The following is a 127,424-nucleotide window of genomic DNA, read 5'->3' as shown; positions in this document are numbered from 1 at the left end:
ACTCTCGGTTTGTGCGTGAAGTATGGACCTGGAGCCGGGAAGCAATTACCTTAGCTTAGCAGACTGGAAACAGGAGAGTTAGTCTGCTCTGTCCAAGATAAAACAGCTACGTCTACAGCTTACATAGTTTACATGTTGTTGTAAACTGTTTGGCAAAAACAGCTGTCAGAAACGGTGAATTCCTGACTTTCGACCAGCACGAGCCTTCATCTCCTTTTTCCAAGAAAGAAGAAATTGGTACGACAAGCAAGGCCCCAGAAAAACCACAAACTTCTCGTGTCCTGACTCAATAAACAGGATATGAGGTCTTACTTATTACTGGGCCTTAGACGCGCTGGAAGATGTTTTTGAACTTAGGATGGAGCTATTCTGGGTTCTTTCAGTCTCTATGAGAAACTAACTAATTGCCTCCAAATTTATATTTAACACAAGATTTGAGGTGTTATCGAGCATCGAACATCTGCTGGAGCTTGCTAATGAGGGAATTGGGACAAAAATAATCTTGGACGTTCAGACCTACAGTGCAGTTGTTTGGCTATAAGATAACTGGACCATGCTGCATAGTTTAGGAATTTCATAAATTTGCTTTTGCTGAGGCTGTACAACATTTGTCAGAGTACTGCTTGTTCTGACTAAAAAAGGAAGAAGAGAACAGCAAAGAAGTTTCTGTACTTTCTGTACTTGTCCACTTATTATTGCAGGTGTCACGATGTCCTAGGAGAGTTGAGAAAAATTGCTTTCCTTTTGAAAAAGCTCTACGCGTTAAACAGTGTTGTTGCTGAGTTCTTACAGGCCTTTGAGTTGACACTGCAGTTTCTGCAATAAGTCTGTGTGTGCTATTTGTAATTCAGCTAATGGACCACGTGATCTTGTCTTATAAGAGTGTGTTCAGTGTTATCGCCACTCACTCTGAGATGTTGAACAAAGATGTCTTCACCGCCGTGGGAAGGTCGGATGAAGCCGTGACCTTGTGACCTGGAGAAGTTCTTACACACACCCTTAAACATCGGACCTGAGTGAGCACGTACGGTACTGCAGGCAAAAGAGAAAAACAAAGAAAGTTTCTTTATTAATCATAAAACTACTCAATCTCAGTCAACTTACTGTCATATTGTTTCATTGCAAGACGTGGAGGGCAGTTCAGAAGTATATATTCTCTTTTATGAGTACAATTGAGGGCTCTGTCCTTTTGACAAGACAGAGAAGTGAGTGTGAGACTGAAAGGAGATTTGGTGAGAAGAGCAGTTTGCATCAACACCTACACACCGCCTCATGTCACAACATAACGGCAGCAGAGATGGCAACGACTAATCTGCTGAGTCAGTGTGACACACCGCAAAGCAACCACGACACGCAACCTGTCAGATTTTTGTTATTCACTTATTCATCAGCTGACAAACTGCAGAGGTGGAAATATTCAAATCCTTTATGACAGACATGTCAGCAACATGTACCTACAGTATATGATCAGAAATAAAAGTACTTATTATGTAAAAATGGCTCCTGTCCTGTAATTATAATATTGGTATTACTATTATAATAAGGATGAAGTTCATTGTTTTTTTTTATTAATAAAGCTTAGTAAATTGTTAATCAATCATTAATAAATCAGGCTTTAGTTAGCACTTAACTCTTTTTATTGCTGCCTTCATCATCTGATACATATAGTGAAGTAAAAAGTAATTTTCTTTCTGAAGTTTAAAGTAGAATAAAATGGAAAAACTCAAATGAGATACAAGCACATGCAATTTTATAGTATTTAAACAAATGTCTACTTCCTACCACACACTATTTATATATATAATCAAACTAATCACACTTACGCTGAGTAGGTGCGGGTACGTTTCGTTGGCAATGGGCTGGGCAAATTCCTAGGCAGTGGTTGCTGCTTCCCCTCCTCCCATACCCGGCCCCCTCCCTCAGAAATGGGAAGGAGAGGTGAGGGAGGCGTTGGGGGAGCGGAGAGGCGTCCCAGAGGGCGACGTGAGGCTGGGGTCTGCCATGTCAAACGTGACAAGAAGGAGGAGGATTGGGAGGATGGTGTGGTGCAGTGCTGGATGCTGCTGCTACCTCTCGAGCCGCCGGCTGCTGATGGGCTGCTGACACTGTTGTCTGTCTGCTGGTGTATCCGTCTGCTTGGAGGACGGGCCTGCCTCAAGTGTGGGACACAGCAGATTATCCAGGTCAACTCTTTCACTTCAAGTCTGTCAGGAGGACTCGCTGTTGAGGGGAGAGACCGCAGGGACAGAATGGAGGAAGATCACATTGTCATTGGCGTTAGACATGATGGAGAGAATGAGGGGAGTCATCCAGCCAAGATTTTTTAGTCAGAAACACAAAGAATTAAAGGACCTCTGAGGTTTAACATTCCTTTTCAGTGATCTATCCTTTTGTTTCAGAATATAGTGTTCTGCCATGTTTATGTCATTTAGATAAAATATTAGACAAAATTCTTTCCAACAGGAAAACAATGTTTAGGTGACACAACTAACAGTCAAGTCAAGTCAACTTGCTTCTAAAGGGGTTTAAAGTCACAAACTTTAAAAAGAATGAATAAAGCAACAGAGGCCAGAATATTCTGAGTTTTAGGACATATTTTGGGTCCAAATACTGCAAATCCTAACTTACCATAGTGCACCCAGTAGTATGTGTTTCATTTGGACCTCCAGTTTGTAACACTAAGCTTTGTTCGATGGGGATGTAAAACTGGCGCAGTGCCCTTTAACAACAGCCCTTAAATTTTCTTTTTCATTTTTTGGAAGTTTCCTTTTGGCTCAGTTTGTAAGAATCTGCTTGGACTGCAATCCCACATGATTATTTTACTTTATTGTAAATGTACAAAAACTTTACCCCAAATTTTTACAGTAGTTTTTTTTTTTTTTTATTTTATTGTATACAAAACTCTGGAAAACACAGAAATTATCTTAAATGAACATTGGCTCGCTATATGAAAATATATCAAGGTGTTTGATCATAATAATCAGGGGAATCAGGTGTTTTTCTGGAATATTTTACTCTAATTTGACTATTTTTGAGTGGCAGCTTGCTGACAGTATTTAACCTTTTTAAAAATATTGTTATTATGTTTTATTTTTTTAAAGTGATTCAGTGTTTTTGATTTGATTACTTATCCATCCACCTTTTTTAACGTTCATAAAATCCACAAACATATCCTGTTAAATCAGGTGACCTTGCCCCTCAGTACCCTTTAGTCTATTTTCTCCCTGTAGTGATATTTTCAGGGTTGGAATAAGGAAGCCACTGGCTGATCTCAGGTCAGTATTTGAGGTGAATTCAGCCCAGAAACACCGTCCGGACATTAAAACCCGTTTCATATGTAGGATATCGTGGGGTGTGTTTGTACAGGATGTTTTTTTTTACGCCCACTCCCCCGTTGGTATGACGTAAGCAGAGCTGGAGCTCCACACGGGCGTGACGTCCTAACGGCAGCAGAAAGCCGCCTCTGGTTTGTGCGTTCGTGACGTCAGTGCCCCATTCCCAATGATAGTTCAAATCCAGCGGAGGAGTACTACAGTTACCAGGGATGCTTACAATAAAACACACACACAGTGTGAGCTGCAACATGCTTATTATAATTAAGATAATTATGAGAGACTATAACGTGAAGGGCCCAAAAGAACTGTGAGTTTACACGAGAGAACATTGGGTGCGCAAACCAAGCTACCGAATTAAGAGTCATGACTCCCCTGGCCCGGGTCCAGGACAAAAACTCTTCCCTGTGCCATCATTATGAAGGCATGACTGATAGTCCATGAACTGTGTTGTGTGTGCCCAGAGCTGAATCATACACTTCACCTTCCTCACAGAACCAAACCAGAAAATCACACATTTCATCTCTTTTGTGTTGCCCGTTTGTTGAAGCCACAGCAAAACCTAAAGAAATACATTTCTCATTCACAGCTCCAGTATTTCTCTAAAATGATGCAAGGCGAGAGGCAATCAGTGCTGTCAGACCATATAACCTGGACAAAAGCAGGTGAGAGGTCCGTTCATAAAACCCTACAGGCGGTCAGTTATGGTGGGACATCACACCGATCAGTCCTCCATACAAACACATAAGGATGTCTCTGTTATTTAGCGGCATGCAAAGCATACATGTCCCGACCATGACCAAAAAAAAACCCAAACAAAGCCACACTGACACACTGACTCCCCCCTGCAGGCACCTAAACATGCATATAGACACAGAATGTTACTTACTGCATCGGGTGCGCTTAAGGTTGAGGACGGTCAGAGTGTGTCTTTAAAGTCGTGTGTATTATATAACGAGTAATTAAATAAATAAGTCGACTAAATCCGCGCAGAGCGCGGAAAACCCTGCTGTGACGGTGTGAGGGCTGCTGAGTCTGCGCAGCTGGCGGAGATTCCGATGGCGTGATGCGACCCTTTGCGTTTGTGTGTGTGTGTGTGTGTGTGTGTGTGTGTGTGTGTGTGTGTGTGTGTGTGTGTGTGTGTGTGTGTGCAAAGATGACTTTCTTCATTCCTTATCATGTATGTAATCTGTTTGGGAGAACAGTGCGCTTTTTGTGTGTGTGTGTGTGTCTTTGCCATTTGATGTTCATCATACTGCACTATATTTGCAGCTGTTCTTGTGCTGCTCTGATATAAAGGATTGTTATGTGGCAGACTGCATTTTGGATTTACACAGTTTATCTTTTATCAAATACACATGACAGTAAAAAAACACACACCCACACACACACCACACCACACACACACACACACACACACACACACACACACCACACACACACCACACACACACCCCCCACCTCCTGCTCCTTCAGAGTCTGCAGGAGCAAAATAAAATGTTTACGGTTGTTTTCTGTTTTTTAAACAAGCATTACGGACATTATCTGTAAATTAACTATTTTAAAAAATATATACATTTTAAAATGTTATGCCAAAAATGAGAAATTACTGTTAACTGGCATTTATGTCCACACTCCAACAGTTAATATTTTTCTTTGTGATTTTAAAGTAACATCATTGTGTACCATTATATTCATACTCTATGAGCTAATTTCTGGAAAATAACTTTGGAAAATAAACAAATTATTACAGTCGTTTACTGTTTTTTAAAACAGTATACAATGCTTTGTAAAAATATATATATCTGTAAGAAAACAACAAACAAATTAAAAACTCTTAGACTGGTGTACTTTAACTTTCAAAGCTCTAATTCAGGATATAAGTTTAGCAAACTTTTTATAGTGCTAGTAAGGGCAAAGTCAGGAAAACAATGCATCACAAGTCAGCTGTAGTTCAGGACAGGCTCGTAATTAAATGGTTGCTCGTTTGATTTCCAGCTGCCTTAGTCCAGTCGAAGTGTCCTTGAGAAAGATAATCATGTGGTGTGCGAAATGTGTGTTTACTTAAATTTTACAGGCCGTTTTTTTACAGTGTAGTTTATCCTGTTCAGCTTTCTGTGGGCGATATTTCTACATCAGGGGTCACACGCACACCATCTATTTGTGTTGATGAAGAGTCTGTGCATTTTAACCTAGTTTCACAACCAACAACTGAGACAAACAACGAGCCATGCAGTTGTCACATGAAACCCAGCCTACGGCATTTCTGATTGTACAACACACACAAATATGTGTGCGAGTTGCATATCAACACTGACCAACAGAAACAGTGCAGAGAGCAGATCTGTGTCCTTCACTGCCCTTCAAAGTGGAGGATTTAAAAGCTGGTCACTAATCCTTTTTTTTTTGTACTTCCTATTATCACACAGAATGACAAATTCACAAATCACAACCGCTCGTGCTGATGATACGTCCTTTTACTGTGAGACAAAACAGGAGTACAAAATATTACAAGGCTGTTAAATGAACTGAGGACGTGTGCAAAAACACCTGGGATAGAAGTAAAATTTCAAATAAAAGTGTTTGGGTTTTTTTATATTAAATTAATATACCAAATAATACTACCCTTGTTTGGATCTTGATGTATTAGAATTTTTTTTTTTGCTTATTTCTGTAATACCAATAACCCAGACTGAGTCATTCAATCAGATCCTCGTGAGATGTTTGTGTCTGACTGACCTTAATAAAGCCGTGATGACATTATGATTCAAATAATGACTTTGTTTTTTTTTTAATTGGGAGTTAAAATCTTGTGAAATATACCAAATGATGACACACATGTCCATCAGTCACTCAGTTATTTAATATAAATTCTACGTGTAACCACAGAGCTGGCATCTTAAAGGGAAACTTTGGTGTTTTTCAACCCTTTTGTGACTAACGGAGACTGAAATCTTTCAAATCGATCTAGTATTGACTGCCACAGCTAAACAGGCATCAGTGTAATCCTTCAGGACAACTGCACACCAGCATTGTACGTCCACTAAAAGTTAGTTTTTGTCACAGAGAGGGTCAGATTGTGTGTGATAACATTATGGAGAGTACAGAGAAAGACATTTGTGTTATCAAAAACTATCATAAGATACTGTTCTTTTTCAACAGAGCAACAAAATGTCTGGTTTCTGGTTAAATGAACATCTATCTCTGTAGGGGACTTATAATAACAATCTGAGCCTGCCAGTGGCAAAAACAAGCACTTTTAGGAGGATGTAAATTGATGGTGTGCAATTGCCTTGAAGGATTATACATTGCAGCCTGTTTCATGGCAGCAGCTGCAGCGCACTCTTGCTCAATACTGGACTAGCTTCAAAAACGGTTGCCCCCGTACACGGCACAAAAACATGTGGAAAATATTGTCCGGGTCCTTTAAGGGCAGCATTTACAACACAACCAGTCTCTGTGTGACAGAGGTCACTTCACACAAACAGTATCTTGGTTCAGACAGCAGCTCGGCTTTGTGTCCTGACTTCCCAAACAACAGGGTTCAAGGTCTCCAGCAGACTGTCCCTCATCTGTCCGGTCAGTCATTGATCTGTTCATATCCTTTTCGTCCACTGCAGTGCTAATTGTTCCACCATGACAGCAGCCCCAGCCCCGGCTCACAGATGGTCCCCTGAAACAACAGTGCAGGGTCAAAATGGACATGAAGACACTTTTGTTTCATTTTATACATTTTGTGTGCCATTTACATTATGATGAATTATTTATATTCTCAGAACTGTGTGGTCATCTAAAGCTCCCAGACTCTTAGTTTTGTTACATCTCTTATAGCAGGACAGCGTACACCTTTGTTACGAACACCTGTAGGAGCTTTTCTACTCATCACACAGCATTCATAACAATGACATTTACAACAATCAAACTAAACCACTGTAATGTGTAAACACGCAGTAAATCAACGAAAAACTTTCACGTAGAGTCCAGCTGTGGTGAACTTTCACACACTGAGCTGTAATCGCTTATCCTCATCAGGGTCGCAGTGGGCTGGAAAACTTTGTTATCCTGGCTGATTCAGGCTATTGTAGGCTGAAGTTGGGCTGAGTTATAATCAATGGATTTTCACACTTTTCATCATCACCAGAAACAACAACAGATGTCTTGGTGATGTAAATGTGTGTTAGTCATGAAGTGTGTTCTTACAATCAGAGTGTACGGTGCCTCCTTCTTCTCTCCGGTGTCCTCTGCTGGCGGCGCCGCCGACTGTCCCGGCTGTGCCTGTGCGTCTGTCGCTGCGGTGGCTGGGCCCGTTGGCGACGTGTCCACAAACACTTCATCTGTCACCCGAAATCGAATCTCCTCCCCTTGATCCATGTAGAGGTCATGAGCCCCCTCGTCAGTCTCATATTCCCACAGCCAAACTTGCTCTGCTTCATCACTGCGGCTGTAGCTAAGGACGGCTCGACAATCACAACAAATCTGAGATTAAGTCAAATGAATATTTTCAGACAGGATACAATTTTGCAGGCTGTTGAAGTGACTCCGGTGGGATGAGAATGTCATCAAAGAAGCCCATCGTCACTGTGAAACAGAAAGGTTACAGTGATCAGTCAGTGTTAACAACTGCGCACCAGATCGTGTTACTGATCCTATATTTAAGTTACATTATATACAATCTGAATACACTACAGGAAAGTCTAAACAAGGCAAACATCTTTAAGCACTCTAGATGAAAATATAAGGAGGGAATGTGTCAAATATTTGATATCTTGAATATTCTGAATATTTTCCTCCATGATGAGCCAGATGTGACTCAGCTAATTAGCAGCAAATGAAACGTGTAGACAGCTGGATGTGACTTTAGTACCAGAGATGTGGAGAAATTGCAACATAAAAAAAGGACCAAATAACTAGACAACCTCTCAGATCTATTAAATAAATAAATACATGCACAGATACACAGTGTCATCTGCTACAGCTGGCTAATTAGATGATCAAGATGTGGAAAGTGTGTTGAAAATACATTTGCTGATACATTTCTGGAGATTGAATCAAACATGCTGGAATACAAAAAAACAGAACTTACCGTGAACTCCCTCTTGGCTGCAGTACTTGATCTTGCCGAGCATGATCTCGTCGAGAAAAGGGTGAAATACAACGTACCTGAAATGAACTGACAGAAAACACCAAGGAAAGACGGGAATGAATCAGTGAGCGAGTTAGATAGAGCTGAGGCAGCTTAAGACCTGAGGTCAGCCTCGCGTGTTTTATTCGTGGATAAGAAAAGAAGCAGGTCAGCCTCGCGTGTTTTATTCGTGGATAAGAAAAGAAGCAGCTACATAATCTGGGTCTGTGTCAGTTTGTTCTTCAGGTCAGCATTACAGAACACAGAGACCCTTTCCATCCCACTCTGATCTCGGAGTCTGTTATTGTAAAATGTTGTTTATTACTACACACCCTATAAGTTATCCTGGCATTTAAATTAATACATAAAACATGAATATCACACAGCATTTAGCATCATCTAAGTTACAGTTGCTTGTTAATCATCCATCTTTTGCCAGTACTTGCCAATACGCTTCATCATCATCATCATCTTGATCATCATCATCATCATCATCATACCTTTGGTGTGTGAGGCTCCGTCTCCTGGGAATATGTAGGAATCCTCCAGTTTAGTGATGTCGTACAAGCAGATGCACAGGCCAACGTTGTAGACCACCTGTGGGTGATGAGAGCGGGTCACAGTTTAGAGGATGCAGACGTGCTGAATGAATCTACAGACAACGTCTGTCATAGGATCTCTGGAGGCAAATCGATACCTTTTGTTTTATATCAATAAAATAAAAAAATGTGACTAAGAAGTCTTAGTAGGATAAGTATTAGGATAACTTTTAAAAATAATGTCTTCTATATGGCATCTCTTCTCAAATTCAGAACTACTGTCCATTAAACCAGATCCCAGGACATCACAAGTCAGGACTCTGTACTCATGTCTGTATCATGAAATTACATGAGTTAGAAAGAAAGAAAGAAAGAAAGAAAGAAAGAAAGAAAGAAAGAAAGAGAAAGAAAGAAAGAAAGAAAGAAAGAAAGAGAAAGAAAGAAAGAAATTCATCTGATGTGATGAGACTTTTACATTTTACTGTATTTTCCTCTTACGTGTGAGGCAGGTGTACACACACACACACACACACACACACACACACACACACACACACACACACACACACACCTTGTTGGCCAGCTTCTTGTTCAGCTCCTCGGCTATGGCCTCGTTGAGTTGTCTCTGAAAGTTCCACGGAGGGATCCGGACAGTGTCGACCATCTCCACCAACACGAACATGATGCAGGCTGCACACTGTGAGCACACACACACTTAAACACACACACGTCAAAACACACACACACACATGTAAACACACACACACAGAGCTGAACCGAACCGAGCCGTCAGCTGAGCATTTCCTGTTTGTCAGCAGTTTGTCAACAACGGATCAAAAACACTAAAAGTGTAAAAACGCACAGCTGACCATGTCTCCACGTGATTATTTACGACAGTAGGCTGGTTTTTACGACCTGTCGCAACACTTAAAGGTACAGTACACATTTTAAAACCTGTTGTTGTTATGGTTTTTCTATCAGTATAACTTTTCTATGATTTCCATAATTTACACATCTATGCATTATAATAATAGTATAACATATTATACTTTTAACTTACTTTTGATATTTTATCTTAAAAATGACAAGATATATAAATAAATAGACTCATATTTGTGACATTTACACAGAATAATCAGCAACTGAATTACTAAATATTCACGTCCTATACCACCAATGAAAAGATACATTACATGACATCTATCAGAACTTTAATTACATAGTTTAAGTATAGTAAATTAAGTGAACACACAAAATTAAAGTGTCTAAAAAAAATTATAATCATAGTTTTTTTTTCTGAATCTCTCCGAGGTACTGTGCTCATGTTTCCATCTGTGCGTTTAAGTTAACTAGTATTAGTATAGTAAGCTCCTTTATTAAGTATGCACAGGTATGTAATATAACAATCTGAGTAAATAGATATACTGATATTTCAAAGTTGTGGTTGTTGTTGAGTGAACACTGAGCATTACTGTACAAACAGATGAACTGTACTAGATAAAAAGAGGGAAGCAAGTCAGATAATAAATGTCAGATCATGTACAATATGAAGACTACATGCTACACACTTGACTGCAGTTTACAAAGAGCAGCATCCACAACTGAAGCCAATTTTTTCTCAGCTGCCAGGAACCTGTGTATGTACAATACTGACAAACACATGACCAATCTTATTACTGATTTAATCAAACAAAGAAAAAACACACAAACAGTCACTTCAGAATTTATCTTTATTAATTTATCATCTACTTTTACAAAATCAAGTTTAATGCGAGTGGAATCATCACAATGAGGAAACATCTGCTCATATTATTATTATTATATCTTTTTATTTGCTGTATCTGAACAAATGAAGCGTGCAAGCCTGACTGAACAGAGCACACCTGAGTACAAAATGAAACAATAGGCATGCCACCACACGATGCCTTCATGAGCAACATCATTTGAATTTGCCTGAACAACAAAGCATTGTCTCACATCACAGTAAAAGCAAACTGCTTCACAAGCGGCTGTTTTGAAAAGGAAACAGGACGACCAAATGAATCAGTATGTTAGATGTAACACAACGTACATCAAATAATCATGGACATAGTGGTATTCTCAAATGGTCGAATAATATGGACACAACCATCATTTCTTCACATCTCAGTATTTTCATTAGGCATCTTTGGCAGTAAATCTGATACAATGGCGAGGAGTGTTTAAGCATCGGAGTGATGGACTTAATGAGGAGTGTGTGAACAGATGAGCCCCATATGGAGTCATTAATATCCAAGTCTTTAAAGTTAGGCTGCTGCTATTTCAAATCATCTCTGTCCTTGAAAGTCAGTAGAACAAAACTAAAACATAAGAAAAAAATACAGACTCATCTACCTAAAAATAACAAGTCAGCTTTAACTGTCAAAGCCCAGCAGCAACTGACAGCCACAATTCAATATCTGTGCTTTCATTTAACCCTTTAATCAACATGTCAACCAGTTTGTGAAACCATTAGATTACTGAAGATTCAGGGGGTTCATCACGTTACATTAGAAAAGGTCACAAACAGAGCTCTCATTTAGACAGGTAGCATACAGCACGTTACAACTCTGTCTCTCCTTGTTCATACATATATATATATTTATATAAAATGTTTTATTATTTATGTACACACCCCTATACAAAGTGCAGCTGTATATCACATCATTCACACACAGGTCCAAACTCAGTGATGTTTTATATAGGGATTTATCTGGGGAACTGTAATTATTAATCCAAAGCGTTTTTTGTTCTAAAAACTGACAGATTTATAAACTTTCTGGGTGATGATGAGAATCGATCAGAGGACCAGCAGTACTCTCACATAAAACATAGAAGCAATGAGCACAAATGTCCCTAAGCCCACAAACATATATAACCACACTGCTTGGGTGGCACATACTGGGTATACATCATGAAATACAAGTGTTACTTTGAATCTAAATGTTCTACCGTCTGATTCATGTATTACTAATGAGGAGTTAAATGTTTGCGAAAGAATGAAGGAAAGCACACCTAAAAAACGACTTTCCTAACTCTACAAAGTGCTAGTGTACAGGCATCTGGACACTAGGTTGTGCGTATGTTTGCGTAAGAAGACAGCAGGCCTTCTCATGTTATGGCAGACCAAACCTCAACCTGAAAAAACATTAAACTCAAAGACAAACACAGCCTGTCATCTCCCATTACAGCTACACGAGGCAATTTCACACACTGGCAGCTCCAGATGATAGTGAAGAGAAGAAATGGGACTTAAACAGAGAAAAATAACAAAAACATAACGTTCAGACTGGACGGCCAGCTGATTTGTGGAGCTGTATTTCACTCCATACACCAGAATTTACATTAAAAACTTTGCCCAGTACAGCTTCCAGTGCCTAGCAACGCAAATCTGACAACAGCTTGTTTCCCAAATAAATATCAGGTTGTAGTTTGGACTGCATAAACCAGCCTGGAGAGGACAGGATGAGCAAAAGAGGGACAGACACATGACAACACAGACTCATGTTAACCTGATGCCATCATGTCATGCAGCATGCACAAACACACACACACACACACAGGACAAAACACAGATGGGAAGAAGAAAATGGCGAGGCTTGCACTAACACAACAGCAGTATGTGTTGGTGGTTTGTTTTCTCAGTCAGAGAAACAACCACACAGGGAAGGTTTCACACAATTGGGTGCTATATCATGCAAAAGACAGACAGCCAGCAAGTGAGTGAGCATCGGAGGAGCAGCAGGGGAGTGAACACAGATTCACGTGTTGGCTGAAATGTCTCGGGAGTGAACCGCAAACCATCTTGGGCCAGCTTGAAATGAAAAGTTCGACAACAGCAGCATGAAAACACGAGATCTCAGACTGTGTGAGAACAGGGTGGGCTGCAGTTGTGCCATGACAGTGCCACGGCTGACGGGAAGTCAGTGATGCTGCTTACAGTAAATAAGTGAGCGTGGGTTTGTTTGATTGCTCCCGTCTACAATGAGTGAGGAAACATTTGTTCAAGTCTATAATAGCATCAGAAAAGCAGCAAACCCGACAGCCTAGTACAATGAAGGATGACTAGTGGGCTTCATCACCATTTGATGAATCAAAATAATAATATTCAGGTGAAAAGGTCCGGACACAGTGAAAGAAAAAAATACATTCATGTGAGCTGAACAACTCAGTCAGCTTATTGAGCTGTTTGGATGGAAACTACTCAGACAGTGGAGGTATAACGTATTTAAAGATATACAGTCATTAAAGGTGGAATACAGTGCGGTGGATAATGAATAATGAAGATTTATGTTAATAGTTTCAACAAAGTGGTGAAACCAAACAACTCTCGCTTTAGAGGAATTCATCCCAATCTGTCACAAAATTAGGAGAATATCGCCCCGTTCACTAGAGAAAGATGGCCGCCTGTGTATAATGGCTACAGGGTTACACTCAATGAACAAATAAGCTTGACAAATCTGATTTTAAACAGAGGAGTGCTGCCAGTGTGTGCGATGCTGCCTACAACAGGGAAAACGCACCGCTATGCACGCTTGTTAGAGTGCATTTGTGTACAGTGATTCTGCCTGTCGACCGAGTGCTTTCACAGTAATCCTGGCTGTGCGTGTGCGTGCTCGCGTGTTTGTGTGTGTGCGCTTTTTATCTGTACAGCGACCTTGTGTTTGTGTGTGTGCATGTGTGTGAGTGGGTGTTTGTGTGTGTTCTTTTTTTTTTTTTAACAGAGCATGACTACAGCTGTCCCTAAACCAAAAAATCTGGTTAACATCTACTGTTCACATCGTCTCTTCCTCTTTGCTAATCCCCTCTCTAGGCCCACATTTCCCCCTTTCTTAACCCACGCCAAGGCCCCTCAACGGCCCCCTACAGGCCCCTCCATCCTCTCCCACCAATTACTGGAGCTCCTTCATCCTGTTGAGGGCAGAGCCAGCCTTGAACCACTCGATCTGCGTCTCGTTGAAGGTGTGGTTGAGAGAGATGGAGTCCTGGCTGCCGTCGCTGTGCTTGATCACTGCTGTCAGGGGCTGGGAGAGGACACAGGAGGCGAAAAAGATCATGTGTCAATCATTTATCCTGTTTTTTATCGACATAATGTTAAGAGAAGTTAGGCTATCCTTTGGATCAGTGTTTCATTCAGTGCAGAATATTGCTCACCTTGCCAGGAACCAAGGACTTCAGCCCGGTGATCGAAATCTTGTCATCTGGGCGAATCTTGTCGTAGTCTTTGGGGTCGGCAAAAGTCAGAGGGAGCAGGCCCTGCTTCTTCAGGTTAGTCTCTGTGAGGAGGAAAAATAAAAAATAGAAATATCAGACATATCAGACAAAAAAACACTGACTCACACTGTACTTCCATTAGGTAACCAGAGAAGGGCTCATTGTCTGACAGGAGTGTATCTGTTACACAGAAATACAAGGTCATGAAGAATAATGCATGTGAGTATGTGTGTCGGGTTGTTATTGATCAGCAGCAGTTCTCATGATGAATTAGATGCTCCAATTACCCTAAATTCATGCTGCTGGAAGTCTAAGCTTTGTATGCAGCTATGTAAAACTGTATCAGCTCCATGCAACAGCATATGTTTTGTGTTTCTGGAGGTTCTGAGGAAAGTTACACTGTTTAAAACAGACAGGCTTTCATCTACCCACTTACCTACATCCAGTCACCTATATGGAACAAACTGGCACTAATGGACTCTAATTATAACTTGGAGACTCTGTTAGATGCTGCTGGCAGACTCTATACATGCCAGACTAAATAATCATCAGTTTGCTCTTTAGTCCAATCACAACTATTGTCGTTGCCTCTACCGAAGAAAATAAATTGTGTGTAAGTCTAACAAAACTGCACATGACTCCAGCAGGACCAGAATGTCTCTAAAATGTGAGAGACTGGTTGATGTTTGCATGTTTTTTTACACTCCGTTCCCATGAGACTTACCGTGGATTCTGGCAAAGCTCTTGACGATGATGGCACGTCCTCCGAGGTGTCGTGGCTCCAGAGCGGCATGCTCTCTGCTGGACCCTTCTCCGTAGTTCTCGTCTCCAACCACAACCCAGTTCTCTCCATTGGCCTGGATTATAGAGTTTAGCAAACACAAAGGAAAAATGTTAACTGCTGTCAGGGACAGGAGTCGAGGATACAGTAGACAAAAAAACTGCTAAGGGGGAAAAAGGCAACACAAATAAGAATTTTGCACGATGCTACAGAGTCTAAACTCTATGGTACCTTGCTAATATTATCATAGTCTACTACAGCAGGCCTGGAATTAATCAATCAATACATCAATGTTGAAACTGTTTTTCAGAGGTGTCTGACACCGTCTGCTGTCTGACTCACCTTGTAGTGGCGTGCCACGTCGGGCACACCCCCGTACTCTCCTGTCAGCTGGTTCTTGATCTTGTTGACGGCATCATTCTCGATGTTGACCGCGCCAATCAGCAGATTGTTGGAGATGTTGTCCAAGTGGCCGCGAAATTTCAGCCACGGCCCGGCAGCACTGATGTGGTCAGTGGTGCACTTTCCCTTCACCTACAGCGGTGCAGGAGAAGAGAGGAAGGGGACGAGTGGGAGTTACAGACAATAAGAAAAGAGATGGGTGGAATATGAGTCACTTTTCAGCTTCTCTGTGTGTGTCAGACCCAATCTCATTCGTTCCTACTGAAGACATAAATGTTTAAACTACAGTGCTAATGTTCTATGTAATGACCCAGTGTAATAGTTTGGCTCACTAATGTGTTTTTAATAGTTATTGGACAACCAATAGAGCTCTAAGGCACTGAGGGATCATCTATATTAGCCTCAAAACATTACATTGAAGATGTTATTTATTTAGCTCTGCTCTCCTTGACTTGCACATCCACCACAGCTTTCCTTCCATTTCCTGCTCACCTTGATCAGGACCCTCATGTTCTCCAGATCTTTTCCATGCCACTTGTCAAAGGGCTCCAGCAGCTGCAGACGGTTGCTGGAGGGGCTCACATTCACCTGAACAACATCAAATCAGGGTAAGACAGGGGATCCTCAAAGAATATTTTCAAAAGGATTGGTGGTTGATGGTTGGGGCGGACAACTGGTGTTCAGATCAAACCGAAAGTGATTTAAACGGCAAAAAAACAAACATGAAAAACTGGAACTTTCTTACACTTGTTAACTCTTTTATTTACTGAATCAAACTCCTATTAGGTTATCATCAGACGCTTACCTCTCTAAAAGCCAGTTTCATGAGTGATGTGCTGCTTTCTGATATTGTATCTTTTTTTTTCTTCTTTAAATCACCTTGACTGAGCTGCTCTCAGCCGGGGGTTTCTGGTAGGTGTCCTGGCCTGGGTCAAAGTCTCTGGACGGCAGCTCGTCACCGGTGGGAGGTTCCAGCTTGAACTTCTCTCCATTAGAGGCAGTCAGGTAGTCAGTCTCTGGGTTGAAGTTGAGGGTCCCGGCGATGGCCATGGCGGTGACAATCTACATGAAATTACATAACAATGATGTTTAGATCTGTACGTTTAACATCAGGAGACAGAGTGTGCAGAAATACAAAAATGACACTGGCACACACCCACTAGGCTGCATGTATGAACTACTGTAAGTTAGTCCATTGATGTCCATATAATTATGAATAGTTGAGCTTGTATTTTTCCTGACATGCAGTACTTAGTCTTACCTCAGGAGACGTGACAAAAGCATGAGTAGCTGGGTTAGCATCATTCCTGCCAGTGAAGTTTCTGTTGAAGGAGGTGACAATAGTATTCTTCTCTCCTTTTTTCACATCCTTCCTGAAGAAAGTCAAAACAAGGAGCATGTTAGTCAGATGTATTATATTTAACCTACGTCACTGAAATCAGTTTACAAGATTAAAAGTCTCCTAGTGGCTGCAGCGTTCCAACAAAATGAATGTACAGCACACAGATGATTTTCCTGATCTAAAGGGATTCTTTTAAGTAAGTCTTTAGTTATCCCTTCCCTTCCTTTCCAGTCATTACTTTCCTTTACTAGTGTAGGTAAAGACATAATACTGATCTGAAAGTTGTCAGCAGATAAGCAAAAGCAAATAATAATCATACCTGTCCCACTGCCCGATGCAAGGTCCACAAGCATTGGCCAGTACGACTCCACCAACATCACTCAGGATCTTGGCCTGAAAGAGGTGCAACGGTAATCTAAAGAAATCATTTCCAGCATCTTTCAAACACACACAGTTGTACAAAACCCTGCTAAGAAACTGGGACAAGTTTCCCAGATGCTCTGGGTCACTCACTAAATGTTAATGAGATTCTGACTCACATATCCATCTCTCTCGATGGTGGCACGGATCTGCTCAGATCCAGGGGTGACTGTGAACTGGGCCTTGCATTTCAGACCTTTATCCAGAGCCTGCTTGGCCAGAGAGGCTGCTCTGCCCATGTCCTCATAGCTCGAGTTGGTGCAGCTGCCAATCAGACCTGAAAGAGACGAGTTCGGCGTTTGTAAGAGGAGAACTGAGAAAGAGGAAACTTAAGTGAGGGTGTATATAGTTACAGCGGCAGATTGGAAGTACTCATCTATTTTTAATAACACATCTTGCATATGAAAAGAGAGGAAAAATGTTGAGGAGGAGGACACACAAAAGACAAGTGGGTCTGTAATTATATATCTTGATCATCATAATTATATTCTACTCATTCTGTCAGTGACTGGAGTTCTGTTGCTCTCAGTACTCGTTCTGGTAGGCCACATTAGAGCGCCACATGACAGGGCTGTAAAGTGATCTGAACATATCTGATCAATAACACAGCTAGTAGGAACAAAGAAAGAAATATCAAATTTAACAAGACAAAGCATTAAAAATACAAAAAAATGAAAGATAATACAGCTGTGTCACAAATACTGACCAACTTTAACCTCCAGGGGCCAGCCGCTCTTCTTAGCTATAGCACCGATATCGGACACAGGGTGGGCCAGGTCAGGGGTGAACGGTCCGTTGATGTGGGGCTTCAACTGTTAGAGGACGAGGTAAGCACAGTCACAGTTTGGGTAATGTAGGACATGTTTGTGCTATACATTTACATTTTAATTTGTGCTTCATGCACCATCGTTACCACGGGACACAGAATAAGACGAACCAAGAGTATTGGACTAAAAATGGGTGCTCACCTCGCTTAGGTTAATCTCAATGACCTGGTCGTATTCACAGCCATTGTCTGGGACCAAGTCATCTATGAACCGTTCAGCCTCAGTGGCGATCTCTGACAGGGAATGAAGAAGGTGACAAAGCTGAAGGTAAGACGCAGTGAATAAAGACTAAACATGCAGAAACTAACTGCAGGAGACTGACCTCCACGGCCGGTCTTCTCCATATATGTCTTCATGCGGTGGTTAAAGGGGAAAACAGATGTCGTGGCTCCAATCTCAGCACCCATGTTACAGATAGTTGCCATTCCTGAAAAAACATATAGGATAAAATATATTAGATATTATTTGAAGCTGTCATTGCTCTTCCTTTCTTTGATTTTCACATCAAGTCTTGTGATGTTTCTCATCCTTACCAGTGCAGGAGATAGAGTCAACCCCAGGTCCGTGATACTCAACAATGGCTCCAGTGCCACCCTTTACAGTCAGGATGCCAGCCACCTTCAGGATGACATCCTTTGGAGAGGTCCAACCAGACAGGGCTCCTGTCAGCTTCACTCCAATCACCTGAAGGAAGGTTTTCACAGAGGTAGAGACATTCATGTAGACACACAGTTGGCAATACTTGGCAATAAACCTGATTCTGAAAACAGGATTTCAAATGTTGAAGACTCACTTTAGGACACTTGAGCTCCCAAGGGATTCCAGCCATGACATCTACGGCGTCAGCTCCACCCACTCCAATACAGATGGCACCCAGGCCACCGCCATTCGGAGTGTGGGAGTCTGTACCAATCAGCATCACTCCAGGATAGGCATAATTCTCCAGGATGATCTTTCCAAAGAAAGGCACAATCACAGTGAGTCACATATTTTCCCCTTAAGACTTTTAACTGCAATTTGAAATGGACGACTTCTCTGGAAAATGTCCTTTCCTGGAGGCACTAGACAAGAGTTTATATTAAAAAGGAACTGCATGATGTGCAAGTTCACTGAGAAAAACGTATTAAAGATCCCCTGCAGATATACAAAACACTCTGCTTTTAATAATTTCTGTCTGACATCAAACTTCAATTAAAAAAGTTAAACTGCCAAATTAAAATTTTACTTTTCCTAAAACAGAATCTATAAACTTGCAAATAGTTTTCATTTTAAACATTTAACTGCTGAACACACACATCATTCTACACAGTGAAAGTCACACATCTACGGGAAATAACAAAACGTATACATAATATAAATAAGCCATTTATAGCATCATCATAAATCAGCGTTCTGTACCTGATGGATGATCCCTGACCCGGGTTTCCAGAAGCCAACTCCATATTTAGCAGCAGCAGTTGCCAGAAAGTTGTACACTTCTTCGTTCACTTCCTGTGTTTAGAGAATTGGGTAAGAGTTATTTTAATACATGATAAACAAGTATTCTTTATTTAGCCGGAGCGCCTGCACAGTATATAATGTATGTGATCAAAATATGGAATCTTCTGTGTCCACTAAAAATTGTTTTAGGCCGTTTCTTCTGCAGCTACATCAATCTCTACATGTTCCCAATCAAACCTGGCCCAAACTATCTTAAAATGTTCACTTGTCTGGATTTGCCTTGATAAAATCTAATTGTACTGAATAAATATTACCCAAAATAGAAATTGGCTCTTGTTGCACTCACTGTGTGAATTGATGGCATCTCATAATAAACTGAGCCAAAATTCAGAGGAGAAATTTAAAAAAGCTGTAGCTTAATAACTGCGTCTTGTTGGATAGCACCTGTTTTTGTCGGTATCAGCTCTGTTACTCCGTCCATCTTCCATCCATCTGTCCTCACCTTAGCTCTCTGCAGGTCCTGAGCCCCTCCGATCTGAGCCTCGATCAGGTGATCGCAGTGGATGGTGGAGGGAACCGCCACCTTGGGCAGACCGCTGCTGATGAACTGAAGCATTGCCATCTGAGCAGTAGCATCCTGCATGGCCACGCGGTCCGGACGCAGGCGCAGATAGGTGCGGCCGCGGTCTATCTCCTGCCCTGCTGGATCATCCAGGTGACCGTACACGATCTTCTCCGACAGTGTCAGAGGCCTGCTGAGCCTGGTGGGGATGATTCATGGATAAATGTTGTAAAACTGTGGGGTTTAAGTTTGGCTAACATTTTTAAAAGTTATTAATAAAAATATCATGTGTGTTCTTGCAGTGTCCTTCTGTATTTTGTGACTACTTCTGGAAAGAACTGTTTTTTGCCTGTTGCACGGAGTCATGGAAAAGCTCTGAACCCTTTTAATGAACAGCTAACCCTTCATCTCTAATGCCACACAAAAGGCTTTTTCCTATTCCTGGATTACAGCATGTGCTAAGCTTAGGAAGAAGGGAACACCAGGTCATCCAAAGTTAGCTCTTTGGTCCCGGCTGACCCTGACAAGTCAACACTGTGAATGTCACAAGATTTTCTGCGCAGCTGTAATAAACACCAGCCATTCCTCATGAGCCATTTCTCCCCCAAGTGTAATCAACAAGTACTGTGTAAAGAGGGAACCTGCTGACCTTCTGCGCACAATGTTGATGTTCTCATGCATTTTCTCATAGTTAATGCTGGAGCCGGGCTCAAAGCGGCTCATGGCCACCTTGGCCTTGGCGCTGAAGGCTGCAGAGACATGAATTCGCCTTGCCCCAGTTCCAAGGGCCAGCTAGACCAGAGGAAACAGAGAACAACTTTGAGCAATAACACAATAAACAAAGTTTTATTGTACAGTTTAAGGCTTACACATCAAGTTTTGAGTTACATAACAACTACGCCGAGGAAAGAGATGCATTTAAAATGCAAGAATAGGACCACATGTGAGGATAGTTAAAAAGTAACTCCAGTAAAAATGTGGGCAACAGAAAGTCAGAAGAAGAAAACGCCATTTTGATCACAAAAGCTTCAGTTCAGTCAACTTAGAAAGTCCTGAGCAGCTCTACAAGATCAGTAATGGAGCCAAACAATGCACATTTCTAGCCAGTAATTAAAAAAATAGCCAACAAAGCCAGTGGAGAAATTATGAATTAAACCCTCTCTCTGGATTTTGTTCATGTTGGCAGTCAAAGGCTGTCAAAATACTGTCCCATCTTTCCTGCCACAACAAAATCAGACTGACAAAAATCTCTCAAAAAGACCTTTCTCTCAGTACAATGTGCCACTTTATTATGTAGCAAAATACATTATATGTAGAAATATTGCAGAGACCCAATATTAAACTGGATATTAGAAATTTAATCAGGACACTGATTAGTTAGTGTTGATATTCAGTGGAAAGTCACAGTGCTCTCAGAAAACTAGGTTAAAGTTTATACAGCTCATATTACACGTGTTAGCCTCGATGGCTTGGCACTGAGTGAATTCAACATTTCCCTAAGCTGGGTTCGGGTTTATTTAATTTACATAGCACTTTCAAGGCAAACAGGTTCCTGCACCAAAGTGCTTAAGAAAGACAGACCTACATGTATACAAGCATAAAAACAACCTTTACAGCACCTCAATGCCTGTACCTGTCATCTGCAAATCAATTTGTTTGATTCGGATACTATGAGAGCCATGTTTAATCACATGTGCTTGAATGAAACATGATGCTAGGAACAATGTAGTGTGATCAACTGATTATCATGAAATCATATGTAATCTGACTGCCCAGTGTACACACAGAGTATGTCCAGACCAATTCAACTAGAGGAAACAAGATTAACATAAATGAACCAGCAGAGGAAGAACATGTGCCCTTTCTTATTTCAGTTGCCAACATTGATGATCACAAATAGACTAAATATGGTCCAGTCTGGTCTTTTTTTTCCCATCAGCAGAAATGTCCTTTGCATTTGCAAATTTAAAGAGTAAGTTAAGCCTCAATACAAACTGTACTCAGGTGTGTCTGAAACATTCACAAAGGCCTTGAAAGACGACTCTTTGACACCATAAGAAACTGACACACTACCGAGGAGCAGCTCAGTAATTTCAACAGGTAACAGGTACAAAGCGGTCAATGATGAACTTGTATGAATGCATAGTTTTTATAGAATGCCAACAACGTCAACAATGTCAGTGTAGGCTAGAAGATTTATCTGATATTGATCCAAACAAAACCATTAAAAAAAAAAGTTAGACCGACACTGTGGCCTTCTCTGTATTAAATATCCACTGGCTGTCTTCAAATGTAAAAATAAAATATCATAAGCATTGATTAAAGTCTATTTATTCTGTATCTACCTCATGTGCATATTGTGTTGTGTTGTAATACGTGTAACTGCGACTGCTGTAACACAAGAATTTACCTTCAGGAATCAATAAGTAATCTATCTATCTATAGGAGGTCAAACTTAGACAACTAACTACTCTGTCTATCTATCTATAGGAGGTCAAACTTAGACAACTAACTACTCTGACAACAATTTTCTTCTTTTTTTTTTATTTGTCTTTTTTGTATAAGAAAATATAGGACTAATATGTGTGATGACATAATATCTTAGAATAGTTTGTTTGTTGATTTATACTGTGAAATATCAATGAAAATATTTCAATGATAAGCTGTCAAAACACCACGAAAGGCAACATCCCATCCAGCTAAATGTACTTATTTATGTTACATCCTTTAGGGTCCTGTGTTATTAATACTAAACATACATCATCAAGGGGGCGAGGTTAAAAACTAGAGCTGATCAGGGCCTTTTCAATCAGGGCACTGTGGAACAAGAGGCTCGCTGAATCAGTGTATTATTTTAAATCACTTCTTAAAACTCATTTTTACAGTCTTGCCTTTTTGTGATGTTGATTATATTTATTTTTTTTATTTATTATCTATTTTTATTTTATTTTTTTATATATGTTTGCTTATGTGCTTTATCATGCTACTTTGCTGATCTTTATGTTGTTATAAAGATGTTGTTATTTGATCATCATCAAATTTTACTAAAATGTAATTACCACATTCATGTATACCATCACAATTGTATAAGAGGAAAAAATGGTACTATAAAACTGTTTATAATTAATTGTAATAATTATAGTTAGCTTGTTTTCAACAGTTAAAAACAGTTTTTTCACAATACAGTTTTGTTTTCTGTATTTCTTCTGTGAAACTTGTTGGACGAGTTTGAGTGTTCTTAGCTGAGAGATTATTTAATATTTATGATGGTAAAAAGCTGTAGGAAAGTTAGGAAATACCATCTTTGGTAAATGTTCACCTACTTCTTTAGTGCTTTACTTTCTTTGTATTTTCAAAATGTCAGCCAACACTCCCAGTTTCCCATCTAACATTCGACGCTCCTGGAATGTCCTGAATGCCGCCTGAGTATCAATCACCCGTCACCTTTTTACTTATAACACAACTCCAATTTCATACCTGAAATGACATCACAAACTGTGTGTGTGTGTGTCTGTGTGTTTATGTGTGTGTAATGTAGTGTGTAGTAGTGTGTAGTAGTGTAATGTAGTAGCCTGCTTATACAACCCTCCTCATTGCCTGTCAAGACTATTGCTCTGTTACCATGGAAACCATGTGACCAAAAAAATCAGGTTACCACCAGCAGGTGCATATGAGGTGCAGTATGATCGTTTGTGCCTCAGTCTGTTTCCTGATGCAATCTGACTGCAAGGGGAGCAGGGGTTCGACAGACAAATGAACCTCTTGCAGTGTACTTAACTATTACTTTGAATGCTTATCCGAACCAATGAAATTACATTACAATTTACTTTCCAAATATTAGAGGTTAGGCATCTGTTCTATATTAGGGATGACATATTTACTGACTCTAATCTCACAGTCAGGGTTACAGTGAATTTATTTGAACACTAAATAAATGTATTACATTTAAATTCATTAGAAAGGAATGTAAGAATAAGATGTAGGCCAAACCACTGAATGTTAAAGAGCCTGTGCGCGTGTATGTGTGTGTGTGTTGTGTATGCTGCCCTACAAGAAGGCAAAGGCATTTTGATGCACTGCACCAAATTTGGAACAAAAGACCTTATAGCCCAGACCACATCACTATCCTTCCACCTGCACCCCCCCACCCCCAAACTTGTATTTCAAGACTGAAAAACAGCATATCAAGACCACAGCCCTATCTATACACACACTCACACAGACACAGACAAGCATACACACTGCATACTGTAGACAAGGCAACTGTGCAAGTATACCGTACATAGTATGCACACGTGTTTTTATTATTATTATTGCAGTAATACAAATAAAATAAATAATTTAATAAAAGATTTGTATCTTTTATTGAACATTTTATTATAAAATAAAGACATTATTATTGTTATTATTGTTGTTGCTGTTGTTGTTGTTGTTGTTGTTGTTGTTGTTGTTGTTGTTGTTCAGATTTTAGGTCATTTACATACAAAACTTATCATCTCCTAATGAAATATGATGCACCACCAGATACATGTAGACAACAGACAATATGGATAATATATGGAGTAATGAAATATAATGTTATTCACATAGAAAACACAACATAGAAGATATTATTGTTATTGTTATGTTTTTTTATAGGTTCACTTTGTACTATCTATTTCTTTGACGTATCATTTCAACCGTTCTTGAAAATATTCAGTATATCTGAAGTACAACACGTACTTAAAATTACACTGTGTAAAAAATGATGATGATGACTAACCACCGACAATGGCATATTTTGTTGTGCAAAATACGGCAACCCAATTTGTTTGTGTACACTTAAAATTTATGCATGTGTGCATTTTCATTTTTATCATTTCAAACGATTAATTTTGTCCATAATGTCCAGTCCAGATCATAAGATACTATAGATGCCTACAAAAAGAAAACCGTGTAGCCTAAATAAATAAATCAGTCAACAAAAACATGAAGCACGTCTATCATTATTATTATTATTCAATACTGTGGTTAGAGAAGAACATCATTTCCCACAAGCCCCAGGTATAAGTCAGGTTGCTTTAGCTGCTGAACGGACGATGCAGCCCAATAATCGGTGGGTCCTCCCCCATCTCAGCCAATAGAGACTCTGTTGCTATCACCACTTATATTTTTAGCAAATTGTTCAGCAGTGTAGGGAACTACAAATATCCCTCCGCAAATTAAACTAGAGCCCGCAAGGTAAACTTGGATTTTGTATAAGGAAAAAAAACGTTTGAACTTTGTGTATTTTTGACCTCGCTGCTTTTCAATAAAGAAAAATAATCGATATCTTGTGTAAAGAGCGATTAGGGGCATGTTTATTTTTCTTTTATTGTTTTTTAATCGGTATGTGGGTTAATATTGCAATGTGAATCGGAAACGGAGATGGAAATGAATTATTTTCAACAACAAAACAGGTGCATAAAAAAAAAGAAAAAAACCCATCATAATAAAGCAGCAGCTACTATAATATGAAAAAAAGTAGTCCCTGTCGTCACGGGCGTGTGGGCGAGTCATACTGTATAAATACGCCGGGTTGTCAAACAGTAAAGTTTCTCTGGACCCTGCGTGCAAAGTGTCAGCTGAAGACAAACTGGGAAAAGCCTTTGACCATCTGAAAATTGGGGCAGCAGTTAAAAACAAATCAATCAACAACACTAAGGTGGAAAACTGGTCTGCATCTGCGCCGAGGACTCGACAGAACCGCCTGGAAATCCGAGATAACACAAGGGAATAAAACAGAAACGCAGGAGTACAAGGCAAGCTCGGGCATCAGTAACAATAGGTGAGTGATGTCATTAGATTAAATACACGAAATCAATTCAGATATCATTCTAGGCGTGTTCGTTGTCCAACAGCATGTTGCTGTGTGTGTTTGTCTTTCCAGAAGCTTTGTCTCTCCATCAGAATGCGCTGACTCTAATGAATGACTGGAATGGTTCAGCCATTTAATAATAAACTCAGCTTTTTGTTTTTGTCTTTTTTATATGTTACATATTTGCCCAAGTGACCTTCTTCAAGTCTGCTCAGCTGTCACGTTTATTTGGGTTTTTATTTGCTCTTTGAATGGGGGGTTGTTTATGCTGAGGAGGGACTCTCTGCGCGCACACACACACACACACACACACACACTCGGTCGATAGTCTGTTCACCACTTAATTAGCTTTATAATTTAATTTACAGTGACAATTTGGCATGGAGGGATTCTTCACTTGCATGTCAGCTAAACCACTGTCCTTTCTGCTCCACTGCCTTTTGACTGACATATGGCAGTAATCCCCAGGTTAGACCCCCTTGCTCCCCCTTTTTTTTATTATTATCAAACCTGGATGATATTCCTCCAATCTCACCCTCTTCTTGCACATTTACCTCCGATATTTGGCATCTTTTTAAAGTCCAACAGGGGGAGGGAGAGTGAAATCCCGATAATATTAGTCCCCTTTTTGTATTGAGGTTTTATGTTTCTGTTCAGACAGGCCTCTCTATAAGTTAACCCTTGATTATATTGTTCATGAAGGGGCTTTTGCCTTCATATATCTAATGTAGTGTAGTGTGTAAGATCACTGTAGATCTGCTGCTAGATCAAGCCTGACATGTAGTGGATGCTTTGCAGCACACTCTGCCACACATTTGCAGCTCTGATAATGAGTCCATGTAAACAAAAATAGCCCTATAGATCCTGCTGTTGCTCTGACCTGCAACAACAGGCCTGTAAAAAAAAAAATGAATCCTTTAAGATCTGTAACAAATCTGCAGGTGAATAACACACATAAGAACATGGTGAGGGCATTTATGCACATTAAAGGTTTTTATTAGAGCATTTATTCTCTCCTGAAGCAGAAAACCTGCACATATTACCCGAGCTAGCCCTCTAATGTCATTGGATGACATTGGATCTTGTATATCTTACTGTTTTTTTTTATTTGAGGTACGAAATGAAGTAGATGCTGTGAGTAGCTTAGCTGTGTGTGTGCACTCTGGGTTTTCAGAAATGATGGCTGTTGCAGGTGATGGACTGGTGGCTTCTCCTGTGCCTTTCTACAGCCACTGCTTTTTAACTCAGGTGGTGGAGAAGAATTTGCACCACAGATGATGCAAAATGGGGCCCTATTTATTTATAGCCCTTTCTAACCAACCCCCCCATCTTATCCTTCAATGTCACCTTTTTCACACGATAGGGGGAAATGTAAATCTCGTCTTGAACTGTCACTCCGGCAGCCCTTCATCCAGCCTGCGCAGCTTTATCTGTAATAACATTAGAATTGTCTTTAATCGGAGGCGTCTTTCTAATCTTAGCTGCCGAATCCCCATCTGGCAGGGAAGTGAATGTGAGTGAATTGTTTGTGTGTGTGTGTGTGCGTATTGGGGGAGGGGAGGGGGGTGATAGCACGCACTGCATGGTGGGAAATGGTGTTCTGTGAAGTCAACTAACTGTCCTGCCATTTTACACTTCTTTCTTTGTGAGTCTTGTGGTGTTTTTTTTTTGTGTGTGTTTTTATTTTTTTCCTTGTTGCATGTAATCTTTCATTCAGTCTGGCTCTGCATGCTGATGAATTGACTCTGTGACTGTGTTAAAGCATTAAGCAGGAGCCTCTCCGCGGGATCGGATTCAGATTATAAAGGATTTATGCAGCCCACAACACAGCATCTGCCACATCCATCAGTACATCCTGCAGCTGATAAAAGGAAAATATAAAACGCGTATAATTGCTGTCTGTTTCTAAATAAGAATAGTGGATTTGAGATGAGTTTGTTCACATCTTAGCAAACAATATACAGTATGTACATTCAGTGAAAACGTGATAATCCCTCCTAAATATTCACACATTTAATAAATGTAATGAATCTTTTGCTATATTTTGTAATAGAAATATATAATTTGATTCCTAAAGGCTTCTCACACTGTTTCCCCAAGCTCGTTGGATCTATTTTTAATGGCTCACAACAAATTAGAGAGGTGTCATGTTTTTTTATTTGAATTACTGTTTGCCCTCACAGGTCAGTAAAGAAATGTCTCAATTCATATCGTATTAAGCACCGACACTTCTACTGGTCTCAAGCCTGCCAATGTGTATGTTTCTTTCTTTCATTAGAGCCGTGACCTGCTGTATACAGAGGCCAGAGTGTGCCACCACACATAATTATATAAAGCAGTTAGGCGTTCACTTAATGTTTACTAAACCGTAAAATGACAGCTTTCTTCTGTTTTCTTCTTCACAGTTGGGACCTGAACCTGGACCTGGGACCATTGTTGAATATTGGCGACGACAAAAGAAACCAAGCCTGCAACCTGCTGCCCTCGCCTTCAAGGTGCCTTTACCATGGTGACACTAAAAGAATCATACACTTTACAATAAGCCAGAGGGAAAACTCCTTGTTACAGTTGCATTGCCTCATTTTCAGCATCATCTTGATCACTTTGCCCCCACGACGGCGCTAACCCGGTGCAGCCATGCATCTAGAAGTTAAGGTCGCCCTCAACTTCATTGTGTCCTACCTGTACAACAAGCTGCCTCGGCGTCGAGCCGACCTGTTCGGCGAGGAGCTGGAGAGGATACTGGTCTCTCGTTTTGAGGGTCACTGGTACCCTGAAGCCCCTCTCAGGGGTTCTGCTTTCCGCTGCATTCACCTGGGAGCGCCGAGGGACCCTGTGGTGGAGTTGGCCGCCAAGAGAAGCGGACTGGACACGGAGGAAGTGCGTGCAAATGTTCCTGCAGAGCTCAGTGTGTGGATTGACCCTTACGAGGTTTCCTACCAGATTGGAGAGAAGGGGGCAGTGAAGGTTCTCTACCTGGAGGACCCTCCAGGCCTCGGTTGTGACAGCGAGAGGGCTGAGGGGGTGATCAGAGAGGGTAAAGGAGATCCCGAGGCGGAGGAAGCCAAGAGTCTGGGCTTCAATCCTGATGCTCAGGTGTTTGTACCAATTGGAAGCCAGGCATCTCCTGCCCTCATGCCGTCGCTCTCTAGCTCCCCCACACCTCTGTCTGCCCAGTCCTGCTCCGGGCTCTTCAGCTACCCCAGCTCCAGCACACCCACCGACCCTGCTGCCCACTCCTCCAACACCTCTACCCCTTCTCCTCCCAGCGGCGGGTTGCCCTACCTCTCCACTCAGCAGCCACCCTCTGCTCTTCCCACCGCCCGTCCTCAGCCCATCACCTTCACCACAGCCAGCTTTGCCGCCACCAAATTCGGCTCGACCAAGATGAAGAAGTGCAGCGGTGCTGGGTCGGCAGCTAGCACCGCAGTCGTCATCCCACCTGCCCAGAGGATGCTCTCCCGCTCTCCTACCACCATCTCTGCACCAGAGCTGCTCAAGCACAAGCCCCTGTCCCTCTCCTTGCACTCCCTCGGGGGTCCCATCGCCAGCCAGCTCTCTCCCAACGCCAAAGAGTTTGTCTATCCAGGATCCCCAGGCCCCCTTTACTTCGACGCCGACACCCAGCCCATGCAGCCTCACGCCAGCCCATTCCAACCCCCGCATGCTGTTAACACCCACCCTTCCTTTGACCCCTTCTCCAGCCCTCCTCCTGCCCAGAACGTGGGCATCATTGGCAGCAACGGAGGAATCCCCTACATGGAGAAGCCACCGTTTGTCGAGGGTTTGGGAAGCTACAACCTGCAATATCCTAGCCAGTCCTTCCAGCCTGTTGTGCTGGCCAACTAAGCCTTCATTTGTAATGATAAGATTTGTTGGAGAAGATGGGTGCAGGACAATTATACTCCAGATATTTTCAGTTTTTCTAACAAATTGTTCTAATACTAATACAAGTTAAGAATTAGTTTTACTACAAAGATTTAAAATTCCACATCCACTGAACAGTTCATGTGATTTGTTTTGTTCCTCCACGACCTCCAACTCCACCCTGCCCGTTTGTCCGTTGCTGTTACTCATGTTCTGCGTTTTGGCTTTGATGGCAGGAGTTTATGGCGGGGAGGGGGAGTTCCTTTCTACCTTGAGTCATTGCCAATCTCTTTATGTTTCTGATTTTGCATTGAATGTTAATGTGAGGGACTTTATTATGTTTTTTTTGTTGTTGTTGTTGTTGACTTGTAGTTTAATGGACCCGGCTCTAGTATAGCTCCATTTTGCACTGCACTGTCATGCTGTGAAAAAGGACCTAGCCAAGTCCTGCAGGGAACGACGGCTGTGGAAAGCTCAGCACTTTGCTCTGCAATCTGCTCTGCCCTACTTGCCACAAATACAGAGAGGGGGGCTCTGCTGTCTCCGTGTGCGTGTAGTCCTGTTCTGTTTTGTTGTGGCTCAGCATGATCGAGAGACTCATTGTTTGTACGGTGGGCCCCCGTTACCCTTGAAATGCGCTCGTGCACAGGCACAATTTGACTCTGTTGTTGTCACCGGGTGTATATTGGAAGCAGTTTATCGTGAGCTGGAATGTGTACATGACATGGGTTTAAATGAAACGAGAGCAGCGGAGGGAGCAGGAAGGGGAGCATGGGGGTGTTGAGGGAGCGATGTAGTAGAATGTATTGTACCTGTCAGGGGAAAACTGCAGCCGGGAAGGTCGGGGAAACCTTGGTGAACGAGAGAAGCAAATCAATCTTTGCATTCGAACACGATAACCCCATGTGCTGATCCCTCAATTATACACATGGGTGATGCAAGTTATGCTTTCATACGTTAGATGATGCACAATTCCAGTCAGCAGAGTGTGTGTGTGAAGGTGAACAGGCAGAGAAGGAGGTGAGGGGGAGGGGATGCAGCAGTTAAGCAGTAAGGATTGTGATAAATGGCTTAGCATGACTTTGACTATGAAGGAGAGGTTTTCCTCTGCATGGAGAGGAGAGCAGAGCAGGCGATGGTAGAGGAGGGAATACTGAAGGGAGGGAGAGAAGCAGCCAGAGGGTTCTGTTGCCTCGGTGGCGTCCAGGCTGTATTGGCTTAGAGAGCGACACTTTAAAACCCAGAGCACGTTTCTGGTGAGCTTAAATGGTATTGAAACGCTCACACTATTCTCTGCCTCCTCTTGAAATTCTTCAGTGATCTCTGGCTGTTGACAAAGAAAAAAGCAGAATATACATAGTGTGCAGTTCAGACTGTCTTGTTTTCCCAGTTGCAGTGGCATGGTCAAAGATGAATGTTCTTTACTGGTGTGTGGCTTGTGTCGTTTTATTTGATGGCTTGTCAGATCTCTGGAAGTCCGCCGTTTCTAACTATGGTTTGTTTATCAGCCGGGTCCATGTGATTGTTGGTTAGTCACTACAGGGAAGGGTAACCCCCAGATGTCCATTTGAGCTGTCCAGCACTTTATTACTGGGCTCCTGATGCTGTGTGTCGCCCACAGACATGAGCGCTAAACCATTCCTTTGCCCTCTGTTTGGTAATATGGCACATTTTATTCAGCTGTTCGTGAAATGCTTTAGAGATTCAAACGGGAGCTTAATTTGTATTCTGATGCATCGCGCTGGTGAGGAGATGCTGTCCGTCTTGTCCATTTTTATTTGAATGTTTTCTAGACTTGTACCCATAAGTGTTTTTGTATGAGATGAAACAAGGACCCTTGACTTGTGCTCACGCTGGTTTTGCAATGTGACAGCTTGTCATACGCATGCAAGTTTATTTCTTTTTTTTGTTTGTTTCCTTTTTCAAGGGAAGGGGTGGGGAGGTACACATCTCTGTAAATGTTACGATTGTGAAGGGAAAGATGCATTTATAATTTTTGTTTTGTAATTTATTTCCAATATTTCTATATTTTTGTTTTTGCAAATGATCACTTACATTTGTATGAGTAAGACATGACAAGTCCAGGAATATGTATATATAAAAAGTTCTTATGTTCAGATTCTTTGTTTAGTTTCTTACATGCTGAGGTTATTTTTTCAGAAAATAACATGAATATATGCAAACTGAGTCAAAAATAAAGATGTACAGAATAAAGTATTGAATGTGTATTGTACCTTGTACAGCATTTGTCTAATAAGACGGGTAAATGTATTCATTCTTCAAGTTGGATTTGGAGTTAAAGATGTGAATGTTTACAGTGGGTTTGTGTAGGAAAAGATGGCTGATCACTTTCTCTGTGCTCCCAGGGCAGTCTGACAACACTACTCCCATAGGCAGTACATTTAAAACCAAAAATCTCCACTTTTCAGATTCATTTGAGTGCAATCTTCCCTTTTTTATGTGACCTTCACTTCATATTGTGGCTACCAAGCTTCTTATTTTCCTGAAAAATGATCCGTCACTGATTTTTCTTTTCTAAACAAACTACTACAGTACCCTAAACCCAGATATATTCAGATTTATATAAACAAAATATCTTTTAACCTTTCTCATTATATTTCCCATCAAATTTAACCTTTTCTAATCTGGGTTATCTTCTCCCGCATCAGCCTTTGGTCCTGATACTATAGCCATATCCCTGACTGTCTTTGCTTACACAGATGCTCACCCGTCTCCAGTGCAATTTAATGCCATAATTAAAAAAAATTACCCTGAAGGATTCAAGGGGTTACTACCTCTCTGCACCCTGGAAAAAACAAATCCAATATATCTCCTCAAAAGGAAGACAGTGTTAACGGCAGGTTTGGAAGGATGAAGGAAATGAATGTGCTGTGAATGTGATTCTGATCTGTTGTTGGTCAACCCTGTTTGAGAAGGCCTGCAGAGAATAAATAGAGGGGGGGTGGACTGCTCGTTTTACTTTGTGTTTAAAAAGTCTGAGATTTATTTATTTTTTTTAGTCACATGCATGTTCAAAATGTCCATGAGACTCCTTTTTTTCCCCCCCACAATTGTCAGATTATTCAGCGCAAACGAGGTGTTTTTAAGATTTCCTCTGCATTCAAATCAGGCTCTTGAAGTGAGAGATCTGAGGAATGATGATCGTAAAAGCCGCCCCCCCCTTCCCTCCCTCACCACCCTTGCATTTTTAAGAATGAACGCCGGTTTTGTGTTTCACATTTAAAGAACAGATTAGTGTTTCAAATGCACCACAAATCAACTCTTACGCAGGCTATTCTACAATCAGGGTTGAACATTAATGAAGAGGAAAAACAAGAATTTTGTATTCTGATGTCCTTTTGCTTATATCAATGTGTGCGTTTTATTTTGCACTTTGGGATATTTCATTGTCATAAAAGAAGTTTATTTTCTATGTAAAATTTAACATTTAAGAGTAAAAATAGATATAATTAAAAGTTCAGATGATGTATAAATATAGTGCTTTCTTTCCTGCCTGTATTTTATTATTTTTCCTATTTTGTATCTGATCTGTACACCCTGTAGATGTGTAATGAATCTTTCACTACTGAAATGCAATGACCTGTTTTCTGTGCTGCCCCTCGGGAATGGGGAGTTACTACTGCAGTTTCTTATTGTATCAGATTCTTTTTTAAGTTTGTAATAAAAAAACAGATTGGCAAAAATAAGCATGGAAAATAAGCTAATTGTGTCGTCCTCATTGTTTCATGCAGAGCTATGAAACATTAAGTGACGGATGATGAAGCAGAGACGTAGATAAATCCAGCTCCCTCTCACCTCTTAGTGTCTATGTATGTCATACGCAGTTAGTGTTGTTGCAGATCAAAGATTATGAAAAGTAGATCCCTGTGAAAAGCCTCAGATTGAAATGCCGGAGTAATTTGTCCCCTTATTGCAGTAAACAAACTCAAGTGATGTTTGATCAATAATTCAAAGCAAAGATGAAAATTCTCAAACCGTGAAGAGCCAGATTGTTCACCACCCACCTCAGCTGGACCCATCCCAGCAGATATTACTTTATATTTCATCATCCAGGGCTCTGTCTGTCTGTCTGTCCTGTGCTAATGTCTCTCAGCCAGCTGTAGGGTTGACTCACTCGTGAACATGCTGGGCTGTGATTTCTATAGTAACATGTAGTGGTGTGACATTAACATGCATGGCTGGGCTCCTCCTTGGCTCTCCTCTACATCTTCCATCGCCCACTCACTGCATCCCATCTTCCTCCCTCCCTCCCTCGGCTCACGTTTTCAACTGCATCCCCGTTCTCCATCTTTCTCCGTCCATCCCCATGCCATCTTGTTTGGCCCATCTCCTCCCCCACTCCCCTCTTCTCTCATTCTCCTCCACCCCCCCTGCTTTTCCCTCCCTCTCCTCTCCTCTCCTCTCCTCTCTCCCTTGCATCCTTCCACCTGATCCTTTCCTCTACTTTCCTTGCCCAACCCCCCTCCCCATCCCGATTCCCAGAGCCCCTCCCTTGCTTCCTCACTTTCCTTTCTCCATCATCCACACACACACACACCCATCCCGCTGGTCTTTGAGACTGGTGCTGCTGTTACGCAACGCTGCTCCCCAGCATGTCGATGTGATCATTACGCAACATCTCCTACTCCTCTGGAATACTGATGAGCAGCAGGATGGAGGCAATGAAGGGACAGTGAAAAACAACAAGCCGCCTGAAAGATAACAGAATCACGTGTATTCAGGGTGATTGTGCATGTGTGCATCAAAGATGAAGCTTAAGAATGAGGAGGACGTCTCCATTTGTCCACCAAACTATGCTCCTTTTGTTATCTATTGTTTCTTTGTGTCTCTTTGTACCTCCCATTAGAGCTGCTGCAGCTGGTCGATGACTCAGGCAAGGTCAAACCACGAGCCCACGTGTCATTAAATCCCAATTTATTTCATATGCATAATACAAGATACAGTTAGGACATGGTACTGCAGTTGCATGTATCTTATACATGGTTAGGACAATACAAAAAACACTCAACATAATATTTTTTATATAAAAAGAGGAAATGAAGCAAAACACCACAAAACAAACAAAACTTTAAAAATGTTTTCAATAGAGACTTCAATATTTTTCCACGAGTATTGTAGCTACCTTAAATAGTAAACAAGGAGTGTCACTGATGCAAAGCACCCAAAGTCAGTTGAAAACAGGAATTTCAGCTGTAGGTGTCAATTTGCACCATCTACAGGTAAAGAAAACAATAGCACTTTTACACGTGTGCCACCTGCAGGCAGAGTGTTACAACTGCAATTTTTTAAAATACATTTTGTGTGTGACATTTAATATTTAATATTTTAAACTTTCATCATATCAACACTTTTGTTGTTTCTTGGTAAATTGTTTCATTCTTGACAGGTCAATAAACACTTTCATGCTCAAGTTTCTGTCGATCAAGTGTTTGACAAAGCTTCATTTTAAAAATCATACATGGAGGTTACTATTACTGTGAAAAAAAATCATGTTTATATTTATATTTTTAGCTAACAGGTGAAGTAAGGGTCAAAATAAAATGAAAACTTCAGACACAAAAAAACATGCAGTTGCACATTTATTGCCTGTAGGTGGCGACAGATCTACATCTGCATATCTAAACTGCTGTTAATGTTATTGTCCTTTCCTGGAGAATTTGCAGCCTGCTTAACATCAATGAGCAGGTTGCGCTATGCATCACAAAAAAGAGAGAAAAAATTGCTACATACTGTATGCAACACTATATATTATCTTGATTTGTTGTCTTCCAAAAATCTCTCTTGGTCAGTACCTTTAGTCAGCCTTATGCAGAACATTTTTAATTTAGTTAAAAAAATAACCAGAAGTTTGCATTCATCAACTGCATTGATGTATAAACAGCACAAATGCAGTCAATGTCAAGTTTGAATGTCAATGCAAAATAAAACACATTGCTAAGAAATGTGTGTTATACCATCAGGAAACTTAAACACAGAATCTATCAAGAAAACACAAAATCACCAACGGATCCAGTGTATCTAGATATAGATCAATCTTTAGTAAATAGAAAACAATCCACACAGTGATCAAAAGATGCTGTTTTCAGCTGATGTTCGCCCCAAGGTCAAGCACTGGCTGCACAAGGATGGGTGGCTCTATTATGCATGTTTTAAACACAGGACATCGTCGTAAAGATGTTCTGCTTTTTCTTTTGACAGAACTGTACAACAGACCATCAGCCTACCCATCCAAATATCTACTTTTCAGTGATGGTTTACAGACATAAGTACACTTGGTGTAAAATATGCAAGAAAAAGAAAAAGACAAGTTTACTGGGTTTCATGCATTAGGATCCTAGACTACAGAGGATCTAAACTGGAAGCACAAATGACTTTGGGGCATGTCTATTTAGTACATCATAGCAATTTTACATATAACATCATCACTGAAATAAAACGAGCATTACATAACAGAGTATTATTGCCACATTTATTTTCTTTCCAAGATAACGGCGATAATGAGCACAAGCCGACCGATCACAAAATCTGCATCAGCCAAAGACACTTGAGATATACTGTAGAGTCCCATAACAGTCTGTAATGTATTTACTAATTTAGACGCAGACTCGGCCACTTTGGCAAAAAGAACTCAATATTTCTCTTTTTTTGCCAAAATGTATCCAAGCTGCTTTTTATGTGCTCTCTGTTTCAACCAACACAACTTTGTAGCCCTACTAAACTGTTACCCATTCAAAATAGGAAGTGTTGGATGAGGTAAATAAGAGTGTGCCTTGTCCTCTGTGTGTTCACTTCAGACACATATTGTATGTATATTATAGAGAGGAAATAAAATCCCATAAAACTATATAAATCTGTTTTTAAAACAAACAGCCAAAAGCACAGTTTACCCATTGAATTCCCTGCATTGGTTTCATTAGAAGTATTGTTCCTCAAAAGGAAATAGAATTATCTGACATAATGTTGTACATCACAATCAACAGATGCATTATTACCATCAGAATAAATACAGCACTCATTGACTATTTGGCAAATATAAGGAATAATATTGGATTAATAAAGACACAGTCAGAATCCCTGTCTCGGGAAATAAAGACCATGAGACTATCGTTTATTTACAAGGTTTAGAAGCAGTCAACTTTGGGCCTGCCTAAATGTTAAAAAAACAACAACAGAAAGAATCAATCCAGCCATCACTACCCCACGATCAGTCAGGCAGTGGCTGTAGCGCCCTCTGCCTGCAGTGTGCAGTAAAATAAACATCCCTACATGTCAACATACCCCTCCACCTGTGAGGGCCCTGGAGATCGTCAGACAAAAACCTTTAACGGTAACGTACAGAAAAAGAAAAACTACAAATCTCTCTCCATTAGGGAAATCTAATCTGTCTCTGGAAGCTGATCTGAGGTTAATAGGAAAAGGAAGTAGCTTTAAACTGTAGGCCATGCATTTAGTTTTTTTTTCTCCCGCAACAAGCCACCACTGTGTCTCCCCCATTGGGTTTGTAGTAAAGGTTTTACACTCTGTGTTTTTTGAAGAAAAAAGTGCATAAATGGATTACACACTGATGCGCGCACATACCTCTGTGGTGCGGGGAGATAATTACATAAAACAAAGTTTAAACTACATTTGTGTGCGCTGAGGCGTCCATGTGGGTTACAAGAAGGAAGAACTGTGACTGAATCACACCACTATAACGGACTCCCATCCTCCCATCTCCTCTGCCGACCTGAGCTCTTTGCTTCCTCCCTTCTTCAGCCTGGAAGTACTACTCCTCTCTTACCCTGCCATGAGTTCATCAACATCCTTCGTCTGAGCCGGAGTATTTTAAAGGAAGTACAGACACAACAGACACCTAACATAAGTACAACACAAGGAAACGTGAGGGATGCCGAGTGTGCACCATTCTAAATACACAACTTCTAATGTATTCATGCTTTGGTCCACTAAGAAGAAGAAGTGCTGTGCAGTGATAAAAATTGATCTGTGTAGTATTTAAAAGCCTGTGATTCTTTTGTACCTGTCTACTCGTTTCATATTCCCTGACTTTATTTGAACCATCTTGAGACGGACCATATTTTCCATGTGTGTTTTACCATGGGAGTATCCACAATCGTCCCCTTCCTCTCTGAGTGTAGGAGCCAGGCGCTCTCCACAGGCCATCCTGTGACCACCGCTCCCATCATGCCTCACTGCCTGCCAGTGTGTATCCAAAACACTCTTGAGTTTGACACAGTGACTGGCGGTCAGCAAAGACAAAACAGTGCAAATTTAGATTCCCTTGGTGTTTGTGTCGGTGTTGAATTCTGCGGGGAAGGGAGTTCTGCTTTTTGTCTCATTGATACTTTGTGGGTTTTTTACAGTGGGCCGTACTTAGCCTCATATCGGGCCAGGACATTTTTGCAGCGGCCGCAGTCTTTACGCAGCTCAGCCACTTGTTGCCGCAGCGCCGCGTTTTCCCGCTCCAGGAAGGAGGCGCGCACTGTGATCTGGTTCTCCTTCAGCCGCCGTGCGTCACGAGAACGCTTCGCTGCCACGTTATTCTTCTTTCTCCTGGACCAGTATCGCTCATCCTGAGGAGATGAGAGTGAGAGTGAATGCAAAAAAACAGAGAGAGATGTAGAGCTGAGTATAATCACAATCTGTCTGGTATAAACATATCTCCCGCATATTTTATCTCTAATCCACAAGCAATCACTCTGTTTGCAAATGCTTTAATCTTTACCAGGACTGAACAGATCACTGAGAGGTCTTACAGTTCAACTGCAAACATTTAATCCTTTAATAGTGAATATGTAAACTTTTAAAGGTTTTTAAAGGTTTTTAAATTTTATTTTTAATGTTTAAAAAGGGAGTATGTACAGTTTAAATGTCACTATCTGATGCACTGTTTCATTTGGAGTCTCTTGGCATGTCAAAACAAAGAAACAAAAAGGAACACACACGGCACGCAATACAAAGCTACACACACACGATACAATGGTAGGGCTGAACAATTCATCAAGACATTATCACAATCACAATATGGCCGAGTGCAATACCCAAGTCACAGCTGCAGTGTTTTGATAAGTTAAAATGTGTCACAACATATCAATAAATCTGAAGCATTGTGGTGCCACTGGCCTACAAATCATATTCTCAGACGTAAGGTAGCATGCTTGTTTTGGTATATATTTGCATATTTTGCATATCATTCAGCCATAGTTAATGTTTTTTTTTTATTATTAAAAGGGTTTTGGGGGAAAAATCATAAATGGTTTGGCTATCATGTCTGATTTCTTTCTTTCTTTTAAATACAAATGTTCAGTCACTATGTCATTTACATTTCCTCATGATCAATGACCCAAACAAAAGTGAATATTAATTAATTAATATTATTAAGTATTAATTAAGTCAGCCAGTCGTCAGTTATACACTGTACTCATGAATAAATCAGCCTACCTTCTGCTCGTCGGGAACAAACACCTTCTTGGCCTTCTTGATCATAGGCTGCGGTTTCAGCTCCTCCTCAGAGAACTTGTGTTTGCGTGGGTTGAACAGCTCTCCGCCCGGCACACTGGACAGGACCAGGTCTGTGGGATCAGGCTGGAAATGAATGTCCACCTCAATGGCATCTGGGTCGATAGGGGAGGGTGTGTTACGTTCTGCAGGGTTACGTTCTGCAGCGACAGAGAGAAAAGGTAAGCTTGGATGCACACTGAATCCTCTGTTAGGATATTCAGCGTCTGTTGAGGTGGTGTTAATGTTTGAGGCTGTAGTTTTGCTGTATATTTAGTTTAGTAGTAGTTGTAGTAACTACATGAGATGCAGCTGAATCAAAGGGCATGCAGGAACTGTTTTTCTAAAACAGCAGTGCTAGATTTAAAAAGCAGGAGGATAGCAAATATCAACTCGTATAAATCTGAATTTATCACCTGTTTGATTCTCTTCCACTTCTGCTGTTGCCTCCTCGGACAAAGACTCCTCTTCCTGTCCTTCCTCTTCCTCTTCCTCCTCTTCCTCCTCTTCTTCTTCTTCCTCTAGTTTAGCTGGTTGTAACGTAGTAACAGTCACCGTCTCCTCTGGATCTGAGGTGACCACAGAGGTGGTGGCGGCGTTGGACGGGGAAGATGCTGAGGCGGAGGCAGAGTCGGAAGCTGCAGCGGCGGCGGCGGCAGCAGTAGTGGCGGGAGGAGTAGTAGTGATAGTAGTAGCTGTAGCAGTAACCTTGGGGATGAATTTGCCTTTTCCTATCACTGAGCTGAGAGTCTTCTGCAGCTCCTCCTCCTCCAGGGTCACGGGGATCCCGTTCTCCAGCAGGAACTCATCGAGGTCCATGTACTCCAAGTGGAAGGTCTCCCCATCATAGGGGATGGTTTTATCCCAAATAGCTGGGGTCAAGGAGGCTGATACCCCTCCACCACCACCACCGCCACCTCCTCCTCCTCCTCCTCTGGATCCTCCATCAGCACTGGCTGCCTCAGCCCCGCCTCCCTCCACATCCTCTGATGAGCACAGCTTCTCTTTCTCTATTTCTGCATTAAAGACAGGAGGGAGATGGAGTTTAATAAATGGCTGCATGCCGTGAGCGACATGTTTCCTTTAAAGGGGACACATGCACACACGGGAAAACCCAGGAAATAAATGGGAAGAGGCAGAATAGGAGGTTTGTGTTGATGGTGAAAAAAAATGAGTCACAACCAAAAAGGCTGAGAAGGAGTTTGGAGGTGAGAAAGTAGATGTTTTGATGAAATAAAAAAGGCTAAATGAGGCTTCAGGGGAAGAAGAGGGAGAGAAACACCTGCTTGATCGGCTTCAGGGGAAGAAGAGGGAGAGAAACACCTGCTTGATCCACTCATGCACCCCAAAACACACAAAACACCTCCACATCTTATGTTACCTTAAAAAGTGGAGACCAAATACCACCAGCCTAATGAGAAGCCATGCAGTGTCTTTGTGTGTGAGCGTGTTTGCAGTGTGTGCGCTGCTTGCAGAGCTGCAGAGAGGAGCTGGAACTTTTTGTTCTTTTTTGTTTCCTCGCAGCCTCGGATCAAACTGACCCTGTGCGACACACGGCGTGTCCGTCCTAATCTCGCCTCATTAACGCCCATTGTTTTAATTGATATATGAGGTGTTTATCCTTAAAAAAACGTCAAATTGGTCGCGAGGCAGAACCAAACTGGGCTGGACTGTTTTATTTATTTATTTATTTTTTGTTCTTACCGTCGTCGCCTTCCTCCAGGATGTTAGGAGGCGGAATGTCCATGATCTTCTTCAGGACAAAGGGGAAGGACTTCTGCGTAGCCGCCGTAACGGTGTTACCGTCGGGCTGAAGCGCCGCTGTCACCGCGGCTTTGCCAGGCATTGTTCGCTGCCAAGCTCCGAGCAACACCGGGGCGATGTTCCTGACGAGTACCGAGACCTGCCTCCTCCAATGAGTAACGACAATAAAACAAACGCGGCTCCAAGCTTGTGTCCCCGCTGCTACTATGTTTACGTCAGGCCTGTTTGTCAATATCAACGTTTGGATGCGAAAACAACACTACACAGAGCCCTTGTTCTCCTCGCCCACCGAGCGTGCTCATTGGATATTCATGAGTCGCTCGTCCCGCCTCCTCGTAGAATAGTAGCATCTGATTGGCTGTCAGTGTTGTCCAGTACACGAACGGTTCTTTCTGTCTGTGTAGTAGCAGCAGCTCTGGTAGTAGCTCATTGGCCGGAAAATGCCCATATCGGGATCAATTCTCTACATAGGAGAACGTGAACCGCGATTAGAACATACAGTCTCGTGCGGCCAGCATACGTTAAAATGGAACGTGGCAGTGCTCGCGCTTACAAGCAACACACTCTAATCATGTGCACGGGTTAAACTGTGCACGCTCACTGTCGATACACCCCCCCCCACACGAGGAAAACAATACAGCGTGCTCGAGCGCAGACTCATCCTATCCTGGACAAGAAGATACTCGTGGCCAAACACGTGCCCCCGCCCTCACCCTGCTCACGTGAAAGTACAGTCTGTCTAGGGGCGTTCAGCAGCACGTGAGGGACAAGTTGAGCGGGCACGCGCCCAACCTTAGAGAACAGCAGGCACGAGACCCAAATGTAACAGTACACGTTGTTTACCAGACAGCTGTAAATAATACTACTTAGTGTATTTATATCATTTTAAATTAATTTATTTCTACTTCCTAACAAAATTATAATGTTTCAACAACATGTTAAACAGATTTATTTAAATTAAACGCTAGATTTGTTTTGTTTTTTTGTGTTAGCTATCATTAATTTCACGTAACCATAACTTTTTAATTACATACATTTTTAATGCCGTTTAAATCTTCCATATCAAACGCTAAAAGACGATTTTCTCACGTTTCCGTGCACGCGCGCCGCTATACTGCGCGCCACGATGAGCGCGCGAGGCTGCCTCCTCGCTCGCCTTCTTCAAGCAGGACGTTTGGGTTCAGGAACACAATGTTCAAACCGCGCCTTCAACACTAATCTGTGTGTTTTTTCCCCTTACGTTCACTACAGTGACCACAGTAAACAACGTGCATTGTGTCTGCTGAGGGAAAGCCAGTGAAATCCCTGCTGCAGTAGTTTGAGTACAGAGTGGACTGAATACTCACTAACAGACTGATAGAAGCTACTGTTTACACTCTAGTCTTATCTTAATTAGTTCAGTAATAAGTCCAGTATCTTTACAGCCTTTGAGTTGCCCATTGTGATACATTGCAATCAAGTTAAACACCATGTTTCTTTAGCTATTTCACCTGGATTTTATCATTTAAATTGCAAAGAAATGGCAATATATTGAAAGCACTGCAGTGCCCCTAAGCAAGGCAGCAAATTCCATGTTGCGGCATTGCAGGAAGACTAATCTTTTTTATTATAAAGTCAATCTAAGGGCTTTGGCAAATGAAACAACACTTCTCTGTTGTGTAAAGTATATACTGTTTTAAGTTAATACTAACAGAAACGGATTCAATGCAGGTGGATGTCAGTCAAACTGTTCTGGAAAGCTGCTGCCAATTTAATTATAGAAACAGAAAGTTTTTCTTAGGATTTAATGTTTTTTTTCTCCCTTGAAGATCATCTCTGGGTGTTCTTGCCACCATCTGCACATTTTTCATATTCCCACCGTTTATTTTGTCAGTGTTCATGCATAAATAAACTCTCAACCTGTTTATAATTATTATGCAGAATAACACTGGTGCAAAGCTTGAGACTCCCTCTTTGTCTGAATGATCAATACCAAAGTGTCAAGTGGCAGTGGAACTGGAGTCAGTCTGGCTGTGTACGTGACACAATGACCACAAACCTTTTTAAGCAGTGTGTGGTGCCTCACTTGTATTTGTGCATAACAGTTGTTATTCTTTGTTACTTCCTAAATATCCTGCAGAGCATAATGGAAAAAATAATAAATTCTTGGACTCAAGTCTGCTATGCAAAGCATGCAAACATCCGTTGGCCCCGTCTTAGAAGGAACAGTTCTCACAATGGTGAAAACTGGTGTATTTACTCTCATGAAGCAGCCCAGACAGGAGGTGGCCTTGTGGTCCGACTGTTGTTTCAGGACAAATGAGAACAGGATGCATACTGCATCGAGCAGAGCGCTAGTGTTTTAACAGAAAATCCAAGCAATATTTCAGTGTCCACAGCAGGAGGGGCTTTTGCTATTTTACAATGTTCACAAAACAGCACAGTACGAGTGTGTAGCATGACAAGGCAGTGCTGTGTACTTGGAAAACACCTTGGCTGCGACACAAAATAACCCAAAGATTAATCATCTGGTGCGGTTTACAGTCCTGATCAGATCATTGATTGATTGATCTTTATACAATGAGCCGAGCAGAAGAGAGATTATTCATTCTCTGCATTAAAGAATTTGCAATAATAACGATACATAAAGACAAAGAAATACACAAGAAAGAATTATCAGGGCTATACGCAATCATTATTGACCGCAACTAAAACAAAGTGATCGATCAGTGTTACATTATTACCAGGCACATCAAAGATGTGCACAAGTGTGTGTCTAAAGTGACTAATTCAATCTAAATAAACCCATGAACCAAAAGCAAGTATGAGTTGGAAGGATGAATTTCATCACTGTGGCTGGGGGATGTAACAGCCTGCTATCAGTAAGAATAAACAAGTATCTCCCTGCTTTAGAGGGCATAAAACGCTATAACATCAAAGCTTCATATTTTCAGATTGTTTTAAAGAATGAATCATTTGTGGCACGTGTTAATACTTAATTTCTAGTCATCTTAGTATGTTATAACTTAGTGGTATTGATCAGAGGGCCAACAGCCATAAGGAAAACCTATACAATAACTGTGATGTGCATTTTGTCATGTCTGAAACATGCCTCTGAACTGAATTCAGTTCTACGTTGTAATATATTGTGGAAATTACCACAAAAACTCTGCATATCATGTGTTTGGACTATTAATTTACTGATGAACATCATCTATCAGGGGAAGGGATAAGGGACATGCCTGTGTTCTTGTGGCAGCTGAGGGCATTTGTTGCACGTCATCTCTCCTCACTCTTATGACACCTTCTCTCTCTTCATGTTTTCCCATCTGACTGTACTGTCAACCACTGAATGAAGACTAAAAAAAGTAAGCAAGAACGTATACATGAAGAACCGAGGGCACAAAGAAACTAATGATGTGATGAAACCATGAGTGAGGAATGTTTCAGCCTTGTTGCATCAGTTGCAGGCTGCTGTGTGACTGCATGGAGAGAAACTGCACAGACAGTCTGCTGACATAATGCAGATTCACCGCCTTTGATCACTTTTCAGCACATTTTAAAAAGGGATCAAAGCAGCTGGACTCATTTCTATACAGACCTGGACAACTTCAACATATGACCGTGATCACCTTTACTGCAGTAATCAATGCGACGACGAGTTTCTGCTCACAGCAGGAGTGAATGTATGTATGAAACCAGATACATTTAATGCCATGGAAATGAGGGAGGGGAGGGGAGGGGTGGGGTGGGGTAGGGGGGGTTACAATTGCTCATACACCAGGAGGGAAGTTGTCTACTAGTTCTAATAACTTTACTAACTTTTCTATAAAAATCTATACTACAATTTACCTTTTATATGCAGTGGAGTAGGCTATATGCGGCATAAAATGTATATATTATAGTATTTAAGTAGTGTATAAGGATTTTAAAATTGCTCTTATGATCGGGTTGTAAGGGTTGCAGTTGCTCATACACTTTACACCAGTGGTAGAAGTAGTACTGGCAACCTTTACTTGAACTAGTGGCAACACCTTGATGTAAAAATACTAGTCTTGCTTAAGTTTACTTGTTTTAAGCCATGATTAGAGGACTATATTATATGATTGGTTATTTTATGTATATATTATTACTGGGAATCTTGTAAATGGTCGAGTTGAAGGCTACTTTACATACTGTTGCGTAGTTTATTTACAAAAATGCATGGTACATCTTCCATCTTCAGTGTATTTAAGTAGGCTATAAGATGCATTAAACGTATATAACATTAAAGTAGAGTATAAACACCTTAAAATTGCTCTCACATTAGGATTGTAAGGGTTGCAGTTGCTCATACACTAGTTCTAATAACTTGAGGAGGATAACACCTTCACTTTGTTATTACAATACTTCCAACACTGCTTGACACAAGTTTCAGGACAGTTGTCCTACTTTAAAAGAAAAATAAATATTCTTACCGGTGTCATCAAAGCCAGGGAAGGAGAAAGGGTAGTCTGCCAGGGATTTGAGGAGACCAGGTGCATCACTCCTTTGGTTAGCTGTTGACATGATGCACGAGCTGTAAGAGCGAGCAGCTGATGTCTGAGAGTCTAAGTGAAAGATGCGCGCTCAACTCCTGACTTCACTTTTTAAAGCAACTTTGCAGCAGCAGGTCACATCGCGGGTACCGCCTGTGCATGTGTCCAAACTGTTTGTGAGCACATAAAGCCACGCCCCCTTTAGAGCCTAGAGCGAATGACAGTGGAGGACGCGCCTGTCAGTCATACCGCAGAGCCAATGAGATAGCAAGAGAGGGCGGGCTGTGACCAATGATACCCGCAACAACAACAACCCTGTCCTGTCCTGCACATTTCACTCCACGCACGGCTTCACGTGCAAGAACAGATACCCACAGGCGACACGCGCCATCTAGTGACGCATGTGAGTAATGCGTTAGTGGGGGAAGTATTAGTACTAATAGCACACTGTAAAAAAAAAAGTGCAAGTAAAGGTTAGATTATTAACGTTTTATTTGTAATTTGTTGAACAGGTAAGAGCTGTAGTGTAGTGGAGTAAACAGTACACCATTCCACCCTGAATTGTAAAAGTATAAACTACCTCTGAATGGAAATACTCTTTTTTAAAACTTTTTTTATAGATCACAGGTGTCACTGGGGAAGCATTGCTTCACTTGGTTTGCTTCTCTTTTAGTTTAAACAATGAACAAAACTATTTGTCTCATAAAAATAATAATGTCCTTTGTGGCAACACCCTTCTCAAATTATGAAAATAATATGACCCAAAATAAAACACAGATGTGTTCCCACCAAAAACACATGCCTTTGCTGGAGTACAAATCAGAAGTGAATGAGTTTTTATTTTTATTTTTTATTTGTGTTAAAGTTGAAACTGAGAAATCATTTGTGGGGAGTATTTTACTGCAGTGTTAAGGCTTTAAACTTTGGAATGAAAACACTTCTTAATAAAACAGTTTGCTCAGACTCAGAGGGGAAATGAACAAAAGAATAGAACAAATTTTTTGTGTGAATATCACAAAAGGCAACATGTGTGGTTAAATCTGAACAGTGTGTTTCTATTTGCTGTGTTTTTCAGAGTGGCACCAGCCTCACTCTCACAGCGTGACGTACTTTATTACGGACAGTGACATGAGCAATACAAGTAGCTCTGAAAATGACCTTCATACTGTTAGAAGAAATTAAAATACTTACTGATTCAAAGTAAAGAGTAAATGGCACGTTTGGAGACTAATGGCAAATGTCTCCATGGTTTGGTTTTGATTTTTTGGTTTGGCAGTAAGAAAAAATGGCTCACAAAATAAAATAAAAAAATTCTCAGCCCTGAAGTAGAAAGTTGTACTTCCCAAAGTTAACCTCATCTGGCATGATGAGCATGTCTTTTCTAGCTTTGGCCAGTGTCTGTCGCAGGAAATTCCGTCTCTCAGTCCATTCCTGCAACTCCTCCGGGCTGTGGGCGTAGTCGCAGCTCACACCATCAGGACAGCCACCATCCAACCTGTCGAACGTGAACATAACATGTTAATAAAATGTTTAATTTGATATCTTTAAATTTTACTTTGAACATAACAAGCCTTTTTAAGAAGGACGGTAGATATTAATCCAATACTGCTAATATCTGAGCATAAAACTGCAGTAGAGTCTTGAACCCCAAATCTTCTGGACCAAAACTTTACACTCTATACAGTATATAAATAGAACTACTATGTATAACAGCAGAACCACACATGCATGTCAATGCCTGCTGCTTTGGGACAGCAAAACTTAAATGTACAGAGTGTTCCTTGCTTGACACCACTGTTGCGTTGGTCTAATCCAGCTGACAAGTCGACCATTCAGACTGGTTAGAAATACTGTATTGACAATAGTTGTTGATAGTTAGAAGTAACTTAACACCAGGCTGAAAAGCAGCGTTTTACTGTGCTGCCTGGTTTTAAGTTTCACCACTGTTGCACCTGTAACCACACCCAACAGTGACATCACAGTGCACTAACACATCCAGGGGTACACGTCTACATCACTAGAAGATGATAACTGGAGGTCAGGAAAAAAAAATGATACTCTGTAGGTGTTAGGTTACTTTGGTGGACAGTTCTCTCCAGCTGGTCCTGTGATTCATGCCAATAACACCCCAATACTGAAGCCCTAACCAGCTTTTTTACTGACTGAATCCAAAAACAGGAAATCCAGAATCCAGGAAAAGGTCTTACTTTGGGCAGATTTCAAAGCACCTGCCAGGAAAACGGTAACTCCACGTCAGAGCTTCGTCTTCTCCCTCACAGCTGAACACTCGGTCCTTGTGCTTCTCAGTAGAGATGTGCTGCTGCCACTGCCGCTCACTGTTACTGTGTCTGCTACACAGACGGCAGTAGTAACCACTCTGAAATACAGAAAGGAAACATCATCTTTGGCTTCTTCTCACAGATGTGTAGGCAGGAAACACCACATGTCTAAGTGTTAGTTTGGTGCCAGTGCAGCTGTTTGCACACCCACCACAGGTTCAGCATAGTCAGTTGGCATGACGATGTATTTCTCTTCTGTGGCGGGCTGGGCGAGCATGGCTCCATCTGCTTGGCGGTGGTGGGTGTTTGAAGTCAGCCATATGTCATATATCTGCTGCATGTCACGCACTGGAGGCGCAAATATAAATCTGTTATCACTTTGTCTCTTCAGAGCCGAAGTCAGACGATAAAGTCGAGTGAGTGGAGTAAACTATAATCTATTTTAATAACTCACAGTCATTATTCTTCATATACATCCACATCTCTTTCTCTTCTTGGCTGTGAGCAAAGGTGCAATTTCCAGTGTTACATTTTCGTTTCTCTAAAATCTGGGAACACATCTGCCAAAAAGAAAAAAAACAGATCACAATGTGCCGTACAAACTTTCAAGAGACACCATAACCTGCGCCAACAAGTTTCATCTTTAAAAGCAGCAAAATATACAAAACATAGTGAACATAAAAAGCAAGAAATGTAAGAACGGCTGGTGTGACTCAAGAATGTGAAGTGCTTGGCCAAAACTACTTGTTTATTTAAAGTGCATAAAAGCAGAGGAAGCACACTTACATAATACTGCAGGGGGGGGTTCTTGTTATGTGGCAACGGTCGGACCTGAACCCATTTACTTCTCTCTGACATGACAAGCAGTATCCATCTGTCCTTAGTCCACCTGAAGATCAAGAGAAGGACAACGGCTGAAAATGAGACAGCTGCCAATCCCCGATACGAGGCTGCGATTTTGCAGGAACACGTGAGTTGATATTAACGTATAACAGGGTAACTGATAACACGACATGGCTATGTTTATAGATGACTTCTGTAATTTAAAGGAACAAATTATTAAATACAATTACACAAACATATTGTTTGTACTCACAAGTGCCGGGCTTTGGCAGTGCAGTACTTGAGGGCTTTGTCTGGTTCACTGATCCGACCGTCCCGCCAGCACTGAGCACAGGCCATCTTCATCTCCATGTTCAGACTCTTCCCACCTCCACCTCCACCTCCTCCTCCTCCTTTTGGTTTACCCACACCTCCTCCAGAAGACAACTGCTTAAAATGGAAATAAGTTTAAGTTGGACAATTGTTGCATGAGTTTTTATGAAATTGCACATGTACAATCTGGTAGTATATGCAATTATTAATTAATATGATACATTTTAAATCAAAAGCTCTGTAAATTACAAAAGGTGAAAGATTCCAGTCCAGCAGTGAGGTGGTGTCACTGTGGGTTTGATACATTTACAGAAATAAGAACAAACAAAGGATTCTAGACAAGCTGACTGGCCAACAAGCTGTGATAAGTCACAGGAGAAACATTGTGTTGTTTTAATAAAATTATAGAAACACAAAAAATAAAAACTTCCTTACTTTATTTCCTTTCTGTTTGCTTGAAAGTTTCTCCTGCTTCTCATTATACTTTGCAGATACTTTCACAATCTCATCAGGGCTGATACCTGTGAACAAAAACACAAACATTTATTATTTCTAATTATTTTCATTATCATTTATAATTATTATTTTTACAACACGGACTCTTCTTGGATTGGACCTGTTGTTTACATAAAAATATTAGTGCAGCTTTAACTGTGTTTCCACTTAATCCTGTTTTAATAAGAACCTTCGCCATCCCACCATCTCAAGTGAATAAAACCTGTATGCGCTGACCTGTGTCCCGCTGCACCCTCCAGGTTTTGACCTCTATGACGGAGTGGGCAAAATGGCAGCTGTCCTTTCTCTCACAGCTAGACCGGATCTCGTGGCGGCACAAATCCAAGTAGCACAGGACGCTCAGTGGACGGACCTTACTGTAGTTCACACAAGGGCTCCTCACCATAAAGGCCAAACACCTGAGAGGCAGAAATCAAAGTGCGTTTAAAGATAACATATAAAGACATGTGAGTTAAAGAGTTAGTGAAATGAGCGAAGGTAAGATGACGTTTATACATATGCTGTAAACAGGCTCACTTGTTGGCATCGAAGGTGTGGCGAGCGTCCAAGTTAGAGCAGATGGTGAGATCGTCTTTGCTGCGCTCGCTGATGATTCTTGGTTCACTGTCAAAACATTCCTAAAGGCGGAAAGACAGAAAGTAAAAAGAAGAAATCAAAAAAAGCAAAGAAAGGAATAAAAATAAAGAAAGGCCCGACACATTTGGAGATTAAGAGGATGACTGTCTTAACAAATTAACATCTGTGAATAAATAAATAAGAATAAATATCAACAACAACTTGATGAGCGCACTAACCTGACAGAGGAACATGAACACGCCCTTGTGTTCCTGTAGAAGGCGGATGATGCTGATCACAGGGTCTAGTTTGTCAGCTGTTGTTTCAAACAGAAGGTTTCGGTCCAGCGCCCCCTTCCTCTCTTCCGTCCAGACGTCGATCTCCAGCTGGTTATATGCAAATGTGCATTTCTCTCCGTACTTACACACGCCCAAATCACCCGACTTCAGCAGCTCTGACACGAGAAATGAACTCATACAGTCACACATCCACGGGCACGTGGAACATAAACACAGCCACATTAATAATCACTCATTTTAATTAAGTTCCCTCTTTAATCATCCACCCGCTGGAACGTCAGTAGTTCTGGTCAAAGTGAGAGTTGCTTTGTCCACATGGAAAATGAGCTACGAGGTCATATCAAGAATGATGTTTGTAAATCTGCCTTCTCTGACACAAGTACGATGAAACTCAAAGACATGGTTGAAGTCAGCGGTTTTGATGGGAAGAACCAAAAAAAAACAAAGAATTAGAATTAATTTTATACCAACTGCTGAAAATTTAGAGTTCGAGAATCACAGAACTCTTTAGTACCAAACCTCTGAGCATCACGTGGATCTGAAACAAATTACAAATCCCATCTAATACTTGTTGACATATCAGCCTGCACCAAAGTGTTGGATCAACTGACTGACAGACTGCGATTGTGAATCCATGGTGCAATGCTGCTACAGTAGAATGCCTAAAATATGTTCTGTATTCCTCAAACTAGGCTATCCACAAAAGAATCTGGTTTGGCATCAGTACTGAAACTCGTCGATATCAGCAACCACGTATTAAAAAACTCAAACTCTAGTTTGAAGCTCTCCCTTTTTCATCCTGTCAACAAGTAACTATGAGTTACGACTCAAGGTCAGATCAAGAGTGCAGTGAGTAATGTGTGTAAACTCCTCTCGTTTCAATACAAAGGTCAGTTACAGGAATGAGCTTGTTGAAGCTCTGTCTATTCATAGATTCTTTTTGTTTTCTATCACGAAATTCTTTTGGGGGCATTTTATTCACACTTTCCAGCTTTGATTGAGAAATCAGTTTTACTGCTTTAACAATCCGTGAACAACGAATACCAACAAACCAGTTCGCCAGATGAGATCCCTGATATAAATGATCCGTGATGATTTATTGATTCTTACCCTTGCAGAGTGCAAACGGCGCATTGAAGGAAGTCCAGGTAGGAAGCTGTCGTATTCTGGTCCACTCTGAAGGATGACCCGACTTTCGTCTACATAACAGGATGTCTCGCTTACAGCTGTGGACCAGGTCTGGCTTGTGTACAAAAGTATATATGCCTTGACCTGAAAATGAAAAAAATATATTCAACAGAACTGAAAGGTAGGAGTGGATGTTCCTCGTTCCACAATAGGGAACGTTAACCTAACCAGTTATCACCAGCAGCACCAACAGTTAGTACGAGACAGGACTGGATGGTTAACGTACCTAGGCGAGGGAAACAGGAAGAGCAGGCCTGCTTGAACTCATGGGTGGAAGCCAGTGCCTGGTTGTGCCGCTCCTTTGTTGCCGCAGTAAGAATAAGATTTCAGTTAACACTAACAAGACAAGGCAAAAACAAGAGTGCAGGTACCACAAGCCAGAGAGTCAGTCTTACTTTGTAGTTATTCTTTGGAGGTCGCATTGCTGGAGCTGCAGCACTCAGAGAGCCTGTGATACCTGAGGAAATAAATGACAAATCATCTCACATTGCACCTGTATTGTACATTTCTCACGTAACTCGACATAAACGTATGGACAATAGTTTTGTAGACGAGTCATGGCATGCTTAAAGTGTCAAAAAAGAACAAGACTTCTGCTTTGCCAATGATATAATAAGTCACCCACAAATTATAATTACCAGTCGAGCTGAAGTTGGAGAGCAAGTCCAGGCCTGTTCCCCTACTTGAGATTGCTGGCAAAGCTGCTGCAACACCTTCAACTAAGGGGAACGGGTCCAGGGCATCAAGGGAGTCGAGCTGGTCCACAGCTTTCACACTATGTTTAAGGACATCACTCAGACCACCTGGATCAGAAACAGGCTCCACAGCATCAAGTTCATCTAGCAAATCATCGAGGGACTTTTCTCCTGCACCCAGTTCTGCTTTGTGCTCATTCTCAACAGCAGCACTTGTAGTCGTATCCGAGAAGTCATCCAGGGAGTCGAGGCCATCCAGAGCATCCAGCGCGGTGGAGGTCAGTCCTAAACTGAGAGCGCCTCTGCCACCTCCAATTGCAGAGGTCGAGAGCTCGTCTAAGGCATCCAGTGTCGCAATTGTGGCGCTTTGCCCACCACCTGAAAAAGAGTCCAGGGAGTTGAGTTGGCTGACAGCAGGGCTGAAGAAGGCCGGCGGGAGCTGAGGTGTCGGGGCGGGCAGGACGGAGGGAATAGTGTGTGCGCCAGGAGGAATCCTGCTGGGGAGTGAGAATGCTGCCTGGGTGATGGTCTGGAAAACACGAAGAGGGAAACTTTAGTGAAGAACTACAAAGCCTCGGATTAAGAGCTAGATTAGATGGTAGTTGGGAAACATCAATATCACATTGATTAACACCTAACACTGCAGTTTCCCTTAGCGCTGTAGGTTTTTAAGTTTTTTTAGCTTATTGTTTTAGTTTTACGCCACACAAACTCTCATCAGAATTGTTTCTAGCTGTGGTACGCAGCTGGGAAATCTTTAATAAACCCACTGTACACCACCTGACCAACACCAAATATCTGACAATGTTAGCTGGTGAAGAAAGTGGAACATCTAGCTCAGTAAGTGGCAGATATTTCCCTCAGGGGTTGGTGGGGACCAACATAGAGCCAACAATGTCTGCTGGATGTTTGCCAACATGTTACCACATTAAATTTCTATGGTACTCATCACAACATGTTAAGACAGCCTGTTCAAATCTCTTAATGCAGCTTTAGGGAAATATATTCCTCTATATATTTTAGAACATTGTACTGTTTTGAGTCTGGCATCGTCTGTTTTTTTTCCCTGCAGGACACGTTTCTCATATTTTCAACGACAAAAAGCAAACAAATGCTCATTATCTGTTTCCCTGTTTGCTCATAGTATTTGTTTTTTGTGGGTTTCATTTTCGATCGAGTTCATTTTATTTGGCAGAGCAGCCGGATCTTAAAATACAACTAGATATAGATATCCGTGCCTCCCACTCAGAGACAACACTTAACAATAACTTAATTTTAGAAAGAGATAAAAAGGTGAAAGACATTTTCTGTGATTGATTAGCTATCCGAGGCAAGACTCAACTTTTAACTGTGGTGCACTGAAATGAAAGATTTGTGTTCCTGGTGCCTTGGAGTCTTGGACAATATTATTGTATTATTAACATGCTCTTCCACATTCCACACACATTCCAGCTTAGTAATCCTCCACAACCAACCAATCAACCTTCACTCCATTATCAGTGACAAACGTTAGTTTACGGGTGTGCAAGGACAAGCAGATTTTTTATTTACCTCAGCTGGCTCCTGCTCATCGAGTAGGCTATCCAAGTCTTCTCCCATCAGCTCAGAGTCCAGACTGTCCAATATGTCAGGTACTGTGGAGGAGACAGGGACTGAGGAGGGAACTGAGGGCCGAGGCATGCTGGGAAAGCTGACTGAAGGGAAGCAGGAGGGGATTTATTTAAATCTTATTTGCAATTGATTTTGTACAAACTTTTGAAGAAGTTAATCATGACCACAAACGCACAAACACGCATGCCTGCCTGGATTGTAAATGCAAAACAACTGCCCATGTCAAAGTCAATGAATTCATACCTGGTGCAACGCTACGCAGAGGATTCATACCATTCCCTAAAGGAGCACCAGACACCTGGAAGGGAGAACAAAAAGAGAAATTTTAGAATAATCAAGCAGAAATAAAAATAAATGTTTAAAAAGATCTGAATGTATCCAGAAGGATGAGTAAAGGCTCTAACAGGAAAACCAAGGATTCTGTGATATTAAAGGTTTTTAAAATCATGATCTGGAGAAATCACATATTCTTTATTTTATTTAATTTATCTTTCATGTTTAATGCATGGTGGGGAATATCAGACAGTATTAGATTAGATGTGGAACTTGCCTTGATGGCTTTCGCAGACGTGTTTCCATTTGTGACATCTCTCGTGATCAGTGAGCCTTCCTGGGAAAGAAAGACAAGGTAACAGACTGGCTATGACAGCAAACTGAGGACCAAAAGAAGACACTGTGATGATGTCTACCAAGAGATGATAGAAATTAGTCAACTTTCAGAGATTTTTATTGAGCAAACATACCACTGTATCTATTTAATATCTCTGGATGCTACTGTATTTCATATTTAATTTCTGAAAAACATTTTTCATTTGTAAACTATGATGATTTTACTAACCCTTGTGCTGACATAGGGTTTGCGATTTTTTAGTTGTAGATGGAAGGCCAGCTCCTGTGCGAGTTCATTCACCTGTTTGTCCTGTCAACAGAAAAGAAATAATCTAATGGACTAAAGAGAGACACAACTTTCTTTGTAAAAGCAAAAAAATTATTGAGATTATGTCATTGAGATGAGTGTCCAAGCACTAGGAAAACTTAAACGGTCATGAATGCAGTGAGATGTGGCTGAAAGCTCAGGAAACAAGACAGAATGGCTGTAGACTCCAGAGTATTGGACAAATTGCAATATTTAACCAACTGATGAGCCTAGAAAAAGTCAGGTGATCACCAAGTTCATTAAGATGCCTGATGATATTCTGATCTGGACCAAAGTGGTGGACCAAGAAGGTGCTAGTATGATCAAATACCCAAGAAAGTGGACCTTTTTTTGTCAAACTGATATTTCCAGGGCCAATAATGAACCTTTTTCTTTGACCCATCAGCATCGACCCTCCCATTCCTCTCCTCCCTTTACCAGACGAGTGATGAGCAGACAGTCCGTGGTGCAGTTGTAGGCCTCCTTGTACTTCCCGAGCTCCTTCAAACATAGTGCCTTCCTGTACAGCGCCCTGCGGCTTTCCTTACACACTTTGAGGGCGCTGTCGCAGTCTTTCACACCCAGGTCATATTCCCCCTGTGGAAAAACACGAGAGAGTGGAGGACATTGTAAAAAAAAGGGGTATGGAAATAAATCAAGTAAAGGCAAACTTACATATAAATTAGGTAGAATTAAACACATTTTTATCATGTCCAGCTTAACAAAAAGAACATATTGGTAAATATCAAGACACGAACACAAGAACAGAACGAACAGAACAACTTAGTTTTCTTTGGCATGCTCAGTCGCCTGGTACTGATTATAAAACACATCTAAATGATTTAGTGCAGGTCAAATTCCTGTTGGGGCAGTCAATCAGACTGGTATTGTTTTAGAAGCAGCTTCATAGTTCGGGTGGTGAGGACGGAAATGCCTTCAATGTTAAAAAGACAAAACTCCAAATCATATACCGAGTTTATCGTCCTGTTATTTATTTATCTGTTATATATCTGTGGTGCAGTAATAACTTTCTTCCCATCACATTCTTAGCATCGTCTAAAAAGTTTAAATTAGCTTATGTCGTTGCATTGTTATCAGTGCATTGAATTTGATTGTTTTTAGAAATATCAGCTGAAAATACTGTGGATAAAACCAGACTTTTAAAGTCTAAACTGAAATGTTGTTTTTCTGAGTGTAGATGTTTCCGTGTTGACTGTGGGTCAACAACTGGCTTGGCTGTATGATCAAGGACACAGACCTCTGGACAGCCACGTTAACCCTTACCTACCTCGGTGAGACGATCACCAGCTTGATATCATCAGTTTATTTCAATAAGAATTCACCAGAGCCCAAGATGACCTCTTATGAGCAAACAAGACAAACAGTCGCATTAGCAGCTGTGTGAGGCTGAACTTCGGCACAGCGATGATTTGACCTAAATGCTAATGTCAGCTTGCTCACAGTCATTATGTCGTTAACAGTCCTTAAACATTTTACCTGCTAAAGATGTTCAGCATCAATTTCAGGGACGTAAAGATGAGCATGTTTGCACTGAGGACAGAGTACAGTGGAGGACGATGGGAATGACATTAGATTCGATAATTTGAAATGTTGATCATGGCGCTGGAGATCAAATTAAGGGATTACCAGAGCTCTCCCACAAACACCTGAGCCAAATTTAAAGGCAAATGTCAACATCCTTTTGATGCGAGAGCAAACTTCAGAGGATTTCTAAAGTCATTAGGATCCATCCTCTGCGTAACTCAACAGTGAAAGGAATGTATAATTGTCTTCTTGATAATCCTGTGCTTTGTACTATACTGCTCTAGTATTTACTCCTGATATTCCTCGGCCTTCCCTTGAACTTATCCCTGCATGACTCTTATCATATTGGTGAAGGCCATGATTCTAATTATACTGATGAATCGTCTCTCCCCGTCTTACATCATTCTTTTGTAATGTGTAAAACTATTGGTGGTGAAATGCCCTGCGTTGTATTTTATCTGGACTTTCTATGCAGCTGCTAGTGTGGCTAATAAAAAGCCACTTCAGCCTGAAAAGGGTCTAATTATATCAGCGAAGTACAACGAAAGGGAACGCCACCACAAAACATAAATACAGGCAGGAAAGGAAAGGCACTGATGCTCTCTGTTGCAAATTCACCTAATGAACTGCTAATGTGTCTCACCATACTGTGGTAGGCTGCGGCCCGGTTCACATACAGACTCTCCAGCAAAGCCTCAGGGATCCCGAGATCCTCTGTTGCAGCGTAGCACGAGACATTCAAGCCTTCGCTGAACTCTTTCACAGCCTGCTCCCAATCTCTGTCTCTGAACAAGGCGTTGCCCTCATCGAGCAGGTTGCACACTAAGTGGGTCAGGAAATCCTGGGAGGAGGGAAGGAAATAAGGGGATGAGATTCTGGTGGTGTGTCACAATACAACCCCTCAGCTCACGCTTTTTCTGCCCTGTGCAGAAAAGTTTTAAGAATGATTTGGCAAGGCTACAGTACACATGGGCATAGACAGTAAGCACAATACCAGGACATTCACAAGGAAAAGGAGGGGAAGGAAGAGACGGATTCAAGATTAGAAACATTAAAACAGGGGCGGTCAGTAGCGTAGTGGGTTAGGCGGCCGCCCCGTGTGTGGAGGCCATAGTCCTCGCTGCAGCTGGCCCCGGTTCGAATCCCGCATCGGACGGCGTTCAACAAAACACAGTGCAGGGACATAAAAGCTCTCTCTGTCTGTCCACTTCTGTACATCAAACAGCGCTTCAAAATTATGTGAATGTTTCAGGTCCAGCATCCTTCATACTGCTCCCATCTGGTCACAGATCATCTCTTAACTAAACACCCAGATAACCGCATGTGCTGAGAGCTATACAGATGGGATATAGGTTGATAAATGTGCTGTACTGACTGTTTAATTGTGTGGTTATGTTGTGGTGTTTAATGTATCTGTGTATTTATGTGAGGCTTTGTACAGACTGTGGCTACAAATTACTATCTATCTATCTATCTATCTATCTATCTATCTATCTATCTATCTATCTATCTATCTATCTATCTATCTATCTATCTATCTATCTATCGTCAGATAGATACAGACCCCGAAGTCACCCCTTTGTATCTTGTAAGAAATAGTTTTCAGCAATTAATAAGTTAAAACACGACTGAGACATGACTTTGTGAAGTTGTACTTAGGCACAGTGTTGCTTTGAGCTACTACTACTACTACTATTTAGCAATAAACACAAAGTACAGCTGAGGCAAATGGGAAGAAACTAACAATCAGCCTAGAGACTATCCAGGTGGATTCATGTGACAAACTCTGATACTCTACTGTTGTGTTCTGGCTTTGTTTATTTCATGTACCCAGCTTCTAAATCTGAGTCTGACTTTCAACTTATGCTGCAAAACAGTGACAGGAAGAAGTTTATTCATTTGGTTTGTGTACGATGGTTTGAGAGAGAGAGAGCAGTTGTCGAGTGACTTAGACAGTGAATGAGAGTGAGCGAGTGCAAGCATCGATAAAGCCAGTTAATCAGCAAAATAAAAAGTTATTTTCTGATTGTTTCACAGCGGTTACTTTCAGCACAACCCTGCGGCTATTCGCCTGATCCTGCCTAAACGTGTTTTGAGTGCGAATTTGAGAATACTTTTTTTTTTTTGCACAAAAGTAGGATGTGGATTTTGACCACAACGGGCCTGTCTGGACAGGAGGAATGAAGAAAATGGAAGAAGACAATCTGTAAAATATTTGAAAGTCATGCCAGTCTTTAGGAAAGAAAAGACACAACAGTTTAAGCGTGAAACATAACAAGAAAGCAACAACTTATGACCCAGAGTGAAGGGACAGGAGACAGGAGACAGACATAACACTGTGTTTGTAATGACAGCTTGTACCTGGTAGCCCTCAGGGTCCGGATAAGCCAAAGAAGACCTAGAGCACAAGACAAAGAGAAGAAGAGGCAGTTTGTATATCAATGATATGAGTCATTCAAGGCCAGAGGAAGTTTCACTTTCAATGCGCCCTCCTATAATAATAATAAAAAAAAACAAATCTCACTGTATAAACGCCAGAGATTTGCTGATCTCCTCTCTGCGTTTCTGTCTGGCAGGATCCATGGTGTGCTGACTGGAGAGAAGACAAACAGAAACATGTGGATTAGTAACAAAACAACTCATATTTTCCCGATTGTTTGCATGAAAATGTGTCTGATGTGCGTCCACCACCTCCCACAAGAACCAGCTCTTCGTGACAAAGACCCTCACTGAGGCTGTGTTCATGTTTATTCATACCATCATTTTTATTCATAACATGCAGCATAATAACATGCAGCATAAAAAAACAACCCCCCACCTCCTCCTGACTCTGCATGTTTTAACTTCAGACACACCTACCTGATGAGTTGAGGAAGTTCATTGAACCGGAGCAAAGTTTAAAAGCGTGTTTGTGTCCGATGCAAGGAAGGAGAAGTCGGGGAAAGTCTCAGCGGATGACGGGCTGTTGAACATCGAGCCGAGGGAGGAAGCAGAGACCCGCCGAGGCTCCGTGTCTCACTTCACCGGGTAAGTTTCGATTCCCCGGAGCTCTCACAGCAGCTCACGTCCATCCATGAGCCAGCTGCAAATCTTCCTCCTCTTCTTCGTCCGCATAATATCAGCAGACTGGCTGTCTCTGTCTCGGTGCGGCGCTGCCACCCACAGGTCGGTTTCCTATCATGGCGGTGCGTTCAAGGACCGGCTGTTTTTGGTGTAAACAGCTTTCTGTAGCATTTCCCAGAGATTAGATTAGATTAGATTAGATATACTTTCATCCCACCATCCCACCACGGGGAAATTTACTTGTTACAGCAGCAGAGGAAAGTGTAGCATACACTACAGAATTAGAAAAAAGTAGAAAAGGCAAAAAAAAAAACCCACAATAAACAGACAGAAATATCTATAACAATAAACAGGAAAAAGAATAAACCTTCAAAACAGACAAGTACTGAGGATAAAAGTGGCATGATATATAAAGAGTATTGCAATGTAAAGTGACCATAGTGTGAGAAATATTGCAAAGAAAATGACCATGATACAAATAATATTATTGCAAGAGTAGTGACCATCATATAAATAATAGTACAAAAGTAAGTGACCGTGATAATAACTGCAAGGTATAAATGAAATAAAATAGAAAAAAAGGGAGAAGTACTATAGTACTATGGAGTACTACATAAAGTAAAATACTGTAAAATAAAACAAATCTGTCATTACAAGGCCCATTTATTGTTATGTCGTGGTGGGGCCACGACATAACATTACAGACAGTATTTATGTATGTAGTGTGCTTTGGAGAAGCACCTGAACGCACCGCTGTAGTCCTAACTGAACTACAAGTCCCTTGTCCTCCAGCTCCGCGGTCGTCAAGTCAGTCAGTGTGCTGCTGGATTCGGTTTGAACGTCAGGCGTGAGCGGGAGTAGTGGACCGGACTGGATTCAGTCAGCACAGCAGCGTTTGTGGTAACGACTGTATTCATTTCTACCGGGCGTAGTTCAAGTAACGGGTTAGAGTTTCTGTAATAACGAGTTCAAACCGAGGACCGGAGCCGTTAAACTAACCGCGGCGCCAGTTTTCAGGTGACCGACCGGAGAGGCCACGCGCTGCCTGTCACACCTAACGTTACCCGTGCTAGTTAGCCAGCTAGTTAACCACCTAACTAAACTGTTTGTTTGTAACCACCGGATTAAACTAGTTAACGTTTACCGAACAGGACCGTTAGTCAACAACGGCTCCACCGCGCGCCAACCGTTATGTTGTTTGTCGGCGTGCGTTAGCCGTTAGCTGCTAGCCGGCTGCGTACAGTTGGAAATCTACCCCAAAACTAATTTTTAAAAAATCTGAGTCAGGGTCAGTGTTTATAAAACTTAACTTAACTTTCGTGTTTTTGAGTCGAGTTGGATTTCAAACAAGATGTCATCTCATTTCTTGGGGTTTGGAGTTCCCTTTAAACATGGTTGGCCTGGCTAGTTTTATGTATACAAAGAAGAGGAGGTTTGTCCCTAAACTGACGTTAAGATGAAATATTTACCATCTGTATATTGTTCAGCATACAAAGAAATGTATCCAAACACTCTGGTTAAATCTGAGTTACTCTGTGGTGCCATACAGCAGATGTAAATACTGTTTTAGGGTGGATTGTCTCTCTGCTAAAATAGCTCTTTCAGCAGTTTCTGCCTAGTAGCAAGGTGGACTGAACTTTCCAGAAAAAACCTGATTGTTAAAGCCAGAGTTATCACACAGAACTGTGTGTTTTTGGAGTTTAAACAACTTCTAGTTTAGTGGTTGTTTTATTATTGAAGTAAACAAGTGGACTGTCATAAAGCAGAATATGAAGTAAGTCATGTGTTTGTCTCTCAGGTGTCCCGATGGCGACAGACATTGTTGCGCAGTTGGCCGACTCTCTGGCCAAGACCGGAGTAGCCGAAGGAGAGTTGAGCTACAAAGGCCAGGGAAGAAAGCTGGACGATGCCCAATCAGGTGAGCACACTTAGTGCCCCAGAAACCCTGCCTGTAAGCCTGTGAGGCTTATTTAGATCTAATGACTGCTAAAACACACTAAAGTCTTGGTTGTAATGACCTTTCTCATTTTGTCAACCTGTTCCCTCTTTTTAGTGGAGGACATGGTGAAGGAGATCCAGGACTTCAAGGGTTTGCAGGCTCTGAGGTTGGAGGGAAACACTATAGGTGTGGAGGCGGCACAGGCCATCGCCAAGGCCCTAGAGACAAAGAGCGAGTTCAAGGTTTGGAGAGACTTTTTTTTTTTTAAATTCATTTTGAATCTTGAAGTCAAAAGTAACAAATGTATTTTTGAAAAGCTAGAATCAGGACATGATGAGTGAAATGATTCTTTAGTTTTTTGAAATAATAAAAATATATTGAAGTTTGTCTGCACTGACTTTGACACTGTATCTTTATTCTCTCTTTCAGTGCTGTTATTGGAGTGACATGTTCACAGGTCGCCTGCGCTCTGAGATCCCACCTGCTCTGGTAAATACACTTCTTTCCTTGACATTATTGTCCACGTCAAAACATGTTGGAATATTTCACAATTTTCCATGTCTGGTTCTTGAATTATTACACGTCTGTAACCGTTTCTGCTGTCTTCGTTTTGGCCTACACACCCTAACAATTATTTGTCTGTTTCTGCCGTGTTTCGTAGAACTCACTGGGCGATGCTCTAATGCTGGCGGGTGCCAGGTTGACTGTTTTAGACCTCAGCGACAACGCCTTTGGACCAGACGGGGTAAAGGGCATCGAGAAATTGCTCAAGAGTACTGCATGCTACACATTACAGGAGCTACGGCTCAACAACTGTGGCATGGGCATTGGAGGAGGGAAGGTAAGTCACAAAAACGTCTTCTTACGATGAGGCATGTCTCCGTCTCCATGAATGTCATCAGAGTTGAACACGTCTCTCTTTGTGAACTCTTCAGATCTTGGCTGCATCGTTGACCCAGTGCTATAAGAAATCCAGCGCAGAGGGCACACCCCTCAGTCTGAAGGTGTTTGTTGCAGGGAGGAACCGACTGGAGAACGACGGAGCCACCGCACTCGCTCAAGCCTTCCAGGTACAGGACTAACTGTAACTAAGTGTTTTGGAAAAACATCCACCACTGACCCGACTGACTGACTATTGTGGGAGATTTTACCACAGCGTGCCTTCCCGGAGCACTTTGTATAATTCATTTTAAATGGTGATCTCAGACCTTTATTTGTTTTCCTAGTTGATGGGCAGCCTGGAGGAGGTTAACATGCCCCAGAATGGCATCAATCACCCTGGTGTGACAGCCCTGGCCACAGCCATGCAGCAAAACACGGGCCTCCGCATCCTCAACCTCAACGACAACACCTTCACTGAGAAGGGGGCTATCGCCATGGCTCAGGTACAGAGACATCCGATATTGGTGTCATCATGTTTTTGTTGTTGTTTTTTTTATTATTATTATTTATTATTATTTAGTGGTCAGGTGAACTCCACAACAAGCTGCAGAGCAGTTTATATAAGAGAAAATGATTAGTGAAACATTAAGAGTGATGAATTACAACTGTTATATTTTCTTCTAATAATCCTCTTTTCAGGCGCAGAAATTGGACAATTTGTAGCAAATAAAATCTGTTTCCTTCACAGGCACTGAAACACCTACGCAGCGTCCAGGTGATCAACTTTGGAGACTGTCTGGTGAGGCCAGCGGGAGCCATGGCTATTGCAGAAAGTGTATCAGAGGGACTCCCAATCCTCAAGGTGAGTGAGAAGCTCACTTTACTGCCGATCAGACCTGAGCTGTCAGAATAATAACTACAATAAATAATTTTCATGGTTAACAAAAAGTCAGCTTCCTGCTTGTGTGTGTAGCATAGCACTTCATCTTTATATACAGTTAATGGTGTGTAGACTATCTGGATGTAACTGGTGTAAGTAGACTGAACATGCTCACACACACACACACACCTGTGGGGTTCAATCATTTCTATGCTAAATTTATTTGGAAAGGTTCTTAGTTTCCTGTCTTCTTCTTGGCTAAATCTTCCGTTTTGTTTAACAGGAACTCAATCTGTCATTTGGCGAGATTACAGAGGAAGCAGCTCTGGCTGTGGCACACGCAGTAAAGGACAAAGACCAGCTGGAGAAACTGGACCTAAATGGTACAAATCTCCCTTTTTATATTAAGATTTAAAATGTTTTTTATTATCATAAAAATATAAAAGACTGAGGCAAATAGTAATTTCTTTTCAAAAGTCCAAAAATCTGCTTTAAAGTTTTATTGTAAGTGTAGATGCCTTTTCATCGAGGGTTTCTGCTTTATAGAAATGTAATTAAGAGGGAAGGTCGAGATCTTTTTGTTTGTTTGACTCCCCTGACTAAACTTTAAAATAACTTCTTTGGCTTTCAGGTAACAGTCTCGGAGAGGACGGCTGCAAAGCCCTGAAAGACTTCATGGAAGGCCTGAACATGGGCGACCATCTAGCATCACTCAGGTAATCATTTCCTACTTTAGACCCTGAGGTGTCCCTCTACGACCCCAGCATGCATTGGGGGAGCAGCAGAAGTTAAAATGTACAAACACAATGCTCAGTGAGAGTCTGCTGTTCTCCTAGACTGTGAGACGTCTGTAGATTTAAGATGAATTCACATTTCTGCACAGTAACTTTCCTTGTGTAAATTTTGTCTGTACTGTTGTTTTTGTTGAAATCCTCGCTAATGAGATGCTTTTTAATTTGCCTCAGTGATGACGAAGGTGAGCCAGAAGATGACGACGAGGACGAAGATGAAGATGAGGAAGAGGACGAGGAGGAAGTGGATGAAGAGGAAATAGATGAAGAAGAGGAGGAGGAAGAAGAAGAAGAGGAGGAAAACGGTGGCATCAAGGTCAGAGAAGTTTTGATGCTGCAGCTGCAATGAAAGGCTTAAAATTAATTACCGTATTTTCACGACTATAAGGCGCATACAAACGTCTTAGATTTTTTCCAAAATGTGCGGTGCGCCCTATAGTGCAGTGCGCCCTATGTGTGTTGTTAAACCTGTGTTGAGAACGTTGAAATGAAAAGTGCTGGATGGATGAAGAGATGATGAAAGAGTGGCTGAGGCAGGTGTATGTAAGGCGACCAGGTGGTTTTTTCCACGCATCACCATCGCTGTTGATCTGTGACTCTATGCGTGCCCATCTCACAGCCGATGTGAAAAAAGAAGTGAAACAAATGAACGCTGCACTTGCTGTTATTCCGGGAGGTCTGACAAAGCTCCAACCGCTGGACATCGGTGTGAACCGGCCGTTCAAAGTAAGGCTGCGAGCGGCGTGGGAGCGATGGATGACCGATGGAGACCACAGTTTCACAGAGAGTGGCAGGCAGCGCCGGGCAAGTTACGCCACAGTTTGCGGATGGATTGTAGATGCGTGGGCGAACGTGTCTACTGGCACTGTTGTTCGAGCTTTCGCAAAAGCCGGCATCATTCCCGAGGGGCCGCACGGCACGGAAAGTGACTCTGACAGCGAAGAAAGTGGAACTGGCATATTTGATTTAACGCAGCTGTTTAACTCAGAAACGGAGGATGAGGACTTCGATGAGTTTGATTAATGACGATTACCGGTAATGTGCTAATAAAATGTTAGTACTTTGTAATAAAGACTTAAATAAAGCACAATCAAACTCAGTTTTGCTCCCGCTCTATTTTTAAATACGCACACTTGTATGCTTGTGTGTGTGTTGTTGTAAGGCGGTGCGCCATGTGTGTGTGTAGACTGCGCCTTTTCGTACGGTGCGCCCTATGTGTGTGTTAAATACAGTAATGGCACACATAACTGAGACTGCGCCTTTTCGTACGGTGCGCCTTATGGTCGTGAAAATACGGTAAGAATTATGAATGTTTTACAGGCAAACCAAAGTGTTCTGAGATTTTATTACAAAAAAATCTATATCTATATAATCTATATATGCTATTTGCTCTGATTTTTTTAGTGTTGTGGTTTAACTCTCTTTTCTCCTTCCCCTTGTAGTTGTCGACTCCTGCATCAGCACCCCGGCCTCCGGACGTTTCCTCCTTCCTCAGCTTTCCATCTCCAGACAAACTGCTCAAACTGGGAGCAAAGAGAGCGTCGCTTATCGAGCAGCAGGTCTGTTTACGAGCACCACTGAAGGCTAGAAGAAATGTTTTGAAGTTAACTTGTGTTTACTTGGTGCAAGATGCATAAAAGTTTGAGTCTGTGCATAAAACAGGATGGTCATCAGTAAGTGTTTCCTCTTTCGTCTGTGTCTAGGTGGATGTGACAGATGCTGCAAAAACAGCTGAAGCCTTCCTCAAGATTGCATCCGTGTACAAGGAGGAGAATAACGAAGTGAAGAGTGCAGTGTTGGACAGCATCGGTGAGACACTTTGATTGTTGTTGTAAAACTCATACCACCCCATCAGACTAAAACAAACAATTTGCTGTTTTACAGAGCAGACGTGTGTGGGACTTTTTCTCAACTCAATTTGTTTTTTTTTTTGCATTAATAAATGAGCTTTACAAGTGCTAGTAGGTCATTTTGTTCATGTTGGACAGAGCAAGGCTACCTGTTTCCTATTTTTCCAGTCTTTATGCTAAGCTAACTAGCTGCTGACTGCAGCTCCATGTTGAGCACACAGACATCAGAGTGGTATTGATCATCTCGGATAACTTCAAAATGTTGAATTTGGATGGACCTCATCTTCCTCTTTCTTTGGATCTCCTGACACCCTCCACTTGACCTTTTGTTTTTTCATCTCCAGATGTTAAGAGTTTTGTTTGAATATACTTTTATAAAAATAAATCATAAATTGTTTGTTTTTTTCACAGATGCTCTTCTCAGAAAAGCGTTTACCACTCCTTCCTTCCAAGGCTACAACTTTGTATCATCTTTATTAGTGTTGCTCGGTCTTATCAAGGTATGTACAATCTGCACATATTCAGCAACAGCTACAGAAACATCTTCTCTGTCACTTTGTGATGTTTCTTGTTTCTTTTACACTTCTCTGAATTTCTCACATTGGTCCTTTCACTGCATTCTCCATTGTTGTTAACACTCTTCTTCTGTCCTCACCGTCCATCCCTCCGTCCTGTCCTCTTGGCTTCTCAGAGTGAGGACAAGGTGAAGCCCGTCCTTGTGGTTCCCGGCCACCTCCACGCCTTGGAGCACGTCGTTCGACAGGACTACTTCCCCAAAGAGAACGTGACTGTGCTGCAGGCCTTCATGTCCCGGTAAGGGCGTGACAGAATGAGCCAATCAGCAGGCATCTTGCAGGTACAAAATGGTTTAAATGGATTACTTATCCCATCTTCAGGGATGAAGCACACGCATGAATGTTTTTACACTTGGTGCAGTCATGGACACTCTGGTGATTACTCGTTCATCAGTTATAATCCTTAATATTTCAGTCCTGGTTGATTTTAGCATTAAGATATCTGAAAATATGTTAATAGCAGGTGTGGTTTAATTAATACTACACGTTCCTTTGAGGACAGGATCAATAAGATTATAACCAGTACACCTAGATTAAATGATGCTTCGGTTCCTGTGAATCCCTCCCATGTTACTTTAAAAGATAATGCTGGATTTATTTATTTATTTATGATTGTTGATAAATCCCATCAAAAGACCTAAACCAGTAATGTTTTCTGACATCACTAACCTGTCTGTGTCTCACAGTGCAGGGACAGTTTGTCCATAGTAAACAGATCACAAATTTCATTTTAAAACAAATGTTCGTTCAACGGCTGAACTGGTTTTTAGCGAAACAGACTCAGACAGCAGTAAATTTGTTGGCAGCAGGACAGCGTGCGTCAGGCTGACTCAAACTGCAGTGCTGCTGGTGGTCATTGTAACAAAGGAACGTGTGCAGCTGTGGCTCACTGTGGTATTTTTGGACAACAACAGCTTAAGCTTTGGCTAATAGTCATTGTGGGTTTTGGTGTTTCATGGGATTTATTGACAATAGGAGACATACCAGCATATCAGCAGATCTTAATGAGGGATTATTGGATAAATAATATAATTTATTTTAATCATTTTGAACATGTGTGTGTAGACTGGACCCTCTAACTGTTTGTGTCATTCACAGAAACAACAAAGCCCTGGAGTCCTGTGGCAACGCCAGAAACAGCCTCCAGTCGACACTGCAGAGAGTCAGGTCTGAGGGCTGAGGACACTAAACATACATATACATACAGACTGAACTTTGATTGACCACTGATGGACCTTGTTGGAAAGCAGCACACATGAGCTCACGTTTGAAGCAAACAAAGCAGCACTTGAGAAGAACAGGCGCCACTCCGACACACTCCGCTGTGTCACCGCTGTCCTTCAAATACTCGGCAACACACCTCTTTCTGGACTGGACTTGAATGTTATTCTGTAATCGTATCTCTCATGTTGTGGACTAACTGAAAAGCTTCATGTACACTTGTTTAACCACAGCACTGACAACATGGTCTTTATGCTCTTTGTATTGTGGTGAATTAGAAAAAGGCCTGATTTCCCTCAAAGGTCTGTGTGTTAGTGACACCTGATTGGCTGATGCACAGATTACAACTCGAAGAGCTCTGACCAGGATCGAAGAATCAGCTATTGTACATTTTATATTTCATATCTACCTTTACTATTCCGTTGTTTTTATATGAAATGTTTATGAAATATAGTCAAATGATGATATTAAAATATGTATTGACTGCTAAATACTATTAAAAATAAGATTAAAGAACAATCAAAAGGGATTAAATGAGTGTTTCCTGCCTGAGACACGAGCTGCATTGTTTGGGGATTTCCGTTGAGAAAATAAAGCTGATTTGAGTGTCTGATGTCTTTCACAATTTTTATTTTAAAAAGTAAAGAGATAGGAAAATAGATGAATTTCATACATACTCTCATGTTACATATAAACAAACACAATCATTTTGAACAACCAATACAGTTGCTTGCTTACTGGTGTCTCAGCCTCTAACTGGGCAGAAAATGTCAAGCCAAGGTGTTAATTTGCAGTGAGGGGGCGCGGGGATCAGGGGTCATCACACAAGAATTTACCAAAGCCTTGTTTGTTGGCCAGATGGACTGCAGACTGTAAGTGCTGGACACAGTCGGAGTGAAATAAAATATTCACGGGAGGATAACTGAAGACTAAACTGGCAGATTCAAGTAATTTAATTCATGTTGAGAGGTGTGACTTTCTTCTTGAAGGTAAGTCGGCTTCTTCTCTTTCCACAGTCTGTTCTTTTCACCTGATGAGTTGTCGTTTGTGGTGCTTCTAGTGCAGGTTATTGAGAATTAAATGTGGCATTTGATGACCAACAGTTAAACAATGTTCAGATGTGTGTGTTTCAATGGAAAATGCTAAATTCAAGAAATGAACCACAATGTTTTAACAGTGTATCATTCATTATATATTCTTTTATTTTGGTAAAGCTTGTATGTGCTCACATATGCATTGATTATTGTAGAGTTCTGGCATTAGCTTTGATATTTCTAACACATTTTACTGGCACAGATGCATTTCTTCTCTGCTGCGGCCTTCCTGCTGATATTAGCACACAGTTTACACGTTGAAGCGGGCAAATGTCCGAGAGTGTGCAGCTGTGACAGCACCAAACTCACGGTCGCCTGCGTTGGCAAGAACTTAACGGAGGTTCCCCCGACTGTAGATGAGGTGAGGAATTCAAACATCTCCCTTTCCCTTCCCTCGGCTGTTTGAGGAACATTAAATGCCAGCTGTCTTTGGTGCATCTCAGATGTTTCTTGAAACTCACTTTGTGCATGCAATTCATAATTCAGGTAGCTGTGTAGTCCATCTTTATCATAAAGATTCCAGTCCTGTCCCTCAGTTGTGCTTCGCCTCCACCACACATACATCCTCTGTTCTCACAGATTACACTGAAACTCGACCTGAAGAATAACAACCTGCAGGAGTTATCCAGGGGGGCGTTCACTCACACACCCTACCTCACCCACCTCAACCTGCAGCGCTGTAACATTATCAAGGTGAAGGAGGGCGCTTTCCGGACTCTGGGTCGAGTGGTCTCCTTAAACTTGGCCTACAACAAAATTGACATCCTTTACCAGGTAAGAGGAGACATAATGCAACAGTGAACAGATGTGAGGTTATTTCCTTTCCATCGCTCTCTCTACCTCTTTCTTTCTCTTGACCTGACTGTTGCAGGAGTCTTTCGATGGCCTCTCTTCCTTGAAGGAGCTGTTCCTGGATCATAACCGTGTGGAGGAGATCCAACCTGGAGCCTTCACACAGCTCGGCTTCCTCAACATGCTGGCCCTCACCAACAACCAGCTGGTTTACATCCCCAACATGGCCTTCCAGGTGATCAAACTTCTGGCTGTAGACGTTAGACACACGCTCCACAATGAATAATTATGTTTAGCAATATGATCTCACAACGGTATGACTCCTTTTCCAGGGCCTGAATAACATCAAGTGGCTCCGTCTCAGCTATAACTCCCTGAACAACTTGGCCTCTGAGGCGTTCGCTGGACTCTTCACTCTCAATCGCCTCAGTCTGGACCACAATGAGCTGCAGTTCTTTCCCACTCAGACCATGAACAGGTGGGACAATCTGAAGGATTATTAAGGGTGATGTTATGTGTTGTAATATTACATTTAGCTCAAAGTGCCACACGTCATTTTACTTTATTCTCTCCTCCCTGTGAAGACTCCGTGAGCTCACACGCCTTGACATGAGCCACAACCCCATGATCTACCTTGGGGAAGAGTCAGTCTCCATGGCGAAGCTTACACACCTCTACCTCGACCACATGTCCCTTCAGGACCTGTCAGATAAGGCTTTGTCCGGCGCCCCGCTCCTTTCACACTTGGGCCTCAGCCACAATCAGCTTCGTTACCTGGAGCCGCTCTCAGGGCCCAAAGAGCTGAGCAGCCTCAACCTGACTGGTGACATTTTCCACTGATACAAAGTCATACATATACATAGAGGATGTCGTCTTTGATACACCCTAATCATCGTTAATTTTCTTACAGGCAACCCAATCTACTGTAACTGTTACATGCGGCCTCTGAGGCAGTGGGCGAGTGTCAAAGGTGTGAAGCTGCAGGGAGCCTGTGCTGGACCTCCTCACCTGTCCGATGAACCTCTGCAGGCCGTGACTCCTCTGGATCTGCGCTGCCGCAGCCATCAGGAGCAGCTGAAGGATGAATTTGAGAAGGACAACGAGAGTGCAGGAAGCATCATCAAACCCACTGCCAAACCCAAGAAGAAAGTCGAGTGTCCAGTGAACTGTGACTGTGATGTGAGTGCTTCCTGTGGAAACAGTATTTCATTTTTGTCCACTTTGAACAGTATACAGTATATGTATTTTTAGGAGTGTCAATATTATAGAATACCAAAGGTATGAAGAAAAGAACCGTGTTTATTAGCAGGGTGCACAGCAACTATGAACATTTACTCAAATACTTAAGTACAATTTTATGCTACTTTATACTTCTACCTCACTAAATTTCAGAGATAAACATACTTTTAACTTTTAACCCTCCCCAGACTGAAGCCCAGCATGCCACATGTGAAGGCCAAGGTCACACCAAAGTCCCACGAGGTTTCCCCACCCAGACGCAGCTGCTTGACCTCCGCAGCAACCACTTCCACTACCTCCCCGCCAATGGCTTCCCAGGCGCCAGCCAAGTTGTTTCTCTTCACCTGGAGTTGTGCAAAATCCACGAAATCGAGAGAGGTGCTTTTCGGGGGATGAAAAAACTGTTTTATTTGTATCTTTCTGACAATGACCTCACATCCTTGGAGGCCGGAGCCTTTGCTGGAGCCCCTGAGCTCACCTACCTCCACCTCGAGGGGAACCGGCTGGCACAGTTCCCTGGATCAGGTCAGTGCTTCGTCAGGCCTGGCTGAGTGTAAAATATATACAGTGTATGTAAAAAAACAACTATAACATGGATATTTTCCGTCTCTTTGTGTCTCTCCTGTAGCTCTGACTCTCCTACCAAGTCTATTTGTGTTACACCTGGAGCGAAATGCCATCTCCAAACTAGAACCAACTGGTCTGCTGTCCTCTGTAACACCTAAACTCAGGGAACTTTATTTGACCAATAACACAATAACATCTATCGCCAAGGGTGCCCTGGACTCTGCCTTCCTAGGTACACTTCACCTAGATTCAAATCAGCTGACAGAGATGCCAACTCTGTCCGAGGCCTCTAACCTGGAGGAGCTCAGTCTGTCTCACAATTCAATTCGCTGGGTTGGACCAAAAGCTTTCCAGCCCGTATCCCAAAGTCTGAAGAGGCTTTACATGGATCAGATGGGCATAGAGAAGGTACGACAGACCGTTTTATAAACAGGAAAGTATTTCCCAGATCTTAAGTATCCCGTGCATCTTGTGTTGCTGAAAGGACTCTGAGGCATGGATGTTGAATGTATACTTTTGTTAGTTGTTGGAGCCAGAAAATCCAAATGGTTAAAAGGTTGGACACCAAGCCTGAGACTAAAAGTCCTCAAACATAACACCCTTTACATCATCTTTTATTGTAACAATAATCTTTCATAAAATTACCACTAAGACATTTTTTAAAATCACTAAAGTTCACTTAATTAAGAACATACACCATGCCATGGCAGGATTCGTTGATGATCAGCTCTTTAAATTTGTATCACCATCTAGATGTCGAGGGATGCTCTGGTGGGGCTGGGTCCAGGGCTGAGGGCTTTGACGTTGAGAGGTAACCAGCTGGAGGAGCTTCCCGACCTGAGCCCGCTCACTGGCCTGGAGGTGGTCGACCTGCAGGACAACCCTCTGCTGTGTGACTGTCCTCTGCTGCCTTTACGCAGGTCAGTGCAGAGTTTCTCTGGAGTTTGATCTTTTTGGGAGTAACTTGAACTGCTAAAGAGAGGAAAGAAACAGCAGCAAGGTGACACAGTTGGTGACGATTGTTGCTATGTTTCTTTGTCTCTGTCTCTCAGGTGGATGGAGAATGTAACTTTGGAGGTCATCGCCACCTGTGGTCACCCTCCTGAGGTCAGAGGTCAGAAGGTCCAGGATGTCCAGGTCTTTAAGTCCTGCCCAGAAAGCAGCTCTCCTCCTGTTGAGAAAGTTGTGGCCACCAGGCCTCCGAAAGTGAAACCTCAACGCAACCTCTCGAAGGCCTCTGGAGTCAAAGCTAAACCTGCAAAGCCCAAAACTAAACTACCCAAACCAACCAAGACCAGACCTCAGAAGAAACCTGTGGCACCAAAAGTGACAAAGAACAAGAAGATGCTGTAATAAATATCAGTCTGGGCATCATGTTATTGCAGTTTGACAGTGTGAAGATCCTTTTTTTTTTTTTTAATAAAGCAACTTTGTGTGTAACTTACATGTACTCTTTATTATCGGAGCATAATAAACTCAGCAGGCCGATCCCCTTCCCAGTCTTGTTGTACATGTTGCATTAAAAAGGTTCCACAGATGGAGCATGAGCACAACTTCAACACAGTCAAGATAGTCCCATTGAAAACAATTAGTTCAGACTGCCAAGACCTTTATAGAAAAACTACTATGGATATTAGTAAATAAATGAATATTTACAAATATACAGAGGCCAGGACAACACAGGTGATAACTGGATATTTTTGTGTGTGTATGTATGTATGTATGTATGTATGTATGTATGTATGTATGTATGTATGTATATAGAAATATACATACACACACATATGTATATATAAATCATCATAGGTAACCATATAAGGTCAATATTTAGACAGCTGCAGTAGAGGTTCCATGGTGTAATGGTTAGCACTCTGGACTCTGAATCCAGCGATCCGAGTTCAAATCTCGGTGGAACCTGACTTTTCTATTAAGCAATCCATATTTTAATATACATATATGTATATATGTTTTTACTGGAAATGACAAATACGTTGCTTTTTTAATCGGAATAATCAATTCCGTCTCCAGATTTATCACATCATAACACAAATCACTACAAACATCGCAGATTAATAACACACTAACGTTATCATGACGACGGGAAGTCGCCGTTGTGTTTCTTCCGGGTAACTCTCTCTTGTCACGCCAAACTTCTCCTCTCAAGATGGCAGCAGCTATGGATGTAGATACGCCGAGCGGCACGAACAGTGGAGCCAGCAAGAAGCGGTTTGAAGTTAAGAAGGTAATGTCTTATGAACTAACTCACTGATGCGGTGTTAGGAGACTTTATGATCAGTCAGCAGCTCAATGACCGCTAACGCAGCTACCTGCCGTTAGCATCCAGCGCTAACTGACTGTAGCCTGTTAGCCGCTAGTTAGCCGCTAGTTAGCCGTTAGCTTCAGACAGGGCATGAATTTGCACTTCTCATTTCTCACGCCGGCTTAAAAAAAATCCAATAGAAGAACCCACAGCGATGTGATAAATATAACCAGCCTTCACTAATGGTATAACCAACAAAAGGAAGTCACAATGTTAACCTTAAATCCTGAAACTGACGTCAAGCGGCAAAGCTCTTAAACTCTGCGTGCTAACAGAGTTAGCCTAGCTCAGTCAAAACCTGAAGGTACAAGAAGTCTCTGAATGTAATCAGATTACACGGACAGCGTTACAGTGATGTGTGATTACACCTGTGCTGACCAGGTGCCAACTAATACATAACATACATCAGACATCTGGCCGGAAGTTTGACAACTAATACAATAATAAGCCAATAGGAAGCCAGTTTCTTTTATTTAACAGCTCCTACTTTGAATTTAATAACACTTAATAAAACTTTAAGACTGTTAAGATCTTAAACTTTGTTTAAAACTCAAAACTTTAAGACTGTTAAGATCTTAAACTTTGTTTAAAACTCCAAAATAAACTCATTATTCTTTGGTATTAACATTAGATTTAAGATTCAAGTGGTTTTATTGTCATTTCAATCAGTGTTTGCCGACCTGATTGCTATATCTTAGTATATTATATTTATTAATTATATTATATTATCATTATATTATATTATATTCTATTATTCTCTAGAGCTGTGCATCAGGTGACATCAGCTTACTGTTTCCATTTTGTGTGTTGTGGTGCTCAAATAAATTTAAATGTTTTCAATGTAAAATATGAAATTCAAACTGCATCACTGTCAACAAGAACACCTGGATTAAATGTGTTTATTCATTCATTTGTTTGTTTGTTCGTTTGTTTATTTCCCTCCAGTGGAATGCCGTGGCGCTGTGGGCCTGGGACATTGTGGTGGATAACTGTGCTATCTGTCGGAACCACATCATGGATCTCTGTGAGTTTCACACAGTTTTGGACTCGCTCCTTTGTTACGTATTGGACTGTGTTTAAGTCAGAGACTGTTTTTTTTTATGTTGCATTGACACATTTCTCTCTCTTCAGGTATAGAGTGTCAGGCCAACCAAGCCTCTGCAACCTCTGAGGAATGCACTGTAGCCTGGGGCGTCTGCAATGTGAGTTTAACACATGTCACTGATCAGGTCTATTACTGCTATGCGAAACTTTTAATACCTTTTAATGCGAAATATCACAAACAACATGTCATATCTGAGATATTCATCTTATAGGAGGGAATCTGACTTTATTTACTAATAGTTAAAAGACAAATGACAAATTCTCAATTCTTGTAATGTCACCGTTAAATTATAAGGACAAGTGTCAACACCTTTCTACAAAGCATTGTGCACCATTTTGACATACTGTCTTTATAGCATTAGAACTGTCAGGAATATGTCATTAAATATGCCAATTTATGCAAATGTCTCCCTGATAAACCTGCTTAAAGCGACACGTGTATGAGCAGTCTTTCACTTCATGAAGCGCCGCACTCATAATAAGTTGTAAGCAAGAGAAGAAGTGTGATTACAAACCACACTGATGTAAACAAACCCATCGCACTATGGTGAAAGTACAGAACCTGATTATTGTAAAGCATGTTCACCGTTATGATGAACCCAGCTGTATGGTGCATTTATTCATCTTGTCGTTTTTCTCTTCCTCAGCATGCTTTTCATTTCCACTGTATCTCTCGCTGGCTGAAAACCAGACAAGTTTGCCCTCTGGACAACAGAGAGTGGGAATTTCAGAAGTGAGTATCAGTCCTCTGTAGTGTGGTATAGATGTTTGGCTTTGTGTTAAATGAATCTTACTTTACTTGCATATTTCTTACCTTAAGACAGTGATGTGTTGTGAATATTTCTGTTATTGAGCAGCTGTATTGACAGTACGTCCTCTCTCTCTCTCTCTCTCTCTCTCTCTTTTTACAGATACGGACACTAGCTGTATTATTGTTGACCTTTTTCTCGGCTACTACAAGAGTCCCCCTTACTGCTTCTGTTCCTCCCGCCTGTAACCCTAGTAGTTATTTTACACCCATGTCTTTGTTTTGTTGTAAGTACAATTAAAATTAAATGTTGTCACAAAACAAATCCTGTTTTTCTTTCTTCGATTAGTAGTTTTTATGACTCTGTGTATTAAATGAAATTCACTGTGAGAGCCGCTGACTTAATGACACCGTTCTACAACTTGGTCAGACTACATTTTGGTGGACAAAACGCCGTCCCCCAGTGAGAGGGAATTTCCTCCGTCAGATCAGCTTTGATGCTGCGATTCAGCATCATGAGAGCCGGGACCGACCATGTGTTACAGAGCAGTTAATCCTCAGGCTGAAGGACAGATGCCCTGGGTGGATTAGGTAGCCTGGTGACCCACTCTCCCTCTGGCCCTGATTCATACTACAGCACCTGTAGAGGACTCACTTGTATATTCAGAGTTCCTGTTGAAGCTGTTAAAAGACCATTAAAACCACCAGTGTTAATTATGAAAACCTGATAAGGGGTACAACCAACAATAATTTTATAGTTCCAACCACCGACTGTATAAATAATGGACAGCGTAGACGTGGATCTGAGGGAGGCCAAATAACACCTGAGTGCTCAAACAAGCCTCCCATAAGACAGCCACCTGTCAATCAAAGCGTCCACGCTCTTAATCCTGCATAACTTTAAGCCTTAATATTTGAACAGGTGAGTTTTATATAAATTCACCCTTAGTACAGTTGTCATGAAGGGGGAAATTATCTATAGAGACCAAAACTGTTTTTTGTACCAGGCTGTAAACATGTTTATTTCTGCTGTGAAGTTGGACATTTGAACATGGGAGCAAACTGATTTAGTTATACCAGTTTCACACGTACAAGAGGTTGAAACAACCACTGACAATATAAATAATGGACAGCGTATTCGTGATGTCCGCGTCAGGTTTCCAAAGCTCAAAACCTGTTGGCAGTCGAGCTTCTTCCGGGTCTCGGCTAATCTAATTTTTTGCAGGTTTACTTGAAAAAGAGGAACTGGTTATGTTAACGGTTTCAGCTTTCAACCCTTAAAACTGTATTTTCTATTTTCTAATATTTAGAGTTCACCCATTGCACCTTTAGTCCAGCTTTAAACTGCAACTATCTGATTTAGTTAAACCAGTTTCACGAGTATGAAACACGTCAATTCACATTAAAATGATCCAACTTAAAAAAAAAGTTGAACTCATTTCCTAGTTTAATAGATGAGACATCATGATGAACAAATACCAGCTGAACTAGAAAAGAACATCAGACCCGTTATGCAGCAACAGAGGTTTTATTATTGTGAATCGTTATTTTTCCAACAGGGTCAGACATCAAGATCACTAACTTATGTATTTTTTTGCACTTATAACAATAGATCTGTTAACAAAAAGGGACCAAGAGTTGTGTTTGTGTGAGAGAGAGAGAGTTCGGCTCCGTTCAGAGAAAGAAAACACAGGTAGCTAAACCATTACCACGTATTAAATGGCTGTAAAAATGTTTGTGAGCTAGTGTCTGAATGCAGGAGCTCCCAGATACAGGTTAAGAAATGTCAACCTGTGGTTAAGTGAAGTCCCAGCTGAGACGAGTCAGAAGAGGTTGTCAGACCTGACTCCTAACCCTCGGGTTGCTTTGTTGAGACGTTGCTAAGTGCTAACAGGCTGATTTAAGAACATTTAAAAAGTTGCCCCCGCTTTCTCTACATCACACCAATTAACCCGTCACCCGCTCCCCCTGTTTGATCTGCACACAGTGGAATTAATTGTTGAAAAGCGTCGTGGCTCTCTGGATTTGATTCGCCACACGTATCCACTCTCCTCTCAGCTTTGGTCCTTTTTTTTTCTCCTCGTCTATGGCTGCGGCGAAGCTCCAAACTTGGCGCTCAGCTTGGTGACGAGTGCCATGATTTTGGGGTTGTTCTGGTACTTGGCGATGTTGGCCGGGTTCTGTGCCACATCCTGGAAGGCAGCCATCACCTCGGGGTCCTGGAGTTAAATACGGATAAACGGGTCACCTTTAAATCACACAGTACATGTCCACGATGGGCATCTTCAACCATTTTCTGACATTTACCGACTCCATCCACCAAAACATTAATTAATAAATCAACTGAGGGAATATAAATGGTCAGATTAATCAATGATGTAAATAATTGGTAGCTGCAGCCCGGCTGTTGCTTCTTGTATCGATTACTTTGATCATTTCATCTGTAACACTGACTGCTTTCTCAAAAGATGCAACTTCAGACAAACTAAAAGTTCTTGGCCAGCGTGGCTGTGATATGACGTGAGCCGCAGGTCACTGGATCTCTAGCTCGGTTTGTATTCTGCTAAGTGTTTGTGTCTGACTGAGTTTGCCTCTGATGTCACGACGGCCGTCAGAGTATATCAGTTGCTCTGTGCAGACACAATCTTCCCCCTCTAGCTTTGTAATCTCTCTGCGTGAACAACAGGATAATGCATCTGTCCAACGCAATGTGGCACGGCCAAGCCTCAAATACACATGGTCTGGAATTAAAACACGTCCCCTCCCCTCGTCGTCAGGATGATGAGTTTGTATCTGTAGGTGGATTTGGACAGATCCAGGCTAGCTGTTTCCCCCTGTTTACAGTCTTTATGCTAAGCTAAGCTAAACATCTTCTCATCTAACCCTCAGCACCGATTCCTTTAAGGTCTGTATAATCTAAAGACATGGGACACAGCAGTGGATGTGGTGAGATGCAGAGGATTACTGTTGAGCAGTTCATTCACCTTCATGGCGTTGAGCAGCTCAGGATCCTTCAGGAAATCTCCGAGACCCGGCATGCCAGCGGGGGCTCCGCCTGGGAACCCAGCAGGACCTGCAGAACAACAGCGGCTCATTAACTATACAACAACTATGTATCACGTGACAAATTGTCAACTCATACAATCATGTGACGAGCCGGCTTGTTTCCGTTCCCCTACCTGATGGGAAGAATCCTCCACCAAACTGTCGTGCTTCCTCCTCCTGTTGAGGGACAAAAGAACGGGTTATCAGTTTATCATTCAGGAGTTATGGACAGTTTTTGTTGTTGGACGACTTTTAAATATTTTAAAAATGTTAATGGTGAATGCAGATGATGTAGAGAAGCCTCAAGCTACATTTAATTGTAAGAGACGGTCAGTAACTGAGAACATGTTAAGAAAAGGAGCTCACGAGTTACCGAAAGAGCTCGTTCATCGGTGCACCGTATTCTTCTGCATATTGCCGTTTCACGTTGGGTATGTGACACAAGTTAAGCATTACTTAGTTAAAGTGGTGAGACAGTCACAGTTTGGTTAGGTTTAAGCAACAAGACCACTTGGTTAGGTTTACGGACCCAGCAGGGGGACGATTACGATGGGAACAAAGCATGAAGGTCCAGTGAAACACAGGACTTTCATACAGGAGACCGAAGTTCACCTCCATGATAATCCATGATCTCTTTCACTTTCTCCCATTTTTAAATAACCTGTGAATGGAAATACGAATATGCCACGTGTAGAACAGTGATAGTGATATTTGGCAAACTAATTAAATACAGTTTACGTGCTCCTGCCCAATCACAGCTCCCATTCTCTTAACAGTTTATCTAATCCTAGCTCAGCACCCATAACTAGACACTGTTAAGTTTGAGCTTTCTTCACATGTTGAAGCGATCCTTTAACAGCATGTTTCCAGCTCCGGCCAACTAGCTCACTGCCTACGGTAGTAACCAGTGATGCGCGGATCCACGTTTGAACGACCCGCACAGACCAACGTTTTAAACTAACCCGCCCGAACTCGGACCGCAGCAAATAATTGTGAAATACTGTAGCCAACCCGCTTCCTGACCCACATTTTAAAAAGTATATACTTTCTCTACCTCCTGTAGAGCTCGTGAAAATCTTCACGCCAGTTATTCAGCCAATGAAGCCTGTGTATTTCACAGAAAATTTTGTCTACTACATAAATTACAAAACTTTACTCGGCATCTTTATTTCAAACGACCCGACCGACCGCGACCCGAATATCATTAAAAATAATGTTCGGTGACTTGTGACTGCGGGCACCCACTTAATTCGGATCAACCCGCGCATCACTAGTAGTAACCCAGTGTGACTTCCAAATCCAAGAATTTTCTTGAATTCATGTGATAAAATCTTAACCCTGGATGGTGTTTGAAAACCTGGCAGGTTGCTGTGACAGTTGACCATGCTGGAGGAATAGTTCAACTTAAAAAGGGACATTTATTTATCGTCTTGTGGAAACTCACCCTCTGAGCTCGTGCGTGCTCCTCTCTGGCTTTCTTTACCCGCTCTTGTTTCTCCTTGATCTCTTTCTCTTCTCTCTTGCGCTCGTATTTACGTCTGTGCTCTATGATTTTGTTAGCCTGAAAACAAACATGACAAAGCAAGCTGTTTCTGTATCCGGATCATGAAAACAATCAAAGAGATTTCACAAATAATAACTCTTCCCTTAGGTTTTACCTTAGGCTGGACCTCCTTCAGCAACGCACTGGCGGACTCGTCATAGTCAAGTTTACAGGCTGTGGCCAGGTCCCTGGCTGCCTCTTCCCAGTGGCCCAGCAGCCTGCAGCAGCACGCGCACACACACACACACACACACACACAAAAATATAGTATCATGACATCACTAACCAGATGGCACAAGCAGCATGAATTCAGCAACAGTCGAGGGCTTCATTAGTTCGAGTCACCCAAATATATTTCATGATGTACCCTTTGAGGCAACATCACACTGGGAGTCCAGTCTATTAAAATCTTTGGCTGTGATCTGTGCCAGACTGCAGTATCAATTTTTAAACGTGTGTGTGTGTGTGTGCAAAGAAATCAAGCTTCAGCCGTGGCTGGACATTTCTGATTTCGATGTAGGTCGTGTTTGGTCACTAAAACTCTAAAAAAAACAGCCAATGGTGGAAACACCAGAGGTTTTGACAACTGCTACATCATGCAGTGTACAGAGGACTTAACCTTACGTTAGTTAACAATGACAGCAGCTCAGCTTATGAAACAAAGTGTGTTATACTGGTGAGTGTTTGGTTATGTATAAAGGTGTATCTCAGGTGTTTACCTTTACTTGAATCTTCCCTGTGGATGATTTCTGGAATAGAAACGTACCTGTGAGCTTTTCCCCGCCACTTGTAAGGCTGTGCAGAGTCTGGGTTGATGCTGATGGCTCTGTCACAGTCTCTTATAGCTGCGTTGGGTTTCTCCATCTGGATGTAGACACTAACGCGAAGGGGACAAACGATTACACTCGTGGTCATTCATAACAGGTTAGGCGTAACAGAAGAGTTATGAAGACATCGAAAGCCACAGGTGGCACAGCTGAATCAAACAGCCTGAGGACCCTCACCTTGCCCTCTTGGCGTACAGGATAGCTAGGCAGGGGTTCAGCTTGATGGCATCAGTAAAAAGATCCAGAGCTTTCTGCAGGTCGCCTGTAAGAACAAAAAGAAGAAGAGTTTAAGAGGTAGAACTAATTAAATTCTGTTTACCTAATAAACATTGTCTGTTTGCACAGAATATCAACCTACCTTCCCCGAGAGCGTTAATAGCATCCATCTTCTTCTCATTGGCCTGATCCATCATCTCTTCTGTGACCTGAGGAAACATACGGACACGGACGTTCAAACAACTCCTGGTCTGAAGTGGTACAAGCTTATTTTCCAGGCCTGGAATTCCCTTGAATAAGTGTGTGCATGATTTATGTTTAATATGGAGACGCTCAACATTTTACCTCGATGTTTTCAAACTCTCCCATCTCCTGTGGTTCATCAGTGTCGGGCTCGATCACTCCCTCGTTATCGATTTCTGAAAACGTGAACACACAAACACTATCCGTTACTTTGACATCCTGATCAGCTGTTCAGCTTAGCGTGAGACAGAAAACAGAGGGAGACAGCCAACCTAGCTCTGACAACAGGCAACAAAAACACAAGTGTAAAGCTGCAGAGGTTTATGTGTCGGGCTGTTTCTTGGCCGGGGTCAGTAATGTCCTGGAGTCTTTGATGGTTGCCTGGCAACTGGTCCTGGCTAAGAAATAGTACAGCATATAAAACACTTTTACACAGATGAAATAAACAACATACAAAGTGTTATATTAGTGAGCTTTGGAGGTGCTCGCCAGTATCGAGCCTCTCTGCATGACACAAAAGTCGTCTCATCACAGGAATCACACCCACAGACCCTTGACCCCTGCATCCGGAGCTGTGATTTAAGAAACACTGTGCTGAGGGTTGAGATATAAAGTACAGTACCTATGTCACTCTCCTCACTCTCAGACAGAATGGGGGCCTCGGGCTCAGGAGGTGAAGCTGCTGTAGGAGGAGGACCACAAGGACAGCCACCCTACAAGTGAGAGAGCGCTCTGTTACAGTGACCAGTGTGAACACTTACAGGCACAGTTCGTCCCTGAACGAATATCAAATGACTGAAAGTATACAATGACTACTATAATAACAACTTCCATGTGTCACCTGGCATGAATCCTTTGTCTTGGATGGGGGAGGGATTTTTGCGCCCATGCTGCAACATAAAATGAAAAAACAACAATTCAGAGATACACGGACCCTTCTTCAGATATTTTATTTGCTGGATCGCTAAATCTGTGACTTTTATCTATGAACATGTGGCGATATAAAGAAGAACTTTATTGTTCCATTGATGGGAAAATTCCCTTTTCACTCAAGTATTTACATACCAAAATACAACCACACAGACATGTGAAGACATGGTGGAGTGATGGGCAGCCACGTAACAACTCCCTGGGAGCAGTTTAGGAGTTTGGTGCCTCACCTCGGCAGTGTCCAGGAGGTGAACTGACACCTCTCCAGATACCAGTTCACCCTACAAGCCCCCTTTCGGTTCCCCTATGGACTGAACTACTGCTGTAAAACGTATACGTGACAGGGGTATTGTTTTTGCTCGGTTAGGTCTATGAAATGTTTCCCAGAGCACATGGTGATGTCTTAAAGATGCTTTTTTAAATTTAAAGAGTTTTTAGCAGGAAATATTCACATTGGAGACGCTGGAGCAAACGAAAATGACCAGAATTATTGCCGACTGTTGCAGACTAGTCAATTCAAACAGTTACTGTTAAGGTGTATTGCATTTCACTAAAAAACTGAATGGCACCAATGTTTTTATACCAAAGCATGACCTTTCTGATCACAAATCTGGGTGTGAATTATAATTATATATAATCCTAATAAAATTAGGAAAAGATAAGATAGGCTTCACACTTTAACTCAAAATACTCATAGACAGCGAGGCCCTGGTGGCTCTAATGGTAGAGTCAGCTGCTGAATGATTGGTCTGTGTGTTTCTGACTGATGTTACATGAGATTATTTCACACACACACACACACACACACACACACACACACACACACACAAGTCGACGGTTATTTACTGAACTGTGGGCGGGACTGAGCACGTGGTCACCGTGCCATAATTAAAGAGTAAATGCTCAATGAATCTCCATGTGTGTGTGTGTGTGTGTGTGTGTGTTCGGACCATGCACTGACCTCTGCAGCCAGGTGCGCAGGAAGCCCATCTCTGGCAGGTGCAGGATGTCCGGATTGGACTCGCACATCTGCACGAAGCCCTTCAGCTCTGTTAGCTTCCGTGGGTCCATGGTGTCCTGTCAGGTCCGGCACACAGCGCGCTGCATGTGGGAGACAGAGAAACCTCACGTCACCTGGCACCTTTGTTTACGTGTTAATGCTCAGGTAAGCTAAGCTAAGCTAAGCTAAGGTGCGTGAACTCGAAGCTCACGTTGCTGACGTCAGATAAACCCCGCACAGCGCGCGTGCAATGAAAGCAAACCCGTCCACGACCAGAACCGAGGACTGTCTGCGTGACAGCAGCAAACCAGAAGTTTCTGGAAATGTGAATCCGAGCGTGACGCGCAGACAGTTTGACGCATGATCACGCTGTTAGCTCGCGCACATAATCAACGATCAGCACTCCTTTACCTGCGCGCGTACGCGTGATAACGGAGGATAAACGCGTACCTGCTCGGAGATAAACACCGGAGGGGACGGTAACCGCAGCGCAGGGTGTGAGGGTTGCAGTCGTTTCTGTCGTTATCACGGCAGCAGCTAGCGGTGGCGTCGCTCCTCTGTTTTCATTCAGGCGGACAACGGACAGACCGACTGCACGGCGGGCATTTGACGCCCTGAGCTCGGCCTGTCAGGACGATAATTACGCTGTTATAATCACAATTAATTGCATTTATGTTACCGAGTTTAATACAATTTAAAAATAGCGTTAAACCTTAAGAGAAAAAAATATGCAGCAGCACGTAAACATTTAATTGGTGGAAATACAGCGCTCCCTGAGAGGCAGTACTCAGGGAATACAAATCACATAGCTTCTGCTTGTGTAGGCCGGTTCTTTGCCCTGAGTGTTGACTCACAGGCGGATACTCACCTGTCAGCCTGAAATGATTTAGTTAAAGAGACAGTTCATGGTCTGTCTGTCTGTCTGTCTGTCTGTCTGTCTGTCTGTCTGTCTGTACAATAAGTAACCATTTTCAATCTGCTGGCATATTGTGACCTCTGCTACTTATGTGTAAAGTTATTTGTAACTGGTGTTGACAGAGAGGAAAAAAGAAGAGGAGTCAGATTTTTTCAGATCACATTTTACATCTGTCACAGTCTGACTCCCCTCCCTTTTTTCCTCTCTGTTAACACTAGTTACAAATAATTTTATAAAGGATAAACTGTGTTTTAATTGTGTCTGCCGAAGGGACTGCAGATGAAAAGCAGCTGTAAACTAACTCCGGTGCAGTAGATCAAATGTAATCGTTTATGTTTAATACTGTATATGATCCCATTAAATAAATGAATGAATCTAAATAAGTAACAGAGGTCACTAAAATGCCTACAGAGTGACATTTGTTGGTGTTACATCTTGCATTTTTAATATTAGAGGGGAGTCAGATTGTGACAGATGTAAAATGTCACCAATGAAATGGTTTAGTTAAAAAGACAGTTCATGGTTTGTCTGTCTGTCTGTACAATAAGCAACCATTTTCAATCTGCTGGCATTTTGTGACCTCTGTTACTTATTTAGATTCATTCATTTATTTAATGGGACCATATACAGTATTAAACACAAACTATTGCATTTGATCTACTGCACCAGAGTTAGTTTACAGCTACTTTTCATCTGCAGTCCCTTCGGCGGACACAATTAAAACACAATTTATCATTTATAAAGTTATTTGTAACTAGTATTAACAGAGAGGAAAAAAGGGAGGGGAGTCAGACTGCGACAGATGTAAACTGTGACCAGAAAGAATGTGTAAGATTGTTTCCAGTATTTAAACCAAAAATCTGTAAATTGACAAGAGAATGAAATGTGTGCAGTGCATGCATGTTAACATTTAAGTTTAAAACATGTCACTCTTGCTCGTGTCTTCAAAATCATTCAGAAAGTAATAGTTTGTGTCACATCTAGAGATATATATAACACCAGCAGTTATGTCTTTAAAGGTTCAAATGCTACGTTATGTCAACCAAAAAATCAGAATCAGAATCAGAATCAGAAATACTTTATTAATCCCCGCAGGGAAATTGTTTTTGTTACAGCAGCTCCCAAACGGTAAGTGAGATAGCAAGAAAACAAAACTTTAACACTATACACCTATACAATATTATATTTTAACACTATATACACATGTAGAAATAACAGTTAAATAAAAAACCAAGTAACAGTGAACTGTGCAATATGTAAATCTAAAACCTTATAAAGAATTTAGTGTTTGTGAGACTGTACAGAGAATACACTGATTGTTTAAAGTGTAGTATGCATGTGTGGAAGATTTCACTTATGTTTTGCACAAGCCAGTTTGATAGCTAGTCTGTTATTTTGAGGGAGGAGTTGTAGAGGCTGATGCTCGCAGGTAGGAAACCAAATCTTGCAGCCATACAGTATCTGACAATCCTGGCAGGCCATAAATAATACATTTATAAAAATGAAGCTTCGGCCGCATGAAATCTGACCGCGGGCCGTAGTTTGGGCATCCCTGATTTAAATGGTAGTTCATCTCCGAAGCAGAGAGTGGCGGTAGAGCAGCCGTCCAAGAAGAAGACAGCCAATCAGAGCAAAGAAGGCGGATTAAGCAACTCCACCTGACAAGCAAGACTCAGGGCAGCAGCCTGATTCTCCATTAGAATGAATGCTGCCTAACAAACATGGAGACAGCAGACAAACTGTGACCGCCAACGAACAGCTGATTTAACTCTAAACGAGACTTTAACGCCGGTAAGTCTCCACGAACACACCGTGTCCTGTCTCCGTGAATATCCAGTTGTTAGTTCACCACTTTTTGCGCTTCACTGTCCGTGCCTCATGTCCACGCAGCGGGGACGACATGCTGTGACAGCCGCTGTCCTCCACTTGTTGTGACCATGTTGCCCTCAAACAGCAACACCTTGGTCAGGTGTGCTGTCAGGCTGCTGCCCCGCAGGAGCTGGGGTCGAGGTGAGTCCAGGTTTACTGTTGTTAGGGTCAGATTCTGCAGCAGAGGCCTACTGAAACCTGCAGGGGGGTCATAAGTATATTTTTATTAGTGATTAATCAGCTGATATTAAGTGTGATTATGTTTTATTACCTGAGGAGTGAGTCTTTTATAATCTGCAGAGGCAGTGGGTCCCCTTCTAAGGAGCCTGCCATGTTTCTACAGTAGCCCAGAGTGGACAAACCGAACAAACTATAGAGTGCAGATCAGCTTTCATGCTCTGTCAGCAGTGAGGCGAGGGGTATTCAGTTGTATTAAATTTTTTGCTAAATGCTTTACTTTAAGTATAATTTTCATGTCAAGTCAACTTTATTGTCAATGTACAGGACATACAGAGACATACATGAAATATAAAATACAGAAAGTATACACAAGTTAAAAGATATCTAATAAAAATACAGAAATCTAAAAAAGAAGAAGATATAAACAGTATAAATATGGCAAATAAAGAAAGATGTCAGTGGTATGAACAGAACGAACAGCATAAACAGTGAGGTCTATCAAAAATAAAAAGATGCGTGCAGTGTAAACAGTTTTCGACTGTACATAGTGCAAACTGAGTGTAGATAAAGCTTTCATGCTCTGTCAGTTGTGAGGCGAGGGGTATTCAGCTGTTTGCTAAATTCTTTACTTTAAGTGAATATAATTTCAAGGTTCTTCCAATATATTTCCAATTTATTTTACTCCACTAACAACTGTGTTTCAGAGGGTAACTATTAAGCCGTTACTCCACTACATTCGACAATTACTAGTCTACTTTTGGTTTGTGACCGTTTCCATTAAAGTCATGTCTAGTTCACGTTTCAGTTTTACGTGTCATGTGTAGGTTAACATAAGGTCAACAGTGCAATGAAATTTGTTGAACCAGAAAAACAGGTCAGCTCAGCATGGAGTGTAGTGACGGGTAACACCACCAGACATAGAAGATAAAAAGCATTCTTAGTTAAGTTTCTAATATGAGGCTCAAAGCTAAAATCTGAATCAATAATAATCCAAGTTTTTTACTTGTTGAGGGGGGTTTAATGTCAGTGCTTGTAGTTTTGTATTTGGTTTATCACTCCGAGTCTGTTGGGACTTTATGATTAAATATTTTATTGTACATTTAAAAGATAAATTTAAAAGGAAAACCTCACTTATTTTAGACACTTGAAGCCACATCATGACCTCCATGAGTCATTGTATAATAAAGAGAGGATTACTATTGACTGTATAAAATATGGGTATTGTATTCATGTTGTCACATGAATAAATTCAGCATCATAGGTACAAGAGTCTTTACTGTCTGTGTTGTGTTGCTGTCTGTAGGATGTGTCTGGTGCCCGAGCAGGAAAATCTCTGTGAAACCAGGAGGTTTGAAACCAAAGACGGTTCCTCCTCGGTACCTGGGCCAGCCCAGCCCGTTCACTCATCCACACCTCATCAAACATGGTGAGTACAGTACTTTATGCAGCAGATATTTTTTACAAACTGTAGTGCACGGTCTAAGTGTAGGCGATGAATTGCTGTTTAACACCACGTATCTGATCTCTGCCCCTCAGGTGAGGTGACCCCGGGCTTGAGTCAGGTTGAATTCGAGCTCCGCAGACACAGACTGGCCTCACTTATCGAGGCCCAGGCGGAGAAACTGGGACCTTCTGCCTCCTCTAGCACCCATGTGGTCATTGTTTTATCCCATCCAACCCGCTACATGACCAATGACATCCCTTATCCTTTCCACCAGAACCAGGTGCATGAATTTCTTTGTGTTCACATTAATCTTCTTGTGCCTTTGTGGGTCTTGGGTTTGAAATCTGGTGTCGGCTTCACTGATTAACCTGGAGCCAATTGTTGTTCCACAGGATTTCCTCTACCTCAGTGGCATCTTAGAGCCTGACAGTGCTTTGGTCCTTCATGGGAAAGGACGACCAGACCAGGCCATCTTGTTTGTACCCCGCAGAGACCCTGGCAGAGAGCTGTGGGACGGGCCCCGGTCAGGGAAGGATGGGGCGGCTGCTTTGACCGGCATAGAGAGAGTTCATAGCACAGAAGAACTGGGTCTTGTGCTGAAGACTCTTAAAGGTGGGTGGACGGGTGTGAGGACGCTTGTCCGTGTCATTTTTGTCATTGAACAAGATGTTTTGTTGCTTCATTTGACTTAATTTCACCCATCTATCTTTGTTACTATTCTTACACCTGTCAAGCTTTGTGTTTGAGCCCTACACATATTTTGACAGCCACAGATTTTTACAATAGCGAGAGTAAACTAATACAGAGGCTAAAACTCATCCAGCTGCCTTTTTTTTTAGATTATTTTTGGGCTTTTGAGCCTGTATTTGATAGTAGCAGCTTAAAGAGTGACAGTAAAAAGGGGAGATAGGATAACATGCAGAAAAGGGCCACACAGGTCAGAATCAAACCCAGGCCGGTGTGGTCAGGACTGAGCCTTTATACCCAGGGCGCATGCTCTATCAGGTGCACCCTATCCAGCTGACTTTTTAATGTTTCCAGTTTATTTGTTTTGAAATGAGAACCCTGCGAAGATGTCTTGAATATCTACAGTGTGGCTACATGTTCCAGGTAGAAAGTGTAGAGCTAGTTTGACCAATATACAAAATTATGAATGAAAATGTTATTTGCTCAGACACAACCCTTGGACGGGGTTGAAAGTATAGAAAAACATACTTTGACAAGATACACAGAGATTAGATTTATGCTCGATCTTAGTATTTATGAGATGACTTATATTCATTTAGGAGAAAAGAATCTGAGGACAAAACTGAGATTTTGTGACAATATTTTACACAGAATAGGACAGAAATACTAACATTAGACTATTATATATTAGTATCTTGCCCACAGTGGGTATTCCAGTCCTGAACAGGTATTAGCTAATGCCTCTGGAAATAATGTGTAGGTATACGATGGTTACAAACACACTTTTACTCCTTTAAATGTTGCTTATTGCTCTGACTTCACTGTTTGCATGTTCTCTTTACTCTGATCCTCTTTCAGGGTCTGTGCTGTGGTACGACAGTTCTCAGCCCACCCACCCTCAGCTCCACCAGACTCATGTGTGTCCCGTGTTGGAGGCGGGGCCGATGCCGCACACTCTCAGGCCCCTCATACACTCTCTCAGGGCCATCAAGAGCTCAGCAGAGGTGGCGCTGATGCAAGAAGCGGGTCACATCACAGCACAGGTGGGCGTTCAGATTACTTGTAGTGCCAATGTCATTAAAGTTTCTATTATATAATACTAATAAATGAAACCATGGCAGCATTTTCATTCTATTGTTTTGTTTTGCAATGGTGTCTCTTTCCCAATTCCTCCAAGAGGTTATTTTTAAGATTTAAGCACAGTATATTGAATCCTTGTGCTTCAGGCTTTTAGGAGGACGATGACTCTGTCTCAAGGAGACGTGGATGAAGCCGTGCTCTTTGCTAAGGTAACTGTAGTTGCTGCAAATTACCACATTTTCACAGAAGTGACTCAAAATTTCAAGAGTAAAGACATTTTTAAAAAAAAATCTAAAATCTTTTTCCAGTTTGATTTTGAGAATCGGATCCATGGCGCCAACTTCTTGGCCTACCCGCCTGTTGTTGCTGGAGGGAATCGAGCCAATACTCTGCACTACATAAACAACAACCAGATTATCAAGGTAAAGGATGGAGCTGAATGTGTCCTGTCATATTTGGTTCAATAAACATCAAACATCTGAAAATTCTAAATAGTTTTGTACACAAAATCTTTCTTTTTCGCCTCCTTCAGGATGGTGAAATGGTGCTGCTTGATGGTGGTTGTGAATACTTTGGTTATGTCAGTGATATCACTCGAACGTGGCCAGTGAATGGAAGGTAAGTTTGTGGAAATGATCTGAAGCAGTGAGTTGCACTATGTTGGTAAAGAATATCTGGTTAAAGGTGTGAAGCTGATTACACCCTTCTTACAATACGATGTCCTCGTGCTGACACACATCTGTCCGTCACATCAGTCCTCACCCTTTGTTTCATGACCATCTTTATTTCTAGTTACCTTTTACATGTTTGTTTGGTCTTCCAGCCCTCTAGATTTTAGGGTCGTTATTTAAATTGGATAAAAATATAGTATGAGTCATCCTCTTACCAAAGACAGACAAACACACCTTAACTGCCTGCTTTCCTGTCAGATTCAGCCCTGCCCAGGCTGAGCTGTACGAGGCCGTCCTGGAGGTCCAGCGCTCGTGTTTGTCTCTGTGTTCCCCAGGCGTCAGTCTGGATCACATCTACAGTACCATGCTGGCTCTGCTGGGGCGACAGCTCAGACGGCTAGACATCGTCAAGGCCAGCTCGAGTGATGCTGATGTACTGAAGGTAATAATGTTTTTATGAAAACATAAACAGCTCTTGGCTTTTTGAAAAACTCTGCAGATGAAGGTTATGTTAGCAAAGCTAATGTAAATTAAAGTCTTGCCCTGCTGCTGAATATCAATTATCCACGCCAGAAGGAGACATGATTGGATCATCACCATTACCATGTTAGCTGGACATTGAATTTAAACACTTTTGCAAGAGTTTATTCACGTCTTCATCAGTGGTTTGCGGTCAGGAAATACCCATAAGCTCCTTTGGCCAACGTACATGATGAAATGACCTAATAACAGCCCTCCATGAAACACAATATGCTTGTATAACTCTGCATAAAAGAGGCAGTCGTTTCCTGCAGTGGTTCTTTTCAGGGAAATAAAACAAGCAAGCCAAACCAGAGCTGAATGTAGATCTGTTCAACTGCTTTCTATTTTTTGAAAAAAAAAAGCACCGTGGGATGATCAAGGATGTTTTTTGGCAGCCAGTGATCTGTTAGTTCACGATGTGCAGCTGACTAAGATATTGATTCAACTTCGCAAACTTCTGGATTTGATGGCTGAGCGATGATGGGGAGCATATAATGTTTGGCCACGCAAGCTAGGCTTGAATGATGTCAGTCTGTCATGTGGTCTGTCAGTCTGGTCTACCACTTTTGGTCCAGTCCCAACTTTTGGATTTATTGCCAAGATTGTACAGATAGGCATGCACCCCACGGGATGAATCCTTCTGGTTTGGGTGACCTTTTAGATTTTTCCTCTGCCGCCACCTGCAGGTTTCAGGGTTTTAACCTCTACCAGATGGATTGACACTAAATTTTATACAGATGTGCATGGTTGTGTGTCCCATTGTCTCTAGTGATCCCTTTGACTTTCCCCTCTGGTGCCACCATGAGGTTCACATTTGTGGTTCTGAGTGAAATGTCTAGGCCACCATTAAAAGCCACAATATTTGCTCCACATCATGTTTTCGCCACCATCGTTGCACACCAGGATCTAATTGTTTGATTGTTGTGGTTTTAAGTGAAATGTCTAGACCATTGTTGAATGGATTGCCGTGACATCTGGTATAGACATGAATTAAATTTGTCAGAATCGGGTCAAAATTTGAATTTGTCCAATTAAATTAATCTTTAACTGTACTTGGTGTTAAAGGCTGGTTAGCAAATATCATTTAACTCAAGTACAGCCTCACAGATGAGATGATTATTGTGGCTACAGACTCTTAGTCCTGTTGATGTGGAACCACTTACCTTATCCACTTGACCTCACCTCTCAAAACAGATGTAGAGGCGGATGTGGTGAAATAAAGTCATGCAAATTCGCAGAAACAGTTGTTTGTTCTGACAAATGAAACCAGCAGGTCCCCACAGTCCACAACATTTGTTTATTTATTACAGTTTATTGTACACCCATGAAGCATCGTCCAAATCCTAAATTCTGTGTTTTTGATTTACATAATAGCCAAGTAGTCCAAGAATCATGGCAAGCTGTGGTTTGATTCTAACATTTGGCATTTAAAAATGTTTTTTATTCTAATGTCACACTTATGCAGAGAGAGAATTTCTTAGAATTGACTGTTCACCTTTTGTTGTTTAGATGTTGCCATATTCAGTTGTTCTCTCCGTAGGCAGATAGAAAAGTTCATTCACCACAGCAAGCCCCCTTCAGTTAGCAGGACCCTTAAATTTCATGTTCTTAATGTTTAGAAACAAGCTGTGACTGCTCTGTAACTACTCATAGTCACTAAGCTTTCATTCTGTTTATGCTCGTCCCCAGGCTGCACGTCGGTACTGCCCCCACCATGTTGGCCATTACCTGGGCATGGATGTCCATGACACTTCTGAGCTGTCCCGCTCACAACCTCTACAGCCAGGAATGGCCATCACTATAGAACCAGGTGTGGACTACATAGACTTTTAAATACTCTTTCTTTCTTTCTTAAGCGGGGCAGCTATGGCTGTTAATCTGGATGAAACACTGACACCATCCCTCCCAGTTTCAGTCCCCCGTTATACATTATCTATCCCACATTCTCTTTTATGTTTCATATTATTCTCATAAATTTTCCTTTTTTTTCACCCCGTCTGTTGTCACAGGGTTGTACATCCGCGAGGACAACGACCAGGTGCCAGAGCGTTTCCGCGGCCTGGGAGTCAGGATTGAGGATGACGTGGTCATCCGAGACAAGGGAGGCCCGCTCATTCTGTCCCGTGACGCACCAAAGACCATCGCTGATGTCGAGAAGGCCTGTGCCCAGAGATAGGGCAGGGAGAGACAGACAGGCGACCCGACTGAGCCTCAGCATCGATGGCAGGCAGTGTGCTGTCCTTTTTTACCGTCTCCATGGTGATGACATCATCAGGCTCAGGGCCCAGGTACATGGAAGGTGGGAGCAGGACTCTGGTTTTAGTCTCAGCAAGGCCTCAAAAATGTTGAAATCCGGTGTGGAAGATCATAGCTTTTGCAGATCCTGCTGGTTTCTTTAAACAGGCAAAGGTTGGTTTAGTTGTGAGGAGCCTACACATGTATACTACTACGCTGTAGTTGATGTATTCAGCTGGACTACAGCAGCTACAGCCATAGTACATGAGATTAATCCTGATCATGTATAATACAATACATCCATCTTGTGTTGTAATGGTGCTACCAGTGGGTGAAAGCCGACGCTGAACTATAGATAAAAACTTAGAAACAACAAATGACCTCTTGCATCAAGTTCTTCAGATGAAGATTCGATGGTTTGAGCCAACAACCATGCTAGCATCATTCTTTAAATCCACAGTATTTGCTCCACATTATGTTTTTCACCATCATGGCACACCAAGATATAGCTGTTCGTTTGTCGTCTTACTCATAAAGACCATTTAAAGGCCTACATACACACAGTTCATCTGCCTCTTGCACACAGAAATACGTCACTCTCTTCCAGCTCATGCAGTGCAAAAGATCAGAACGCCAAATGACTCAACATGCACTCACTGTGCCGTCACTGAGCAACACAACCACCGGGTTTAGACCCAGAAGTGATGAATAAAGAGGAACACATCTTAAACCTCTGCTCCTGGTGAACCTGGAGTGATAGTAATGATTCCACCAATGCACTGAAATGGCCTCAAAGTGTACAATGAAGAGAGTTTAAGTGTGTTGTTGTGTATGTGTGTGTTTGGGAATTATTGTTTTTTTCAGCAGAGAGAGAATTGTGTTTCAGAGATGTTTATATGTATGAAAAAGATCTCATAATTCTAAGTGTTTAATAACTAATGAAATAAAACTGTTGGTTTGATTCAGGTTACTCGTGGAGGACGACTTGATGTGAAAAATGATGATGGTAGTGGCTACGTTAAAATAAGCTGCAAAACCTGTGACTGTAATACAAATAGAAATGAGGGTTACATAGCCTCTAGGTTGTTTGTGCATTTTGCAGCTACTGTAGTCTCACCTTCATGCTTGGAACAGGAGGGTGAGGCGAACAGCAAGTACACTGCAAAATGTCACTAAATCTCTCACACTGGTCTTTTAAGTACCAAAATGAGCTTGGAAAACGTCAGTCCAAGATAATTCAGACATCGCGATCGTCGTCCTTCCTCCTACTTTTCACACACGTGATTTGCCTTATTAATTGTACTGTGTAATGTTGAAATCTGTCATTGCATGGTTTTATCAGACAATTGATTGCAGATATTCTCATCACATGCAAGGTAGATGACATGTTGTTGTATTGATAGAATGCTCTTTACTGTGCTGATTAAGGGGACTGAGTATTTGTCAGTCATGGTGCCTTCCAGCTCCACTACCACAGCAATCCCATCACTTCACTACTGAATGGATGTAAAAGTCTCCCTCCATACAAAAATGTGCTTTTTCTTGTTGTTGCTTCACTTGAACTTTTTACTGTTTTCACATCCATCTGCTAAACAGAAAAAGTTTCTGTGTTCACTTTAAATCCCAGTCGAAGAAGTGTATTCACAAACACAAATGCAACGGTGACATCTCAGCTAAACTGGAAACCAGTCGTGGGTCAATTTGTAAAGTGTGAGTTGAACACTTGAAGCCTCCTGTGCACTGAGAACAGACTTTTCATTGAAGAAGGAGACATCTTGTGTCCAGGACTCGATCTGAGGTGCAGTAGTATAATCAAAATGTGCTTCAAATATAAAAGAACTCAATACATAGAATAGTTCATTTCATTTTTTTTTGCTGGGATTATGTATATGGATGCAAACAAAACTGTATTTTCCGCGAGAATGCAGCAGATTTTTAAAAAACTGTATTTTCCACCCAAATGTAGTGGAGTAAAAAACAAAAACAGTATTTTACTAAAATGTAGCTAAGTTTAAAAAATAAAACTGTATTTTACACTAAAATGTAGCAGAGTAAAAAACTGTTTTTCAGTAAAATGAAGTAAAGTAAATGTATAAAGTTGTATACATCTTGTGTCCAGGACTCTATCTGAGGTGCAGTAGTATAATCAAAATGTGCTTAAAGTACCAAATATAAAAGAACTCAATACATAGAATAGTTCCTTTCAATTTTTTTTTGGATTATGTATATGGATGCAAACAAAACTGTATTTTCCACGAGAATGCAGCAGATTTTTAAAAAAAAAACAGTATTTTCCACTCAAATGTAGTGAACGTAGCAGAGTAAAAAACTATTTTTCAGTAAAATGCAGTAAAGTAAAGCAGAGTAAAAAACTATTTTTCAGTAAAATGCAGTAAAGTAAATGTATAAAGTCGTATACGTCTTGTGTCCAGGACTCTATCTGAGGTGTAGTAGTATAATCAAAATGTGCTTAAAGTACCAAATATAAAAGAACTCAATACATAGAATAGTTCATTTCATTTTTTATTTTTATTTTTTTGGATTATGTATATGGATGCATGCAAACAAAACTGTATTTTCCACCCAAATGTAGTGGAGTAAAAAAGTATTTTTGAGTAAAATGCAGTAAAGTAAATGTGTAAAGTTGTGTAAAATGGTGAGACAGTGATTTCTGTGTTGGTGGGGGATGAACGTGGAGCGCCACTGTCCCCTACAGATTGAAATCGGCGACGGCCAAAAGATCACACGGAACCCGTTTCCGGACAATCCCGAACACTTACGAAGACAGCCTCCCCCCTTCCTCCCCCCCTCCCCTCCCTCCCTCCTCCCCTTCACGCCTAATGTTGCTGTACCTCCAACCCTCCCCCCGTATCAGAGGAGTAGAAACAACAAGCCGCCATTTTGTTTGTGCGGACCGTCAGAAACAGGAGGAGATAACCGAAGAGAAGGAGCGACTCCGCCGACCGACTGCAGCCGCTCCGAGGAACCGCCGCGGGAAGGAAAGAGTGGCGAAATCCCGTCGGTGTTATCAAGAGAGGAGAGCGAGAAAGCATCGGCAGAAAAAAAAAAACAAAACAGATAAGACGTCAGTGGAGGGAAAACCGAGTCGGCGATAGATATGTGTGCATGAGAAGGAAATACTCCGAAAAATCCAAGGAAGGGGGTGTTTGCGGAGAGGAGAGGCGGAAGAGGGCTATATATTATCAACCCGAGGAGAGAAAACCTGCGAGGAAAGGGGAAAACATCAACATGAAAAATCAGTATGTGTCCGTCGCCGAGGAAGGAAAGAGTCCGCATAGACAATTATATAAATAAATTGCTGCCGGGCAGAAGGGAGAGGTGGAAAGAAAGACGGGTTTAAAGAGAAGGGGGAAAATTGCCAAGATCAACACGAAGGGGGGCATTCTCCATCACAAAGAGTCAATGAGAGGATTTTGTCAGCCCAAAATATTTTAAGGAGGGTGTCAAGATTTGGTGTGCCGATGTGAAGCTTTCCGCTTCCGAAATAGCCATAATTTCTCAGCGACCCACCGTCAATTTTTTTTAATCACATTTTCGCCTGTCGCCGTAGCTGTGCTCCGGGTTTTTTATTATTATTATTTTTATTATAATTAGTAATATCTCTTTTTTTTTTCTTCTTCACTCGCCTTGCCAAGACATCCTACAAAGCAGCTGGGTGATTTAACTATATATCTTTTTTTTTTTTTTGCAAATATTAACCATTTTTTTTCCTGAGATTTCAAGTGGAGGAGGAACCTCATCTGGAGCACACACACACACACACGCACGCATACAAGATAAGTAACCACACACACACACACACTCTCACGCACGCACGCACAGATCTGCAAGAATAAAAACTCATTGGATCAATCTGACTTTGCTCTCTGATTGGCAATCCTCGCTCTGCTCCGTGCGAACTATTCAAAGAAATCAAGTCAACACCAGAAGATTGCACAAGAGGAGAGGATTTTTCTCATTTTTTTTTCTTCCCAACCTTTTGCCAAACCTCTGCTTGACTGCAATAGGCATAAAAAACAGAGAGAGAGAGAGAGGTGAGGAGGGGGGGCGGGTTGCAACAACCAAATGTGCAATACAGTGAGTGTGTTCTTTCTGACCCAGTGCCTTGCATGGTCAAACACTTAAGTGCACAATTTTAGTCAGCATGCACATGCAAAAGCAAACTCATGCATGGAAATATACACCATCGATAGATCTGGTTTTTATCTAAGTCTTTCTGCAGAGACTATTTATTCAGTTACTGCTAAGCCAATGCAAGTCTCTCACTTGAGAGTACCTCTGACGCTTTAATTGCTTTTTTTTTTTTTTTAACTACTTGTACTGCCACACTGCCTTTTTGGTTTTCTGGCAGTGAGATGTCTGGTCAGGTAAATGCAACCGAGGATCTCATAACTGTTGCGTGAGTGCAAGAGAGAGAGAGAGAGAGCACGGCCTCCAAGAAGTTTTTTGGATCACAATTATCTTTTTCCTGTCCTCACCCCTTGAGACAACTCCAACAACTGGAGACCTGGAAAACACAAAACAAATCAAGGATTTCTCCGCCGACTATGGCGGACGGGACTGAGTGCAGCAGCAGCAGCAGCAGCACGGAGGACGGATCTTGGGACAATTTTTGTGTCGCAGAAGAGGCTACATGAGGTTGTCAGAGGGCCGCACGCTTGCCTTTTTTGCCGACTCCACCTTCCCACCTCCTCCTGTTCAAATCTGTGAAGAAACAAAATCTCCGACAGGGGAGGGGGACTGATATCTGCAGAGAGAGAGAGAGAGAGAGAGTGAGTGGGGGAATAAACCGAGAGGAGTTCAACATTGCTGTCTTCTCCCCTACCGTCCCCCCAAGCGGTGGGGGAACGATCAGAAGAAGCGTTTCTTAAAGGGATAAAGGAGACGCTAATAAAAGGGAATTAACCCTCCGTGGATCTACAGCTGTTTTTTTTTGTGTTTTTTTTTTTTTATATATATATAATTCGTCAAAAATATGGCCGATAATGTCCTGGAGTCCGGCCCGCCTTCAGCCAAGAGGCCCAAGCTGTCCTCTCCAGCTCTGTCGGTGTCCGCCAGTGATGGAAACGGTAAATAAACTCCATTACTTAGCTCCACGGCTAAAACAAACTAGCCTCAATTGTTTGTGGGGCAGTGTTGGGAAGAGTTGCACCCCAACTTTTGTGTGACAAGAGTTGCCTGCTCGTAAACTAATGCTTTGCAAAAAGTGTTTTATTATTATTAATGTGGCTGGTTTTAAAGATGAAACATGTTGTAGCTCTGGCGGTTGGAGCAACTTTCCAAAGCAGGGGATGTTTTGATGCGTTAGCCTCAACAGGCTAACTATAAAAGGTCCACCTCCAAACAATGGAAGAGTCGAGTCACCCCCAGTTTGTTTCAAGTCGTTTTAGCGACTGTGAAAAGTTAATAAAATTTTTTAAAAAAGCACAAGCTCACACGTAGATAAAACAAACGGGCTTCGTGGATGAGTCTGGAGACGAATAACCGTTTGAATTAACGTTAGGAGAAAGTAACGGTTACCGTTACCGCGAGCTAACTAGCCGGCTCAGCTGAGCTCTTTAGCTGCCTTTAGCGCTGAGAATAAAAGTGATTTAACTAATTAAACCTCATTATTAAACTATATCCCCCCTCCTTTCTGTGTGGGTAGTAACTCTCCCCGCAGTTGAAACGTTAGTGTCGGGGCTTTGTGCACACTTCGCGTATCGTTTGGTCGACACAGTGTTTGTTGGTGAACTGTTGTGGAGCAGCTAACGTTAGCTATTGTTCGACACTTCCATTCCGCTCCATTAAAGTTACGCAAAGCGGGCAAACATGCAGAGCTGCTGCCGTGTCCTCGTTTTTAACCGTTCATGTGTGTGTTTTTAAAACGAAAGGGACGAAATGAACCTCTTAAAAACGTCTTCTTTCATGCCTTTTTGTTCAAAGGCTTTTTTTTTTTTTTTTTTTTTTTTTTTTTTCCCCCAATTGTGCTACCGACGAAGCCCATTCTTGTCCAGCCTCCATTGTCTGACTCTGCACGGTGACACTGCGCTGCACTTTTCTGCGGTTTCAACACTTCCAGCCAGTCCCCCCCCCCTCTCCAGAAAAACACACCACTTCAATGCATTTCACCTCGAGTGTGAATTAAACTATTAACAACAGGCTAATTAATTTAAACATTTGGAGCAAGAAGCTGTTGGCGTCACCTCTTCCAGCTGTTTGAAAGAGAAAATGCTGGTTTAGGTTGTTAGTTGACACCTTTTCACATTATACGTTCAATATCTGTTGTATAAAAGTTATTATCTGCAAGGCAACAACTTTATAGGATTGTGGACTGTTTTTAATGTCGTCTGTTAAAGTTTGGTGGCTCTCTCTTAACTGTGTCTGAAAATGAATAAATGTGAATTTCCAGCTTTAATCTCTGAATGCATTGAAGGTAAAAAGTCAGAAAGGGATGAAACTAATCAAGCTGAACATGGTAGCGCTGTATTTAGATGGATGTTGACATGCTGTGAGCCGTCATACAAAGTTAAACTCTGGGTTTATGGCTGTTTAAATTAGAGATATTATTGCTTTTTGTCTGTGTCAGATTAAAGATCTATTCAAAGGGAAATAACTGAGCGTATGCTAAAATATATATATAAATCATTAAAGTGGCCTCCTGTCGTCATGATAAGACTGTCTGTCTGTCTGTTTCACGCTCATGTACCATTTAGCTGTAGATCCAATGCACACACCTACCCCAGGTACTTTAGTGTTTACCCCTCTGCGGCTTCTCACCCTGACCCTACCGCGTTCACTCTCCATGTTTGGCACCCCATCAAACCACAAACTGATGCCCAGGAGAGAGGTGCAGGCTGTGAGAGGCAGCTACTCCTGCGCTGGCTGTCTAGCTGTTTCAGTTCAAGTTTTCAAACTGATGTCGGAGCTGTACTGCACTTAAAAGACGCAAGTCAATTAGTGCAAATCCTAATTGTAATTAAATATTTATTTTTCAAGTTGGTAAGATTTGTGTTTTCTTTGCTCCATGCCTAGATTTTGGTTCACTCTTTGACCTGGAGCATGACCTCCCAGACGAGCTCATCAGTTCTTCGGACTTGGGGCTGACCAACGGAGGGGATGTCAACCAGCTCCACACCAGTCTTGCAGGACTCGGAGGAGGGATCGGTTTGGGAGGCCAGGATGCCGCTGCGAAACACAAACAGCTCTCTGAGCTCCTGCGCGCTGGAGCACCAGCACAGCAGGGCGGCCCTACTTCCAACAGCACAGCACCCGGGGCTTCTATGGGGATGATGGGGGGTGTCGGTGTCTCCCCCGGTGGACCTCAAGGCATGCCACCCCAGGGCCAACAGCAGCAAGCTGGACTAATGCAGCAGGTTGGGATGGTTGGAGGGGTGGCAGCACTGAATCGGGCAGCTGCCATGATGGGCGCCCAGAAGCCCAATCCTGGACAGCAGCAGCAAGGCCTGATGGGGGGGCAGGTGATGAATGGGTCGCCAAGAATGGGTTACCCTGGCAGTGCCGGCATGGGTAACAATAGTAATCTGTTGGCGGAGACCCTGCAGCAGGGTGGTCAACAATTGGGACCTGGGGGTCAGGCAGGGATGAGACCACAGCAACCCGGAGCACTGAACAAGGTAAGCGCACTCAACCCGGGACTGCTAGAAGTACTTTACCAGAAGTACCAGGTGTTACAGATACGCTGGTTGTTGGCCAGGAATTGACATCTCAGTTGTAATTGGAGGTTTGACTGTTAGTTAGAATTTGCAGCTTAAAATTGTTGGAAATGTGTCATTCAAAATGGAAGATTCACTGTAGTGTCACACTGAAAAGTTGTTTACACTTCTTCGGTTTCATTCCGTTTAACAGTTTATCAGGTTAAAAACCACCAAAGGCAGTCTCGTCTTCTAGTGACGCTGTAGACTGTCAGAGTTACTCATGTGAGACTGCTGTAGACGAGTTTCCCGAGCGGTAGCAGGCGTGAATGTGGTTATGTGTTGGACTCACAGCCACATCACTGTTCACTCTGTGGTATTGATGGTTAACCTCCTTGCTTGTCAATATGTCACACGACGGTTGTGATTTCAAGCTGTGAAGTCTGTGTTGCAAATAGGGCTGGGTATCATTTAAAATTTTTCGATACCAGTACCCTTAAAACGATACCGATACCAACTGAGTACTTCATTCGATACTTTTTTTCAGCTTGATTTGATATTAATCATGTGGGGAAAAAAAGCAATCGGTTGCTTAAATGTCACCAGCATATCGTAATGATAACCAGCCAACTCTGCGTGGCTTGAACCCGCTTTACTGCCATGCAAACTATTGGTGGACCAATCACACGGCGCATTGAATCGAAGAACGCTTGTGGTGATTGGCTGCAAGCAAAACCATAAAAACAGTAATTTTTTCTTGATCTCGGTACAAAAAAGAACCAATTGCAAGTATCGTCTGACAGGCGCAGTTTCGATACTACTTGGTACCGGGTTGTTTGGGTCGATACCTGAAAAGTATCGAGTACCGATACCCAGCCCTAGTTGCAAACCAGCATAACTAGTAGCGTAACCATCACTGCGGTGGAGCAAAAGCAAGCACAGGACTTTGTTTTGTGCAGTTTAAGCTGAGTTATTTTCACCTAAAGGATCTGTTGGTCGCATAGCAACAATAACAAATCACTTCACATTGTTGCTGTGCTGCTGTTGAACTATAAAGACTAAGTTTGGCTAGATGCTGAAGTAGCTGAAAATACTTTAAGCTTGATCTGAGGCCGTTGTGGGTGGTGAACTTGTTTGCAAAAGCTACATCATGTCTGTGGTTTTCACTTAAATTGGAGAGCAAGGAAGAAGAAGGGAGTGTTCTGACTGAAAAGACAAAGAATAATCAGTCCAATATAGTTGATAAATGTAAAAATAATTGATTTGAATCTCTAAACTATTTATTTCCTCCTCTTACTTTTGTCTCCAGATGAATATGATGGCCAACGCGGGCCCCTATGGTGGTCCGTATGGCCAGTCCGCTGGCCAGGGGCTGCCTGGAGCAGGGCTGGGCCCACAGCTCCAGAATAAGGCAGGCCTGCCCAACAATATGGCCACCCAGTTCAACATGGACAAGAAGGCACCACCTGGTCAAGGCATGCCTGGGATGGTAGGATTTGTTTGTTTCTGTTACTGAAATGTGGATATCATAGAAGCCACTAAAGTAGAACTAAATATTCCATCTTTTGACACATCTCTCCTTTCTATGTTCTCACTGAAACCAGAGCACAGTTTAACTTCTGGTGTAACATATTCTGGTCTGAACTGTGTCTCAACAGCGTTTTGTTTCAGAGTCATTCTGTCATTGTAGTTTTGAGTTTCCACTTGAGTCCCATCTGGATGAGATTCCAGTTCCTGGTTAAAGGATAAGGCTGATGATACTCTATATTTTTCTTACTGTCAAAAGCCCAAAACCAACAATGAACTGCGCCCAACAATTTCTGTAACTTTCCATGTGTTGACAATTTTGACCATCCCGCCCACTTCCCTCCCGTGATTTGCCAGGTGTATGAAGGTAAAAAAAAAAAATCAGGGTACTTATATTTCAAGCTTCGACTGATTCCGTTACTTCTCATGTGTACAAACAAGTACAGCGACCCGCCGCGTGACTGCAGGCTTCTCAAACCCCCACCAGAGCACGGCTGTTCCTTCAGGCATGATCTGACGACATGTCATACAAACCAGTTTGCATCGTGCAAGAACAAATACCAAGACGCCTTTTGTGAAAGTTGTTGCATCATCTTTACAGTAGGACACTAGATGTCAGATGCAAAAAATCATGAATGCTCCTGTCACGGACAGATCAAAGGCAAGTCCTGGGTCAGTTTCTAGCTGATGGGAAGGGCTAAAATAGGATTTTATAATATGCTGTGTGCCTTTTTTTTTTAATAAAGTTTTAGTGAGCGATACAGGGGTTGTACAAAGTCTTGAATGTTTAAAAAAATGCTTCATTTTCAACATAATCTGGTCATAATCCCTCATGTAAAGCCAACATTGTCTTAATATAATGTAGTCATATTTGTTTGTCTCCCTGCTGTGTTCTCTCATCATTCATTGCCACAGCGTCCCGTTGATCGCTTAGTCTGGAAATTAGCAAATGTTCAGTAATTATGATCAAAATGTATTAATCAAAGTTAATTTGAACCACTGTTAAAACAAACATAACCACAATATATAATGATTGCCATGAGTCTGAATGGGTTTTGTTAACTTTATTTTGAAAGTGCTTTAAAAATGCTTGAACTCTTAAAAAGCTTCATAAATACAAAGTGATTTATAATGATTGTTCATGTGCATGAATTAAAAAGGCAGAGAAAACCGTTCCCTCACAACCAAAAGCTAAAAATAAGATAAAAAAATTAATGAATGAAAACAAAATTAGATTTAATTTTATTGGCTCGGCTCCATCGTCTTTATGCACGTCACCGTCCAGGTCCGCGTGAGTAAGATGTGTTTTGGCATTTAACTTCATGTCAAACATTTCCCTCCTCCGTCTGTCACGGTATGACTCTTTGATGACAGCATTGCCGCTGATAAATTTGTTTTCATCTGCTAAATCCTGACAGCAGGACTTAAAGCTTTAGTGTGAAATTCTTCCTTATGCTCTATTTGGTCACATTTTTGTGAATGAAACTTGAATTGGCTGCATATATCTTAACTTTGGAGTGACATCAATGCCAGTGATCAAATCTCAGGAACACAGAGGTACTCATGAACTGGTGGATATTTATCACGTCAAAACAAGCGAGAGCTAACATATTTGGACAGGTAGGGGGAGTCTGGTAAATTTAGCTTGGACTGCATTTTAGGTGTTGCAGTTGTACGTGATAACATAACTGTTTTATGAAAGAGTCGGTTTAAGCAACAAATCTGAAGCTGACGGGGAGAAATTGGCTAACCGGTGGCTAAATCATAGACAGATTTATCATTTCAAATGGGAAGCAGCCCAGGCTGACTCATCTGGTCAGTGATTGTCTTCCATTTTAGTGAAGTAGCTCAAATTGCCATAACATTATCACCCAAAATACTCGCTGGACTGATAAATCGTCCAGGCTCGTATCATTTCCAAAACAACTCTGTGGGATCTGCAACAATAGAGTCATTATCAGATTTTTAAAAACTTTCAGACGAGCTGTATTCGAATGAAAGTTGGACTTAGGGGAGTATTTATCAGTAGTCGCAGGGCACTGTGTCAAGTTCACTGTTAGATTACAGCTTGCATTATTTATAACCAGGTGACGTAAGAAAATCTGCCGTCCATGTAACCGTGTTCAATTTTCTTTTTTCTGATGTAATAATTCCTTGTAACACTCATCTATGCCTCCTCTCCATCCCAAGGCCTCTCAGCAGCAGCAGCCAGGAGCAGTTGGTGGCGTATCCGTCGGCGGAGCACCAGCAGTAGGAGGCGCCCAGGTCGGGCTCAATGCCGTAGGGACGGGTCCCGGCGCAGTGCCCCCTACCGCAGACCCCGAGAAACGGAAGCTGATCCAACAGCAGCTGGTCCTCCTGCTCCATGCGCACAAGTGCCAGCGGAGGGAGCAGGCCAACGGGGAGGTGCGGCAGTGCAACCTGCCCCACTGCCGCACCATGAAGAACGTGCTCAACCACATGACTCATTGCCAGGCTGGCAAGTCCTGCCAGGGTGAGTCTTTTGAATTATGCTGATTGCTGGTTTTATGGTGTGTGGTTTATATCATAAAGACTAGGCGGTGTTTAAAGTCCTGTATCTGCTGCAAATAATTTTTTTCTTGTATTTCTTGTTCTTTTTTGTTGTTTATATCCCTCTTGGTTTGCCTCCCAGTTTTTTGTCGTATCAGAATGAGTTATTCTCTCTCTATCTGGCTCTTCTACTGTATTTTTTCCCTTATCCTTCTCATCTGGACGTAGTTTTATTGTACTAAATGACTCATACAATATCTTTCTCAGTCTCTGGCTTCCCTCTCTTCTTCTTGACTATTTTCCCTTTTTCTCTCATCCTTTTCTTGTCTCCTTATTCATCTCCCTTCTTCACTCTGTCACTATTTCTCATTTCAATTGTTCTCCGTCTCCCTTTAACTTCTTCCCTTTTCTTAAACTTCTCTCCGTTTCTGTCTCCTCTCTCTCGCAGTGGCGCACTGTGCCTCATCCAGACAGATCATCTCTCATTGGAAGAATTGCACACGACACGACTGTCCGGTATGCCTGCCGCTGAAAAACGCTGGAGACAAGAGGAATCAGCAGTGTGAGTGTTTGTCTTTAAACAGTGTGCATGCTCATGACTCTAAAAACATATTTATCCTGTAACTAAACAGTGAAGTCCACGAAAGTAGACTTGAATCCGCAGATTCTCACCCTTTGTTACCCCCCTCCTTTTCTTGACAGCTCTTGTTAACAGTGCCGGTGTAGGTCTGGTGAACTCTTTAGGTTCAGGAGTGCCCGGCGGACAGTCCAACACTCCAAACCTGAACCCTCCAAACCAGATCGACCCCAGCTCCATAGAGAGGGCCTACGCTGCCCTGGGTCTCACTTACCAAGGCAACCAGATGCCACAGCAGCCGTCGCAGGCCAACATGCCAAACCAGGGGATGCAGGGGCAGCCTGGGATGAGGACTCTAAACACCATGGGTTAGTTTGTAATGACATTGTGCATATTACAAATGAGATCTACTGGAACCATCTGAGCATGAATGTTCATGTTTGACCTTACAGACGGCATGTGTGACAGTAATTTCATATCCAAAGGTCGACATACCAGATTTCTATTCGCAAATGTGGCCGACTCAGGTGTCACCACAGGACTTAAGTGTGAAATGTGACTTTATTGTGCATGAATGTTGTTCACAATACTCTCCTGCTGTGCCTTCCTTGATTGTTGTCAGTATTTCCCACTCAAAAATCATATCTCTCTTTCAGGAGGAAACTCTATGGGAGTGAACGGTGGAGTGGGAGTGCAACCCCCCAACCAGCAGTCCAACCTACTGCCAAACGCCATGCTGCACGGCAACATGAATGCACAGAGGTAGAACTATGTTTAATTTTTTTCCTTTTTTTTAAAGTCAGGCTGATTTTTAAATAACTGACTCAAGTCGAAATTAGTTTTTAAGTCTTACTACTCCCTTTTCACTTCTCGCCTGTTGCTTCCCTCAGCTTGATGAATGACGGTGTGGGGAACCTGGGCTCCATGCCCACGGCAACTCCTCCTTCTGCTGCAGGCATGAGGAAGTCTTGGCATGAAGACATCACGCAGGACCTCCGCAACCACCTTGTCCACAAGCTGTGAGTCTGCGGTCCTGCAAGCACCCCCAAAAATCTCCCTGTTGTGGGGGGAAAAAACAACAAGTTTGAATATCAGATCATTTTTAGCGCTGCATTTGAAGTGGGTGCCCCTGTCCACAATTTAATTGTAGCTGTGTGTCCTTTCTGTTTGTGCATGTGTGAGAGCAGCGTGCAGGCCATCTTCCCCACTCCTGATCCAGCTGCGCTGAAGGATCGGCGGATGGAGAATCTGGTGGCTTACGCTCGAAAAGTAGAGGGGGACATGTACGAGTCAGCCAACAGTAGGGTAAGAAACCAACACACCCAGAGTGTGAGGTACTGCGGTATGATTATTAGTTTCCAACTAACGGATGAGGGAATAATAACAGTATTTATTTTGTCTACTGTTGCGATGTATCCAGTAATATCATCCCTCCCTTGTGTCTCATCCTTGCTAGGCGGAGTATTACCACCTGCTGGCAGAGAAGATCTACAAGATCCAAAAGGAGCTGGAGGAAAAGAGGAGGACACGACTGCAGAAGCAGGGCATGATGCCGGGACAACCTGGCTTAGCCTCCCCAGGCCTCCCACAGGGGCCTCCTAGCATGGGACAGCTGCCTATGGCCCCGGGGCAACCTCCAAGTAAGTAAACGTACTGTTTTTACCTCCCAACACACACTGCTGGCGTGCAAATAAATTAAATCAGCGATGTTCCTGTTTCCTGGCATGTATCTTTTACACATGATACTAAACGCTAATCAAAAAAGAGAACAAGCACACCACTTATCTATGTCATATGGATCCTTTCTGATCTGTGGTTCCTTCTTACCCTCTCAGATGGTCCTCACGCCGATCCGTCCATGGTCCGACCGACTGGACCCAATCAGATGGTCAACAGGATGCAGAACCCAGCAGGTACGTCTCTGTGAAGTGTAAATATCATAATTACAAAGGTATGTAGAGCAGCCAGACTTGTAGACATTTCATTTGCCAGGTACATAATTGGTGAGAAGACATGATATTTAATGAAAGCAACCTTTCATTACAACAACCTACCTTTTTTGAAACAAGAAATCAAATCAAGTTTTTTTTGTATAGCCCTTAACAATAGCCGAACGGTACCCAAAGTGCTTTACAACAAAGCCATAAAACAATACATATCAGATATATAATGCATAGAAAGGAGCAGACAGAATGAGTACACCTAAGAAACAGTACTGCCCTAGTCAGAATTAAAGGCCAATCAAAAAAAAAGTGGGTCTTAAGCTTCGATTTAAAGGCTGAGATGGAGTAGTGGTCAGGACTGTCAGGGGCAGTTTGTTCCACAGTCTGGGAGCAGCGACGGCAAAAGAACTGTAGAAGAAATGTAGAAGTCAATTTATTACCGCCTTTCTAACTGTTGACGTTACAAAGGTGGCAATCTAACTGTTCTACAGTTTGCCATCCAACCCGAAAACTTTAATCCCTTTTTTTGTCATCTTCACTACTTCTGTAGTTGGTGCACTCTGCCTCTTACAGGGCAGAATAGGCGAGTAAGTTTACTGATAAACGGGGCATGCGATGGGTCAGACTGACCCCACACTGAAGTACAAAGCACAGCTGGTTACAATACACTGAATTTCTAACTGCAGCAGACCTTTACCGACAGAATGTTTCTTTCTTTCCTCACAGCCAAATAGCAGTTTGACTGTCAAATAAAGACTCAAGACCCCAGCATGAACACATGACACAGGTGTTTCTGGTCTCCTTGTCTCTTATTTCTGTCTTCCTTCCCGTCTAGGAATGAACCAGTTTGGTCAGATGGGAATGCCGTCGATGGGTCAGAGGTCAACACCTCCTCTTCCTCTTAATGCTCCAATGAACCAGGTTGGTACCACTGTCACCTGTTAGAGTGATGTTTTCTAAATGTAAAAGTATAGTCGGCTGTGATCATCGCGGAGGAGAGTACACACAATGCAAAGCGACATCTAGTGTGTACTTGCAGAAATGGTTTGATTTATCCAGGACTTCACATGTGTCTTGTTGTTTCGTTTCCAGATGGGTATGGCAGCAACAAGGATGGGTCAGCCTAACGCCACACAGTTACCCAACCAGTACCTCCCTCCAGGCCAGTTCCCCGGGTCCAGTCCTGGACGTGGCTCTGGTCCTGTTGGCATGAATCAGCAGGGAGCGCAGACTGCTGCACCACAGGTAAGGATTGAGTGACAGAAAAATGTGAATGAGGATGAACATAGACGTCAACACATTAAGAGCAGCTTTGTGGAAATAAAGAAGTTCATTCAAACTGTTTTGTTTTTTTCAGTCTTTCATATTTCATAAATTTACGTTCCAGGTTTCAAAGTTACTGATTGTTTTCTCACATACTGTGCAGTTCCATCTTCTGTTTTCTAAACAGCAGGGACACTTGGCTCTTCCCTCTCTAACCTCTGTGTCCTCTCCTCTGTAGCAGAACCAGATGTCAACGCCGCCTTCCCACCCAGCCAGCAGCCCCGCAGCACAGTCTGCCCCTTCTGCTCCAGGCCCTGGAGCCCCTGGAGGCTCCATGGGGCCTGGTAGTGCCAGTGGTGGTGGGCCCATACCGAACTTGCCTCCATCCTCCACCCCCACACAGCCCAACTCCTACCCTCACTGCCCACCCATCCGAACAAACTCCCCATCACCAGCACGCAGCTTAACGCCTCAGCCACATCAAACGCCTCCCACATTACCTCGCTCGCAGACCCCACAGCCACACACTCCCGGCACACCCCAGCTGCCACCTCCACAGCACCCCCAGCAACAGCAACAACAGCAACAACAACAACAGCAGCAACAGCAACAACAAGCTTCGCAGCAGCAGCAGCAGCAGCAACCACCACCGCCATCAGGGCAGGCAGTGAACTCGGAGAAGCCCAGTCAGCTTCCACCACAGACGCTTGGGGGTGTGGCTTCCTCAGGCCCCCAAGCAGGTCAGGCTCCTTCAGTGCCTACTCAGAATGCTCATGTGCCATTGCAGCGGCCGCAGACCCCAGTAAGTAGATCTCCCTGCTTTTATTACTTTTCCTAACCCAGACTTGTTTTCCTGAAACCTCCTGCTCTGGTCTTCCTGCTTCTAGTTGTTCTTTAGTTTCCTCTTAATACACAGGGAGTAAGGAAAACAGAAAAGGAAGTTTAGGTTTTACTACCTGAATGGGATTCTAGCATTTCTTAACCTCCCTCCATCTCTGTCCTTTTGTCACAGCTATCTCCAAAGCCTTCTCTGACGGCAGACGGGCCGGTGTCCTCACCGGCCTCGGTCAGCAGCAGTGCCGATCCCAGCTCCCAGCTCACCCAGGCAGACGGTCCTGCTCCCAGTCAGGAAGACGTCAAAATGGAGGTGAAGAAGCAGGAGGATGACGACGAAGGGTCTGAAAGCCAAGGAGAAGGCAAGGGGAAGATGGGCAAGGGTCAGCCAGATATAAAGATGGAGGAGAAACCAGAGGTAAGATTGTCCATGCTACTGTTTAAAAATCCTGGAAACATTTTTTAGATCTTGTATTCAGTTCTATACGAACCCCATTGAGAAGGAAGTCACTATACTGAAGTGATTAATCTTCCTCTCAGATAAAGAAAGAGAAGCCGTCAGGAGACGGCTGTAAAGGCGAGCCCATGGACACGTCTTCATCCTCTGTGCCATCGTCGGTAGCAACAGGTGAAGACAAGAAGCCCGAGGTGAAGAAGGAGCCCAAAGAGGAAGAGGAGGGGTCAGGGTCAACGGCCACCAACAGCTCCCCAGCCAGCGCTCAGAGCAAGAAGAAAAGTAAGTTTGGAAAACTTTGCTCTGTTTTACAGCCGCCATTATCTGCACGTTTATGGGTGGGAAGACAAATCAGTCAATACCAAGAACTCTAGAAGTAAAAAAAAAATAGTCCGAACTGGACATACCACAATTTAAAAATGGGAAATTTTAAAGCAAAGTCAGTTCATTCCAATTAAATTGCTGTGATCAGAGGATCCGCTCGAGGAGGTGAAATGAATCTGTACGACTGTCGGCACAGAGTTCAGTTCTGGTGACCATAAATATGTGAATTTGCATCTTTGACCGATAGAAAACCATCTTAACAGTCCTGAACTATTTGAGGGGTCAGAGAGTCAGAAATAGGGGAAGCTGTTGAAGCTTATTAGCTGTGCTGCATCATCAACTTTTATTTAACTTCCTCTGTTGAAAAGAGGAATGGTTTGCAGACAGAAATTAAAGGTACACGTGCATCTTTTGAAGAAACTGTATGAACCCAGTGTCCTGTTACTTTCAATGATTATTTGTTAAATGGAGAGTTCGTGAACAAAATGTCAAGGTGATCTAGGCTGAACCTTAAAAGCTGTTGACAGACAGACACTGGCAAAGCCAGCTAGGGTGTTAAAGTTTAGCGATTAGTGAGTTTCACTCAGTCGTGTACGACGTCCATGAAGACACCCACACCTTCTTGTTTTGTCTGTGCAAAGTCGTACACACCAGCAACATCAGGGTCATGATGCACTTCACCAGAAAGGCACCACATTTATCACATTCACTCCCCAGACTGACACAACTCAGCTCCTTTACCCTGTGCAATCTCTCCATCCATCATTTAGTGTCGCAATGCTACATGATGCAGCAGAGTTTGTACCCGTGCCTCTTCCTCTGTTCTCCCTTTTACCTTTCATCTCTAAAACTCTTTAAATTTCTTATTTGTTTCTCTCGCTCCCTCTCTTCCAGTCTTCAAGCCTGAGGAGCTGCGTCAGGCTCTGATGCCCACCCTGGAAGCTCTGTACCGGCAGGACCCTGAGTCCCTTCCCTTCCGTCAGCCGGTGGACCCCCAGTTACTGGGAATACCCGTACGTATTCGAACTAGTAACAAAACTAACCTGGTAAGGGACTGCACTGGCTGCCATTTTGCTTCAACTCCTCTGAAAACGTAGATTTTTTATTTTATTTTGTTTTTTCCTTTTATTTTTTCATCTTAATATTTTTTTCTCCTTGTCATAGTTGTCATATTTTCAAATTTTAATTTCATAAATCTGCTTCCATTTTCTTTAATCTTTTAGTTGATTTTTCTCCCATTGCATGTCAGAAGTTACGAAAATGAGATTTGGAAGCGTGTATGTATTTGTGTGTGAGCGTGTGTGTGTGTGTGTGCGCGCTCTTTTTTGAAACTTCTTGTCATTTGTAAATCAAAGCAATGACTCTTATGAACATTTGCCATTTTAAAAAGTAAAACGGCAAATCAGCAAGATTCAAAGTTTGGCTGACCAGTTACAGATTTTGACAGTGAAATTTAAGTTTTTGTGCTGACAGCTGAAGACAATGATACAATATCTCGACCCAAACATCTGTTAGAGTAATTAAACCTCCCAGTACAGTAAGGAGACATGTCAATAGTCCAGAGAAGGACTTGCTTCAACAGCTGTTCATGAGCCAATTGCTTTCATTTATCACTTAAATTTTGTTTGACTTTTGCCTCTTTCACATCATCAGATTTTAGGTTTTGATTTTGAATTATGATTTTCGTAGCTTTCATCCTAGTACTCCATTGCTAGCTTTCTAGTTCAGTTCCTCACCAGTAGTAGTGTGTCAGTGTTCAGGTGGGAAGTGTGTAGAGGTGGGACGATACCTTTTTTTTACCCTCATTGCATCCAAATTACGGGGGGGAAGCGTACACGATAAGCCTCAGTATGACAGGGTCCGTCCGACCTCCCACTGCCTCATGCAGCGTGAAGTTTAATGAACGTTTTTGGAGCGGTGATGAGCGAGCACCAGGCTATTGGCTCCCCTCTCGTCAGGAACCTCCACAGTCAAGTGATGCAGCTTTCCAGCCTTTGTATAATTTATATAACAGCCACCTATTAAACATGTAAATTACCCACAAATCCGTGGAGTATGTAAACACGGTGGTGATATAAATTTGGCTCTGTAGGCTGACATGGTAATATGCATCACTTGTTTGTTCGTGTGAGTGGTTCCATTCAGAGACGAGGGTCTGTTTCCTTACTCTTGTTGCCATGGTGACCCTGAGATGGACCCTGCTCTTTGAGACTCACACCTCCTCCAATTTTTTTTTTTTCATGAATCCCCCCCACCCAAAAAAAGCCTGTTTTATCCTCGCCCTCTCCTCCGATCCTCCTCAGACAGCTTCAGTTTGAGGAGAATCAGAGGACAGGAAAAAGGAAAAGGACTCGGAGACTCCGTCCCTCTCTCTTACATTTGCTTCACCTCAGCACCGTTGGCTTTAACTCTGCCATCATATTGCCACTCACACTGCTGGCGTTGTTAATGCCAATCACTGTGTTGCTAAAAACAGTAAATCTGTCTGCCTGTTGCTGTTGCCACTGCTCTGTTCTTCTTGGTTTTGCACCCTTATCGCTTTCTGAGCCTGAAAGCTTTGTTCGCTTTCAGCCTTCAGCATCCAAAATCATCAACCCCCCCACCCCCAGCTGTTGGACAGTGTTCAGCACTGTGTGGCAAAATGAGCAAATTGATGATTTCTAATGATTTTCACAATGCTTGGCTTCATTTTTTATTTAAAGGATATGTCATATGCAGTCTTATCTGTAGCTTTTTGTCTGTGGTTATACGAGCGGCAGAGGACCGGACTGACTTGTGGCGGTCGCCTGGTCCCTGCTCGCAGCACAGATGGGAGATTTTTAACTGTAGGGTGCAAAGCAGAGAGCTGGAGGGCAGAAGTTGTCATGTCTCTCTGTTTGCACGTGAACCTTCTTCTCTGCAGCGCTCAACAACATTGTCCCCCTGCACCCTCTTCTCTCCCTACTCTGGTCCCACCCGGTCGACGTCTGTATCACACCTTCACCTGATGTCCACAACGCCGCCACCGCTGCTGCTGCTGCTGCTGATGATGATGTCCATCACTCTTCTTCCCCATCTCTCCACGACCAAACATTCCCACCATCTCGCTGCTCTCTCTTCTCTCCCTCCTCTGACCTTTTTTCAACTCTTGAACTTTACCTCCGACGGCACGCCTCCACAAACCAGGACTACTTTGACATCGTGAAGAACCCCATGGACCTGTCGACCATCAAGCGGAAGCTGGACACGGGGCAGTACCAAGAGCCATGGCAGTACGTCGAGGATATCTGGCTGATGTTCAACAATGCCTGGCTGTACAACCGCAAGACGTCCCGCGTCTACAAGTACTGCTCCAAGCTGGCCGAGGTGTTTGAGTCGGAGATCGATCCCGTCATGCAGGGCCTGGGATACTGTTGCGGGAGGAAGGTGAGATCTCAGAGGAGGAATATAACTTTCTTCTTGTCTTGTTATGTCAGAATTTGGTTCAGAGGACAAAGATTGATGCCACTCCTGAATACAATTTTTAAATATGAAGCTTCAGCTGCCAGCTTAGCATAAAGACTTGAAACGGGTTAAAACGGCCTTGCTCTGTCCGAAGGTAACAAAATCCTCCTGGAAGCACACGTAAAAAATGAAATGTAACACCAACTATTAGCCATATTTTTGGTGCGTTATGTTACTATTTCTTAGCTGGGAACAATAACTTATGCAGTCGTTGCCTGGCAACAGCTTCAAACCAAGTAAATGGATTAAACAAACATGTTAATTAGAGTTTTATAGGCAGTATAGCTGCTTTATGCTGAGCTACTCACTGTTTGTGTGACAGGTGTATGTATGAGAGGTGTCATTTGTTGAACAAGTTGCCAAACAACATTTTTTTTTTCCCTTCTCTTTATTATTACAGTTTGAGTTTTCCCCCCAAACTCTATGCTGCTATGGAAAACAATTATGCACCATCCAACGCGACGCTGCTTATTTTAGCTACCAGAACAGGTAAGGGCTTTCGGCACATTGTAACATTGAGCACACGCACCGATCACAGACGAATAGCATTCAACAAAGTGTTGTCGACATTTAGACGTGTTGCTGTGAAAACGCAGCGAATGAGATCAGCTTGTCCTGTTGTATTTTGTACATTGATGCTATGCCGTAGGAGATCAATCAGTGCAATCACAGATGAGTTTTAATTTGGCTTCAACTGGTTACCCCGGCACCATCTCCATCTTCATAGTTCACCGTTTTTAATTTTCATTATGTTCTCATTCATAAAGTGGGCTCCTGTCTTCTTTATTTGTCGCACCATTGTTTCCCACGGAGTAAACTTACATGCACGACATGTGGCGGCTCGCATTTTTGGATATTTACTTGGGGGTGGGGGTGGGGTATCCATTCTCACCACCAGAAGAAAGGTTCCCACTTTATAAATGAACTGAAAGGATGATGGGTCTCTGTTGCTTTATTTATTTTTCCTCATCCAACCCTTTCATGTTTGGAGACTCGTATCCTCACTCCCTTCCTCCTCCACAGCTCCTAGTGGTCTCTCATGTTGCTGTAATGTTGTTGTTGTTTACCACTGGACGTCTGACGCTAATCTTTGCTTTGCCTTGGCTCTCTGTCCTCTGTTGGTTGTTGTTCACATCCTGTCCCTCTCCCTCTCTGTCCCCTCCATTGTCCTCGTCTGACCTGTAACGATTTATTTCACGCTTTTTTAATATTCATTTTGACCTCCCCTCCCCTCCCCCATCTCCCTTCCCTTCTCCCCTTCTCTCCCTCCTTTTTTAACGCTTGTGATGTCTGCATTGGCCTGTTTTGGTGTGACCAATCATCCACTCCAAAATTTACGCGCAAAATCAAAACACCCGCCCACACAAAACACCCTGCATCACGATTGGCTGCTTCCTCCTGGCGACGACCTACCTTGCCCTCTGCCTCCTCCTGTGTGTCCGCCCCCTGGCCTGTCCTGCCCTGCCCTGATTGGCGGCTGCTTCTTCGTGCCCTCTCTGTGATTGGCTGTGCTGATGGCGAACCTGTAGTTCACCAAAATATGGGCTTCTTGCTGACAGGTACCACTTCTGTGAGAAGTGTTTCAACGAAATCCAAGGCGAGAGTGTTTCCCTTGGGGACGACCCCTCCCAGCCTCAGACGTGAGTACCACCACACTCATGCCTTTCCTCTCGCGCACACACACACACACACACACACACACACACACACACACAAACACACCCTGTTTACACCTGGCATTAACATGCATCTGATCATACGTGAATATTTGTAAGTGAAGGTGTCAATAGATTGAGATATGATTGGTCACACTGCACTTGGAGGCTGCATACGGCCACATTCTTTCAGCAGTGTGTGTGCGCGACTGTCTCCTGAGACAAACTGAAGGTCCGCCTACAGATCTGACGTCTAACATATTAAAGTGAAACAAGAAGAAGCCAAAAACAACAGGCTAAATGATTTCTGATGGATGGAGGGCGCAGGGAACACATTTGGTCTTTGCTAACAGAAGTGATGTAGGTGTTTATTTACATATAGAGCGGAGAAATGAGACCCGATCACAATGTATGTGAAAACACATTCTGATGCCAGATGTGAACTGACGTACCCACAGCTGTCCACATGCCAGGTTCGCCAGTAATGCTTGTCCAGATGAGTAGTTATGCTAGTCTGATATGAGCAGCATCATAGACTGAATGTTGTAGCTCCCCCGAACGATAACAAGCATAAATTTAACCCTCCAGTATTTCCACTTTAGTAGCTTTAGAGTTAGAAAAATACTTATTCCACACCGTGTCACGTGTATGTTCTTCGTCAGTTTGTTTTAAGTTATCTGATGTTTACACTGAAATATTCAAACTTCATGTGAAGATTTGCTGTTTTTCTCCATTGTAAATTCATTATTTTTGGGTTGCCGCTCAGACAAAACAAGACATTTAACATCACCTGGTGCTTCATGAAACTGCGTGTGTGTGTGTGTGTGTGAGTGAACAATGTTCAGCTGCACAACGTCTGTGTCCGTTATGATCTACGGGGATTTCAGGGGTTAAAGTTGTAATTTAGTTTTCTTGCTTGAAACTTTTGATTTCTTCTCTGGAGTTCAGGTTTACATGTGCAAGATGAAACAATACATAAGATGTTTTGAAACATACAGTCCTCTTTTCATCTGTGTGGTATTGTTTAATTATTTCAGTATTAATGTCACATCTTGTAGTAACCATGTTGTATTTAAAAAGCACCTTCTCAACTCTGACAAGAGTTTATGTCTCGTATTTTGGGGACGGGGATTAACACTCTAACAATATGTATAGATGACTTATTTAGCTGATTTCTGAATCTCTGATCATTTTCTGAGTTGAAGATGGAGGGTTGTGTACATGGTGTGCACTCTTCGGAGGATTACCTTGTCGTGTTCGATACACTCATTTGTTTTCTGGTGTGTCCCACAGGTCCATCAACAAAGAACAGTTCCAACGAAAGAAGAACGACACACTCGACCCAGAATTGTACGTTCCCCTCATTGACTTTAATTTATAAATTATTTCTCATTGTCTCCGTGATGCTATAAGAGTTATGACTTTATGTATTTAGTTTAAATTGCATCATGATTTTAGAAACCTGTTGCTGCTGAATAAAGATAAATAAATAGCTTTTCATTTCACAAATGCATTTTGGACGTCACAACCTTTTTACTTCTACAGTGTAATTACTTATTTATCACCTTTTGTAGCTCCTGCAGAGAAACACATGATGGCTGATGTTATAGGTGTGTCCGTCTTTTCTCTTCTCTCTCTCTGCTCAGGCTTGTGGAATGTATTGACTGCGGTCGTAAAATGCATCAGATCTGTGTCCTGCATAATGAAACCATATGGCCGTCAGGGTGAGCCAGCTATCACACACACGCACACACACTCTGTACATTCTGTTATATGACTGTGCCTGGAAAATAAACGTGGCCTTATGTATACCTTGAAAAAGCCTGAGAATCATCCAAAACATCATTTAAGGTGCTTGAAAATATAAATTTCGATGCCAGTTGCCACATTTTGAGATGGAAAATATGTAGAAGGCATGACATTACATCAGGATAGAAAATGGCTGCCAGTGTGGCGGCAACAAGATACACAACGTTCTCCAGCTCCGTCATGTGTGGTCTGTTTGTGATTGAAAGATGTAAGTCATTTCAGAGTCATTAAAGTTGTTTAAAGAAAGGAAGACTGACATGATTAAAGCCACTTAATCACTGTCATTGGTGTTAATTGTGACAGAGCTGATGTTAACCTGCAAATTTAACGTGTTTACTTCCTCCCCGACCAGCTTCGTGTGTGACAACTGCCTCAAAAAGGCCAACAAGACGCGGAAAGAGAACAAATACGCTGCCAAAAGTAAGTGGAGTAACAGCGAGCTACCGGCTCCTTCCCTGCCTCTTCCCTTCTTTCAGGCTTTGACTTTCTGGATATTAAGTAATGTCAACACAGCCTGTCAAGTTAGAAATAATTTTGACCTTCTGAGTTGATCCATGGCTGCCCGGTTCGGATCATCTGTGCACAGAGTTCAGAAGCAACCGTAAACACATTTTTTTTTAACCTACTAATGTGGAAGACGTCGGAGAAAAAGGGGGAAACAAAGAAGGCAAATTTATCACAAAATAAAGCAACACTGACAAAGTGATGAAGGTTCTTGTACTAAAACAAGTGAGAGGACAGAGTGTAACTTTTCGATGTTATATCATCACCGCTGCATGAAAACGGCATGAAGCCAGCCAAGAAAAAGTTCAGAAAATCAAAACATGCTGTTTTTACGCTTCAGTTTTTGTACAGATCGAGTAAACAAGACAGAATGTGTTAATTGCCAGTTAATTATAATTGCTTCATCAGCTTTGGACGTTCTAGTAAGCAGATTTCGTCACCTTTGAGCAGAGCCAGACCAGCTGTTTGCTCGTTTCCAGTGTTGGCTGTAGCTTTATATCTGCCGTACAGACATGACAGTGCTATCAATCTTTTTTTTTTTGTCCCAGAATGTCGAACACACCCTTTGAATCAAAGAGCTCCGTTTATGGGCTACATGCTTAAAATGTAAAATTTAGGAGAGTGTTGTTGTTTGTTGTATCTTCAGACACTGTTTCTGCTCCTCAGCTGTTAGAAACTTTGAGGTTTCTTCATCCTTCTTCCTTTTTTGTATTCTTTTTGCAGGGCTCCCTCAGACCAAGTTGGGTTGCTATTTGGAGACACGAGTTAACGACTACCTCAAGCGTCAGACCCACCATGAAACTGGCGAGGTCACCATCCGCGTGGTCCACGTTTCAGACAAGGTGGTTGAGGTCAAGCCGGGCATGAAGTCCAGGTAGGACACCACTGAACATGTTTAGGAGAGCAGACTGGTGATTAACTTCTCACATCAAACACAAATAGGTGTAGCGGGTCAGACTGACAGATCAGGCTGACGTTAGTTTGATAGTAAGCAGCTGGATGAGTTGAAGTTAGTTTACCACCCTGATCCGTACCATAAGTGGCTCTGATCAGTCCGTGACAAGCTGCATTTCATAGAAACACCGAACATCTCTCTGATTCGGTGCTGTTCCATTCAGTTTTAACAGAGTGGGAGTAATTCACGTTGTAATGGGATGAGGAGCGATTCAGCACTTCTTCCTGAAGGAAACCCGGCACTAAGCGGGAGTTCCTCCGCACCAGTGTAAAAACAAACACACCAGGTTGTTGCTAGGCAACAGAGGGTTGTCCATAGTGCCCAGTAGAGTAGGTAACACACAGGTATGGATGGAGAGTTTGTTTACCCAAGTGTGGGAAATATTGTGCACAGTGGCAACAAACTCAGTTCAACAGCCCACTGATTCTAAAATATTAATTAGTAATCAATTAAAGAAAACTCGCTGCTCTGACGATGATGAAACGTAGCAGGAAAGACTTGCTGATGACGCATGTTTGGATGTTTTTATCCTCCAGGTTTGTTGACAGCGGAGAGATGTCCGAGTCCTTCCCGTATAGGATGAAAGCCCTGTTTGCGTTTGAGGACATCGACGGAGCGGATGTGTGTTTTTTTGGCATGCACGTTCAAGAGTACGGCTCGGACTGCCCGCCTCCCAATCAGAGACGAGTGTACATCTCTTACCTGGACAGCGTGCACTTCTTCAGACCTCGACACCTCAGGACTGCTGTCTACTACGAGATCCTGCTTGGCTACCTGGAATATGTCAAGAGGCAGGGGTAAGAGAGACGTTAAGACGTAATGCCAGCTCCAACTGAGCAGCTGATTATAGCTACACAGGTGTTTAAATACGAGCCCATTATGCAGTATAAAATGTATTCATCAGGCTTTGTGTTACACGGAGCTGCTAGAGTTGAATAAAAATGAGCAGGCAGATGGAATAAAAGGAAATAAATGTACTTCTTTTGTAATGAATGCGACTACATCTCTCCCTTTGTCAGGTTTACAACGGGTCATATCTGGGCCTGTCCACCCAGTGAAGGGGATGATTACATCTTCCATTGTCACCCAGCGGACCAGAAGATCCCCAAGCCGAAACGCCTCCAGGAGTGGTACAAGAAGATGCTGGACAAGGCGGTCTCTGAGCGCATTGTCCACGATTACAAAGTGAGACATGTTTTCCGTTTCAGTTATTGTACCAACAAAGTGAACGAGTGCATTCATCAGTCAAACCCTGAAGACACTGACTCATCACAACTGTTGCACAATATGCTTGCCTTCATTTCCAAGTTACCCTTGAAACATGTTCCTGCATTTATTGATAAAACAATCTAGAAGAGCAAGTGTTTTTATTGCTTCCTAAAACAGAATGAGCTCACGAGGACATTACCAGCATTATTATCACTCACACTGTTGTCTCTTTGTCTCTCAGGATATCTTCAAACAGGCAACAGAGGACCGGCTGACAAGTGCCAAGGAGCTGCCATACTTTGAGGGCGACTTCTGGCCCAATGTACTGGAGGAGAGTATCAAGGAGCTGGAGCAAGAGGAGGAAGAGAGGAAGAGGGAGGAGAACAGTACCTCCAACGAGAGCACAGATGTGAGTAGAGTAACATGTACTACATGCAGTCAGACTCGTTTAGTCCGTCACAATGCTGTACATCGACACTGACATTTAAAACATTCACAGGCCACAAAAGGAGACAGCAAGAATGCCAAAAAGAAGAACAATAAAAAGACAAGCAAGAACAAGAGCAGCTTGAGCCGAGCCAACAAGAAGAAACCCGGGATGCCCAACGTGTCCAACGATCTCTCCCAGAAGCTCTATGCCACCATGGAGAAACATAAGGAGGTATGCGAGTCTAACTTCATTATAGCAATAGCCGTTTTCTTATTAGATTATATGGCGTAATTATGAGAACGTTACGCTGACATAAGTTATCACATTGACTCTAATTGTGCTATTTAACTGCTGCTGCAGCTGTTTTATTAAAGAGTAGATTTATATTATGGCAGCAGCTGAGCTCAGTAATAATGTCTTTACTGACAGCGTTATAATAGTTATAACAGTTATAATTTGTGTTTTTGTATATTAACAATTGATCGCACATATCATAAACCCTGCTAACTCAGCTAGCGTCTCCTGTAAGTGACGACTGAGTTTGCTAATTAACTATAAGAGAACAATGACACGCTGTTATGTGCTGAAACTTCTCTGGAGGAAAAAGTAGCAAAGTATTACTGGAACGTTGACAAAACACTCGCCAACGTCTAAAAGTCGGTCCCAGATTTACTCTCGTCCGGCAGCTTCTTGCTCGCTCACTCTCCTTTTCTGTTCTTGGCTTCCTCCATCAACGTCCTCTTCCGTCTTTCCGCCTCTGTCATTATGTCCATAGAGGCTGCTGAGCCTTGTTACATTGCCTACTTGCCCAGCTCCTGTTCTGGCACAACACCAGCTCCACTCCCCTTAAGCATTCGGCTGTAAACCTCCTTTTCTTCCCGGTGCTCCAAAACACTCCCCCGGTGCTCTGAGCTCACAGCCTGGCTAACAAATTCAACTAACATAAGCTAACAGCAGCTACAGCTGGCAGCAGTTTACTTCACTGTCCATCATAGTCAGCCGGAGGACATTAGAGAGACATCAGAGGAAAAACCAGAAAACATTTCCTCCATAAAATATGATCCAGTTTCACTAAAATCAGTGAAATAGTTGGTGGTGTGTGACTTAGTTCCGTAAAGTGTTACGTACTTCTCGTGGGTGATCGTACTTGGAGCTCAAATTTACATAGTGTGAGAACAGACCGAGGCCTGAATCAAAAACTTACAGCTGATCTTCTCCACTCAGGTCTTCTTTGTCATCCGCCTCATCGCTGGCCCCACCGCCAACTCTCTGCCCCCCATCACTGACGCGGACCCCATGATGGCCTGTGACCTGATGGACGGCCGCGATGCCTTCCTGACGCTGGCCCGGGACAAGCACCTGGAGTTCAGCTCTCTGAGGAGGTCCAAGTGGAGCTCCATGTGTATGTTGGTGGAGCTGCACAACCAGAGCCAGGACCGCTTTGTCTACACCTGCAACGAGTGCAAACACCACGTGGAGACCCGCTTCCACTGCACTGTCTGCGAGGTAAGAATCAGGGTTTGCTTTTCTTCATTTGAACGTGACTGGAGATAAAACTACAGCTAGAAAACATGAATATTTGTATACTGTGTTTTCATCAGGTGAGTGCCTTCACAATAAGAGTTTTCTACACTAAGCTGCAGAAAGTCAGTATAGGCAGTCACGTCTTCGATCTCCATCAGACAACATGTGACCATAAAAAAGCGATTGCCATTTGCCTCGTTTAACGGGTAGCATTTATGAGATCAAATCACAATACTCTTGTCGTTGTCTGACATAATGAAAATCTGTCAGTGAGACCTCATGAATTGAGCTGAGAGGTTTAACCTGCTTACATGAAGTGGACTAATTGGGCCTGTTTGTGCCAGTCCTCACATATAATCCACAGTTGTTGTTTCATTAGCTGGAAGAGGAGAAAGAAAAACACATTTAGCTATTCTTTTCAGGGTGAATGATTGAAGGGCTGGCTTTTCCAGATTAATCCACCTCAGTGTAGACACGTTAAAGAGGCGCTGGAACATCTCCGCTGCCTGTTATGAATTTTCTTTTTTTGAATCATTTGTGAAATTGACGGGAACACACTTCTTGGAATCGTACATAGCAAAAGGTTAAATAACCTTTTAGTTATGCCACATTTCAAAGCACAGATAAGATAACTGGTTTTGCTCTTCTAAGTGGCAGCTGAATAAATAAGGTCAGGGGTTTTAGTTAAAAGCAGACAACAGAAGCCTGGTGCTTTTTTGTTTTTTGTTTTTTTTTCTTCTTCCCTCTAATTTTTAACAGCAAATTCCTTTGTACTGCAGTCATTGACACTGCTAACTCCACTGTGACTGTTAGCGTGGGGAGGGTGTAGGAAGCCATGAGCAACCTTTGATACACTTGGAGTCAGTAGCAGCTCCAGGTTTCACACCAGTGCCTTGACTGAAAGAAAGACACGATCCCTCGCTGTCTTTCAGTCGTGAGATCTGCGATAGTGTGCGATTGTTTTCTACCCTTTGCCGAGTTCATTCTTAGCATTCCCAGATAAAAGTTTGGAAACTCTAGGCAGGAAGAGTGAAAAAGAAGGTGTGACAGTTGCATAATAGAAAAACATTGCAGTGTTGGTGTGGACATGTTGTAGTTTTACAAGAAACATGTAGTCACTGATCCGGCACTAACACTCATCTTTTCCCCATTTCCTTCTCCAGGACTATGACTTGTGCATCACCTGCTACAATATTAAAGGTCATGAACACAAGATGGATAAGCTGGGTCTTGGACTTGACGATGACAGCAACAACCAGGCGGCAGCAGCTACCCAGAGCCCAGGAGACTCTCGCCGTCTGAGCATCCAGCGCTGCATCCAGTCGCTGGTCCACGCATGCCAGTGTCGCAACGCCAACTGCTCCCTGCCGTCCTGCCAGAAGATGAAGCGCGTTGTTCAGCACACAAAAAGCTGCAAACGCAAGACGAATGGCGGCTGTCCCATCTGCAAGCAGCTCATTGCTCTGTGTTGCTACCATGCCAAACACTGTCAGGAGAACAAATGTCCCGTCCCGTTCTGTTTGAACATCAAGCAAAAGCTCCGGCAGCAGCAGCTGCAGCACAGGCTCCAGCAGGCCCAGATGTTGAGGAGGCGGATGGCCAGCATGCAGAGAGTGGGGCAGCCAGCCGGAGGGGCACCAGGAGGACCTGTTGTAGGACTTCCATCACCGGGGAACAATGGTACGGCGCCCAGTACCCCAACTGGTGGAACCCAACCTCCAACACCCCAGACCCCGACTCAGGCCATGCCCCCAGGCCCACAGCAGGGAATGGGCCCTGGACCTGGAGTTCAACAGCAGCAGCAGCAGCAGCCAGGTGGGATGCCCACACAAAGCGGCATGCCTCCTCAGCACCAGCTTCACCACCAGTTCCAGCAGATGGCGGGTGGAGGAGGTGGGGCTGGGGGGATAATGGGCTCTCCCCAACATCAGCAGCAGCAGATGCATCCTCAGGTCCAGCAGCAGCAGCAGCAAAGTGGAGCAGGGACCAACCCTCAACAGCTCCAACAGCACCCCAACAACTTGCCTCCGTATGCCAGCAGGCCGCCGGGTTCCTCCCCGATGCATCAGTCCCAAGGCAAGCCGGTCCTCGGCTCCGCAACACCTCCCCAGCAGCAGCCTGGTGGCGCTGTCATGCCTGGAAATGTTGTGGGCCAACAACCTCCCAGTCAGCCCCAGGGCCAGCCTCCACTCTCGCAGCAGCAACAGCATCCCCCTTCCGGTCCTCCACCGGCAGCAGTAGAAATCGCCATGAAGATCCAACAGGTAGCCGACGCTCAGAGGAAGATGGCTCTACAGAGACATGCACCTGCAGGAATGATGCCTACTCACCCTCACCATCAACAGGGTCAAGGTCAGCAGATGGGAATGGGACACCCAGGGACGGTAGGAATGGTTGGACCCCAGGGCATGCCACCACAGACACAAGCAGCAGTGGCAGTTGCTCGAGCCCACATGGATCAACCGCAAGGCGCTCCACCAGGGATGATGGTTGGCGCTGGTGGTCCCATGCAGCAACCCCCTCAGCAGGGTAACATGCCTCAGAACCAGCTGCCCCCTCAAGTACAGCTTCAACAGCAGAGGATGGGCGCTCCACTTCAAAACCCTCAACAGCAGCAGCAATGGGCAGGTCAGGGGATGCCACCACAGCAGAGGCAAGCTATGATGAACCAAATGGGCCATCCAGCCATGATTGCAGCTCAACAACAACAACAACAGCAGCAGCAGCAAATGCAACAACAACAGCAACAACAGCAGCAGCAGCAGCAGCACCAACAAGCTCAGGGCCATGCTGCCTTGATGAATATGGCACAACAGCAGCAGCAGCAGCAGCAACAGCAGCAAGGTGCCGGTGGCGGCATCCCAGGTGGAGCGGTCCCTGGAGCTGCTGGTATACCAGGGGTTGGTGCTGCAGGTGGGAACATCCCCCAAGCAGCCCTCCAGGAGCTGTTACGGACTCTCCGCTCGCCCAGCTCACCCCTCCAGCAACAGCAAGTCCTCAACATCCTGCGCTCAAACCCACAGCTCATGGCTGCTTTCATCAAACAGAGGGCCTCGAAGTACAAAGGGGGCGGCCCGGGTGCGCCCGGTGGTGTCCCAGGAGGTCCTGGACCCACAGGGGGTCCTGTTGGTAATGTCATGGCAGGAGGGGGCCCACAGGTGAACATGAATGCGGCAGGTCCAGGCCAGCCAGGTATGCACATGGGGGGTCAGGGAGGGACGAATGTCAACATGGCCACGATGGCCCAGCTACAGCAAGTACAGCAGCAACAGCAGCTGCAGCAGCAACAGCAACAACAACAACAGCAGCAGCAGTTGCAACAGCAACAGAGGCCGATGCTCAGCAGTTTACAACAGCAGCAAGTTGCAGCTCTTCAGCAGCAACAGCAGCAAGGGGGAGGAAGAGGCATGCCGGGTCAGGGGCCACAGATGGGAAATCTCAGCAACCCCCAGTTTAGGGAGTTGATGATGAGGCGGCATCTCCAGCAACAGCAGCAGCAGCAGCAACAACAACAACAACAACAGCAACAGCAACAGCAGCAACAACAAATGGGAGTGAATCATGGTCAGTTTCAACAGCCACAGCCACCACAAGGGCAGGGCTACATGGGGCAGCCTGGGATGCAGCCTCCTTCAGTGGGACAGGGCCCACCTGGAGGTCCGCCACATGTCCCTCAGCAGCCTGGAGGTCCCCCAGGCCAGCAGGGACAAGGTTACCCAGGGTCAGTGGCACAGCAGCAGGCCACAGCTGCACTCCAGCAGAGGCTCCAGCACCAGCACCACCTCCAGATGCAGCAGCAGCAGCAGAATGCCATGGCTGGTCTGCAAGGCGGTGATGCAGGTGGAGGGGGTGTAGGAGGCCCTCAGCAGCCACCTCAAGGCCCTCAGCCCACACAGGGCGGCCCCCCATCTCAGGCTCTGATCCAGCAAGCCCTCCATCAGAGGCTGCTCCAGCAGCAGCAGCAACATCTCGGCCCTGGAGGGGGGTCACCAGTTCAGCACAGCAATCCCATGAGCCCTCAGCAGCCACAGCAGATGTCCCAGTCGCCACACCCACACCTGCAGGGCCAGACGCTGCCCACATCGCTGGCTAACCAGGTGCGATCCCCACAGCCTTCACCAAGACCCCAGTCCCAGCCGCCACACTCCAGCCCGTCCCCGCGCATGCAGCCTCAGCCCTCGCCGCATCACATCTCCCCGCAGATGCAGACGGGTTCCCCGCACCCGGGCCACCTGAACCAGCACCACCCAGGCATGGTGGTCCCGCCACAACAACAACAACAACAACAACAGACCCAACAACAGCAACAGAACTCTATGGAGCAGTTTGGGTCGGACCCGAGCGCCATGCTGTCTCAGCTGAGCGGCATGGCCGGTCTCCACGGGCCGGGGGGAAACGGTCAGGACCCGCTGGGCCAGAACATGAATCACAACCCTTTAGACATCATGTAGGAATTCTACTTAACGTGTCAAGTCGAGCTCACGCTCTGTGATTCTTCGCACAAACTGCACTCACCCAGGACAGTGTTATTGTTATTACTTAGCCTTCTTTTTTTATACTATTATTAAATGTTATTTAAAATGTTTTCAATAAAGATGCATTGAACTGAACTTCCTATGGGAGATGAACAATAAATCAAGCAGTCGTTAAATAAATTAGAATAAATGAATTGTAAGTTATTGCTGTTAATATATTTTTTTGCCAATTGTGGACAAAGAGGGGAGGGCGACGGTTTCTCGAGCACCCTCCCTCACCTCCACCTCTCGCTGAATTACAAGAAAGGTGATATTTTTTGGGGGGTAAATAGGAGTAATTGCCTTTTTTAAGAAAATGTTTTTAAGATTTTAAAAGTGGTCGAGAATTAAAGAGGAGATGATTTAATGCAAAGAACTTTTTTTATCGGTTTCGTTTCCCATCATTCAGTCTGTCTATTTCTGTTTCCCGCAGAGTGATGTGGATTATTATTAATGTAAATCCAAACATGATGCATATCTTCATTTTTTTATTTTTTTTGGGTTTGCTTTATTTATTGTTTTCTTTCCTCGGGGGCTGGGGCGGGGGTGTTATGTATCCTGAGACTGCTACAATTCGTATAGAAATATATTTTTGTTAATGACTGTTAAGATGAGCGGAGGGGGGGGCTTAGTGGATATTTCATTTCACTTTAGACGTCTTTAGTTGGGTCTGTCCAGGTGGGAATAATTAAATGTCAGTGTTTTATTGCAGTGGTTGAGGGTCTGCTGTGAGTTTTAGATGGACATCTTGTGACGTCCCCCTTCCCCCGCGGCGGGCCAGCGTCTGTATTGGACATCAGTCATGCTGGAAGGGGACTCTTCCCTCGCAAACATGCAAGCCCTCTCCCTCGAATGTGTGTGCACTCCTTCCTTTAAAGACACTTAATAATGGAGCAGTGGAGGCTTGGGGAGGGGGGGTGCATACCTGTGTGCCTGTTATAACATTTTGAGTACATGGGCTGGGATGTGGAGAAAAAAAAATATGGGTGGGGTGGGCTCCTTTTAGTGTTTTTAGGATTCTGCTGTTTGGAGTAAACAGAGGATTTTTGATCCAAATGAACTGTGTTGCACAGAAATGAGGAGAAAGGAGGAGATCTGCGTCTCTGTCTCTTTCAGCCTCGTCCCCTTTGCTGCTTCCCGGACTTTAAACCTCCTCGTCCTCCTCCTCATCCTCCTTTTCCTCTGGGGAAAAGTTCCCTCCCCCTCAAACTCCATCCTCTTTATCTTTCTGCTATGAACTTTGGGAGTTTAATTTAATATTTTTTACTGTACAAAGGAAACACAAACTGTGGACTCAAATACTGTTTTTTATAATAAAATGAAAATTACCAACAGTGAAGTGTCCCGCATGTGACTGTTTAGAGTCGTATGACAACATATCAGATGTCTTTGTGCCTGTATCCCAACGTGAGCATCATGGTATAACTGCTGCAGAGGATCGGATCAAACTGCCGACAGCGCGATCGACGATCAGATCACTGCCAAAAATGAGTCATCATTCCTGCAGGATCCTGACAGCGACAGAAGAGCTGAGCTGGCAAAG

The 127,424-nt window shown here is 42.8% G+C and overlaps 11 protein-coding genes and 1 non-coding gene across 26 annotated transcripts; 7 read left to right on the top strand and 5 right to left on the bottom strand.

The window, feature by feature from the left end:
- Window positions 1-5,788: 5,788 nt before the first annotated feature.
- Window positions 5,789-9,898, bottom strand: polr3h (polymerase (RNA) III (DNA directed) polypeptide H). Of its 2 annotated transcripts, XM_027285917.1 has the most exons (7): window positions 9,856-9,874; window positions 9,565-9,690; window positions 8,955-9,051; window positions 8,416-8,502; window positions 7,847-7,910; window positions 7,533-7,767; window positions 5,789-7,005 (listed from the first exon to the last, which is right to left on the bottom strand). In XM_027285917.1, exons 2-7 carry the CDS (start codon window positions 9,673-9,675, stop codon window positions 6,955-6,957), a joined length of 645 nt encoding a protein of 214 aa, XP_027141718.1. In that variant the 5' UTR covers window positions 9,676-9,690; window positions 9,856-9,874; the 3' UTR covers window positions 5,789-6,954. The 2 variants fall into 2 exon arrangements, with proteins under 2 accessions (XP_027141718.1, XP_019122480.1); XM_019266935.2 differs by having other exon boundaries at window positions 9,565-9,898.
- A 3,819-nt stretch (window positions 9,899-13,717) lies between these two features.
- LOC104932057 (aconitate hydratase, mitochondrial) lies at window positions 13,718-20,791 on the bottom strand (the record flags this gene model as incomplete). Its single annotated transcript, XM_027285323.1, has 17 exons — window positions 13,718-14,035; window positions 14,166-14,287; window positions 14,950-15,082; window positions 15,349-15,540; window positions 15,901-15,996; window positions 16,288-16,470; window positions 16,670-16,781; window positions 17,070-17,143; window positions 17,290-17,447; window positions 17,877-17,982; window positions 18,139-18,230; window positions 18,320-18,424; window positions 18,531-18,681; window positions 18,791-18,949; window positions 19,396-19,488; window positions 19,940-20,198; window positions 20,649-20,791. Coding segments are annotated over 17 exons (2,310 nt in total), but the record flags the coding sequence as incomplete, so codon positions are not given.
- Window positions 20,792-25,545: 4,754 nt separating this feature from the next.
- tob2 (transducer of ERBB2, 2) lies at window positions 25,546-33,422 on the top strand. The gene is made up of 3 exons (XM_027285383.1): window positions 25,546-25,805; window positions 28,241-28,330; window positions 28,424-33,422. The coding sequence occupies exon 3, from the start codon at window positions 28,473-28,475 to the stop codon at window positions 29,682-29,684; it is 1,212 nt and encodes a 403-aa protein (XP_027141184.1). The 5' UTR covers window positions 25,546-25,805; window positions 28,241-28,330; window positions 28,424-28,472; the 3' UTR covers window positions 29,685-33,422.
- A 1,198-nt stretch (window positions 33,423-34,620) lies between these two features.
- On the bottom strand, window positions 34,621-45,641 carry tefb (TEF transcription factor, PAR bZIP family member b). Of its 3 annotated transcripts, none has more exons than XM_019266945.2 (4): window positions 45,419-45,641; window positions 39,635-40,234; window positions 39,162-39,379; window positions 34,621-38,293 (listed from the first exon to the last, which is right to left on the bottom strand). In XM_019266945.2, exons 1-4 carry the CDS (start codon window positions 45,507-45,509, stop codon window positions 38,078-38,080), a joined length of 1,125 nt encoding a protein of 374 aa, XP_019122490.1. In that variant the 5' UTR covers window positions 45,510-45,641; the 3' UTR covers window positions 34,621-38,077. The 3 variants fall into 3 exon arrangements, with proteins under 3 accessions (XP_019122490.1, XP_019122489.1, XP_010745504.2); XM_019266944.2 differs by lacking the exon at window positions 45,419-45,641 and adding an exon at window positions 40,923-41,813 and having other exon boundaries at window positions 39,162-39,334; XM_010747202.3 differs by lacking the exon at window positions 45,419-45,641 and adding an exon at window positions 40,923-41,805.
- Window positions 45,642-46,312: 671 nt separating this feature from the next.
- LOC104932080 (zinc finger CCCH domain-containing protein 7B) lies at window positions 46,313-59,237 on the bottom strand. 3 transcript variants are annotated; one of them, XM_019266943.2, is made up of 23 exons: window positions 59,097-59,237; window positions 58,762-58,830; window positions 58,599-58,635; window positions 56,881-57,078; window positions 55,131-55,289; window positions 54,615-54,695; window positions 54,327-54,386; window positions 54,020-54,074; window positions 53,717-53,859; window positions 52,109-52,694; window positions 51,866-51,927; window positions 51,697-51,769; window positions 51,393-51,554; window positions 50,223-50,437; window positions 49,945-50,045; window positions 49,645-49,826; window positions 49,348-49,433; window positions 48,854-49,029; window positions 48,544-48,646; window positions 48,212-48,317; window positions 47,969-48,105; window positions 47,686-47,855; window positions 46,313-46,973 (listed from the first exon to the last, which is right to left on the bottom strand). In XM_019266943.2, the coding sequence occupies exons 2-23, from the start codon at window positions 58,818-58,820 to the stop codon at window positions 46,793-46,795; spliced, it is 3,132 nt and encodes a 1,043-aa protein (XP_019122488.2). In that variant the 5' UTR covers window positions 58,821-58,830; window positions 59,097-59,237; the 3' UTR covers window positions 46,313-46,792. The 3 variants fall into 3 exon arrangements, with proteins under 3 accessions (XP_019122488.2, XP_027141375.1, XP_027141376.1); XM_027285574.1 differs by having other exon boundaries at window positions 48,854-49,026; XM_027285575.1 differs by having other exon boundaries at window positions 53,717-53,799.
- rangap1a (RAN GTPase activating protein 1a) lies at window positions 59,129-68,048 on the top strand. 4 transcript variants are annotated; one of them, XM_027285577.1, is made up of 16 exons: window positions 59,129-59,264; window positions 61,099-61,218; window positions 61,354-61,481; window positions 61,669-61,728; window positions 61,901-62,080; window positions 62,175-62,309; window positions 62,466-62,624; window positions 62,870-62,983; window positions 63,285-63,384; window positions 63,633-63,717; window positions 63,967-64,108; window positions 65,235-65,351; window positions 65,496-65,601; window positions 66,054-66,142; window positions 66,334-66,455; window positions 67,316-68,048. In XM_027285577.1, the coding sequence occupies exons 2-16, from the start codon at window positions 61,107-61,109 to the stop codon at window positions 67,395-67,397; spliced, it is 1,731 nt and encodes a 576-aa protein (XP_027141378.1). In that variant the 5' UTR covers window positions 59,129-59,264; window positions 61,099-61,106; the 3' UTR covers window positions 67,398-68,048. The 4 variants fall into 4 exon arrangements, with proteins under 4 accessions (XP_027141378.1, XP_027141377.1, XP_027141380.1 ...); XM_027285576.1 differs by lacking the exon at window positions 59,129-59,264 and adding an exon at window positions 60,086-60,200; XM_027285579.1 differs by lacking the exon at window positions 59,129-59,264 and adding an exon at window positions 60,086-60,200 and having other exon boundaries at window positions 66,334-66,498.
- A 238-nt stretch (window positions 68,049-68,286) lies between these two features.
- chadla (chondroadherin-like a) lies at window positions 68,287-72,696 on the top strand. Its single transcript, XM_027284773.1, has 11 exons — window positions 68,287-68,427; window positions 68,735-68,893; window positions 69,112-69,306; window positions 69,404-69,559; window positions 69,657-69,802; window positions 69,909-70,147; window positions 70,235-70,503; window positions 70,752-71,088; window positions 71,192-71,538; window positions 71,884-72,050; window positions 72,183-72,696. Exons 1-11 carry the CDS (start codon window positions 68,398-68,400, stop codon window positions 72,481-72,483), a joined length of 2,346 nt encoding a protein of 781 aa, XP_027140574.1. The 5' UTR covers window positions 68,287-68,397; the 3' UTR covers window positions 72,484-72,696.
- A 279-nt stretch (window positions 72,697-72,975) lies between these two features.
- trnaq-cug (transfer RNA glutamine (anticodon CUG)) lies at window positions 72,976-73,047 on the top strand. Its single transcript has one exon. It is a non-coding gene; the product is annotated as a tRNA-Gln (tRNA).
- Window positions 73,048-73,226: 179 nt separating this feature from the next.
- Window positions 73,227-75,627, top strand: rbx1 (ring-box 1, E3 ubiquitin protein ligase). The gene is made up of 5 exons (XM_019265073.2): window positions 73,227-73,372; window positions 74,396-74,474; window positions 74,582-74,652; window positions 75,202-75,287; window positions 75,466-75,627. The coding sequence occupies exons 1-5, from the start codon at window positions 73,295-73,297 to the stop codon at window positions 75,476-75,478; spliced, it is 327 nt and encodes a 108-aa protein (XP_019120618.1). The 5' UTR covers window positions 73,227-73,294; the 3' UTR covers window positions 75,479-75,627.
- A 1,184-nt stretch (window positions 75,628-76,811) lies between these two features.
- On the bottom strand, window positions 76,812-83,715 carry st13 (ST13 Hsp70 interacting protein). Its single transcript, XM_010747205.3, has 13 exons — window positions 83,557-83,715; window positions 83,068-83,207; window positions 82,018-82,066; window positions 81,799-81,889; window positions 81,279-81,352; window positions 81,076-81,142; window positions 80,895-80,979; window positions 80,657-80,767; window positions 80,006-80,108; window positions 79,792-79,908; window positions 78,482-78,524; window positions 78,287-78,375; window positions 76,812-77,521 (listed from the first exon to the last, which is right to left on the bottom strand). The coding sequence occupies exons 2-13, from the start codon at window positions 83,175-83,177 to the stop codon at window positions 77,387-77,389; spliced, it is 1,074 nt and encodes a 357-aa protein (XP_010745507.1). The 5' UTR covers window positions 83,178-83,207; window positions 83,557-83,715; the 3' UTR covers window positions 76,812-77,386.
- On the top strand, window positions 83,158-94,285 carry xpnpep3 (X-prolyl aminopeptidase 3, mitochondrial). 2 transcript variants are annotated; one of them, XM_027285384.1, is made up of 13 exons: window positions 83,158-83,271; window positions 85,607-85,813; window positions 85,913-86,032; window positions 87,375-87,497; window positions 87,608-87,795; window positions 87,908-88,127; window positions 89,061-89,245; window positions 89,429-89,491; window positions 89,591-89,704; window positions 89,815-89,900; window positions 90,212-90,395; window positions 92,165-92,285; window positions 92,485-94,285. In XM_027285384.1, the coding sequence occupies exons 3-13, from the start codon at window positions 85,960-85,962 to the stop codon at window positions 92,649-92,651; spliced, it is 1,524 nt and encodes a 507-aa protein (XP_027141185.1). In that variant the 5' UTR covers window positions 83,158-83,271; window positions 85,607-85,813; window positions 85,913-85,959; the 3' UTR covers window positions 92,652-94,285. The 2 variants fall into 2 exon arrangements, with proteins under 2 accessions (XP_027141185.1, XP_027141186.1); XM_027285385.1 differs by having other exon boundaries at window positions 83,186-83,271; window positions 85,604-85,813.
- Window positions 94,286-95,569: 1,284 nt separating this feature from the next.
- On the top strand, window positions 95,570-126,347 carry ep300b (EP300 lysine acetyltransferase b). Of its 6 annotated transcripts, none has more exons than XM_027285516.1 (30): window positions 95,570-97,800; window positions 99,746-100,347; window positions 101,675-101,854; window positions 104,083-104,386; window positions 104,852-104,965; window positions 105,106-105,348; window positions 105,637-105,742; window positions 105,871-105,999; window positions 106,147-106,285; window positions 106,437-106,620; window positions 106,816-106,893; window positions 107,759-107,844; window positions 108,016-108,168; window positions 108,428-108,988; window positions 109,199-109,438; window positions 109,561-109,756; window positions 110,693-110,844; window positions 112,964-113,203; window positions 113,682-113,770; window positions 114,811-114,921; window positions 116,230-116,286; window positions 116,583-116,660; window positions 117,098-117,165; window positions 117,973-118,123; window positions 118,741-119,001; window positions 119,224-119,389; window positions 119,655-119,822; window positions 119,913-120,074; window positions 121,068-121,349; window positions 122,531-126,347. In XM_027285516.1, exons 1-30 carry the CDS (start codon window positions 97,707-97,709, stop codon window positions 125,816-125,818), a joined length of 8,682 nt encoding a protein of 2,893 aa, XP_027141317.1. In that variant the 5' UTR covers window positions 95,570-97,706; the 3' UTR covers window positions 125,819-126,347. The 6 variants fall into 6 exon arrangements, with proteins under 6 accessions (XP_027141317.1, XP_027141318.1, XP_019120629.2 ...); XM_027285517.1 differs by having other exon boundaries at window positions 95,571-97,800; window positions 106,168-106,285; window positions 108,425-108,988; XM_019265084.2 differs by having other exon boundaries at window positions 95,571-97,800; window positions 108,425-108,988; window positions 110,693-110,811; window positions 114,841-114,921.
- The last annotated feature ends 1,077 nt before the right edge of the window (window positions 126,348-127,424 follow it).

The sequence above is a fragment of the Larimichthys crocea genome, chromosome XII (assembly GCF_000972845.2).
Source record: "Larimichthys crocea isolate SSNF chromosome XII, L_crocea_2.0, whole genome shotgun sequence".
Taxonomy (NCBI): Eukaryota; Metazoa; Chordata; class Actinopteri; family Sciaenidae; genus Larimichthys; species Larimichthys crocea.
The sequence above is the reverse complement of the archived record's forward strand: the minus strand, read 5'-3'. Positions and strand labels throughout refer to the sequence as shown.

What these genes read in the sequence shown, in the direction of transcription:
- rangap1a (XM_027285577.1), top strand. Translation starts at nt 61,107, where the DNA reads ATGGCGACAGACATTGTTGCGCAGTTGGCCGACTCTCTGGCCAAGACC. An exon ending in GGAGAAACTGGACCTAAATG is followed by an intron (nt 63,385 to 63,632) that starts GTACAAATCTCC and finishes TTTGGCTTTCAG; the next exon opens with GTAACAGTCTCGGAGAGGAC. An exon ending in AGGAAAACGGTGGCATCAAG is followed by an intron (nt 64,109 to 65,234) that starts GTCAGAGAAGTT and finishes TTCCCCTTGTAG; the next exon opens with TTGTCGACTCCTGCATCAGC.
- chadla (XM_027284773.1), top strand. Translation starts at nt 68,398, where the DNA reads ATGTTGAGAGGTGTGACTTTCTTCTTGAAG. An exon ending in TCCCCAACATGGCCTTCCAG is followed by an intron (nt 69,560 to 69,656) that starts GTGATCAAACTT and finishes CTCCTTTTCCAG; the next exon opens with GGCCTGAATAACATCAAGTG. An exon ending in ATCAGATGGGCATAGAGAAG is followed by an intron (nt 71,539 to 71,883) that starts GTACGACAGACC and finishes ATCACCATCTAG; the next exon opens with ATGTCGAGGGATGCTCTGGT.
- tob2 (XM_027285383.1), top strand. Translation starts at nt 28,473, where the DNA reads ATGCATCTAGAAGTTAAGGTCGCCCTCAACTTCATTGTGTCCTACCTG.
- tefb (XM_010747202.3), bottom strand. Translation starts at nt 41,064, where the DNA reads ATGCCTGGCAAAGCCGCGGTGACAGCGGCGCTTCAGCCCGACGGTAAC. An exon ending in CCTGGAGGAAGGCGACGACG is followed by an intron (nt 40,235 to 40,922) that starts GTAAGAACAAAA and finishes TCTTTAATGCAG; the next exon opens with AAATAGAGAAAGAGAAGCTG. An exon ending in AGTGGAAGAGAATCAAACAG is followed by an intron (nt 39,380 to 39,634) that starts GTGATAAATTCA and finishes CTGTCGCTGCAG; the next exon opens with AACGTAACCCTGCAGAACGT.
- LOC104932080 (XM_019266943.2), bottom strand. Translation starts at nt 58,820, where the DNA reads ATGGATCCTGCCAGACAGAAACGCAGAGAGGAGATCAGCAAATCTCTG. An exon ending in AAATCTCTGGCGTTTATACA is followed by an intron (nt 58,636 to 58,761) that starts GTGAGATTTGTT and finishes CTTGTGCTCTAG; the next exon opens with GTCTTCTTTGGCTTATCCGG. An exon ending in CGGACCCTGAGGGCTACCAG is followed by an intron (nt 57,079 to 58,598) that starts GTACAAGCTGTC and finishes CCCTCCTCCCAG; the next exon opens with GATTTCCTGACCCACTTAGT.
- polr3h (XM_019266935.2), bottom strand. Translation starts at nt 9,675, where the DNA reads ATGTTCGTGTTGGTGGAGATGGTCGACACTGTCCGGATCCCTCCGTGG. An exon ending in ACAAGAAGCTGGCCAACAAG is followed by an intron (nt 9,052 to 9,564) that starts GTGTGTGTGTGT and finishes CATCACCCACAG; the next exon opens with GTGGTCTACAACGTTGGCCT. An exon ending in CTTCAACAGCCTGCAAAATT is followed by an intron (nt 7,768 to 7,846) that starts GTATCCTGTCTG and finishes CTACAGCCGCAG; the next exon opens with TGATGAAGCAGAGCAAGTTT.
- xpnpep3 (XM_027285384.1), top strand. Translation starts at nt 85,960, where the DNA reads ATGTTGCCCTCAAACAGCAACACCTTGGTCAGGTGTGCTGTCAGGCTG. An exon ending in ATCCTTTCCACCAGAACCAG is followed by an intron (nt 87,796 to 87,907) that starts GTGCATGAATTT and finishes GTTGTTCCACAG; the next exon opens with GATTTCCTCTACCTCAGTGG. An exon ending in ACAACAACCAGATTATCAAG is followed by an intron (nt 89,705 to 89,814) that starts GTAAAGGATGGA and finishes CGCCTCCTTCAG; the next exon opens with GATGGTGAAATGGTGCTGCT.
- rbx1 (XM_019265073.2), top strand. Translation starts at nt 73,295, where the DNA reads ATGGCAGCAGCTATGGATGTAGATACGCCGAGCGGCACGAACAGTGGA. An exon ending in GAACCACATCATGGATCTCT is followed by an intron (nt 74,475 to 74,581) that starts GTGAGTTTCACA and finishes CTCTCTCTTCAG; the next exon opens with GTATAGAGTGTCAGGCCAAC. An exon ending in TAGCCTGGGGCGTCTGCAAT is followed by an intron (nt 74,653 to 75,201) that starts GTGAGTTTAACA and finishes TCTCTTCCTCAG; the next exon opens with CATGCTTTTCATTTCCACTG.
- st13 (XM_010747205.3), bottom strand. Translation starts at nt 83,177, where the DNA reads ATGGACCCACGGAAGCTAACAGAGCTGAAGGGCTTCGTGCAGATGTGC. An exon ending in TATTAACGCTCTCGGGGAAG is followed by an intron (nt 80,980 to 81,075) that starts GTAGGTTGATAT and finishes TTGTTCTTACAG; the next exon opens with GCGACCTGCAGAAAGCTCTG. An exon ending in AGCACGCACGAGCTCAGAGG is followed by an intron (nt 78,525 to 79,791) that starts GTGAGTTTCCAC and finishes GTCCCTCAACAG; the next exon opens with GAGGAGGAAGCACGACAGTT.
- ep300b (XM_027285515.1), top strand. Translation starts at nt 97,707, where the DNA reads ATGGCCGATAATGTCCTGGAGTCCGGCCCGCCTTCAGCCAAGAGGCCC. An exon ending in AACCCGGAGCACTGAACAAG is followed by an intron (nt 100,348 to 101,674) that starts GTAAGCGCACTC and finishes TTTTGTCTCCAG; the next exon opens with ATGAATATGATGGCCAACGC. An exon ending in GACCCCTCCCAGCCTCAGAC is followed by an intron (nt 114,922 to 116,229) that starts GTGAGTACCACC and finishes TGTGTCCCACAG; the next exon opens with GTCCATCAACAAAGAACAGT.